This window comes from Schistocerca nitens, chromosome 2 (assembly GCF_023898315.1).
Source record: "Schistocerca nitens isolate TAMUIC-IGC-003100 chromosome 2, iqSchNite1.1, whole genome shotgun sequence".
Lineage (NCBI taxonomy): Eukaryota > Metazoa > Arthropoda > Insecta > Orthoptera > Acrididae > Schistocerca > Schistocerca nitens.
The window spans coordinates 705,361,616-705,505,794 of record NC_064615.1 but is presented as its reverse complement, the minus strand read 5'-3'; the positions used below and the strand labels follow the sequence as shown (position 1 = coordinate 705,505,794).

Genomic DNA, 144,179 nt, shown 5'->3' with positions numbered 1-144,179 from the left:
CCTCGTAGTCGTGGAGGTCTTGGACTAGTCCACGTACGCGACCGAGCAGTGGCTATTTATGTAACCACAATGATAAAGATGTGGACACGACACCAGACAAGTCTGACGGGCAGCTTGATAGACGAACTCGCTCCACCTTCTCGTTCGGCTCCGGTAGCGGTGGCTCACATCTCACCATCGCTTGCCCATATGCGAACCTTCTTTGTGGAACACAGTTATGTACATATGGAACTACCGACTACCAGGACGGCAACGGCACGTGATATATATCACATCTTGACTCGACGACGACCGAATAATGCCGTAGAGCGCCGCCAACCAACAGTTACGTGGTCAGTGGTATGGCGTACAGTGCACCACCCACACCTTGATACGGGAATGCGCGCACTGTGGTATCAGGTGGTAAATGGGAAATACGTGACTCGTTCCAGGTTGCATACAATTCATATGGCGGACGAGCCACTGTGTCCGCAGTGCAATGTTATAGACACTGAGGAGCATCGTCTGATATGCGGTCCTTCGGCGGACGTATGGTGTTTGGTCAAAAAAATGATCGCCTTCCTCCTTCGGGTGGGGCCGCAAACAATAGAACCACGCACACTACTTCTCCCAGATAGGACATATTATCCCCGAACGAAGACAAACGCAGTGACTTGGATTCGAGGCTTGACTGTGCGTTATCTTTTCCGAGACGGCAGTAAGAATGTGCTTGACTTTTGGGCCTTACTACAGGAACATCACTCAAAGCTTATGAGACATCCGAGATATCGAACATATTACGCAAATTTTTTAGGGAGTGCCTTGCTTGTTCCCCACCCAGTTGGGGTGTCCCGGGTAGGAGAATGTAATTATTGTCTATAAGTATCAGAACAAGACAGGACCAGGACAGTGGAGAGGATCCACAAATACACGTGAAGACGTACCCGACACCAACGCGAGGTATGACGGGATTAGCGAGGTACGCGCCTAAAAGAGGAACGTAGAACGTTATTGTTTTGTACTGACAGAAGCAGGATATTTTATTTTATTTTTTTAACTAGTATGTATAAAAAAAGTCCACTTATTTACGTTTCCCAGAAAAATTTTATTTTATAAAGTCATCGTCTTATATATTTAAAGTAACAAATGCTCGAAGCAGTTTATGTTTGTTATTGTTACACCGATTGTAAAAAAAAAAAAAAGTCGGTAGAGCACTTGCCCGCGAAAGGCAAAGGTCCCGAGTTCAAGTCTCGGTCCGGAAATAATAATAATAATAAAAAAAAAAAAGTTGGTAGAGCACTTGCCCGCGAAAGGCAAAGGTCCCGAGTTCGAGTCTCGGTCGGGCACACAGTTTTAATCTGCCAGGAAGTTTCATATCAGCGTACACTCCGCTGCAGAGTGAAAATCTCATTCTGAGTAAATGTGTATTTGTGTTTGTGTTTTCATATTTGATAGTTACTACAAAAAAGATGCAGAAAACTCAAAGTTGATTTTCACACGGGGGAAGAGGTAGAAGTCACACAGATCTAATCTGGCGGAGGCAGAGGATGGGGAACAACTGCACCTTGTTTTTGACAAAGAAAATCCTGAACAATTAAGGTCGTACGGGGCTCTACACTGTCAAGAAGGAGCACACAGTCTACACCAAACCACTTGTGTGGCCGTTTTTCTCCTTATTTCGTCCCTGATATGCTTTGGGCCATAGCGATAAAACTCTTTATTGGTCGTCTGTGACTAGGTGGGACGAACTATTTATGCATTCTCGACAGATATATGAATCAAACTTCGTCCATGTGTACTAACAGTACAAAATATCTGTAACAAAATTTCGACCCGTGTATATTTTCAGTAGAAAATAGATCCCCAAGGAAGGCTACATTGTAATCATGTGTATAATAAGTGTCTTCAGTCAGTATCACGTAGACGGCTGCCCAAGTAGAAAAGACGACACGTTAACTGAGCGTTTTCGATCAAGGCATTGGCTACGTCCTGTAATAAATAGAAAAAAAAAACGGAGTGATGATTTCATCGATGAAATTTCAGAGGCATCATGCGACATCCGCACAGAAATGATGAGGAGAAACGACGAGGAAACAGATAACACGACAAAAAAAGTGGCTCAGGGTCTTCGGTGAGAGTAATGGTCACCGCCTGAAATAAAATAATTTTACAGAATTAAAAAGTGAGAAAAGGTTTCATTGAAGGATTGTGAGAGATGTTCTGCAAAATCTGCACAGAACTACAGAAGCAAATCGACCACGGAAAAGAGAGCTCTGAGTAAAATCTCACGTTATTACCCGCGAGTTTCAGAGTTTAATTCAGTGTCGAAGTGCAACGCTTTTATTTTCTAATTTTGATTTTTGGAAATTTGTGGTAAGGTCTTAACGGGACGAAACTGCTGAGGTCATCGGTCCTAAGCCTACACACTACTTAATCTAACTTAAACTAACTTACGCTATGGACAACACACACAGCCATGCCCTAGGGAGGACTCGAACCTCCGACGGGGAGAGGCGCACGGAGCGTGGCAAGGTGCCCAAGACCGCGTGGCTACCCCGCACGGCTCTGATTTTGATCTTCCCTATAGTGGCACATTATACGCTGTTCTTGAACCATACATATGCTACAATAACCGTTTCTTTACCGTGGAACATAATTATTGGTCAGAAATGTCAGAAATATTCATGAAGAATAATATTCCGTTAAAAAAATAAATTACTTTTGATAGGACCGAAATGACTATAATACTTATCAGCTAGTGTGAACTTACATACTACAATCAGTAAGAACGGTCAATCGTCATATTTTCAATACACTGTCAGTGACATCATGTCATTCATAAAATGTGCATATTCTTCAGAGCAGAAACTCCCAGCGTCCTCGATGCATCTCGAAATATTTCGCGAATCTTCGCAGCATAGCTGCACCTGCCGCTAAAGCTTGCAAGAACATTATCATCACACATCATCGGTAGTGTAGAATTCCTTGACGGCCGTTGTGGCCGAGTGGTTCTAGGCGCTTCAGTCCGGAACCGCGTTGCTGCTACGGTCGCAGGTTCGAATCCCGCCTCGGGCATGGATGTGTTTGATGTCCTTAAGTAGTTCTAAGTCTAGGGGACTGATGACCTCAGATGTTAAGTCCCATAGTGCTTAGAGCCATTTGATCCATGTTTTAGAATTCCTTCAACTGAAGAAAAGACGAAATCCAGAGGAGTAATGTCAGGCGAAGATGGAGGCCATAAAGCAGAACCTTCACGACTGATCCGTTTCCCAAGAAATACTCTACTAAAATATCGAGGCGTGTTTTCTTCCAGAATCTGCAAGTTCCCCGTCATGTTGGAACCACAACTTCTGCCGAAAAAAATGTCGAATACCTGCTAGTGATGCTGGCAAAACGTTTGCGAGAAATGCGTTACACCTTTTCTCGAGCAACGGGTCCGACACCATTTAGGGATCCAGGACACTGTCTCCCAGAATTCTAGCCCATAATTTGAGTCTAAAATTGTGGCAGTTGCTCATAATGAAGATGCTGTCACGTTGGAACGCAGTTTCATCGTATCATATAACAATTTTTATGAAGTCGTCATTGGCGGCTTCCTGCTGCTCTTGGAACCCTTCGCAAAAGTGCAGGATGGTGGCGTTTCGTTAAGGGATAACGATACGGGTCCAGCTCTTCAACGCGCAACACAACGACCACGTACTGCGAGACATGTAGTTGCCTCGCTTCCTCACTCGTATTTCTCTGGGGGTCTTGGTATATAGCTCCTAGGACGACTTCTCCGTCGAGTACGGCTAGTCAGTGGACGACCTCTATTCAGTGATGGTCTCTCGAAGGCGTGGCTCCAGACAACGGATCTTTTTTGTCTAGGTAACGTCGGCCAGAGCACCTAAATAGCATATCCATGAACATCCCTGTTATTGGGTGCAGCAAGAGACAAAAGCAGTTACGATAAGAGTAGTAGTGTACAGTGGAGTACACTAACTGTGAGTCTGCAGCTCGTGGTCGTGCGGTAGCGTTCTCGCTTCCCGCGCCCGGGTTCGATTCCCGGCGGGGTCAGGAATTTTCTCTGCCTCGTGATGACTGAGTGTTGTGTGACGTCCTTAGGTTAGTTAGGTTTAAGTAGTTCTAAGTTCTAGGGGACTGATGACGATAGATGTTAAGTCCCATAGTACTCAGAGCCATTTGGGCCATTTGAACCACTAACTGTGCGTTAGTTTGCTCGCGACTGTTGCCTATCTAGGGAAAAGCATACGTAAATACGTCATTTGTCGAACTGGTCCGTTGCTGCTAACGTGCAGCCTGTTTTTGGAGATCTCTTTCCATACTGTGTTATGAATATCCACTTCGAAATTTTTTAAATAGAAGTAGGAGCGCATTCCTTGACAAAATTAATGGTGTAAGGAATTTCAGATTGCATTTGGAGAAACAGAATAATGATGCACTAGTAGCGGTTCGCGAAAGGAGTCGCGTAGTGTATGATGTTCTGAGCCAGTCTGTCAACAAGTAGGTGTGTGATTCATGACTTGTAAAAACGCAGCTTGTGTACTGCATTTTGAGCCCAAAAAAGATTTCAATTACGCTGTTTCCCTAGTAATAACGAAGAGATTTTTCCAGGTATCCATCGTTGTAGGCAATAATAATAATAATAATAATAATAATAATTATTATTATTATTATTATACTATCAACTACAGGAGTCATACCACACAATATCCACCAGTACATCAATGCAATAGAGCTACATCCAAACGTATATATACAACTACAGAAATCAGTAATTATTGATACATGTTCAATTACCCGAAAGTTCCTAAATGCAAAATAACACATACCATACAGTTAAAAGGAAGTGACGCCTGATCAAGGTCCGCGTCACTTTTCATTTTTAACCAGACTTAACGTCTGAGAAAGTAAAGAATAATAATAATAATAGATTCATAGGTGAAAGTTACAGTTAATAATTATACGATGATGACAGTAAGAATAGTAACAGAAGGGTAATTACCTGTGAGGCGAGCTGTTACTTCACTGGGGATGCAATGTTATAGAGAAATATAATGGCATGATGTCATGAAAGTGCTAAGTAAGATGGTATCAATCGATAGAACCGGTGGCAAGAGGGTATAACAGAAGATGGATTCGAATGTTGTTCTAGAAATGGCTCTGAGCACTATGGGACTTAACTTCTGAGGTCATCAGTCCCCTAGAACTTAGAACTGCTTAAACCTAACCAACCTAAGGACATCACACACACCCATGCCCGAGGCAGGATTCGAATCTACGACCGTAGCGGTCGCGTGGTTCCAGACTGCAGCGCGTAGAACTGCTCGGCCACCCAAGCCGGCTTGAATGTTGTTGATGAAGTACCGTGAAATAAAACACTTTGACGATGTCAATATATGATTTCCATGGTTGCAGCAAAGCTACCTACGCTGAAAGACGCAGGTATAGAACAAAGTCGCGTGACCTCAGGCGCCTGTCACGGTCCGCGAGGCTCCCCCCTTCGGAGGTTCGAGTCCTCCCTATGGCATGGGTGTGTGTGTTGTCTATAGCATATGTTAGTTTAAGTTAGATTAAGTAGTGTGTAAGCTTAGGGACCGATGACCCAAGCAGTTTTACCCATAAGATCTTACCACAAATTTCAAAATTATTTTTTTTTATAGAACAAGGACGTTAGGGCTGGAGTCGGTTTTCTATTTTCACTTTGGGAGGAAAGGCTCTAAGCTGAAGGAAAGCGAATCATCGCTGGTAATGGACCGTAAAGCGTGGAGGGGCGTAGTGCATGGAAAACAGAGGAACTGTTTAAAGGCAGGATACATCCTAAAAGTGGAATAATGAAGACAGCTGCACGTCATTGATGTGGTAGCTATAATAATTACTCTTGTTCTGTGTAAACCTGCTGGAATACTATGTATTTATTAAGAAGCTGGACACATTATCCTGCAGTATATATTTACTAAATTTAAGAATAAAATCTACAAGTAGACCCGAAATCGAACTATTTATAACTCAAAACAACGCACTGCAGCAACTGGGCAGTGCAGCTATACAGTATTGAATGAATAAAATTGTCGTAAATATGCTTACAGTGTTGCCAAATTGTCTTTATTTGACCGCAAACTCATGGAGATTCGACAATAGAAATCGTTTGCAACAGCTAGCCAAACCATTCAGCTCGGAGCCACTCGGCACCATGATTCAAGGTGGATGTATGGGTGGCAGTCAAATGAAAATGAAACAGCTGGAAAATGAAAAACTGACCAAGTGTGAGTAGGATTCGCGCACTGAGGGTTTCGTAAAAACTCAGTTATATATACAGATAGTTCATCCATCCCGGGATCGATTTTTCCCTGTTATCTACATAGATACTGGCAACATATCAGTCCCAGGAATTCCAAGAGCGTATCACAGTGTCTATAGTGGTTCCTGAGACTAGCCTTGGCATACAAAAAGCGATCAGGGGACTTCAGTTTTTATTTGTGGCTGAAAAGATTTAATGAAATATTTTATGCTTTTGGCGGATGATGAATGCAAGTTCTAACGGAAAAAAAAATATTTTATGTGTGATATAATTACAATTTAACAAATTTCGAATTTTTATCCCTTACCTACGCTGTGAAACCCCGCTTCTTGCCAAATTTCATAATTCTAGGTCAACGGGAAATAGCACATATGTTTTGGTTTGTCATGTAAATGGCTATAATTTTTGCATTGGATTGACTTAGAAGCTTAAATGTTTTACACCTCCAAGAGACCGTAGTCCTCACTATGTGACATAATCTGAACTCGATAGGCCTGCCCGTTCCTGAGAAAAAAGGGTTCTTAACAGTCGGGCGGTCTTACAGACAGAAAGAGAGACAGACGAAAAATAGAGCGATCCTAAAGGGGTTCCGTTTTTACCGGTTGAGGTACGGAACCCTAAAGAGTAATTAAACTGCTTGTTATTTCAAAGGTAATCACCATAATTGTTAGTAGATTCATCCCACTGTGAGACAAGTTGGTCAATCACTTCAAGGAAAAATATTTGCGGTTGCTGCCTGCCTGTTGTTAAGATTGCGTCGACTACGCTGCAGACGTTTCGCTGTGAAGCCTTACATATCCTCTTTACAGTCCAGATCTCTCCTCATGCGAATTCCATATTTTTGGAGCCCTGGTGAGAAACGCTTGTCGCCGTCGATTTGCTTCAGACAAAGAGGTGCACGCCTGGGAAAAATCGCTGTTCCGTAGGCAACTGCAAACATTTTGCAATGAAGACATTGACCGTCTTGGTCTCAAATTGAGAGAAGTGTAGTAACAGTTACGGAGATTACTTTAGAAATAATAAACAGTTTACTTACTCTTATTCCATCTGTCTCGTTTTCATTTGACTGAGGGTTATATAACTGGTGGTATTTCAGCATATCGATAACCACTTGACGCTAAATTCAAATTTCGCAATCTTTTGGATACTACCTAGTAGTACATGTAGACTTGGATCCACTACAGTATAAGGTGTTTGCCCCAATGAAGCGCAGAGATATATTTTTTTAACTACGCAAATTCTTACGCTTTCTTTTTAATAGTCGGCAGCTCTTCTCTGCGGTAGTTATTTACACTATTAACGCTTTGCGTAAAGCCAGATACGGTGACCAGTAATGCAGAAGAAAAGATATAGGAAGAACAAGGTTGACCATTCCTTGTTCCGATGAGATCACTGGAGGTGGATGAGGCTAAGGAGGCAATTCGACCGAGCCCTTGCGAAAGGAAAAATTCCGACGTTCGCCTTCAAAGATCTGGGTAAACTCAGAGAAAATTAAAATGTGGTTAACAGGTTGGAAATTTGAACTTCACATCTCATAAACGCGCGTGCAGTGGTACATTACTCGGTGCTAGTAACGCGGGAGAGGGGTGTAGTTTCACATTTTGACTCCTGACGACATTGAAGGACCATTGCCCAATAACTCCTCGTCGACGGAACGTGTTACTTGGATATCGTCTCCTTTCGCGAAAATTGGAGCGAATGATGAAAGCGTTATGCCCGGAGCATCCGAAAGCTACAGGAACCTTCTATTCGGATCTCAGCAAAGGCTGACTTCAGGTACAGACATGTCTCGGTTCTTCAACCGTGTGGCCTGCACTCCAGTGACGGTCTCTTATAGCGGAAACTGCGTTCTTGAGATCCAGCGGGACTTCGTAGACGTGCCTGGTTCCTCAAGAAAATGACGCACTGAAGAAGCAAAGAAACTGATACACCAGTCTGATATCGCGTAGCCCCCCCCCCCCCCCCCGAGCACACAGAAGGGCCGTAAAACGACGTGCCATGGACTCGACTAATGTCTGAAGTAGTGCTGGAGGGAACGGAATCCTGCAAGGCTGTCCATAATTCGTAAGAGTTCAAAGGAGTGGAGATCTCTTCTGAACATCATGTTGCAAGGCGTCCCAGATATGCTCAATAATGTTTATATATGGGGAGTCTAGGAGCCAGTGGAAGTGGTTGATCTCAGAAGGGAGTTCCTTGAGCCACTCTGTAGGAATTCTGGACGTATGGGGCGTCGCATTGTCCTGCTGGAATTGCCGAAGTCCATAGAAATGCGCAATGGACATGAATGGATGCAGGTGATCAGACAGGATGCTTATGTACGTGTCACCTGTCAGAGTCGTATCTAGACGCATCAGGGGTCCCATATCACTCCAGCTGTACACGCCCCACACCATTACAGAGCCTCCACCAGCTTAAACAGTAGTACCCCGCTGACATGCAGGGTCCATGGAGTCATGAAGTTGTCTCCATACCCATAAACGTCCATCCGCTTGATACGAGACTCGTTCGACCAGGCAACGTGTTTGCAGTCATCCACAGTCCGATGTCGATGATGACGGACCCAGGCGAGGAGTAGTGCAGTCATCAAGCGTACAAGAGTGGGCCTTCGGCTCCGAAAGCCCACATCGATGATGTTTCTTTGAAAGGTTCGCACTCTGATAGTTGATCGTGGCCCAGCATTGAAATCTGCAGCAATTTTCGGAAGGGTTGCACTTCTGTCACGCTGAAGGATTCTCTACAATGGTCGTTGGTTCCGTTCTTGCAGCATTTTTTTCCGGCCACAGCAATTTCGCAGATTTTATGTTTTACTGGATTCCTGATATTCACGGTATACTCGTGAAATTGTCGTACGAGAAAATCTCCACTTCATCGCTACTTCGGAGATGCTATGTCCCATTGCTCGTGCGCCGACTATAACACCACGTCCAGACTCCTTAAATCTTGATAATCTGCTATTGTAGCAGCAGTAACCTATCTAACAATTGCTCCAGACACTTGTTGTCTTATATAGGTGTTGTCGACCGCAGCACCGTATTCTGTCTGTTTACGCATGCATATTCCAATTTCTTTGGCGCTTAAGTCTAGAATAACTGTTCGAGCGTGAGGTTGATGGAAAAAAGCGCAGCAAAGCAGTCGTTTGAAATGACTTACTAGTTGCGAAGTAGAAAACGTTTTTGGTCGACAAAAAAGTTTTATTTTGTACTCCGAAATTGTAAGTATCACAATAACGCACAGGTGTTTGTGAAAATTTAAATAACAGGAAGAAGACGAGTGACCGGAAAAAAATTTGAGCCACGAGTTAGGAATATGACAACGCACAAATGGAATATGAGAACCCACAAATGATTAGAAATTCAAAACGGTTTATAAGTTTCGATTCTGAGAATCCAAAATGTTTTAAAGCAACTACGTGTTTAAATAGAGTCAGTTAACTCCATAGATCGCTATAAAAAAAAAAAAGTTCAAATGTGTGTGAAATCTTATAGGACTTAACTGCTAAGGTCATCAGTCCCTAAGCTTACACACTACTTAACCTAAAGGATCCTAAGGACAAACACACACACCCATGCCCGAGGGAGGCCTCGAACCTCCGCCGGGACCAGCCGCACAGTCCATGACTGCAGCGCCAAAGACCGCTCGGCTAATCCCGCGTGGCAGATCGCTATCATGATCATCAAGTTACGTGGAAAAATAAGGGTAGAGGTTATAAAAGCTTGAGCCCAGTCTATGACTTCATTCTGGTTATTTATAGATTTGTGCATAGCGGAGCAGCTCAGATTTGCTGATATGCTGCATGGTCTTATACAGCCTGCACTTCATATTCTATTGCCGACCGTATTTTAAAAACTGCAAACTAAATTAGCAACAAAAGTGACTTTCTGTGCCCGCATCTCGTGGTTGTGCGGTAGCGTTCTCACTTCCCACGCCCGGGTTCCCGGGTTCGATTCCCGGCGGGGTCAGGGATTTTCTCTGCCTCGTGATGGCTGGGTGTTGTGTGCTGTCCTTAGGTTAGTTAGGTTTAAGTAGTTCTAAGTTCTAGGGGACTGATGACCATAGATGTTAAGTCCCATAGTGCTCAGAGCCATTTGAACCACCATTTGACTTTCTGTAAGTTATCTGCTTATTGCGTCAAATGATACTACCCTGACATTTACAACATTCTTTTCGGGTTTGGCGCCGGATCCTGAAACCAGCTTGACACAACATCTCAGCGATCCCCGTGGCCGCCATGTTCATATCAGTCGCTGTTGCTGAGTCTCGCCGAATTGTGATAACGTCGGGGATATCGACCGTGCATAGGCAGCGAAAATTGCACAGCACGTGCGCCAAAAGCTGTCAGTAATAATCTTGCTTGATGCTACGAAAAACCTATTATTTCTATCGGTTTGTACTGACACAAATTGTGATTAGGTACAGGAAGTTTTTCAATCTCTATATTTCAATGGTTATGTACATGGCAGCCATCCATACTCTGCATAACGCAAACTGAACAACAGAACCTGTTATATAAAATGCAAACGTTGTTCAGAACAACAAATAAAATCGATACTAAACAATATAACGCACCTAACTTCAGAATATTTGTAAAGCGTTAGAACGTAAAGGTGAGCTGCGCGTCAGGCTTCTAATAGAGGTGTATTCTAATACTAATGGGCATTAAATATTTGGTGCATTTACTGTTTTATTGTTAACAACATTGGAGCTTACGAACGTTTTAGATTTAATATATCAGGTTCATTTATTCAGTTTGCCTTTTTGACGTTATTCAGAGTGTGCTAGAACACATGTGTCTTTACAAAAATAGTGTAATTCCTTCGCTTGAAGATAATTTGTTAGAATCTAAACTGGTAGCAATAATAAAAGTTTTACATGACTGAAGCTGATGGCTTTTAGATTAAACGTACTTTACTCTCGTTCTACGAGTTATTTTTGTAAAAAGAAACAGAAGTCTTGTCTCTTTTACTGCTACGTAAAGAATGGAAGCAAACGTAAAGTTAATAATTTGTAGTCCTTGAAATTGGAGTTAAAGGTTGAAAATGTGTCCGATATAAGAGACTATTTTTATCACATACCTCAACTGCAAATAAGGCTGCATTGCAAAAAGGTTGCCTCAAATAATACGAAGTAATTTTTTTCTTTTTTAAGTTACATCGCAGTTTAAGTCGAATATGGAGCAAAAATCGATGCAGCATGTCGATAAAGATACCTGCTACAGCAACAGCCTACCAAGCATTAAAGGGCTGGATACATTAAGACGCAAACAGTCGATTGCGAAAGTCGGCCTATGGCCTAAATGCCTCCCTCTACCCGGAAGCGACACCCGGCGGTGCTGTCTAGAACACGACGGCCCATAAACGCCACGCCCTACAAACACTGAAGGCATGTGTCAATGAATTCGGCCCCTGGGATGCAGCGCTGATTGCTGAGTTAACTCTCAGCTTTAGCACAGCTGTCTCACGGGGCGACCTGACACTGCCAAGAGGCGCAGCGTCCTGTTCCGAGAAATCCTTAGTCAGTACTAGGAAAACTATCCTTAAATTACTGTTATAGCCTCACACTAACATAACATTCAAAAATCTGAACAGTTATAGCACCAAAAATAAAGACTTTGCTACAGCGCAAACCGCAAATTCGTAATTCACTTAGTATTCGAGAAGTGTGTGTTCAAATCTCCATTCAGAGATCATGATTTAGGTTTTCTTCAGTTACCTCAAGTCACGTCTGACGAATGCTGAAATTGTTCATCAACAAAGGATCGGGCGAATTTCCCTCTACACTTCTATCCATCTCAGATTGCTCTCGCTCTCCAAATACCTGTATGGTTCAAATGGCTCTGAGCACTATGGGACTCAACTGCTGTGGTCATCAGTCCCCTAGAACTTAGAACTACTTAAACCTAACTAACCTAAGGACATCACACACATCCATGCACGAGGCAGGATTCGAACCTGCGACCGTAGCAGTCGCACGGTTCCGGACTGCGCGCCTAGAACCGCGAGACCAATACCTGTATGCACAACGTGGTTTAGGATGTAGGGAACGTACTCTAATAATGCACACATATGTAATTTCCTATAAAATTTTCTATATAGAAATGTTGTTCATGTCGCACAAAGGAATTCGCAGCATTCTAATCCGTGAAACAAGGATATGAGACAGACCTGGGCTGAATCCACGTGCCAGATTATGAGCATGCCAGTTCAGTTAAAGGCTTTTCCCCCTTACTTCAGTAGGATAATACTAGGCTTGGTAATATGTTGCATCACCGCAAAATGAGATCAACGTTCATAGTTGCACTTATAATTTAACAAAATACCTCAAATATTTTATTAAATCTATATACTTACGATTTGCGAAATTAAGAAAATATTTCTGGTCAAGACAAACATACAACTAAACTATATAATACTGGGCTGGCTTCCTGTCTAATAACCAGAAAGAAGACAGGAACTTTTCTGTTTAGGATTCTGGGCTGGGAGGCTGTGGTTGAGACATTAAACTGTTTAATAACGTCTCGTCCTCATCTGTGTAAGACACATTCAGAGATAAAACTGACATAGTTCTAAGGGTCTGAATTTATAGGTGCCTTATTAATTGTACAGGGTGTAGCACTGCCCTTAATGAGATGCTGGAAGGAATAATATCCTTGTGCGAAGCCAGTATTCATATTTCATGTTATTCAAGTCACTCTCTCTTTCTGTTGAATCTGCCTCGAGGTTTATTGCCTCCTTATACAAAGTCACATTATAACGCTTTGTCTCGACTTAAACGCTTGCCTCACGAAATTTTATTTCTTGGCCTTCTCACAGGAAAGCATGTTTCGTCTTGGTCGACTTATACGAAAATGTAGTGGATAAATAAGAGAAAAATACAGGAACGCCGTCATTACTTCGTCAAAATCTGGAAAACTTAAGACAAAACAAAATTTTTTGTTTGTTTGATGTAGTGAAGCCTTACGTGCAGGAAAAGAAAATTTCTTCTCTTAACTGACTCGCGAGGGGGACACACAAATCCACGATTATACGATGAGATTTTTCAAGATGTAGTCTTAAAGTGATATCCCCCACTTACCCCCCCCCCCCCAAAAAAAAAAAAATTGCACTCGCTAGTGCAACCAAGCGATGTCTCGTTTTAGCATCAGGTAAAGAATTTGATGAAAAAGCTTCACAACTCCTCTTACCGGGAGAGAAAAAGAAATTACGTCCCGAGAAGACTGCACAAACTACATTACATTGCAAATATTTGACGAAATAATATGTTACGCGGGATTTGCTGCCACATTCAACAATGAGATAGAATCTTTTAGGAATGTAAACCAGTTTTGTTTTTCTGTAGAAACTATAAAATCACCATGTAATTGTGAAATGCGTCGTTTATAATGTGTGTAAGACGCGAAGGAGCTCACTGCTTCCCCTGTTCTTTTGATGAATATCACGCTAATACGTGTAAACCATCACGTCTAAAACGATACAAGTATATAATTATGTATACGAATTTCTGGACTACACTTAACAATCCTTTCCTGGAAATTTATATGCAATCCCAAATATTACTTTACCTTTTCTTTTCGTGTCTTTTATGCAAACAGAAATGAATGCAATATATTGCGCATTATTTGGTTTATTTGCAAATGTAATTAACCCAAAAATAAAAATAAAATGTTTCCGCTTAGGGACTCGATCTCACAACCCTCGGATTACCGATCTGTACTTTGTCGCTATGCTAACTTCTGCCTGGAAACAACACTCACCTAAATGGCTCATACCTGACTTGACCAGCGCCAAAAATGACATTTTTCCTAAACGCTTGGACATCTGGAGTTCCCCTTCTGTCACTTTTATTTCTGACAACCTCTGTGTAAAACTGCAAAGGTCCGGAGTTCGAGTCTCGGTCCGGCACACAGTTTTAATCTGCCAGGAAGTTTCAAGTCAGCGCATACTCCGCTGCAGAGTGAAAGTCTCATTCTGGAAGCTCTGCGTATACCATAAATTTGGACTAAGTGGGTGGAGACGCGTAGGCGCGCTCCCCTGGACGGAATTTGAACACACTATGTGTTGCTAGTGTGTGACGTGTGTCTTGAGGTTGAAGGTCACACTTGCGTCCGTCTTTGCGTACAAATAAATTAGCTTGTGGATGGGTTGCGCGTTGCTCAGACAGGTTTCTTTCGTGACTGCGTAGGCTTCCACGGCCACAGTCAATTGACATAAAAGTTTTCTTACAAGGGAACCTCCCCATCGCAACCCCCTCAGATTTCGTTATAAGTTGTCACATTGGATAGGCCTTGATAAACTGAACACAGATCAAATGAGAAAACAGGAAGAAGTTGTGTGGAACTGTGAAAAAATAAGCAAAATATACAAACTGAGTAGTCCACGGGTCGCATAGGCAACATCATGGACAAAGTGAACTCAGCAGCGTCGTGGTCCCGTGGTAGCGTGAGCAGCTGCTGAATGAGAGGTCCTTGGTTCAAGTCTTCCCTCGGTTGAAAATTTTATTTTATTTGTATTTGCATAGTTATTATCTGTCCGTTCGTTCATTGACGTCTTTGTTCACTGTAATAAGTTTAGTGTCTGTGTTTTGCGACCGCATCGCAAAACCGTGCGATTAGTAGACGAAAGGACGTTCCTCTCCAATGGGAACCGAAAACATTTGATCGCAAGGTCATAGGTCAACCGATTCCTCCACAGGAAATCACATGTGATATATTCTATACGACACTGGTGACGGCATGTGCGTCACATGACAGGAATATGTTGTCGACCCACCTAACTTGTACACTTGGCGAAGGGGTAAAAAAATTCTTCTACCTTGACCGATTTAGGTTTTCTTGTGGATGTGATAATCACTCCCAAAAAAGTGATGAAAACATAAGAGTTTGTCACATAAACTGAAAATAAAAAATTAAACTTTTCACTCGACGCAAGATTTGAACCAAGGACCTTTCGCTACGCAGCTGCTCACGTTACCACGACACCACGGCGCTCCTGCATTCCCAATGTCCTTGACGTTGCATATCCTCCCATGAACTACTCAGTTTGTATATTTTGCTTATTTTTTCACAGTTCCACACAACTTCTTCCTGTTTTCTCAATTGATCTGTTTTCAGTTTCTCAAGGCCTATCCACTGTGCCAACTTATAACTAAATCTGAGGGTGGTGCGATGGGGAGGTTCCCTTGTAAGCATCATACAGCGTCATAATGTAAAAAACTGTACTGGGGCAAGCATTGTTTCGCCCACGGTTACAGTTGCCTTCTTCTGGGTCTACTGCCGTCGTTGGTTTCTCCAGTACAATTTTTGCAATATGAGGCGGTATGTTACTCGGAAAACATTTATGTCAACATTTCTTTCATCTTTTTACCCAGAGACGTCTCTCTGTGGGTTTTATATTCTATTTCTGCTGAAGAGAAGGAAAAAAAAAGCAATGACGATGCTATAACTACAGTGAAGTACACTGAGGGGAAAAGAGTCATGGGATACCTTCTAACATCGTGCCGAACCGCCTTTTGCCTGGCCTGGCGTAGTGCAGCAAGTCGACGTGGCATCGACTCAACAAGTCGTTGGAAGTTCCCTAGAGAAATACTGAGTCATACTATCTCTATAGCCCTCCATAATCGCGAAAGTGTTGCCGGTGCAGGATTTTGTGCACGAACTGTTCGATAGGATCCATGTCAGACGATCTTGGTGGCCATATCATTCGCTCGAATTGTTCAGATCGTTCTTCAAACAAAGCACGAACAACTTTTGCCCGATGACATAGCGTATAGTCATCTATAAAAATTCCATCATTGTTTGGGAACATGAAGTCCATGAATGACTGCAAATGGTATACAACTAGCCGAACATAACCATCTTCTGTCAATCGTCGGTTCCGTTTGACCGGAGGACACAGCCCATTCCATGCAAACACAGCCTATACCATAATGGAGGCACCACCAGCCTGCATAGTGCCTCGTTGACAACTTGGGTCCATGGTTTTGTGAGGTTTGCGCCGCATTCTAACCGTACCATCAGTTCTCACATACTAAAATTGGTACTCATCAGTTTTCTAGTCGTCTTGGATCCGATCCATATCCTCACTAGCCCAGGAGAGGAGCTGTAGGGGATGTCGTGCTGTTAGCAAGGGCACTCGGGTCGTCAACTGCTGCCATGGCCTGTTACACCCAAATGTCGGCGCTCTGACCTACCGATTACGTTCGTCATACGTCCCACACTGATTTCTGTGGATATTTCACGCCGTGCTGCTTGTCCCTTAGCACTGACAACTTTACGCAAACGTCGCTGCTACCGGTCATTGAGTGAAGGTCGTCGGCCACTACGCTGCCCATGGTTAGAGATAATGACTCAAATTTGGTGTTCTCGGTATGCTCTTGACGCTGTGGATCTTGCAATATTAAATTCCCTCACGATTTGCGAACGAAATACAGGGTGATTCAAAAAGAATACCACAACTTTAAAAATGTGTATTTAATGAAAGAAACATAATATAACCTTCTGTTATACATCATTACAAAGAGTATTTAAAAAGGTTTTTTTCACTCAAAAACAAGTTCAGAGATGTTCAATATGGCCCCCTCCAGACACTCGAGCAATATCAACCCGATACTCCAACTCGTTCCACACTCTCTGTAGCATATCAGGCGTAACAGTTTGGATAGCTGCTGTTATTTCTCGTTTCAAATCATCAATGGTGGCGGGGAGAGGTGGCCGAAACACCATATCCTTAACATACCCCCATAAGAAAAAATCGCAGGGGGTAAGATCAGGGCTTCTTGGAGGCCAGTGATGAAGTGCTCTGTCACGGGCTGCCTGGCGGCCGATCCATCGCCTCGGGTACAACTAAATGAACTAACTAACAACTAAATGTACAACTAAATGAAACTTTATAGCTCCCTTAATTCGCCGACAGATAGTGCTTAGCTCTGCCTTTTGTCGTTGCAGAGTTTTAAATTCCTAAAGTTGTGGTATTCTTTTTGAATCACCCTGTAGAATGTCGCAAGCATCTAGCTCCAACTACCACTCCCCGTTCTAAGCTTGTTAGTTCCCGTAGTGCGGCCATAATTCCGTCGGAAACCTTTTCACATGAATCACCTGATACAAACGGCAGCTCTGCCAATGCACTGCCCTTTCATACTTTGTGTTTGTATCTGTATGTGTGCGAATCGCTATGCCATGATTTGTCACCTCATTATATGTCTGGGTAAAAAGAAAAAGAAATGTTCAACTTTTATAGTCCTGTCTTCCTCAGTTGCGTGCAATATTACGGTATATTAATAATTTTTACTTATGGACCGTCTGACAGCAACTGAATAAAACACGAATTTTAGTGCCATACGCGTTTCGCCTTTATTTTCTGCAAGGCATCATCAGTGGCTGGTTGCGTGGACAATTTCCTACATATTACGCTCCTGTTGCATTTTTGGTGTTGTTCTTCTTCTTATGAACGCCAATTTGCGGTTTTTTTCCCCATTTCACAACACTATGCACTGAACGCTTGTTTTAAAGCAATGTTTTGGTTTCTGTTACCGACATGTTTTGGTTTCTGTTACCGACTGTCGGTAACAGAAACCAAAACATTGCTTTAAAACAAGCGTTCAGTGCTTAGTGTTGTGAAATGGGGAAAAAAACCGCAAATTGGCGTTCATAAGAAGAAGAACAACACCAAAAATGCAACGGGAGCGTAATATGTAGGAAATTGTCCACGCAACCTGCCACTGATGATGCCTTGCAGAAAATAAAGGCGAAACGCGTATGGGACTAAAATTTGTGTTTTATTCAGTTGCTGTCAGACGGTCCATAAGTAAAAATTATTAATATACCGTAAAAAAGAAATGTGTTTACTCAAGGCGGAACTAATTCAAAAATAAATGAATGACTTGCATCTTTTCCAGTTTTATGGTAACTTTTATTTTATTAGTGCGCTTAATAGTTGTTGGAACATCATGCTCGGCCAAAATTTCTTCGATGCGATGAGTAATTCTATTAATGAATAGGAGGGAAACTTTGATCTTTGGTAGTTGTGGTTCCTACCTAGTCTCTTCCTGGTCGTATTGCTCGTTCCGTGTTGTTGTTAGTGTAAAAAGCCAGTAAGACATTCTTGCAAGGCTTGCTTATTTTATTTACTCCATACACCTAGGTTTAAGTTTTTGTCTTTGTTTATAATGATAGTTTAATCCATCATAGAGGTATCCATATCTTTGTGTTTCAGATTATGGCCCAACTTTCCGTATGCTCGTTTGACCTCATAAATCTAGGATATTAAGCTAGTCATTGCTCCATTCGAATTTTGAGGTTAACGCATTTGAAATATGCTTGGATAATATCCAGCTCTTCTTTGTCGCCGTTCCAAATTACATTAGAGTCAACTACATCTATGTCTACATTCATACTCCGCAAGCCACCGTAGGTGATTGCCGGAGGGTTCCCTGTACCATGACTAATCAGTTCATTTCCTGTTCCACTCGGACTCTGTTCTATTACTTATGCAGTCTTACAGCCAGTCATATACCTGGGAACCTATTCCACGTGCTCGAATCTTCGTTAACAGTCTGCAATGTGGCGCCGTTTGTAAATGCTTTCCGAAAATCTAGAAATATGGAATCTGCCTTTTGGCCTTCATCCGCAGTTAACGGAACATCATTTGAGAAAAGGGCAAGCTGAGTTTCGCACGAACTACGTTTTCTAAAACTACACTGATTCGTAGAAATAAGTCTCAAGAAAATTTATTACATTCGCACTGAGAATAAGTTCGAGGGTTCTGCACTAAACCAATGTTAGGAATATTGGTCTGTAATACACATAGCGGTACCACTTAGCTGGTCTTTTGTTGCCTGTCTGAAGTGCCTGTTGTTCAGAAAGCTCCATAAACTACTTTACAACAGCAGCGCTGAACATCGCTACTCAACAGTTTCCTCGTAAAATCCATTGCTGTACTGGAAGTAAGTTGTACTTAGACAATCTACTTTGTTCGCCGGAAAAATCTCTAATACGAGGGGCGTTCAGTAAGTGAAGCAACTCATTTTCTCGGTCCATTTCGGTCAAAAAAGTGCACAATTTGTCGGGTGACTTCGTAAAATACTTTCGCTTGAGCACCTATAGTTTCATGAAGCTCCGGTAGGTGGCGGCTCTATACGCAGCCTTGAAACCGTCGCCTGTAACGGACGTGCTTTCCAAGCAGATTGTTATTGAGTTTCTTTTGGCGGAAAATCACAGCATCGCAGGTACTCATAGCCGCTTGCAGAAGGTCTGCGAAAACCTCGTGGTGAACAAAAGCACGTGAGTCGTTGGGCCAGGCGTCTGTCATCATCGTAACAATGTCGCTCAAAACTGTCCCATCTCCCGCGTGCCGGCCGGCCACACAGAATTGTGGCTCCCACAATGTTGGGACGTGCGAACACTCGCATTCAATACACATTATCTGGCACTAGGGTCACCCTCAGCCATATCTTGAATAATAACGACTCGGCTGCAATTCTACATATTTTAATTAACGACCGGTTTAGTAGCCTAGAAGCCACATCATCACGTTAAATCTGTTAAAGTAGGACAAGCGTTCGCTACAATAGTTGTGCTCGAATTATAGTTACAATTAATAGTGAGTTCAAATGGCTCTGAGCACTATGGGACTCAACTGCAGAGGTCATTAGTCCCCTAGAACTTAGAACTAGTTAAACCTAACTAACCTAAGGACATCACAAACATCCATGCCCGAGGCAGGATTCGAACCTGCGACCGTAGCGGTCTTGCGGTTCCAGACTGCAGCGCCTTTAACCGCACGGCCACTTCGGCCGGCTTAATAGTGAGAAAGAGGCAATTACTTACATGGTGAATCATGACATTAAAATTGCAGCATGGAAATAAATGATGCAATTAGCGGATCGTCAGGGAAACATAAGGGATGGATCCACGACTCCTCAAGGTTACCTAAAAATATTGAAAAACTATAAGAACCGTCAAGAAATGTCCTCCCAACCTACTGCAATAAAAGATCAATAATGGGTTAGAACACCAACTGTAAACTCAAAAATTAAAAACACCTATTATGAATCGGGAACGGCTGACAGCAGGCCCAACATAACCGATTAACCACTAGATATAGGGATACAGTCCATCCAGAGTGCCTAGAAATTGATGAAAATATTGGAAGTATGAACAAGAAATCATTTTGTAATGAAAACAGCATTAAGACGATGGCTGATGGGGAAATTTTTGCGAAAGTGCCATACCATAAATACAGCAGACTGCAAGGCATAGAGATGCAGGCAGGGAAGTGGCCAGCTGTGAAACGTGCGATAAGCCATGTTGGTGGCGGAAATCGGGTCCACGCCTGCGCAGTGGGGCAATATGACCAACAGAAATTCGCGTGGCGTGGTCACATTCGCAGACAAAAAATGTGAGGATCTTGCCCCAAATAACATTTACAGGTGACAAAGAACCACGAACAGAAAATAATACAGTTTTCCATAAGTTAATTAAGCACCAACTGAGAATAACACTGGCAGAATTCGTTATCAGAATATAAACGTGAACTTATTATATAAGGCGTGCTTACTTGGGCATATTGTAAAAAGTAAGTGTAAGTATACAAAGCATATTACTGAACATTTTAGTCAACAACGGCAAAACACTGTTTAAATAATACAGACCAACCTAAAAATACTTTATGTTATAAAATATTTGTATACCGAAATCCAAACCATACACGATTACTTATTGTATAGTGGAGCAATAAAAATACGGTCATCGGTCCAGTATTAACGAAACCATCACATACAGGTATCGACAACCTTAATTGACATTTTTATTTAAAAACCAAAGTGATGCAGAATGTTAGTATAACGTCGGTCAGATTAGTAGCTGTATGCCCTTGTTCCAGAAAAATGGCACTTGGTATCGATTTAAAACCTGGACCGTCAATATGTTTTTTAATATTAAAACTCATACCGATCTGCCCTTTGTAATATCTTGGACAATCGGGGCGCTTGAACCTACGTCCTCAATTATTTGCTGGATGTATTCCAATCTCTGTCTTCCTCTACAGTTTTTACCCTCTACAACTCACTCTAGTACACAAGGGGTTATTCCGAGATGTCATAACAGATGTCCTACCATCGTGTCTCTGCTTCTTGTCAGTGTTTCCCATATAGTCCTTTTCTCGCCGATTCTGCGCAGAGCCCACTCATTCCTTATCCTAGCAGTCCATCTAATTTTCAACTTTTTTCTGTAGCACCACATCTCAAATCGATTCCCTTCTTTTCCGTTTTTCCCATAGTGCATGTTTAACTACCATACAATGCTGTGCTCCAAACGCACATTCTCAGAAATTTCTTCCTGAAATTAAGTAGTATGTTTGATAACAACTGACTTCTCTTGCCCGCATCTCTTGGTCGTGCGGTAGCGTTCTCGCTTCCCACGCCCGGGTTCCCGGGTTCGATTCCCGGCGGGGTCAGGGATTTTCTCTGCCTCGTGATGGCTGGGTGTTGTGTGCTGTCCTTAGGTTAGTTAGGTTTAAGTAGTTCTAAGTTCTAGGGGACTGATGACCATAGATGTTAAGTCCCATAGTGCTCAGAGCCATTTTTTGACTACTCTTAGTCAGGAATGTCCTTTTTGCCAATACTGATCTGTTTTTGATGTCCTCGTTGCTCCGTCCATCATAAGTTATAATGCTGCCATGCTGCCTAGGTACTGGAATTCCTTAACTTCATCTACTTCGTAATAACCAATACCGATTTTAAGTATCTCTCTGTTCTCGTTTCTACTGCTTCTCAGTACTTTCGTTTTTCTTCAATTTACTCCCAGTCCGTATTCCGTAATCATTAGACTATTCACTCATGCAAGAGATCGTGTACTACTTCTTCACTTTCACTCACGATAGCAATATAATCACCGAATCTTATCATTTACATCCTTTCACCTTGAATTTTAATTCCATTCTTGAACCTTTCTTTTATGTCAATGCTTCTTCAACATATATAACGAGCAGCAGGGGTGAAATACTGCATCCCTGTCTTACAACTTTTATAATCAATGCACTTTGTTCTTGGTCTTCCATTCTTATCGTTCCCTCTTGGTTCTTGTACGTATTATATATTATCCTCTTTCCCTATAGCTTACCACTATTTTTCTCAGGATTTTGAACATCTTGCTCCCATCTGCATAGTCAAACGCTTTTCGAGAACGACGAATCCTATGAACATGTCTTGATCTTTCATTAATCTTGCTTCCATTATCAGCTGCAACGCTAGAATTGCCTCCGTGGTGCTTTTACCTTCCCTAAAGCCAAACTGATCAACACATCCTCAATTTTCATTTCTCTGCTTCTGTGTGTTATACTTGTCAGCAACTTGGATGCATGAGCTGTTAAGCTATGTCTGCGATAATTCCCGCACTTGTAAGCTCTTGCGGTCTTTTGAATTGTGCGGATAAAGTTTTTCCGAAAGTCAGATTGTATTTCACCAGACTCATACGTTCTACACACCAACGTGAACAGTTGCTTTATTGCAAATCCCCCAATGAGTTTACAGTTCTGATGGAATGTTATCAATCCCTTCTGTCTTATTTGATCTTAAGTCTTCGAAAGGTCTTTTAAAATCCGATTCTGATATTGGATTCCCTGTCTCTTCTGTATCAACTCCTGTTTCTTTCTCTATTACGTAAGACAAGTTTTCCCCATCATAGAGGCTTTTAGTGTACTCTTTCCACCCATTTGCTCCTCCACTGCATTTAACGGTGGAATTCCCAATGCACTCTTAATGTTACCACCCTTTCTTTTTATTTCAACGAAGGTTGTTTGACTTTTCTATATGGTGAATCAACCCTTCCGACAAACATTTCTTTTTCGATTTCATCACATCTTTCATGCAATCACTTCGCCTTAGCTTCCCTGCACTTCCTATTTATTTAATTCCAAAGTGCCTTGTACATAAAACTGAACTGAAATTCGCAGCAGATACAACATTTGTTTCGATATCTAGTAGTTGCTCAACATCTGTAATATCATCTACAGTAAATCCTTGTTGTTTGTTGTATTCTCCTAACTGATCTCATAATATGTTGGTTAACTCTTTTTGTAACTTGTGATCGTCTCCTTCTCTAATTTTCTTAAAATCGTTAGTAATTAGTTCTCTTCCTAAAATAATATTTGTATGCCACTATCATTGCTCTAGGGCCACATTGATTGTCATTATTAGTAATTGTTGTGGTACATTTTTTGTCTTTTTCTCATCAGCTAAATTTAATATTTTTTACCTCCACCACTAACTCTTGGAATTGCTAACATCTGAATATTAAATTTTGTTTCTACTGTACTACATCAATAGACGCATCAGGTGATAATGTATCTCTTATTTCATTGTATAGAACTCGAACAAGTTCTTGAGTATAATGTAAAGCCTTATATTCTGTAGTAAAATTATAAAACATTTTTGGATTTGCAGCTGTTAAATTCAGCTTACCTGCTTTTCTAAAATTAGTTCTCCTTTTAGCTGTCTGTACCATAAAACTGAATGCTTTCATTACATAATCTGTTTTCTAGCCAACAGATCATGCTTTAAATTTTTTATTCAATTGAGATCTCATTTCTTTAAACTCAAATAAATCGTTTTTTTTTGACACTTTGTCCCCTTTTTCTCGCTCAGATAGTTTACTCTGAATGAAAATATTTGATCTAGTCTCACTATATTTTCTTGTCTCAGAGGTCGAGTTTTCTCAAAAATATCATCATCAAATCTGTAAAAATAATTTACATTACTTACATGTTTAGATCTTGATTTAGTCTTTTGGAATAATTTTGGATGAAAAGGAAAATGCTGTAACACGATTAAATTAATTAATTCTGATTTCTTTAATTTGCTGTAGCTTCTAATACCATTAAATTATTTAATTTTTGAGTTCTGCAGCTTTCATATTATTGAGAGATATTGTGGTGGATGGTAAATTATGTGAAACAATTAAATTTATTAAATCATCTTTCTGAACCTGTTATATACCCTTAAATTATTTCTTCTACAATAGCCATGCTGTTGAGCAATTGTTAGTCACTCCATTTTAGTCTCTTTTATTAAAGAAAAACATTTATTAGATTTTTGTAAAACTGGATTCTGTTGATTGTATATTTGTCTTCTTTCTTTGTTTATTATAATCGTAATCACACATCTACCTGAATACTTATCCTTAGATGCTGAACTAAACTAAAAACAATTGAAATCTTTACTTTCTTGACAACCAATATATTTTTATACTCTGTTTGTTGTTCATTATTTACCATTGATAACAATATTTTAGAATGTTCATCACTCGAAATGCGTTTTAAATGTTGTTTATAAATACACTAGGTAGTATATTTCTCACATCAGCAGATCACTTTAATACATTTATTTCTTTGGTAGTTTCGAGTACAGTCCTTCCACATAAGTGAACGCTTATATTTTGTATATTTGTGTGAGTGAAAGTTATCAATTGATTTCTCTACTTGACATTTTTTACACTTTTTAGTTTTAACAGCTTTCATTTAAAAGTAAAATTTTACAAAATTTCCCCAATTCTCAATAAAAATTTATATAAATAAATGAATGCCTTTCTTGTTTCTGCATGCTTCGTAACTGTGTAGATAAAATGTTTATGTTGTAAATTTTTTTACTGTCAGTAGCATTTCCACGATGTATTTTTATTTCATTTACGAGTTTTTAGTACAAGACACATTTCATGAAAAAGAAATTCAGATATATAATCAGCCACATTTTTTCCTATTTTATCTTTAACTGGAATATCCCAAGCAAATTTTGAAAACATCAATTAGAATTAATAAACATTTATATCTTTCATTTATTTTTGAGATATTTTTCAAGTTTCCAGAATCTGTTTCTATTACATAGGCTGCCATAACTGATCTATACCAAGAGAAATAACATTTATTCTTTTAAAATTCATGTAATTCATTAATTATTTCTCCATGAATATTAGGGAACCTACAAAATCCACAACGGTACACACTGGGAAGTGGTCACTACAATGTAAATGTGTAGCTGCTTCCCACTGAACTGCGTCTGCGATAGCTCGGGAACAAAAACAAAGGTGAATGGCTGTAGCTGTGGAAAAGTGTGTCATCTGACCCTCATTCAGAAGGCAGATATTCTCAGAGCAAGTGGTAGCCGAGCCCCACAGAACATTGTGAGCATTGAAGTCCTCCACAAGGAGGAATGGGCATGGGAGTGCCTGGAAGAGATCTGTCAGTGCATCTGCATCCAAAGCATCATTAGGTGGGAGATACAAAGAACACCCTGTGATATTAAATGGTGCTAGACTTTCGCAGTTACTTGTATGGTGGTGGTAAGAGGGCCAGGAGAGGAGTGGAATCTGTCATAAATGAAAACAGCCACTCCACCTTTAGCCCTGTCCATAGTAATATCGTCCTTCCCATAGGGGTGCTATCTCCGGTAATGCAGGTGTCTCGGTGACTTTAAGATCAGTTTCTTGTAAGCAGATGCAGAATGGTTTCTCCTGGACCAGGAGCTGTAATTCTTCCAAATGTGAGCGATATCCCTTTAAATTCCACTGCAACACAGAAGTCCCTGTGGGAACCATTGTTTAGCGGTGGTTGTTCTTTTCTTGCTCCCTCGGAGGTGGTGAGTTACTGAGGTCAGGTGGAACGTTAGCCTGTTCTCGGCCCTCCGGTTCCTCCGACTGGAAGTCCATAGCAAAGTTCCCATCTGAGAGGGAGAGAGTTCGCCGATCCGAAGGTTTAACTGCCACTTTCTTCGACTTGGAACTATTTTTCGAAGGACGTTTTCTTTACTTATGGAAGGAGCTGGTTGCTTGGGTTGAGGAGACGGCTTAGTAGGCTTCTGATGATGGACAGTGGTATGTGGCTTAGGTGGTAAGCCCATAGCCGACGGTTCCTAATGAGCTCTGTTTCAAGTGTAGCGTTTCCCCAACAGGTACACTGAGAAGTGCACGTGCTCGTACCTGAATCTGTGGTCTGAGTTTTTGCAGTCGTCACCTAAGGTCTTACATCCCAAAAGGTTAGGTACTTGATTAGAATTAACAGATTCAACTAGAAGTGTTCCATTACGAAGTCTTTTGACACTGTTTAGGGACCCTTCCAATGCCTTGTGAATCTAGAAAGGGGAGACCTTATCAAAGGTTCCCCTTGTTCTCTTGATTACAATGAGTGTGTTGTGGCACACTAATGCCCTGTTATTATGATTCTGAGACTTGAGACTTCTTTTGGGGAGGACTGACCAACCGAGCTCTCTGTGGTGAATGGGTGTAGGTTCTAGCTGAGGTACACCCATCCCATCACTAGAATGATAAGACCGTTCCATAAGGATTCCACGAGATGCTAGGGAGACAACCGTCGACTCAGAGCCCTGCTTGCCTGTGAAAACCTTATACAACTGGGGGCGGCGGGTGCCCCAGAGCTTGTCCACTACAGACTGTTTTACCTCTACAGCCATTCACCTCATCAGCAAGTAGCACACTTTGAGGTTGAAGTTTCCAGGCGGTGAAGACAAGGCCTCACTTTCTCAAAAATACACAACATTCCACCCCTGCGTCGCACGGTGGTCGCTGAAGCATGCCGGGAGCTTATGGTAACACAGGACCAATAGCGAATACCAGTCCGCGGCTCAGGAACCCGGGGTCGCCAATCACGTACCCAGCAACCAAATGCTGAGCCCCTGGGGGCGAAATTGCGTGACATGAGGTGCAATTTCTAAGTTGAAATATCTCTAAAAATAAAATAACGCTCTACTCAGAAGGAAAAAAAGACTCTTTGACATTACTTACACTGTTCACTGTAAATTAATCTGCTTGCTTAACACAACACCTGATAATTATGACTATGAACTACTTCTTCGTAAGAATGCAAAGAGAGATCTGCCCTAAAATGAAAGTAACGTACCTCAAGTTCGGAACGTTGTCTTGTATCTGGTGTGCTTCTCGAAAGCAAATAGAAATTTGCAGACGCAGCAGCTAAAGACAGATAAACTACCGGCTACAATTTATTTTATTTTATTTTATTTTATTTATTTATTTATTTATTTTTTTGCTTGCCGGAAGCAATCTGTGGCTTCGCGTGGAGTAAGGAGCAGTGCACATATGGCAAAATATTCAGAACTTTACTGAGATTGATGGAGGAGAGTTTTACTTTAAAGAAAGTCCTTCTTGAAAAATTGAACTCTGAATGTTGTCCAAAAAGACTGTACAATGTAAGAAGACTCTAACAACTACGAAATTCTCTCGATACAAAACTTACAGATATTCCAAAACGTTGCGTTATTTGTGACATAATGAAAACAAAGAGATCAAATTAAGACTAATCATGAATATTATTAGTATTCTGAGGGACAAAGATTTCCTTCAATTAACAGTTATGACAAACAAACATTTCATTCTTGCGCTTCCATCGGTTACCTTGAAAAATTTCTCCAAAAACTCTTCTCCTCACTACAGTCAATGACATATGTTTACAAGCAAGATTTCATTTCTATAATAAAGTATTGTAGATAATTTCTCTCATATTCACAAATATCAAATCTCCTTCTCTAAACACTCATCTGTTCGCTGCTCTATCTCAAATTAGTGTTCCCCAAGCACTGCACAACTGACTGGCGACGAAGCGCACCACAGATTACATTCAGCACATAGTCAAGGATCTTATTCACTACTTGTGCAGCGCGCTCATTCAGCTTCGTCCCAGTACAGTAAATGGAAATTATTTACAATGGCAGCAAAAATATGAAAACCTTACAAACCAAATGTGGACATGTTTATTTCCGTGGCAGGGCGAAAAAGTCTGCAATAAAGTGACGGTGACAGAGAACTGCGGCACTGAGGATTACAAGAGAAGTGCTGTTACAGGGTACACGTCTTGGTCACGCGTGTTCAGGTGGCGACTTGGCAAACACGAGGATCATTCCCAAACGACGCGAGCACATAGTGGCTCGTAGCGCTAACTGTGCGTTGTCTTTCGAGTCATGGCCAGATGTTAAATCTGTCGTAGCCTTGATCGCAACGAAGGCCACTCACAGCGCTGTGATATAATGTTTTCTCTTTTTATCTTAATGCGACGTTATAAAGGAACACTTGTCACAGATTTCTATAAAAATTTTCCTCAAACTTAATTTCCCCAATTCACAAGTTTCCAACCATTACTATGCTCAGATTTGAAAATATAGACGTGTGTATCCAGCTTTTTTTGTGCAGTGGCAAGCTGGCTTCGAGCATATCCAGAATTCAGTTCTACCCCTATTGTGAAGCAAGTTTTAGGTTGTAACTTTGGTACGTCATTTACAATGATCTTTCTATGATTTCTGCTTATTGATCCGAAAAACTAGAAATAAGAGAGAAACGCACCTTCTTGCAACTTATGATCCCAGCTGTTTATGTCTAATACTAAACGAAACACACTGCTTTAAATTTTTACTTTCTTTGCGTTGATGCTCGTCTTTGACAACCTACCTAAAATTTATTAGTCTAACGAGGAAGTAATGTTGGCGCAATCGAACCCTTCCTATTTCAACTACCACTCTCCCATCCCTCCCCTCTCCCTCCCCCCACCCTCACCGCCCGGAAAATTACTCCAAAGTAAATTTTCCTTATTGCGTCTATGTGAGTGATATGGTAGATATGTATAGTTGGTTATGCACAGTGATTCTACGACGGTGTTACGAACTTCCAAGGATGTTATAGAAGGGTAAATGTATCAATTTAAGGCAAGGGCCCCTAGTCCGGAAATGACTTAGTGGAAAGGCGTTACCCAAAGCTACTAAAATTACGCCTGACACTCGCCAGTGCTGTAACTAAGGTCACTAACTTCCAAACCCTGATCATGGCGTACAGAATTCCCTATGAATACTCCCCAATACCTTCAGTTAACTTCTTCGTTGAAGGACTAATGGCGCGCGTAACTTGCCAGAGGGACCGAATATCTACGGTAGAGTAATAATGGCTTTCATTTAACGGCACTAGTTTCACAAGCTGCTAACTTTAAATAGTTGTCCACAATGGCGTCCCCCAGCGTCAGTGAGGTATGGTACCGTCGCACAACGTTCTGTCGTACTCTTTCTAATATCCCGGTGTTGTTTGAACAGTGTTGCAGGCAGTGAAAATTCTTACAAAGAGATCATTTTCGGTTTTGAAAAGGCGTCTCGTACATAATACTTTTCACATGGTCCCAAAAGATGAAATTAATAGGATTAGACCAGGTGAACGTGCTGGCTACGAAACGCGATCTCCTCCGTCTAACCAGTTATCAGGGACTGTCTGTTCCAGGTGTTCGTGAACCTTCATCCCAAAGTGAGACGGGTCTCCACCATGTTGGAATCACATCCGTTGACGAATAACAAGAGAGATATATTCCAGGAATTTGGGTAGAGTGTCTCTTATAAATTAATACATGTATTCTACTGTTCGAGGTATCGGAACGAGTTTCGCTTATAAATTTCGACTCGATCGTTTCCAGAGCAGGGTCTCTTACTCGAATTGATATGGCTCTGAGCACTATGGGACTCAACTGCTGTGGTCATCAGTCCCCTAGAACTTAGAACTACTTAAACCTAACACACACATCCATGCCCGAGGCAGGATTCGAACCTGCGACCGTAGCAGTCGCACGGTTCCGGACTGCGCGCCTAGAACCGCGAGACCACCGCAGCCGGCTCGAATTGATATACCGGATGATAAAAAAGTCAGTATAAATTTGAAAACTCAATAAACTACGGAATAATGTAGATATAGAGGTAAAAATTGACACACATGCTTGGAATGACATGGGGTTTTATTGGAACCAAAAAAACCACCCCATATTACTAGACACGTGAAAGATCTCTTGTGCGCGTCGTTTGGTGATGATCGTGTGCTCAGCCGCCACTTTCGTCATGCTTGGCCTCCCAGGTCCCCAGACCTCAGTCCGTGCGATTATTGGCTTTGGGGTTACCTGAAGTCGCAAGTGTATCGTGATCGACCGACATCTCTAGGGATGCTGAAAGACAACATCCGACGCCAATGCCACGCCATAACTCCGGACATGCTTTACAGTGCTGTTCACAACATTATTCCTGGACTACAGCTATTGTTGAGGAATGATGGTGGACATATTGAGCATTTACTGTAAAGAACATCATCTTTGCTTCGTCTTACTTTGTTATGCTAATTATTGCTATTCTGATCAGATGAAGCGCCAGCTGTCGGACATTTTTTGAACGTTTGTATTTTTTGGTTCTATTAAAACTCCATGTCATTCCAAGCATGTGTGTCAATTTGTACCTCTCTATCTACATTATTCCATGATTTATTCAGTTTTCAAATTTATACTGACTTTTTGATCACCCGTTATTTATCCTTCCACAAAATCCCTGAAAGTTATTGACATCATTACAGAATCACCCTGTATGTTGTATTTTACTTCTACGTCTTCGAAGACATTTGTCGAGCCTTAATACTTGAAAATATAAAATTCTGTAAAGTTTTTTCTTAAAACACAGTTAATAATTTATTGGATGACGTGTTATTAAATATGTGTATGTACAGGATGTCCCTCTTAAGGGTCATTAGGTGCATTTATTTAGTGTTTAGGCACATATTTGCAATTTTGTTCTTTCAATGTGTAGCTGGAGACAGCAAAAACAAATACTCCTCATCACTTTTTTGGTGTGAGGCCCAGTGTTCACGGAAAGCGACGGTTTGATACCCCATTACAAACAAAATGATTTTTGAGGCGGAATTTTACGTGCCGATTCGATACTGCTATTCCAAACTTGTGTACTGCGAGATTTGGTTTATCGTTATCTACTAACAGGGACAGTAAACACGAAGAATAACTGGTACTCCAGCAGCGACGGAGAAGCGCTGCTGTATGGCAGGAGCAGCCAGCACGGGCCTTAGTGGTGCTCTCGGAAGACATTAGTATTTGCACATTTACATTGCTGTCATTTCACGTGCTAGATTAGTGATGAATTGTTGAGCTTGGATTTGTATTCAGTTACTTGGTACTTACTTACTTTTCGTAAGCTGGAAGCTGATTACAGGACAGTGGCGTAGATATTCAATCCAATGCTTTCTGCAATTGATTTAGTCATCCTTTTTTGACCGTTATTTAATGCAATATTGGCATACGAGTATAGTACGCTTGTATTTTTGTGTCTGCTGGAAATTCGATTAATGTTCACCTGTAATATAAAGCCCATGTGGTGTATATCTCTGTTTGATTCTCTTGAGTTTAATACTGAGTGTTGATTCGGCATTGCGGTTATTCATTTATGCCTTTTTCAGCCATTTAATTAATTTTCATGCAGATATTGAAGCACATGTTGCAGAAGCCATCTTGTTAGTAACGGTTGCCAATACTCCCGTTATGTATTCAATGACTGTCTATGAAGCAGATACTTAACTAGTTCAGTCAGATACGGTTTCTCCCCGAATTAGTAATAAATAGCTCGCTGTTGCACGTGAAGTTTCAAGGTTTAGGAAGGCGAATTCGCTGATGATGTGGCAGAATTTTGTAATTTGTAGATTGTTGATCTCAAGCTACACTGAAGCGCCAGAGAAACTGGTATAGTTATGCGTATTTAAATACAGAGATACGGCGCTGCGGCTGGCAACACCTATGTGAAGGGATTATTTCAATAGTGGTACAAGTCCATTTTTGTTCATCCTGAGGTACTGAGTCCTAAAGTTAAATGAGCGCTGAAAAATATGCAGTTGAGATACCAGAAATATTCAAGCACATGGCTTCTTGCTAGAGATGAAACTTTCTTTATGTTTGTTTGGACCATTAATGTCAGAAGCTTTATAGACAGAAAAGTGGAGTTAATGGACTTGTACCAATATTGAAATAAGCCCTTCATATAAGACAAAAAGTGTCAGGCGCAATTGTTAGATCGGCTACTACTGCTAAAATTGCAGGTTATCAAGTTCTAAGTGAGTCGGAACACATTGTTATAGTCGGCGCCAGAGCGATGGAACGCAGCATTTCCGAGGCAACGATGGAGTGGGGATTTTCCCGTACGACCATTTCACGAGTTAGCCGTGAATGTCAGGAATCCGGTAAAACATCAAATCTCTGAAATCTCTGCTGCCGGAGAAAGATCCTGCAAGATCGGGACCAACGACGACTGAAGAGAATCGTTCAACGTGACAGAACCGCAACCCTTCCGCTAATTGCTGCAGATTACAGTGCTGGACCATCAACAAGTGTCAGCGTGCGAACCATTCAATGAAACATCATCGATATGGGAATATGGGGCCGGAGGCTCACTCGTGTACCCTTGATTACTGCACGACACAAAGCCTTATGCCTCGCCCGGGCCCATCAGCATCGACATTGGACTGTTGATGACTGGAAACATGTTGCCTCATCGGACGAGTCTAGTTTCAAAGTGTATCGAGCGGATGGACGTGTACGAGTATGGAAACAACCTCATGAATCATGGAAACAACCTCATGAATCCATGGATCCTGCATGTCAGCGAGGGTCTGTTCAAGCTGATGGAGGCTCTGTAATGGTGTGGGGTGTGTGCACTTGGAGTGATATGGGACCCCTGATACGTGACAGGTGACGCGTACGTGAGCATCCTGTCTGATCATCTGCCTCCATTGATGTCCATTGTACATTCCGACGGACTTGCGCAATTCCAGAAAGACAATGCGACACCCCACATTCCCAGAATTGCTAGAGAGTGGCTCGAGGAACACTCTTCAGAGTTTAAACACTTCCGTTGGCCACCAAACTTCCCAGACATGATCATTAAGGAGCATATCTGGGGTGCCTTGCAACGTGCTGTTCAGAAGATATCTCCAACCCATCGTACTCTTACGGATTTATTGACACCCCTGCAGGATTCATGGTGTCAATTCCTTCCAGAACTACATCAGACATTAGTCGAGTCCATGGCACATTGTGCTGCAGCACTTCTGCGTACTCTCGGGAGCCCTACACGATATTAGGCAGGCGTACCAGTTTATTGGCTCTTCAGTGTATAATTTCTGCATAATATGATGGTGAGGCCTCCGGCATTTGCAGTGGTTCGTGTAGATTTTTTCTTGGACGACATAATTATTCAATCACTTTGTGAATTTATTCTACGCTAGATCACTCTCAGAGTTTAGCAGTGTGTTAACAGTCAAGGGAAATCATCACACTTCACCGTGTTCAGCTGCAAGCTAAGCATGTTACACTTCGAAATTTTGAGAGGCTTTTGAGTGTGTTTTACAGAGTTTAACCAGTTGTAAAAGCTACGCATATCAATTTATCGTGGTGTAGAATTGCTGTAAGTATCTGCTACTGTATTCACTTCTTTTGACTAATTCGCACTTAGGTAGTGCTTCAGAATTGATTATTGGGTCATGAATATTCATATAACAGAGCATACCTTCAATCAGCCACGGGTTAATCTAGCCCCTCTTAGATAGCAGACTAATCATAGCATAGTACACAACATAGTAGGGCACTTTTATAAAATGTGTGTAGGTACATATATACATTTAGATTGATTTAGATAACAATACTAAGTAATATTTGAGGCACTGGAAGAAATTACTTACTTATAAACAACATCTATATTTAATCGAAGGAACATTACGGAATTTTTTTCCAAAAATTAAAAAGCAGTGCCAAAAAAAGGTCAAGGTAAAAGCGCCATAGTGGGGGAAAGAATGAAATGTACGCTGTGTGTGTATTCTGGGAGATACTATCCGCCAGGTGGCACAGACCATCAGAATAGAAATCTAAAGCGCGGCTGACAACCAGGCGCAGATCGAACCCTCTTCTGGTTACTGAAACTGCTCCTGGTTCTTTCCAGAGATTGGTAGAAGCGATGGACGCAGCCAGCCTCTTCATCGTGTTGGCGTAGCTGTCGATTTGCAACATCGTCCTACGACAGGTCGTTGTTACTTAATCTGGAACCGAGTAGTATGTCTAGAGTCTGTGGCGATTCGGCACCGAGTGGTTCAAGGCGCTTCAGTCCGGAACCACGCTGCTGCTACGGTCGCAGGTTGGAATCCTGCCTCAGGCATGGATTTGTGTGATGTCCTTAGGTTAGTTAGGTTTAAGTAGTTCTAAGTCTAGGGGACTGATGACCTCAGACGTTAAGTCCAATAGTGCTTAGAGCCATTTGAACCGCTTGAACTATTTGCGGTTCGGCTGTAATATCTTCAACACACTTTGCAAGTTTTGAGTCACCCTGGATAGCTCAGGCGTGCACTTCACAGAGTCTGTATTTGCCTTGGTACAGTGTACAATCGTATTCTAATTCTGTCACAGCCATTTGATCTGATGATGGTATTTTGCCACAGATACTGGAAATTGTTTTTCTGTTTATGCAGTTAAGGCGAAACAAATGAAATGTTGAAAGAACTCTTCGAGAATAGTGTCGGAAGTTAAGAATAATCAGGGTAAAAGGAACAGAAAAAAAATTGCAGAAGTGAAGAAAAAACCTGAGTTATGCTTTACGTGTATGACAGGAATACTCTGAAATGGCGTGTAAGTCAAAGATAATGAAAAGGAATGTATTATCGCCTAATGGACAAGAGTCTCTTCGTGAATACAACTCTGAAAGTGGCACCAAGTGTCATTTCAAGGTATTGAGTGGATGGATGGATGGATTAAACGTTTCTAGCTGCCAAACAGCGAGGTCATCAACGTCCTTTCTCAAGATCGTGATACCATTGTATGAGTTATATGAGTGTTAAAATGATAAGCGAAGGTCATAATATAGCTACAGCCACAGCAAAAAAAAAAAAAAAAAGCCACACACATCTTCCAATATATCTGTTCATACTAATATCATAAACTAATACGAGTATGAGGTTGGCGCATGGGTTCGTAGTGTTTTCCCATAAGGTTAATAAGCACAACAGATACGTATAACAGAGACTTTAGTCATGAACGATAGACTACATTCTCCTTCACTGATTACAAGAGTCTGTCAACGCTGGGGTAACTTTTAGATTCCGCGACTGTAGAAATCACATGGTTTTTGAGGCGAAGAACTCCTCGATCCATGCCCGGAGCGCATTTTCATCCGGAAAGGAAGTTCCTTGAAGTTTGTTCGATAGAGAGCCTAAAAGGTGAAAGTCTGAGGGTACAAGGTCAGGTGAATAGCGTGGGTGCAGAATGACTTCCCAACACAACACCTGTATACTGTTTTTTGTCAGTCTAACAGAAACAGGGCGCTCGTTATCGTAAAATAGCATCACTTCACCCAGTCTTCCTGGTTGTTGTTCTTGGATTGCGTCTCCAAAACATCTCAGTTATTGACAAAAAATGTTAGCCGTGATGGTTACATCTCTGGGAAGAAATTCGTAGTAAACCACACCAGCCTGTGCCATCAGATGCATAACACTATGTTTTATGGATGCGCGCGAGTCTTGCTATGGAGAGTTGCTGCTTTGTTTGGTCTCAACCATTCCTTTCTTTTCCTTATGTTATCACAAAAACACCATTTCTCGTCATCAGTAAAGATACAGAAAAGGTATGGTCGGTGTTGTTCACGCGCCAATTGATGACGAGCAACCAGAGATGCACATATGGCCACCCACTGATCTTTGTGATTTTGGCTTAGAGCATACGATACCCACATACCCTTCCCCATTGCATGCAAATGTTGCTCGAAGGTGGAATGATCATAGTTCATCACATTTGCCAGTTCTAGAGTACACTGACTTGGATCATTGTGTAATGCTTTTAAGCTATCTTCATGAAACCCCGTAGAGTCACTAATCTGCCAGGAAGTTTCAGATCACCAGACACTCCGCTGAAGATAGAAAATTTCATTCTGGTAATGTCCCCCAGACTATGACTACGCCGTCTCCGCAATATCCTTTCTTCCAGGAGTGCTAGTCTTGCAAGTTTCGCAGGACAGTCTTGTGAAGTTTGGAAAGCAGGACACGAGGTACTGGCAGAAGTAAACCTGTGACAAGGGGTCGCGGCTGCGCGGGATTAGCCGAGCGGTCTAGGTCGCTGCAATCATAGACTGTGCGGCTGGTCCCGGCGAAGGTTCGAGTCCTCCCTCGGGCATGGATGTGTGTGTTTGTCCTTAGGATAATTTAGGTTAAGTAGTACGCAAGCTACGTACCCGTGGTCTAGGGGTAGCGTCTTTGATTCATAATCAAAACGTCTTCGGTCCCGGGTTCGATCCCCGCCGCTGCCCAATTTTTGATAAATAATCAGCATTGGCGGCCGAAGACTTCCGGCATAAGAAGTCAGCCTCATTCTACCAACGGCCTTGTCAAAGAGCGCGGAGGAGCGGATAGAGGTTCAGGGCACTCTCTTGTCCTAGGGGTGGGAAATTGCCCCTAAAGGCGGAAGAATCAGCAATGATCAACGACATGAGGATGCAGAAGGCAATGGAAACCACTGCGTTAAAGACAGTAACGTGTATCCATAGGACATGTGGCCTGTAATTGAAAAAGTGTCAAGATGATGTCTCCATTGGCAAAAGATTCCGGAATAGTTCCCCCATTCGGATCTCCGGGAGGGGACTGCCAAAGGGGAGGTTACCATGAGAAAAAGATTGAATAATCAACGAAAGGATAACGTTCTACAAGTCGGGGCGTGGAATGTCAGAAGCTTGAACGTGGTAGGGAAACTAGAAAATCTGAAAAGGGAAATGCAAAGGCTCAATCTAGATACAGTAGGTGTCAGTGAAGTGAAGTGGAAGGAAGACAAGGATTTCTGGTCAGATGAGTATCGGGTAATATCAACAGCAGCAGAAAATGGTATAACAGGTGTAGGATTCGTTATGAATAGGAAGGTAGGGCAGAGGGTGTGTTACTGTGAACAGTTCAGTGACCAGGTTGTTCTAATCAGAATCGACAGCAGACCAACACCGACAACGATAGTTCAGGTATACATGCCGACGTCGCAAGCTGAAAATGAACAGATAGATAAAGTGTATGAGGATATTGAAAGTGTAATGCAGTATGTAAAGGGGGACGAAAATCTAATAGTCATGCGCGACTGGAATGCAGTTGTAGGGGAAGGAGTAGAAAAAAAGGTTACAGGAGAATATGGGCTTGGGACGAGGAATGAAAGAGGAGAAAGACTAATTGAGTTCTGTAACAAGTTTCAGCTCGTAATAGCGAATACCCTGTTCAAGAATCACAAGAGGAGGAGGTATACTTGGAAAAGGCCGGGAGATACGGGAAGATTTCAATTAGATTACATCATGGTCAGACAGAGATTCCGAAATCAGATACTGGATTGTAAGGCGTACCCAGGAGCAGATATAGACTCAGATCACAATATAGTAGTGATGAAGAGTAGGCTGAAGTTCAAGACATTAGTCAGGAAGAATCAATACGCAAAGAAGTGGGATACGGAAGTACTAAGGAATGACGAGATACGTTGGAAGTTCTCTAACGCTATAGATACAGCAATAAGGAATAGCGCAGTAGGCAGTATAGTTGAAGAGGAATGGACATCTCTAAAAAGGGCCATCACAGAAGTTGGGAAGGAAAACATAGGTAGAAAGAAGGTAGCTGCGAAGAAACCATGGGTAACAGAAGAAATACTTCAGTTGACTGATGAAAGGAGGAAGTACAAACATGTTCCGGGAAAATCAGGAATACAGAAATACAAGTCGCTGAGGAATGAAATAAATAGGAAGTGCAGGGAAGCTAAGAAGAAATGGCTGCAGGAAAAATGTGAAGACATCGAAAAAGATATGATTGTCGGAAGGACAGACTCAGCATACAGGAAAGTCAAAACAACCTTTGGTGACATTAAAAGCAACGGTGGTAACATTAAGAGTGCAACGGGAATTCCACTGTTAAATGCAGAGGAGAGAGCAGATAGGTGGAAAGAATACATTGAAAGCCTCTATGAGGGTGAAGATTTGTCTGATGTGATAGAAGAAGAAACAGGAGTCGATTTAGAAGAGATAGGGGATCCAGTATTAGAATCGGAATTTAAAAGAGCTTTGGAGGACTTACGGTCAAATAAGGCAGAAGGGATAGATAACATTCCATCAGAATTTCTAAAATCATTGGGGGAAGTGGCAACAAAACGACTATTCACGTTGGTGTGTAGAATATATGAGTCTGGCGATATACCATCTGACTTTCGGAAAAGCACCATCCACACAATTCCGAAGACGGCAAGAGCTGACAAGTGCGAGAATTATCGCACAATCAGCTTAACAGCTCATGCATCGAAGCTGCTTACAAGAATAATATACAGAAGAATGGAAAAGAAAATTGAGAATGCGCTAGGTGACGATCAGTTTGGCTTTAGGAAAAGTAAAGGGACGAGAGAGGCAATTCTGACGTTACGGCTAATAATGGAAGCAAGGTTAAAGAAAAATCAGGACACTTTCATAGGATTTGTCGACCTGGAAAAAGCGTTCGACAATATAAAATGGTGCAAGCTGTTCGAGATTCTGAAAAAAGTAGGGGTAAGCTATAGGGAGAGACGGGTCATATACAATATGTACAACAACCAAGAGGGAATAATAAGAGTGGACGATCAAGAACGAAGTGCTCGTATTAAGAAGGGTGTAAGACAAGGCTGTAGCCTTTCGCCCCTACTCTTCAATCTGTACATCGAGGAAGCAATGATGGAAATAAAAGAAAGGTTCAGGAGTGGAATTAAAATACAAGGAGAAAGGATATCAATGATACGATTCGCTGATTACATTGCTATCCTGAGTGAAAGTGAAGAAGAATTAAATTATCTGCTGAACGGAATGGACAGTCTAATGAGTACACAGTATGGTTTGAGAGTAAATCGGAGAAAGACGAAGGTAATGTGAAGTAGTAGAAATGAGAACAGCGAGAAACTTAACATCAGGATTGATGGTCACGAAGTCAATGAAGTTAAGGAATTCTGCTACCTAGGCAGTAAAATAACCAATGACGGACGGAGCAAGGAGGACATCAAAAGCAGACTCGCTATGGCAAAAAAGGCATTTCTAGCCAAGAGAAGTCTACTAATATCAAATACCGGCCTTAATTTGAGGAAGAAATTTCTGAGGATGTACGTCTGGAGTACAGCATTGTATGGTAGTGAAACATGGACTGTGGGAAAACCGGAACAGAAGAGAATCGAAGCATTTGAGATGTGGTGCTATAGACGAATGTTGAAAATTAGGTTGACTGATAAGGTAAGGAATGAGGAGGTTCTACGCAGAATCGGAGAGGAAAGGAATATGTGGAAAACACTGATAAGGAGAAGGGACAGGATGACAGGACATCTGCTAAGGCATGAGGGAATGACTTCCATGGTACTAGAGGAAGCTGTAGAGGGCAAAAACTGTAGAGGAAGACAGAAATTGGAATATGTCAAGCAAATAATTGAGGACGTAGGTTGCAAGTGCTACCCTGAGATGAAGAGGTTAGCACAGGAAAGGAATTCGTGGTGGGCCGCATCAAACCAGTCAGTAGAGTGATGACAAAAAAAAAACAGGCTTAGGGACTGATGACCTTAGAAGTTGAGCCCCATAAGATTTCACTTACATTTGAACATTTTTTTTTTTTTTACAAGGGGTCGGCAGAGCACTTGTCCGCAAAAAGCAAACGACCCGAGTTCGAGTCTCGGTCTGGCACACAGTTTTAATTTACCAGGAAGTTTCATCTACTTTAGATCATGGTGATAGGAATTCTGGTAAGGTAAAGGATTAACTCGAAAGATTAAAATACACACAAACACTAATTTTCTGTAGAGAACGTAAAAACAGAAATACTGGTCCAAAAATCCAGCCTCTTAAGGGTCAGCTGTAGACACTAGTACTCGTGAGACTGGAAGAAGAACGGAATACTACACATTCATCCACAAGTAAGGAATATTTGACTAGGTTCTATATCGTGGAAGAGATACTATAGATTGCTGTGGAAAAGAGGGTGACACACGAAACGCTACCCTAAGGAACACCATTATTTTACGGGAATTGGTCGGAGAATGTAGCGCCAAGTCGATACCTGAAGTATCGCTCAGCGAAGAAGAACCCAGCAACAAGGGGATATGCCCAAGACATCCCTATTCATACAGGAGCTATCATATTTTTTCTTCAGATCAAAGATCCTGTTTCCGTAGGAATGACTTTAGTATCGCACTTTTGAGTTGGAGGAGGTTGTCAAGCATGGACTGGTCAGAATGGAAACGGTTGATTAATTTTCTGATTTCGATATTCCACAAGAGACGTCGGTTTCTCATCCGCTGAAGAACCATTCCTATACAGCTAGTGAGCGCTACATTCCTGTAGCTATCCGGATATAACCTGTCCCCCCCCCCTCCCCCCCCCCCCTTCTGGCTTGAGAATCGGTATCAGAATCGTCTACCGCCATGGAGCCTGACAGTAGCCTTCAGCCCATGTTTTGATGAAGAGGCATGGGATGACTTCTTGCGCCTCCACGTAGAGGTGTCGTAACATGTCACAGTGGATCCCGTCGGGTACTGCACCAGTGCTACGAGGAGCATTTAGGGCAGACTGTAGTTCCCACATGGAAGACGGGCGATTATAATTTGCTCCAAGTTGTTACACGAGTAGTCTGCGTTTCTCCCTGTGCTCTCTACGTCGTGGGAATCGATGATTTATGTAGGAGATACATCAAATCACGAAGTGTTTCGCAATAATTTGCAATACAACCCGGATAGTTGCCGCATGGATCCATCTTCGTCGCTGGTGTCGATTGCTTAAAGGATGTTAGAAACTCTCTGCACGCTCTCCATTTTGTTTCCTTCATAATTCGTACAGGTACAGCCCTCGCCTGCCGAAAGGTTGCGAGATTGTCTCCACTTGCCTTATTCCTAAACCTACGCAATGCAGTTCGCCTATCTCTGACTGCTGACAGACATTTCTCGTTCCATCAAGGTATGACTTTTCTTCTAGGCTGGCTAGAAGATGTAGGAATGGCGGAATCAGCAGAAAATGTGATCCACCCACTCCTGGGTTCTGCCACAGTGTTCAGAGATAGTCATTTGGCTGTATAGCAGCTCAACAACCACTTCGCTCTGGTGCTGTAGCCTCAGCTACGCGAAACCAGACGAGAAAGTGGTCACTTTAATATAGATCTTGACCACTTCCCAAGTGACGGTGCCTAGGCAGCAGTACGTCGTTTTCCATGTACTAAGGATGGTGACGGTACTGAGCCACGCGAAATGCTCGTCGTAGGCCAGTACCAGGCCAACCAAGAGTTGCAGCTCCACGCAGCAGGACTGATATTAATCTAACTGCCCGACGAAATCCAACTGTCTCAGCAAGTCAGACGTCTAAACGTCCGCATGGACCGGTCAGTGAGGCTTTCAGATCTGAATCATATAACGTATGTCTGGCAGGCACTGAAGAGACATAAACTGAAGTTCGTCGTCCTTCACCGTGATCTGCGACCTCACCAACACCCAGTACAGAAAACATGTTTTTTATATGTCGATCATACCGAATCGATGAGCATCAGAGTAGACAAATTAGGCAAGGAACGAGATATATAGACACTATCGCTAGAAGGGACAACTGCTACGACATCCAGATATAATTATCTTGGAAGAAGAAGTGCAGGAGAAACGTTGCAATGGCATACGAAGATTTGAATGTGCTAAACACATTCTCACCGATGTAGAAATTACGTAGATATGTAACAACGATGATGATGATAATGATGATGGTCATGATATTGATAGGATTCTGGGAACGAACGTTGACGAAGCTTTAGTGTCAGTATAAAATATTATGAGATTAATGTGTTTGATCTGGATGAAAAAAGAAGTAACTACTCCGAAATAAAATACAGAGTTTCTACAAACTCCTTTTGTTCAGATTTACGCACACACACACTCACTCACACACACACGCACACACACACACACACACACACACACACACACACACACTTTCATCTACGCCAGTTCTGTAAACGTTAACTGAAAACAGAGAGATATAATAAAAAAAATAGATAAAAGATCATGTATATGATATGACTGCTATCGGCCTTGACTTGTTCGATACACCTGTTCTTCTTTGATCGCCGAAGATAAGGAACCTCGGCCCCAGTTATTACTTGGATGGATGACCGCCTAGAAACAATGGGTGCCCGTTGGCTCGGGGACACTATCATGAGGTTGGATAAAACAAAAAACAAAAAAAACTGCGACACACTGGAATTGCCAGTTAAGACCCAGTACTGTAGTCTAGAAAGTGCACAAAACTCTATAAGCTTTGTATCACTCGTCTCATCAGCTAAACCGATGGAAAGATTAGCATAATATAGGGAAGATGTGGTAGATAAACGATCACCGATTTTTCCGACATTTTAATTGTGGCCAAACAAGTTGAATACAGTGGTCCATTGCGGAAGTATTGATTCTTTCGTTGGAGAGCGAGACCCAATTCACATATCTGCATTAGAACCAAGGTAATCTCTTGAAAACATTGATCGGAACCAGAAAATCCGATTTATTCTCATTTGTTGCTGCATTAATATGCATACCTACGTATCTATTTGTGTGTCGATTTTTTGAAGCCCGAACTACTTTTCTGTCGGTGCCAATAGAGATTCTGCGACACCTAATCTTGTGAAGCTCTGCTTGGATCATTCTTTCAAGAGATCGAGAGTGCTGTAGGTATCAGAGCTCAGTTTCGTGATAATTTCTGGGAGCACTTGGATGTAAAAAGAATATTAATTTTTAACGTCGTGTTGACGATTAGTACTAAGAGACAGAGAAAAAGCTCGGAATGGAGAAAGTTGTCGGCTGCGGCCTTTCAAAGGAACCGTCTCAGCTCCTGCATTGACACTAAATCTGGATGAGCACACAGGTGTTTGAACAGCCGACATGCCGAAAACGTGTCCAGTGATTCACCAGTGCGCCACCTCGCTCGCTTCTTCGATCTACTTCTGTGCCGTAGCCTAGTAAAAAAGTATGTTCTTACCAAACTTCACAGATAGTATACGACTGGACGAAAGACTTTCTAGCAAACAGAAGTCAACAGGAAAACCGACAGCAGTTCCCAGTGTTCCTCAACGAAATGGGTTATAGCAGTTGCTGTTCGCAATGTACACAGCTGGAAGAAACGCAGCATCCTCAAGGACTGTGTTCAGTGGCAGTGGGTGCGTACTGAGGGACTGTAGTTTTACTGATTCGTTTGTCACGGTCATCGGTGATCAGATGACGCTCAGGATGCCTGCCTGTGCTCCCTCTGTTTTGACTTCGCAGGCAATAACTGTCCTGAGTTTAGAGGTGAACAGTGATTGCAACATGCATTCTAGGATACAACCATGCCTTGTCAACGAGTACGTAGTCGCTTGGAACAGCTTCAGCCACTTTAATAGTATTGCATTTTGGGCCTGCGCGAAGCTGGATGGCTGACTGTATTGAAGGACTGCTGCACGTGTCCATCGCAGTGTGTCGGTGGTTTGCTGCTGGATTCAACAGTGATCTGTGGAACATTCCCACACCCATAAACCAGGTCCTGGACGTCCGTGTAGTACGTCACGCACGTCAAGATCGACGCGATGTGTGAGGAGCTGTGCCCGATCGAACACCATCCGCGGACGAAATCTGCGCAACTGTTGCATCTGCCGTGTCACCAGGAGCACTGGGCAACGCCTGCTTGCAGCACAACTAAGATCACGTGTGCGTCTGGCCAGGTCACCACTGATACCGCCAAACAAGACTCGTCTGATGTCATTAAAGAGTCAACTGGAGAATGGAATGGCTCTCTGTTGGCTTCAGTGATGAGAGTTCGTGAGCTTCGTTACACATTCTTCAGACAGTGCACGAAAGTCCCAGAAAAGCTGAAGTTGTTGAACATCTAAAGTCGCAAATCTCAGTGGGCCTTAAACATTAGGTCTACGAGCAATGTATACTGCCAGCGCCAACTTGCGGAAATCAAACACAGGCATTAGGTATACAAACGGTTCAAAACTCGAGGGTTGTACAAGGGGTGTAAGTAGGCTGTTTAGGTTTTTATATTGGTAACACCAATATATATATATATATATATATATATATATATATATATATATATATATATATATATATATATATATATATATATATATATATATATATATAATGACTTTTGAGCACTATTAAGTTAAATACATTGTTTGTTCTCTATCAAAATCTTTCATTTGCTAACTATGCCCATCAGTAGTTAGTGCCTTCAGTAGTTTGAATCTTTTATTTAGCTGGCAGTAGTGGCGCTCGCTGTATTGCAGTAGCTTGAGTAACGAAGATTTTTGTGAGGTAAGTGATTTGTGAAAGGTATAGGTTAATGTTAGTCAGGGCCATTCTTTTGTAGGGATTATTGAAAGTCAGATTCCGTTGCGCTAAAAATATTGTGTTTCAGCTTAAGCACAGTCATGTATAATTTTTCTAAGGGGACGTTGCAGGGGCAATGGAAAGATTCCTTTTGAGCATAAGATAAGTGACAGGTGAATAAATGAATGGTAAAGAGGTTAGAAAGGAGTTAAGGACGTAGTAGTGTTACAAAATCAAAATGGGGCTGAGATGGACACATAGCGAACCAAATGAAGAGACATGGGCTACAGAGATTCTATGTAATTATTACTTTTGATTAAGGGGCAGTCAAATCAAAGCGAGACATCTGGTTTTCCAGTAACTAAACTGTTCATTATGTCAAAAATATTCGTCATAACTGTTAAACATTTATTCCAGTGTGAGACATATCGCTCACTGCCTTCACGGAAAAGTGTTTGCCGATGCCCACGAGATCGTGACTGTACTCAGGCGTGCACCTCTTCGTCGGAACTAATTCGACAGCCACGAATGTCTTTCTTCAAAGCCACCAAAAATATGAACTCGTCCTCTTGTTGCCAATTTTGTAACGATAACGATGCAGAAGTTTCCCTGGGAAGGTCTTCACTGCCTCCATACACATCCGATCGCTCCCATGCGACTTGAAGCCCTGAAGAAAGACATTCGTGACTGACGATTGCTTCGGACTAAGAGGTGCAATCCTCAGTATAATGAGGGGTCCGCAGGCAACCAGAAACAATGTTCCATGAAGGCACGGACCGTCTTGTTTCAGAGTGGAATAATTGTGTTAACAGGTATGGCAATTACTTTTGAAATAATAAACTGTTTACCTACTTTTTCCATCTATTTCGTAATCATTTGACCGCCCCTTATACACTGAAGCGGCAAAGAAACTGGTATAGGTACGCGTATTCAAGTACAGGCATAATACGGCGCTACGGACGGCAACGCCTATATAAGACAAGTGTCTGGCGCAGTCGTTCGATCGGTTACTGCTGCTACAGTGGCAGGTTATCAAGATTTAAGTGAATTTGAATGTGCTGCTATAGTCGGTGCACGAGCGATGGGACACAGCATTTCCGAGGCAGCGATGAACTGAGGATTTTTCCGTATGACCATTTCACGAGTGTACCGCGAATATCAGGAATCCGGTAAAATATCAAATCTCCGACATCGATGCAGCAGGAAAAAGATGCTGCAAAAACGGGACCAACGACGATTGAAGAGAATCTTTCAACGGGACAGAAGTGCAACCCTTCCGCAAATAGCTGCAGATTTCAGCGCTGGGCCATCAACAAGTGCCAGCGTGCAAACCATTCAACGAAACATCATCGATATGGGCTTTCGAAGCCGAAGGCCCATTCGTGTACACTTGAAGAATGCACGACACAGAGCTTGATGCCTCGCCTGGGCCCGTCAACACCGACATTGGAGTGTTGATGACCGGAAATATGTTGCCTAGTCGGACGACTCTCGTTTCGAAGTGTATGGAGTCGACCTCACGAATCCATGGACCCTGCACGTCAGCAGCGGACTAATCAAACTGGTAGAGCCTCTGTAATGGTGTGGGGCGTCTGCAGCTGGAGTGATATGGGACCCCTGACACGCCCAGATATGACTCTGACAGGTGACACGTACCAAATCATCCTGTCCGATCATCTGCCTCTATTCATGGCCATTGAGCTTCCAACGGACTTGGGCAATTCCAGGAGGATAATGCGACACCCCACACGTCCAGAATTGCTACAGAGTGGCTCCAGGAACACCCTTCTGAGTTTCAATACTTCCGTTGGCCACTAAACTCCCCTGACATGAACCTTATTGAGCATATCTTGGATTCCTTGCAACGTGTTGTTCAGAAAAGATCTCCACCCCGTCGCACTCTTACGGATTTATGGACAGGCCTGGAGAATTCATGGTGTCAGTTCCCTGCAGCACTACTTGACATTGGTCGAGTGCATGCCACGTCTCGTTGCGGCACTTCTGCGTGCTCGTGGGGGCCCTACACGAGATTAGGCAGGTGTACCAGTTCCTTTGGCTCTTCAGTGTAGATCACCAATTTATAAAATGGTATGACCGGTTTGGACTGCACTAGCAATCTTCTTCAGAGTATTAAATATCGTCACAGAGCGTGAGGCGTCACATGTTGTTGGCGTGACATGATAGTACAACATATGACATTTACAACTGCCCTGGCCAGCAGGATCACCAGATCTCTCCCTAGTTGAAAACGTATGGAATATGATAAAGTGGGAATTTAATCGTTCTCCAACGCCTACAACGACCATTATCGAATTGTGACGAGAGGCGCACGATACTCGGGACAGTCTATTGCAAAGTGACATTCGATACCTTTACGATCGTTTGCATGCGAGAATACACGCCTGTGTTGCTGGCGGAAGGGGATAAGTTGCTTATTGACACGTCTGTTTGGGCAGCCATTACTGTAGTGAGTAGGTCTGCATTTGTTATCATATATTCCTACAGTGATGAATTGCCTGTGCCCTGATGTGACAGTATAATGACCTCGTCCTGGAATGTGTTGCATCTTTTTCCGGCATTGTATATTAAGACAATGCAGCCCATGTCTTGCTCTCCGTGTTGTGCAGCTGTCTCAGTCGTTCCATTGTGTAATAAATCGAAAGACAGACTTAGAAAAACGGAAGCGCTCATCTGCAAGGACTTCCATTAGGAGAAAGCAGTTGCAGATGCTCTCCCTGCCGGTCGCAATGTCTCGGCGGCGGAGAAGTTGAACGAAGCCTTGCCGTGGCCCCTGTGCCTGGAGAGCAACGCGCATGCGCGGAGCCGCCCGGGGCGTCGGCCGGCGCCGCTCCTGACAGCGCACGGTGTCGGCACTCTGCGCGAAGTAGTGTGGGGGAGCGCGCCGGCTCCAGCTCTTTATCTCGCCCCTACCCGACGGCGGCTGGCCAGCTTCCTGCCGCTTCCCGCCGCCAGGAAGCCACGCCGCAGCACACCACAACACAACACAACAAGGCAGGGACCGCAGACAGTCGCAGCAGCTCCGTCCACCTCACACCACGCTGTCTGCAGTGACAGCAGCATCACTCCAGCAGCTCCAACAGGTACAAGCCCGCGCCATTTCTCTCGTCGTAAACATGTCGGCAGCAAGCGTTAACAAACAATACACAGGTAACATACCTGCAGGAGCTGGTGGACATTTGAAAAATGTCATACTACCGCCTTGAGCTGCTTGTAAATACTTTATTTATAGAACCAGTTTCAGTCGTCTGACCATCATCAGGCTCGTAAAGGTACTCACAGCATCGTGCTGGCCGAAATATGAAATCGTTACCGTCAAGTGATAAAATCACGAACAATACTGACATCATATCGTGTTTACAGCATTAACGCCGATTACAAAAAATGGCTCTGAGCACTGTGGGACTTAACTTCTGAGGTCATCAGTCCCCTAGAACTTAGAACTACTTAAACCTAACTAACCTAAGGACATCACACACATCCATGCCCGAGGCAGGATTCGAACCTGCGACCGTAGCGGTCGCGCGGTTCCAGACTGTAGCGCCTAGAACCGCTCGGCCACTCCGTCCGGCCGCCGATTACAGTGTTAACATAAATGTATACACTGCATAGCACAGTTTTTATAAACTGACGATGTAAGTTATACTACCGTATGATGACAGTGTATTGTTCATGGTTTTATCACTTGATGATAACGATTTCATGTTTCACCTGACATGATGCTGTGAGTATCTTTATGTACATGATGACGGTCAGATGACTGAAACTGCTTGTACAAATAAAGTATTTTACCAACGGCCCATGGCGCTAGTACAACTTTTTCAATACAAAGTTACTTCCTAATTAAGAATGTGTTGTATAAGTGTAGCAGCAGCCAGCCACAATTCCGTTTTGGTTTACTTTGTTGAAAAAGCACCGTTACTGATTCCGGATTTACACATTCGTCGTCTGACAGCATCTATGTCTTTATTGTAACACTTAAATGTATGTATACATGTTGTATGGTAGTTACCTCTTGTAATGCTCAGTATTGACTGGAAAAGCATTGAAATTCTGAATTTATCAGGGATAAAATACAGAGTGAAATGTTATCTATAGCTTGTACGGAAACCAGGAAACCAGACTGTGGTTATGAAAGTCAGAAATGAACGGTAGACACCAAATCAGACAAACTGAAAGAAGGTTGTAGCCTATCCGCAGTGTAATACGATCTGTACACAGAACAAGATGTGAAGGAAACCAAGGGGTGGTCTGGAAAAGAAATTGACGGATATCAAATACATAATCGAAGGTTTGTTGATGACACTGTAATTCTTCCAGAGACAAGTCCGCAGTGTTGTTCAGTCCGTATACAGAGCACGATGTGAAGGAAATCCAAGGGGAAATATGGGAAAGGAATGTAGTATTGAATTTTGGGAGAATAAATAATTACTTCGGGGTTTGTCGATGACACAAATTCTGCCAGAGACGACAAATGCTCTGTAAAGTCAGTAAGTATACTGCATTAAAAACAGGTTATAAGAAACATGAAACTTGTAGAAGAAGGATGATGGGGCCTAACAACTTCCAAGATGTTATTTTCATGGTTACCAGATGTAAGAAATGGCCGGTCCGCTAGCCTGTGGCCGGTCTATTGGCCTGACTGATTACAACCTTTCTTCGGCGCAGCACTATGAGGTGGAGGATGGCTGGCACTCCGGCGGCCTTTAACTTCCGTGAAAGGTCTGTCGTACTCGTCTGATAGCAGGCTGAGTGGTCCCGGCGCCATATTGGAAGGAATGGAACGAGGATAATTCCCTGATCGCATCAGGTATTGAAGCTCCGTGGCCAGAACCACTCACTAGACAAGCACGGCCACTGTCAGACTACCAAAGCAGCAAAAGAGTAATGGACTGCAGTCAGACTAAATCGGATGATGCTTAGAGTCTTCAGTTACGAAATGAAATTCTGTAAGTAGAAGACGACTTCTGCTATTTGTGCAGCGAAATAACTAATGATGACACATGGAATGATGATATTAAATGAGGAATTGCAATAGCAAGAAAAACTTTTCTGAAAAAGAAAAATAAGGAAATTTGGACATTTGTGGTAAGGTCTTATGGGACAAAACTGCTGAGGTCATCGGTCCTAAGCTTACACACTATTTAATCTAACTTAAAACTAACTTACGCTTAGGACGACACACACACCCAAGCCCGAGGGAGGACTCGAACCTCCGACGGGGGAAGCCGCGCAGACCGTGACAAGACGCCTCATACCGCACGGCTCGAAAAATAAGTTAGCGCATAATATGTTAAGTATTAGGTAAACTTTTCCGTCAACGTTTACTATGAGTACAGCGTTATATGAAATTGGAACGACAAGGAGAGAAGTTTCTGAAGTGAGGTATTGGAGAATGCTGAAGATTAGATGCGTAGAGCGGACAATTATTGAAGATATGATGAATCTAATGTCACCACTTGACTGAAAGAAGTGATAAGTTGATACAACAAATTCCGAGATGTCGATCAGTAATTAACTGGCAGTGGTGGAAAGTATTGAGGGTAAAATGGAGAACAGCTTCAAGCCAGTCTTGCAACTGATGATCATAACAACCAACCTCAACGCAAGAGAAAGTATCAGTCATATGACATCCACATCTGGATAAATGCCTCTACACTTTTCACGCATTGTCGTCTTAACCGATACACAGCCAAGTTTACTGCTGTCATGTACCAGACTTCGGGTCTTTATTCTCTTAGAATCCAGGACACAATTCCATGCTCCCTCTACCATCCATTCATATGGATACGTTTTCTTTCCATTTTATTTCATCTTCGTTGCGTTTTCAGAAGGTCTTATGTCCACCATAGGCTGTTTAATTTTTTGAATAAAGTGTTTTAGCCTACTTCAACATTTGTTTTACATTACACGTGTAGCGCAGTATATGCTCATACGTATTGCGATTGTCATCGTGTTTGTATTCAAGGAAATCTTACATGTAAGTGGTAACAAATTCTTGTCCACACACGATAAAAATTGCTTTTAAATATAGCACGCACACACACATATATATGTGTGTGTGTGTGTATCCACACACGATAAAAATTGCTTTTAAATATAGCGCACACACACACACACATATATATATATATATATATATATATATATATATATATATATATATATGTGTGTGTGTGTGTGTGTGTGTGTGTGTGTGTGTGTGTGTGTGTGTGTGTGTGTGTGTGTGTGTGCGTGCGTGCTATATTTAAAAGCAATTTTTATCGTGTGTGGACAAGAATTTGTTACCACTTACTTGTAAGATTTCCTTAAATACAAACACGATGAGAATCAGAACACGTATGAGAATATATATAAAATGAGCGTGCTACCTCAGATCATTTTTATCAAGATTGGTGACAAATAGAGACCTACACCCAAGCCTAGAGAAAACTTCAGTACGTTAGCTAAACTTCATATGCAGCAACATATTATGTAACACACACCAAACTCAAAATTATAGCGACCCCTATTTTTCATTGCAAACTTTTCGAATTTCGCGTAGTGTCTTACTTAAATGCAAATATCACAGTAACTATAACCATTAACCAAATGGTGGGGACGTCATCATGAAGCTAACATGTAAAGCTATAAGCGGCGCCAAATTGAAATTTTGCTACTGAATATTTTCTGTAAAATCGTTTGTGAAAGAGTGCAAGGGGTGCGCCTTGATTCTGTCATCGCATTGCGTCGATGGCCGGGTGAAAGCGGACAACGTGAGCCTCCCCTACCCAACAAACGAATGAACTCGCTCAGCACTTCGGACGAAAAGTGGTGACTGCGGATCAGCCATCGTATCGTAAACACTGATGTGCATCTCCGAAACATAGGAAGAATGGGACCTTTCCCAAGGTCACTGCAATACTCGCCGATGATCATTTGGGGTACTGTAGAACTGCAATTCATGAAGGGGCACAATATGAAATTTTTCGTCTGCATTCCGTGGTCCCTACCACAGCACCACTCTAAACGCAGACGTTTGTGTTCTAATGTTAACGGCAACCTACGCATGAGACGGTAATTCCCCACTCTGGCTGCAGCTAACGTCCGGCCAATGGTAGAGGATGACAGAGGATGTTGCAGATCGTTCTTGGGTGGCGGGCGCAAATGTATAGGAGTTACGATATGCATGGTCCACAGCACAGCGATCCTCCCTTGTGATGGAAAGGCCTGGTACAGGGGGCGAATAGACTTGCCGTCACATACCCATGCAATCCAGCGTCAGGCCGCTGTCATTTCCGAATGCTCCACAAAACTGAAAATTGCACGAATCGATCAGCCACCCAAACAGAGTCATGCAGTGAGGACCCTTTCAAAGTCTGTCAGATGCTGATAACGTTGTCTCACACAAGTACGCAGTACTCCGTGTCATTCATAGTGATTACTCAACATCTAACGCTATTCATGACATTTATGCACGCTACCAGATCTGGTAACAACACTAATCACGAAAAACACTAATGCACTGTGCTACTGTTCTATCGGTCACAGAGAATTGCAATTCTAATCTTTTACATACTCGCCGAAGCTTCGTATGTTTACTCAGGTACATTGATTTCTTCTGGATGTTTCGCTTGTTCTTGTCACGCATTATATGACAAACACTTTATTCTTGCTTGTGGCTAGAAAATTTCTCATTTACTACTTGCTTTTGTACTTGATTTTGTACTCAAATTATTTCTCACAAAAATAACATTAATTCCTATTATTTCTTGCATTCTAAATAAATTTATAAATCTTAAGATTACATATAAAAACAATGAATAAGTTTTTTCATATCCTTTGTAAAGGCCTCGTCGCTACTGCCGTGGAGGCCGACTTGCCACGTCACGGTAGGCCGAGTTTGTGAGTTCGTGAAACGGCTTCTGGTGCAGTACACAGCTGAGACAATTTCTCCCTGCCAATATCCACGTCTATGCCACCAGGCTCAGGTAACAGGTTAGGAGAACAAAAGTTCTGCAACACTAAAACAAATTAGTAACGAAGTCACAGAAATGAGTTAAAATGTTTACTTATCTTTGTGACTAGTTGAATACTGAAGTCCGCAACACTGCATGCAATAAAACACAAAAAAGACACTCAATGGCTAAGTGCAAATAATTGTAGGTAAACTTCATAGTACATAGCCAATGCAATTTACAACAACTGTCTGCTCACTTCTAAGAGTTCGGTGTCTAAGTCAGCCCTGGAGCTACTCTTCTGTCTTCCGATCATTGACTGGAAATGGTTATGTTCGACTACTTGCGCGAGACCATTTGCACCCGTTCATGGACTTCATGTTCGCAAACAACAATGGAATTAATGATCTTCGTGGGGGACATCAGTCATATAGAATTTTTTGAATGAAATTTCCGTCATTCGATTATTAACTGTTCATTTATTTTACGCTGTCATGATATCTGGTTTGTAGCCATTCTTAAGCACATGTTGAAATGGTAAAATATGTCTGACCTGTCATCGTCCAAAAAACATAATTCCGATGTTATAGGCCAGTTATCGCAATTTCAGGGTACGAGTACATATCCTGTAACACGATAACTGGTCTGCAAGGCCAGAAATATGTTTTCCGACGATGACATGTCACAGGTCAGACACATTTGAACATTTCAACGTACACTTGAGAATGGTTACAAAGGCGAAATCATGATTATGTAAAATAAATGAACAATTAACAGTCAGATGGCGAAAATTTCTTTAAAAATTTATGGAATTTATATGGATGACAATGCAGCATGTCATCGGGCCACATTTATTCGCAACTCGTTCGAAGAACACTCTGGACAATTCCAGTGAACGATTTAGGAATCCGACATGAATCCCATCGAAACTTTATGGGACACATCGAGAGGTCAGCTCGTGCACAAAATACTACTCCGGCACCACTTCCGCAGGTGTGGAAGGTTACAGAGGCAGCGTGCTTCAATATTTCTGTACAGGAGTTCCAACGACCTGTTGAGTCCATGCCATGTCGAGCTGCTGCTCTGCGCCGGGAAACTGTTTAACAAAAATACTTATACAGCAACAAAAGAAGTTACTGGTACAAAGAAAGCAGCACAAAATGTGAAACGATACAGCGATTAAAACGTGAGAATTGTTGCCACAGATAATAATACGGAATGATAAAATATGCCGAGTTAAACGAAATTTTTCCTAAATATTTCGAAAGGATGTGAGGAGACACATTAAAACTTTGGTAAAAGAAACAAGTGAAAACAACAAAAGTACTAAGAAACCAAAACAGAAATATGTTTTGGATAGCCATTATATTTCGTCACTTAAGATATCACAGTAACTAATACAAGAGATTACTTCATGCGTTTATTTACTTCAAGAGAGGAATCAGAAACCCAGATAGCTAATAATGAAAATAATTACAATCGGGAAGTAACGACAGACGAGACATATAAAGCCATTCGAAATATGACGAAAGGGAAGAGGTATGCAACAGACAGCGTTTGAACAGAAATGGATAAAAATGGAAACAAAGTAAAACGAAAGGAAGTTACAAATTTATTTACAAACTATCTATAGAGCAACATAATACTACAGAAGTGGAACACAGCTATAAAAGTCCTACTTCACTCTTGGTAATCTTCGAGACATTCACTGACATTATTACCAACAGTTAGAAAAAAATAGGTTTTGATCTAATAAGACATAAATTCAGCACAAGTGACCATTTGAAAGCCGTGAAGGAAATTATACAACGGAAAAATGTGTAGGAATTACGTTAACGACTGTGTTCGCGGATTCCGAGAAAACATTCTGATTTGGTATCAGTAAAATCTGTCTCTACAGCCTTTGACAAAAAAGCATTGATTCAACATACATTACTAAAAAATATATACACTAACCCTGCAACTTCTATTCGACATTATCAGGCTGGCAGGAAATTAAAAAATAAAAGATAAGTCAGACAAGGAAACTGCATATCATCAAAACTATTCGCAGCAGTCCTAGAGGACTGGGGATGCGAAGAAGGAATATATGCGAATTCAGTCCATTTCGCTGAAGACATTGCACAATTTATTTCTAGTGCAGATGAACTTCAACAACGAATGGAGGAACTTACAATGAATGCATAGTGTCAGTGATGTGATTATGTGTTTACAACAGTTGAAGATAGGGTGGACAGCAACAGACCAGTTCCGAGCAACAAAAATAATAATTGTCAGAAAATAGGAGTAAACTCTGGGGATACGATCTCATTCATGACGGTAATGGATATACAAAAGAGAACATGTAGATGTAATTACAGTAACGAAATAGTCTCCAGAACCCCCACAACTAAAGTAAGAAAGGATACTCTCTTTAGTTCCTTAGATCGAACACTGTACCGGTACCAACCATGAAAGGTGGAAGCGAGTCGCGCACCGTTACAAAAGGAACTGAACGAAAAATGTATAAGAGATGCGATTCCTGAAAAGCTGGGTACACAATACCCGACAGGATGGGGATTCTGAAATCAGAGAAGAACTGAGAGTGCAAAGCTTAAATGAGCGGATTAAGGAATACAGGAAAGACTGGAAGTACCACGTGACAAAAATGGAAGACGACAGAATTCCGTAACTGATGATGAATAAGAACCCAGTCGGCAAATGATCTCTAGGAATACCGTGAAAAGGTGGAAAGATGGATAATTTTAACCAAGAGGGCGTAATAGGCAAATGCCTAATACGAGGTGTGGCTAGAAAAAAACCGGACTAGTACTGGTGAAACAATAAAACGAATGCAATAAGGCTGAAAGTCGCGTGGCCTGTCACGTGACTCTCGCTCCGCCTACTGCTCGAATTTCATCTGCCTCCTGCACTCAGTCTGCCCGTGGCGTCTGTTTTAAGTAGTTGACGTTTTGTCTGTGCGTCGGAAAATGTTGAGTGCACAGAAAGAACAGCGTCTTAACATCAAATTTTGTTTCAAACTAGGAAAATCTGCAAGTGAAACGTTTGTAATGTTACAACAAGTGTACGGCGATGATTGTTTATCGCGAACACAAGTGTTTGAGTGGTTTAAACGATTTAAAGATGGCCGCGAAGACACCAGTGATGACACTCGCACTGGCAGACCATTGTCAGCAAAAACGGATGCAAACATTGAAAAAATCGGTAAACTTGTTCGACAAGATCGCCGTTTAACAATCAGAGCAGTGTCTGAGTTAACAGGAGTTGACAAGGAACGTGTTAGGCAGATTCTTCATGAAAGTTTCAACATGAACAAAGTGTGTTCAAAAATGGTTCCAAAGTGTCTCACAATTGAACAGAAGGAACGCCGAAGAATGATTTGTTCTGACATCCTGGAAAACATTGAAAGTGATCCCACCTTCTTACAAAATGTTATTACTTGCGATGAATCGTGTTTTTTTACTTACGATCCCGAAACTAAACGCCAATCGATGCATTGGAAAACTCCTGGTTCTCCACGACAAAAAAAAGCACGAATGTCAAAATTGAAATTCAAGGCAATGATGATTGTTTTTTTTTTTTTTTTTTTTGACATCAAAGGGATTGTGCACATTGATTGGGTACCAGAGGGACAAACAGTGAATCAGCATTACTACATTAGCGTCCTGGCTACCCTACATGAGCGAGTACGGAGAAAACGGAACGATTTGTGGAGAAAAAAGTCATGGATCCGTCACCAAGACAATGCCCCAGCTCACAGTGCGTTGTCAGTGAAGACGTTTTTGGCAAAACACAACATTCCCATCTTAGATCATCCACCCTACTCACCTGATTTGCCCCCTGTGACTTTTTTCTTTTCCCTAAAGTCAAGTCAGCTTTGAAAGGAACTAGATTTGAGACTGTTGAAGCAGTAAAAGAAAAAGCGACGGAAGTAATGTGTGGACTTACCGAAAATGATCTGCAGCATTGCTATGAACAGTGGAAAATTCGTATGGAGCGGTGTAGAGACCGAGGAGGAGAGTACATTGAAGGAGATTACATGAAATTGTAAATAATTGTAAATAAATGTTTTTTCCAGCATCAGTCCGGTTTTTTTCTAGCCACACCTCGTACATGCAGAAAGAAGAAAGAATGGCTTGATATATTCATTAATTTTTTATCTTACTGAATGTTGTTTTCAAATTTAAGTTTACAATGCGTCTGAAAAGGAAAGCTTACAATCGTGGCTATTAGCGCATGGAAATGACACATCAACCTACAGTGCGAAACGATTCGAAAACTGACGGTTGCTCAACGGGCTATGGACACATGAAATGGGTCAATCAGATCTGTCACGTTTGGTAAAGTTCTCGATGTACGTATTGTCAGAGATCGATGCCACAAGTTTCCTGTCAGAGATGATACTAAGCCCCTGGAAGAGAAAAGACCAGCTGTGCTTACTTGTTGTGCTTGTATTTCGGTGTACCTGTACCTCGCCCTGTGAATGAGATCCAGAGTGGATGGTTGTGTGGTTGAGTTGAAATTGGAACTTTCGCGGGTAGCTAGAACCTGCAGGCCGGTGTGGTAGTTCTACCAACTTGAGAGGGGTTGGAACAGGGCAGAGAGTTTGTGACATCCATAGCATAGGAATGCTTGTTTTTACATTCGGAGCGTTAGCTTGACCTGAGGCCATGCGGTTACTCTTTGTCATTGCAAACTACCGTTACCAACGTAGATCGCTTTGGCGCGACCGAGTAACTGCCCTTCTGTCGTGGGAGTTTATTGTAGACGGTTGGGTTCTCTTGAATGATCCATCTTGGTAAAGGGTGCCGGTATTCGAGTGTCTCATCTTTGCATTGTCATAGTGCTTGACACTTTTCTTACAGCCCTGTGATCGTAATTTTAAGAGTAGTCGCTTTTCCGGTAATTGTTCCCGCGTTTGAAAATAATCTCGGTTTCCATGAAAACGCTTTGTTCTGGTTTGAACTGCCGCCATGTGAGTTGGTAAAGCAATGTCACCATTCTTTTTCTGAATTTATGGATAGCTAAATTAATAGCGAGTTGCAGTGATTTACGCGATATTAAATGTGTTTTGCCTTCATACAGTTTGAACCGATTTGTGACATCTTAGAGACTTGTGGCTTTGTTCATGAAATTCCCACGTGTTGGGCAGTGTCTCATTTTTTCGCTCTTCCATTAAATATGAGATGCTAGCCCTTGCAGCACTTATCCAACAACGCGTGAATTTGTTGAAGATTACTGTAATAGACGAACTTTGTTTCATCCTCATGTCTACCACGAGGAGTCTTCAACCTCGTTTTTTATTTGAGATTGTGATCTCGAATGTTCTCATTCCTTAGTACGAAATCAGGATACAGTTAACGAATATTTGTGCTAAATATTGATTCCTCTATTCAATGTATGGAATCCACATGAGAGTGTGCACGTGTTCCTATGTTGCTAGTGAGTGAATCAGTTAATTTAGTGAACAGTTCGTGGCTCTCCAAGCCGAGTGAATGCCTATATCATTTCGTGCCTGTCCATGAAATGAGGTCACAGTCTCTCTGCTCAGTTCATTACAGACAAGTAGTTGCTCAGGGTAGCTAAGAAGATTGATTTTCTCTTATTGTGAGGATGAGTAAGTGTGTGAGTCATTCTTTTGTTTCCAGAATGAGATTCTCACTCTGCAGCGGAGTGTGCATTCTTTTGTGTCCGCCCTTTTACTGTTTCACTTGTCCTCCAACCATTCTCGCGCCTTGCTATGCTATCCCCAGTCGCAAGCGCCAAAGTAAATTAGTGTGTGTTAATTCTTTTGTATTTATGGATCATTTGCATAAATATTTCTCACGAGATGAGACCGCTTCATTGATCACATTTTCCTTTGTATTTTTAATAACATATTATTTGTGTGTTTCAGTGTGAATATGTTACAAAATCGTTGTAATAGAGCCATAATTAAAGAAACCCTTTTTTGAACTACAGTGCCACACCAGCTCCTAATCCGTTCCGCGGCATTTATGCTCACTTATAATTAACAGTCCAGGAAGACTGTGGTAGTGAGAAAAGAATGTTAATTAACAGCAAGCCCTGTTTTCTAAATATCTGATCCTGTCTGTAGCGTCATATTCGAAGTTCATGCTTGCACAAATTCGTTCAAATGGCTCTAAGCAGTATGGGAATCAACATCTGAGGTTATCAGTCCCCTACACATAGAACTACTTAAACCTAACTAACCTAAGGACATCACACACATCCATGCCTGAGGTTGGATTCGAAACTGCGACCTTAGCAGCAGCGCGGTTCCGGACTGAAGAACCTAGAACCGCTCGGCGACAGCGGCCGGCTCACAAATTCGTGTTATCAGTTGTGCCCCTATAATCCAAATAGATAGAGCGGGTGATACATGTAATTTTCCCTTAAGGCATCAAAACGACAGGTTGTCGCCAGTGCTAAGCACAGAACGAGACACATAGCGAGCACGAACAAGCAAGGACCTTTCACAGATACATGTCAGAAACTGCTCGGCCAGACAGGAAACTAAACAGCTGCATCAAGGAACTAGGGATATTCCGTAATCTGACTGGGATAGATATTTGGTATCGATACCGATACATAAAAATAAATCGATACATCGATAATATTAGTACCGAGAATATCATAAGGTACGATATAGAACGTACGATATTGTAATGTTCCTTCGGACAAGCCTGTATATCAGAAGGAGCATTGCATCCTTCTTTTTAAGACACAGGCACTGCGGTATCGTATTTATTCGCCGATACAGGCAGCGACTTTCAATTAAATTGTCGTCCCGTGTACGGGGATTACAGAATGTGTGAACGAACACAGGCTGTGGTGCAGGAACGACGACATGTGGAAGTTCGGTCTAGCCGCGAGTCGTGCGCGGAAAGCCGAAGCAGGTTCGAGACCTGGTCGGGCACAAATTTTCATTGTCGTTATTCCCTTATGCAGCTGATGACTGTTCGTATTCGCAGCCACGAATACATTTCATGCAATATCGTAAGGTATTGACTTCTTTAGTAAATTTGTGTCTGCGGTTGTGGCACGTGACACTGCTGTGTCGTCTGAAGAGGACACAACCAGAGAAAAAGCACCACAGACGCAAAGATGCGAGCTGGTTGCCAGAGCCGTAGAGACTCGCTACACCATTGTGGAGCCACCACGAGCTTGCAGAGTGTCTTGCTGACAACTTGGTTCCATGGCTTTGTGGGGTTTGCGCCGCACTCGAACCCTACCATCAGCTCTTATCAACTGAAATCCGTTTAGGATCCCATAGATAAGTCCACGAGCCCAGGAGAGGTGCTGTAGGCGGTGTCTTGCCGTTAACAAAGGCACTCGGGTCGGTCGTCTGCTGCTAGACCATTGACACCATATTTCGCCGCACTGTGCTAATGGATATATTCATCGCACATCCCACATGGATTTATGCGGTTATTCGCGCATTTTTGCTTGTCTATTCGCACTGACAACTCTACGCAAAACGCCGCTGCTCTCAGTCGTTAAGTGAAGGCCATCAGCCACTGCACTAATCGTGGCGAGAGGTAACGCCTGAAATTTGGTATTGTCGGCACACTCTTGACACTGCCGATCTCGCCGAATATTTAATTTCCTAACGATTTCCGAGAAGGAATGTCCCAGGCGTCTAGCTGCAACTATTATTCAGCGTTCAGGGTCTGCTACTCCCCGTCGTGCGGCCATCATCACGTCGGAAACCGTTTCACATGGTTCACCTGAGTACAAATGACAACTCCGCCAATGCACCACCCTTTTATACATTGCGTACGCGATACTACCAGCATATGTATATGTGCATATCGCTGTTGTTGTTTTTTTGGTCTTCAGTCCAGAGACTGATTTGATGCAGCTCTCCATGCTACTCTATCCTGTGCAAGGTTCTTCATCTCCCAGTACCTACTGCAATCTACATCCTTCTGAATCTGTTTAGTGTATTCCTCTCTTGGTCTCCCTCTGCAATTTTTACCCTCCACGCTGCCCTCCAATACTAAATTGGTGATCCCTTGCTACCCCAGAATATGCCCTACCAACTGATGCCTTCTTTAGTCAACTTGTGCCACAAATTTCTCTTCTCTCCAATTCTATTCAATGCCTCCTCATTAGTTATGTGATCTACCCATCTAATCTTCAGCATTCTTCTGTAGCACCACATTTCGAAAGCTTCTATTTTCTTCTTGTCTAAACTATTTATCGACCACTTTTCACTTCCATACACGGCTACACTCCATACAAATACTTTCAGAAACGACTTCCTGACACTTAAATCTATACTCGATGTTAACAAATTTCTCTTCTTCAGAAACGCTTTCCTTGCGATTGCCAGTCTACATTTTATATCCTCTCTACTTCGAACATCATCAGTTATTTTGCTCCCCAAATAGCAAAACTCCTTTACTACTTTAAGTGTCTCATTTCCTAATCTAATTTCCTCAGCATCACCCGATTTCATTCGACTACATTCCATTACAGTAACAGTGAACAAGGCTCAACGTCAGAGGGACGGGGGAACAGGAGATGGAGGGGTTGGAGGACACGTACATCATATAAAGCGGAAATAAGGAGACAGACAAAGAGAGTGGCAGGAGGAGATAGAGGGTGAGAGAGAGGGAACAGGGCGAGACGGAGAAAAGGGTGAGGAGAAATGGACAGACACAGGGGGGAGAAGCAGATAAGGACGTCTAACCACTTTCCATACATATTAAAAAGTGCACTTTTTCTTTTTTTTCTGTTCCATTGATCCACACAGCCATAGCAACGCGCTGCTGAGAATAGCTAGTGTTTAAATATATTTATTAACCAATTTAAGCAAAACCTGATGATGCGCAATGTGAGACAAAGAAGGTATAGAGCACTCAGCCAAACGCAGAATGTAGTATCTAACACAGCTGACCACACGATAAGATAATCTGCCGCTCTGAATTTCACTACATTTACAATAAAGGTGGCAAGAACAAGTCACCAAAAATAATTTCACAAGAGAAAGAGGAGAACAAAGAACACATAACAATCAATAATAATCCAAAATACCAAACCCTAAAATATATCCAACTAGAACCGACGTAAACACTAAGCAAGCAATAAATTCAGTGATGGAATATAGCAGCCCAAGTTACCCTCTGTGGGGCGCAATAAACAGTGAACAGAGATCGAATTACAAAGCTTGTACTAAGTTTAGAGAATTATACGTTTCTATGGACATAGCAAGTGATCCATTCAGTTACGAAGATATCAAGAGCAGATAAATGCGAAAACTATCGCACAATCAGTTTTATAGCTCATGCATGTGTAAAAACTGTAGAGAAAGACAAAGATTGGAATACATCCAAGAAAAAATTGGAGGCGTAACGTGGATGTGCTACTCTGAGATGAGGAGGTTGGCACAGGAGAGGAATTCGTGGCGGGTCACATCGTGCCAGTCACAAAACTGAAGACTGTAGGTAAAAAGCAGGCGAGAGAGATACAAAAGCGAAGAACGTCGAGCGTACAATTGGGACGGCGTGATGTGTACTCTCTGCTAGGAATTCCTCAATAGTTCCCAAGTCAGAGTTAGTGCCTGGTACGGCAGTTAGTGGGACTAATTAAAGTATGGCGGGAGTAGACGCCGACTGGTGTGACGAGGATTAGTCGGAAAACCCGCGAGCTAGTTTATGCAAGGGCCTTATCAGTGTCCAAATCATTTATTACTTGTGACTTCACTTGTCCTGAAGGGAGTAAGACTCTGCACCGCTGTACGAATCACCGTTTTCAAACGCACAGGCTGGCCGGAGAGAGCCACGCCGTGTTTGTCGTCCAAGGAACACCCTTCCCTGCATCCCCGAACAAGGGAGCTAATAGCGAAACGCTCTCGAACTATTCAAGCACGCGATCTTCGTGCGAATCAGTGTCTACAGTTGTCGAAGTCTGAACGAACCCCACAGAACTAGAGTGGACGCTGGTATTACCTTGTCGAAGAAGGAAGGCAGAGAAGGGTTTAACGCCCCATCTTCATCGAGGACGCACGAGACGCGGATTTGTACCGTTGTCTTGCCAAATGCGAGTCCAATGTGCTAACCAATGAACCACCTCTCTCGGTCGACCTCATACCGCTACAAGAGCGTCCCAGGCTAGCTCGCTTTGTGTAGAACCAACGTAGGGAGCAGACATTTACAAGTAGTAATCGGTGCTATAGTAAGCGGTTTGTAAGATGTAAGACAAGATTGTTTTAGAGTGTAATTAATTGCTAGCTCACTGCCTACGGTCAGGGAAACAATGATTCCATCAGTTCACCGTAGACCAGTGGTAGTCAACGTGGTCTCTGCCGGCCGCTAGTGGGCGTTTCATCTTTCATGGTGGACCGTGGACTGTAAGGGTTTTAAAATTACTTACAGTTTTTGGTAACTATTATAATTATGTATTTTAACTCGCTATAGCCCTGTTTCATAATATTTGTATTTTCCTACTATATAAATCACCACTACTGAGAAGGCGGTGAGCAGTTAGAAAATTTTACTGCTAACAAACATGCAAAGGTGCGAGGTGAAAAAGGTTAATTTTGTAAACCCTCGTCGCCAGTTTTGTAAAGCCTCCTTCGGTACTGATGGGGATGCCGAGATGCCACTGTAGTTACAATAGGCGGAGTTTGTGAGTTCTTGAAACGGCTTCTGGTGCAGTACACCGCTAAGACAATTTTTCCCTGTCATTATCCACAGCTGTGTCCCAGGGTCATGTAACAGGATAAGAGAACGAACGTTCCACAACACTCCAACAAATTAGTAACAAAGTCACAGAAGTGAGTTAAAAGGTTTACTTATCTTTGGGACTAGTTGAATACTCAAGTCTGCTACGCTGCATCTGATATAACACAAAAAAGATACTAAGTGCAAATAATCGTAAGTAAACTTCACAGTACATAGCCAATGCAATTTACAACTGTCTGTTCACTTCTCAGGGTTCGCTGTCTAAGTTAGCCCTGTACGATGGTCTACAAACAAGTGGGCGAAAGCTGCTGTTCTATCTTCCGAGTAGGCTTCTCTCTGTTGTCGTCCGGTCATTGACGTATTGTACTCGGCTGGCAATTGGCCGAGGCGAAGTCGATATCTTCATCCTCAACGCCGCTCGTGGTGCTGGTGGAACTCGCCCAAGTGGTGAGTCTCTAAGGCACTGCACCAGCTCGCATCTTTGCGCTTGTGGTTCTTTTGTCCTGGCTATGTCTTGTTCGGACGACACAGCAGTTAACTGCCATAGACTAGGCTAATTGAGCTTGGTTTGTTTTCGATGTATCGTATGCTTGGAATGATGCATGTTATCTCTCAGCCTGACGGAATAAACTCACAGTTGAAATCATAGTTTGTCGGTCTATGCTTTTGACGGTCTCTATCTACCGGTCAGTATCAGTTAAAACTATGTCGGCGATCCTTTACGGTTGACAAGTGTTAATATGTATGGTTTTCAGAGACTTTCTTTCGGCTCAGTCCGTTGCGCCACAGAAAAAAAAGGAAAAAAATCTGATGGATTCTACGAGCAAGTACATGAGGTGGCACACCTGGTGCCACATTCGCCAAAACGTGAACAAATCTCTCCAACCGTGAACATAATAGTATGAGATTTAAATGTTGCTATCAGTGTGGCTGACGAGAGATATACAACAAATCAGAAGTGCGAATCCTGCCGTAATTATAACGAGGTTTACGTAAATATTTGGGGGTAGTCTACATGTTGACAGCTGTAGATTTATGGCGAGGACTTTTGAGGCGCCAGTCTCCGGCGCAGCGTACTTTGTCCTGTGCAACGTACGATGCCCAGTGGGATAAAGTGGAGAGATGCACAGGGCGGTGGTGGGGGCCGGCCTGTGACCCGGACAATGCGGCAGCAAGTGTCTGAGTGGGCTGCCGCCTACCAAGGCCCAGACACACCGCTCCCTGACCTTGCCCGCGACCGGAAGTCTGCTTATACAGCCGGCCAGATGTACAGCGGCGGTGCGTGATAGCACGCCTCCACGGCTCCACATGCAGGGGGCGCCAGCACGTCCCACAGCCTCAGTAATAATAATAGTTCCACTAACAGCCCAAAAGGAAGAAGTCCGTAACTCCTGCGAGGGATCCACTTGTACGTGGAGCCCGATTTTCAAATATATTTCACGAAAAATGACATGAAATGATTATCACGTGTAGAAGACATTGTATCTCTGACACCACTGAACCAAAGATGTTGCCTGAGTGGCAGAATCGATTGCAAGTAGGGGCGCGCAGAACGCAGTAGCAGTTGTCGTTGCACTTTGTTACTGGCAGGATGTAAGACTTAAAACTAGTGGCTAGCTGTGAGAATCTAGCTGTTGGCCTATGGACACAGCATAGTACAGTTTTTTAAGGTAATGAAATTCTGTATACTTAGTTTTAAGTATGCAGCAGCGCAATGTGGATTTTGCTAATTCTTGCCGGCCACTGTGGCCGAGCGGTTCTAGGCGCTTCAGATGGTTCAAATGGCTCTGAGCACTATGCGACTTAACATCTAAGGTCATCAGTCTCCTATAACTTAGAACTACGTAAACCTAACTAATCTAAGGACATCACACACATCCATACCCGAGGCAGGACTCGAACCCGCTACTGTAGAAGCAGCGGGGTTCCTGACTCAAGCGCCTAGAAACGCTCGGCCACACCGGCCGGCCTAGGCGCTTCAGTCCGGAACCACGCGACCGCTACGGTCGCAGGTTCGAATCCTGCCTCGGGAATGGATGTGTGTGATGTCCTTAGGTTAGTTAGGTTTAAGTAGTTCTAAGTTCTAGGGGACTGATGACCTCAGCAGTTAAGTCCCATAGTGCTTAGAGCCATTTGACCCATTTGAAGTAAATAATTCGGTCTTGGCATATCCCCTTATTAGTACCAGATCCTCTTCCACATCTTGTTCATTTAAATCCAATGAATATTTTTTAAAAGAAATGATTTTTCCATCAGAGTAAAATAATTTAATGTACGAGAATCAGAAAAGTATCAATTTTTGTAACAGTTTCAATGTGGGCAGCATTGCACAGCGCTGAGCCAATATACAAAATTATCACTCAACATTCGCAAGCTTATTCATTTATCAACTAATCTACTGACATTATTTGTGTGAAGCTATTTTACACCCGGTATTGCACTTCGCTGAGCGAAGACTGAATATTTTGTATGCCTACTGTGGAGAGAATAGAATACCAAGATTACATCCGTTGCGACTCAAGAGCTAAGGAAAATGTATTTCATTATTTGCATAGGGAATTTTATCAGTTTATTGCACAGGGCCATAGAACTCGGCGCTCAAGAGACTGAGGAAACTCCAGAGGGATTGATTTCATTACAGGCATTACATACTCGTTTTCCAGATTAAGTGGTTAAATTTTTCTTTGGGTTACAGAAAAACTGATTAAGCACACCATTTTCACAACAACACATCACACAGTAAATTTGGATAACAAAAAGTCACATATTTTTAAAGAAAGTTACACGCTGGTGAGAAATAGTTGAGTGTGGAAACGTTCGTCGACAGAAATAATATTGCCAAAGAAACTTGCTGGCACATCAAAATGTTGGTCCCGGCGGAGGTTCGAGTCCTCCCTCGGGAGGACTGTGTGTTTGTCCTGAGGATAATTTAGGTTAAGTAGTGTGTAAGCTTAGGAGGAGGAGGAGGAGGAGATAAGTGTTTAACGTCCCGTCGACAACGAGGTCATTAGAGACGGAGCGCAAGCTCGGGTGAGGGAAGGATGGGGAAGGAAATCGGCCGTGCCCTTTCAAAGGAACCATCCCGTCATTTGCCTGAAGCGATTTAGGGAAAACACGGAAAACCTAAATCGGGATGGCCGGAGACTGGATTGAACCGTCGTCCTCCCGAATGCGAGTCCAGTGTGCGAACCACTGCGCCACCTCGCTCGGTGTGTAGTGTAAGCTTAGGGACTGATGACCTTAGTAGTTAAGTCCCATAAAATTTCACACACATTTTTTTGGCACATCAATGTTGCCTTTCTTGGCTTTTACCCGCTAACCTAATATCAACACGTTTATTGTGACGCATAAACGGGTTTCTATAGAGGAAGATCGACAACAGCTGCAGTATTCGTAATAAAACAGCTTCTTTTTTTTAAAAAAAAAAAAGGAAAAAGCATTCCCCTGAGTTAATACAGAACAATTGGTGCATAATGAAAAAGGAGGGTATCCATTCCATCCAACGAACACCCTAAAAACATATAAGAATACACAGAATGACGGTACATGTGTTAACACGCCAGGAAATAGTTTCCATGGTACCAGAGAGAACTGTAGAATGTAAAAACTGCTGGCGATGAGAGAGATTGGAATACATCCGACAATTAACTGAGGATGAAGGATGCAGGTACAACACTGAAGTGAAGCTGGCACAGGAGAAGAATTCGTAGCGGGCCGCATTAAAACAATCACAAGACTGACATAACTCAAAAAAAGAATCACGTAAGATACGAGTATAATGGAGAGCTGGCAGCATCTATAATCACTAACAGGGAGGTCAGACAAGCGTGTAGCGTTTCGTCAGCTCTTTTTAGTGTAGTGCGTTTTATATTTAGGCGATCTCAATTTTAAAAAAAAGATAATTACCTGCAAAAAGGATTACCTTTTAAGCAAAACAGTCCAAAATATGACTATATCTACAAAGCAAACCAAAAGAATGGCCTTTCTAGGATGTGATCCCGTAAGTACAAAAATAATGGTGTATAATGCAGAAGTAGCGCAGGTCAATTACTTTGATACCAACATGACAGACATAGACAAGAAAGCAAAATTTGGAAAACATATGACGAACAGTAAACAGGTAGGAAAAAGATACACAGAAAAACACGAATGAAGCTTTATGAAGTAAGTGTGTCGCAAGCACAAGAGGAGAAAAAGAAAGTGTATGCGGATACTGAGGGGGTAATTCAGTTTGTAAAGGGAAATGAAAATCTAATAATAATGGGGAATTGAAAAGCGGTTGTAGGAAAAAGAATAAATGAATGGGTTACGGGAGAATATAGGCTTGGCAGTAGGAATTTCAGACGGTAATAGCGGGTAGTCTGTTCAGGAATCACAAGACTATGAAGTATACTTGAAAACGACCTGGAGATAAGGGAAGATTCCAGCTGGATTACATCACGGTCAGACAGAGATTCCGATATCAGGTATTGCGTTGTGAGCCGTATCCATGTACAGACACTGATTCAGGTAACAATTTAGTAACGATTAAGAGTAGGCTGAAGTTTAACAGAACCATCAAGAAGAACCATTGTGGAACGAAGTGGTATACTGAAATACTAAGGAATGATGAAAGGCTTTCGCTAAGGATATGGATGCTGCGATAAAGAATTCCAGATTAGGCAGTTCAGTGGGAGAGGAGTGAACGTCTCTAAAAAGGGCAATCAGGGTTGTGGAACGGACAAACATAGGTACAAGAAAGGTAACTGCGAAGAAGCCTTGCGTAACGGAAGAGATATTTCAATTGCTCGACGAATGAAAGAACAAAATGTTCAGGGCAAGACAGGAATACAGCAGTAAAATCACAGAAGAATGAAATAAATGGAAAGTGCATGGCAGCCAAGACGATATAGCTACAGGAAATATGAGGAGAAATCGAAAAAGAAATGATCGCCGGGATGACTGATTTCGTATACGGAAAACTCAAAGTAACCTTCGATGAAATTAAAAGTAAGTTTGGTGATATTAACAGAGCAATGAGAAGCAGCACTTAAAAAAGCGGATGGGTCGAAAGAGTACAGAAGGCCTCAATGAGGGGCAGCAATTGTCTGATGTGATAGAAGAAGAAATTGGAGTCGGTTGGAAGACGTACGGGATCGTGTACTAGAGTCAGAATTCAAAAGAGCTCTGGAAGATTTGACATTAAGGCAGAACGGACAGATAATTTTCCATTAGAATTTATAAAATCATGGGGAAAGTTATTAAATATTTTATTCGTTCCTACACTTGATGGATTCTAATACATTACAGGTGCGTTCTATTTTCTGGAATAAAAAATAGCTTGGCGTGAAGGTCGAGTAGAATCTGCGAGATTGGCGACGTACTATTAGACTTTCGGTATAATATCATCCACAAAACTCCGAAGAGAGGAAAGGCAGGTAAGTGCGATAAACATTGCACATTCGGGTTAACAGCTCATGCGTCAAAGCTACTTACAATATATAGAAGAATGGAAAAGATAATTTTGGATCTGTTAGACGACGAGAGAGGCAGTTCTGACGTTGCGCTTGATACTGGAAGCGAAATTGAAAAAGTAACAAAACAGGCCTATGGGATTTGTCGACCTAGAAAGAACGTTCGTCAATGTGAAATGGTGCAAGATGATCAAAATTCCGAGAAAAATAGGAGTAAACTACAGGAAAATGAGGGTAATAAAGTATGCGTACAAGAACAAAGAGTTAAGTGGTCGGACTAAAAAGGGTGTAAGACAGGCATGCAGCTACTCTTACATGAAGAGATTAGTGAAGGCGACGATGTCGTGGCGGATCGCATCAAAGGAGTCAGAAGACAGACTCACAAAGAAAAAGGTACGGCTTAGAAACGTCAACTACGTACAGGGCTGCCCGCAGTCCATGGAATTATGTTCAAGGGGTTGGCACTGAAGCTTGTTACGAGAAGCAGAGAGACGTTCAGATGATCATTACCTGGTAAAACAGATTGACATTGACCACTGTGTTAGCAAACATTGTTGACATGTTTGGGCGAAGCTGATGAGGAAAGTGAATTGAGGACCATTACGAAAGTGAATTTCGACGAAGTGGTGTTTTTAAGTCTGTGCCAGGCTGAATGGTCCTACGAGTAACTGCTCGACGCCGTTGAATGTAGCACCAGCTGAGTATCAATTGCGCATAGCGACTGCAGCACAAATTAGGAATAACACTGCGCCCAGAGAGTCAGTTAGCAATGTCAGAACCACTTGCTAGTAGCACGGCTACGATTTGCTTCCGTTCACATCAGTCTGCACCTCGCCTCCTATGTAGTATGATGCAGTCACTGGAGGGATGAAGCGAACAACTTTGTACTTAGCGGTTTCCAAAGATTCTATGCCGTCTGCAACTCAGGAATTTGTTTTATTTTCTGTACTGTCGTACAATTTTGGCCTTACACCATTTTCAAGTATCTCCACACATTCAATGACTGTAGGCGTGTCAGAAATCAAGAATGCCAAATATGGCCACACTGTTGTATTTAACAATGATAACAGATTTTGACTGCGGTGATGGTCATGAGCGAGCATTTGTGCCGATCTACAGGATCGACAAAGAGATTTAACACTTGTTAGCAAGAAATAAAGCAGAAAAAGTCATGGGAATTGATTTCTGCCTGTTTGTAAAAGCCACAGAATCTTGTTCTATTCTTTTCTTATTAAAAAGATAAGATTCCTAAGGGACCAAACTGCTGAGGTCATCTGTCCCTACACTTACATACTACTTAAGCCACACTACCAGCCATTAAAAGTGCTACACCACGAAGATGACATGCTACAGATGCGAAATTTAACCGACAGGAAGAACATGCTATGATATGCAAATGATTAGCTTTTCAGAGCATTCACACAAGGTTGGCGCCGGTGGTGACACCTACAACGTGCTGACATGAGGAAAGTTTCTAGCAGATTTCTCATACACAAACAGCAGTTCATCGGCGTTGCCTGGTGAAACGTTGTTGTGATGCCTCGTGTAAGGAGGAGAAATGCGTAACATCACGTTTCAGACTTTGATAAAGGTCGGATTGTAGCCTATCGCGCTTGCGGTTTATCGTATCGCGACATTGCTGCTCGCGTTGGTCGAGATCCAATGACTGTTAGCAGACTATGGAATCGGTGGGTTCAGGAGGGTAATACGAAACGCCGTGCTGGATCCCAACGGCCTCGTATCACTAGCAGTCGAGATGACAGGCATCTTATGCGCATGGCTGTAACGGATCGTGCAACCACGTCTCGATCCCTGAGTCAACAGATGGGGACGTTTGCAAGACAACAACCATCTGCACGAAAAGTTCGACGACGTTTGCAGCAGTATGGACTATCAGCTCGCAGACCATGGCTGCGGTTACCCTTGACACTGCATCACAGAGAGGAGCGCCTGCGATGGTGTACTCAACGACGAACCTGGGTGCACGAATGGCAAAACGTCATTTTTTCGGATGAATCCAGGTTCTGTTTACAGCATCATGATGGTCGCATCCGTGTTTGACGACATCGCGGTGAACGCACATTGGAAGCGTGTATTCGTCATCGCCATACTGGCGTATCACACGGCGTGTTGGTATGGGGTGCCATTGGTTACACGTCTTGGTCACTTCTTGTTCGCAATGACGGCACTTTGAACAGTGGACGTCACATTTCAGATGTGTTACGACCCGTGGCTCTACCCTTCATTAGATCCCTACGAAACCTTACTTTTCAGGAGGATAATGCACGACCGCATGTTCAGGTCCTGTACGGGTCTTTCTGGATACAGAAAATGTCCGACTGCTGCCCTGGCCAGCACATTCTCCAGAGCTCTCACCAACTGAAAACGTCTGGTCAATGGTGGCCGAGCAACTGGCTCGTCACAATACGCCAGTCACTACTCTTGATGAATTGTGGTACCGTGTTGAAGCTGCATAGGCAGCTGTACCTGTACACGCCATCCAAGCTCTGTTTGACTCAATGCCCAGGCGTATCAAGGCCGTTATTACGGCCAGAGGTGGTTGATCTGGGTACTGATTTCTCAGGATCTATGCACCCAAATTGCGTGAAAATGTAATCACATGTCAGTTCAAGTATAATGTATTTGTCCAATGAATACCGGTTTATCATCTGCATTTCTTCTTGGCGTAGCAATTTTAATGGCCAGTAGTGTAACTTATGCTAAGAACAACACTCACACTCATGCCCGAGGGAGGCCTCGAACCTCCTGCGGGAGGGGCCGCGCAATCTGTGGCGTGGCACCTCAAACCGCGCGGCCACTGCACACGGCATTTCTTATCCAAAATATATCCATCACCAAGAGGAGAACATATGAATGATTACAAAGATAACGTTATAAAATGTGACAAGTTATGTGCCCAGCTAATACACGACTTTTTAATTTACGTAAACAGGCGAACTCAAATCTCACGTGCTCTGCAGACATACCTGCTTTTAGGGCATCAAAAACCAAAGCATGATTATAACAAAGAATATTTTCTGAAGACCAGAAATGACTTTCTGATTGCACCTGTGTGCACAACTTCACGACTCCTTGAACTAGAGGAGAGTTCATCAAAGATACGGGATTTTGTACGATCGTAATTTATACCATTATACAGTGTAAAAATTGTATAACATTCCAGTTGGACAGATGCAAATGGTTCAAATGGCTCTGAACACTATGGGACTTAACATCTGAGGTCATCAGTCCCCTAGAACTTAGAGCTACTTAAACCTAACTAACCTGAGGACATTACACACATCCATGCCCCAGGCAGGATTCTAACCTGCGACGGTAGCGGTGGCGCGGTTCCAGACTGAAGCGCCTAGAACCGCTCGGCCACTCCGGCCGGCCCGACAGTTGCCTCAGCAATTTTTTAATTTTGTTCTCATGCATTTTTCATGATGCGCTGAAGTGCTATTGCCTTGAATGCGCCCATTAAACTAAGTAAATACAAATAAATGTATCACAATATAATTAACGTGTTAGTCAGAAGGATAAAAACACATAAACGTTGGGCGAAGATAACGGTTACATTCAGTTATAGAAGCGAAGGATGCCAACAAATGGCAAGTGAAATTATCGGTAAAACTGCGTTTCAGAATGATGAGTTAACAAGCCTTTCTTCATCGGCACAATATTTGTAGTATACTGGACTGCATTCGAAGCATTCTGTTTCGGTATCTAGGTCTTATAGTGGAGCGTAAGATACGGATGTATATTTTCGAACACGACGGGCGGTAGTTGCGCGATTACTGGAGAATTTGTTTACAGAGTTTGCCATGTTCTACTGGGTGTCTGGAAGCAGAGACCACAAACACGTTGAGGCTTCCGTGTACCGAGGTAAGACGCCACAATCGAAATCTGTATACCAATGTAAGGCGGCGCAACCGAAGTGAATAAGTGATCGTCACCCCAAATTTGTCAACTAGGAAAGGAGTAGTAGAACTTCAGCGTTCTCGATCCGCCTCTTGGTGGGGGGGACACGATTTTGATTCAACGTTTTAGTAACTGGTACGATTATATAGACAACGTCGCACAGCTTAAAAGATAGTGCTATAAACGTTTTGTTTACATTACTGGTATTAGAGAAAAATAAAGTGCTCTAGTCAGTCATTTGCCATAATACGTACAGCACTACTTCACATACACGGAACATCGCAAGAAGTTCGTTCTCCAATTTGTATAACTTTGTTATATTTACAAAAGACCCATTTGTGTTTTTTCTCTTTGGTCTCGGTTGTATATAGGGACATCACCTTTATAACAAGCTATTTTTAATTCCAGAAATAAATTCAGCCGAAATTTTTACAAAGGCACAGACGTTGTTTAGAAAGGATAGATTGCATGCAGCCGGTGGTGGCGTGTTTGTCGCTGTTAGTAGTAGTTTATCCTGTAGTGTAGTAGAAGTGGATAGTTCCTGTGAAATATTATGGGTGGAGGTTACACTCAACAACCGAGCTAGGTTAATAATTGGCTCCTTTTACCGACCTCCCGACTCAGCAGCATTAGTTGCAGAACAACTGAGAGAAAATTTGGAATACATTGCACATAAATTTTCTCAGCATATTATAGTCTTAGGTGGAGATTTCAACTTACCAGATATAGACTGGAACACTCAGATGTTTAGGACGGGTGGTAGGGACAGAGCATCGAGTGACATTATACTGAGTGCACTATACGAAAATTACCTCGAGCAATTAAACAGAGAACCGACTCGTGGAGATAACATCTTGGACCTACTGATAACAAAGAGACCCAAACTTTTCGACTCTGTAAGTGCAGAACAGGGAATCAGTGATCATAAGGCCGTTGCAGCATCCATGAATATGGAAGTTAATAGGAATATAAAAAAAGGGAGGAAGGTTTATCTGGTTAGCAAGAGTAATAGAAAGCAGATTTCAGACTACCTAACAGATCAAAACGAAAATTTCTGTTCCGACACTGACAATGTTGAGTGTTTATGGAAAAAGTTTAAGGCAATTGTAAAATGCGTTTTAGACAGGTACGTGCCGAGTAAAACTGTGAGGGACGGGAAAAACCCACCGTGGTTCAACAACAAAGTTAGGAAGCTACTGCGAAAGCAAAGAGAGCTTCACTCCAAGTTTAAACGCAGCCAAAATCCCTCAGACAAACAGAACCTGAACGATGTCAAAGTTAGCGTAAGAAGGGCTATGCGTGAAGCGTTCAGTGAATTCGAAAGTAAAATTCTATGTACCGACTTAACAGAAAATCCTAGGAAGTTCTGGTCTTACGTTAAATCAGTAAGTGGCTCGAAACAGCATATCCAGACACTCCGGGATGATTATGGCATTGAAACAGAGGATGACACGCGTAAAGCTGAAATACTAAATACCTTCTTCCAAAGCTGTTGCACAGAGGAAGATCGCCCTGCAGTTCCTTCTCTAAATCCTCGCACAAACGAAAAAATGGCTGACATCGAAATAAGTGTCCAAGGAATAGAAAAGCAACTGGAATCACTCAACAGAGGAAAGTCCACTGGACCTGACGGGATACCAATTCGTTTCTACGCAGAGTACGCGAAAGAACTTGCCCCCCTTCTGACAGCCATGTACCGCAAGTCTCTAGAGGAACGGAAGGTTCCAAATGATTGGAAAAGAGCACAGGTAGTCCCAGTCTTCAAGAAGGGTCGTCGAGCAGATGCGCAAAACTATAGACCTATATCTCTGACGTCGATCTGTTGTAGAATTTTAGAACATGTTTTTTGCTCGAGTATCATGTCGTTTTTGGAAACCCAAAATCTACTCTGTAGGAATCAACATGGATTCCGGAAACAGCGATCGTGTGAGACCCAACTCGCTTTATTTGTTCATGAGACCCAAAAAATATTAGATACAGGCTCCCAGGTAGATGCTATTTTCCTTGACTTCCGGAAGGCGTTCGATATAGTTCCGCACTGTCGCCTGAGCCGGCCGAAGTGGCCGTGCGGTTAAAGGCGCTGCAGTCTCGAACCGCAAGACCGCTACGGTCGCAGGTTCGACTCCTGCCTCGGGCATGGATGTTTGTGATGTCCTTAGGTTAGTTAGGTTTAACTAGTTCTAAGTTCTAGGGGACTAATGACCTCAGCAGTTAAGTCCCATAGTGCTCAGAGCCATTTTTTTTTCTGTCGCCTGATAAACAAAGTAAGAGCCTACGGAATATCACAACAGCTGTGTGGCTGGATTGAAGAGTTTTTAGCGAACAGAACACAGCATGTTGTTATCAATGGAGAGACGTCTACAGACGTTAAAGTAACCTCTGGCGTGCCACAGGGGAGTGTTATGGGACCACTGCTTTTCACAATATGTATAAATGACCTAGTAGATAGTGTCGGAAGTTCCATGCGGCTTTTCGCGGATGATGCTGTAGTATACAGAGAAGTTGCAGCATTAGAAAATTGTTGCGAAATGCAGGAAGAGCTGCAGCGGATAGGCACTTGGTGCAGGGAGTGGCAATTGACCCTTAACATAGACAAATGTAATGTATTGCGAATACATAGAAAGAAGGATCCTTTATTGTATGATTATATGATAGCGGAACAAACACTGGTAGCAGTTACTTCTGTAAAATATCTGGGAGTATGCGTGCGGAACGATTTGAAGTCGAATGATCATATAAAATTAATTCTTGGTAAGGCGGGTGCCAGGTTGAGATTCATTGGGAGAGTCCTTAGAAAATGTAGTCCATCAACAAAGGAGGTGGCTTACAAAACACTCGTTCGACCTATACTTGAGTATTGCTCAACAGTGTGGGATCCGTACCACATCGGGTTGACGGAGGAGATAGAGAAGATCCAAAGAAGAGCGGCGCGTTTCGTCACAGGGTTATTTGGTAACCGTGATAGCGTTACGGAGATGTTTAGCAAACTCAAGTGGCGGACTCTGCAAGAGAGGCGCTCTGCATCGCGGTGTAGCTTGCTTGCCAGGTTTCGAGAGGGTGCGTTTCTGGATGAGGTATCGAATATATTGCTTCCCCCTACTTATACCTCCCGAGGAGATCACGAACGTAAAATTAGAGAGATTCGAGCGTGCACGGTGGCTTTCCGGCAGTCGTTCTTCTCGCGAACCATACACGACTGGTACAGGAAAGGGAGGTAATGACAGTGGCACGTGAAGTGCGCTCCGCCACACACCGATGGGTGGCTTGCGGAGTATAAATGTAGAAATGTAGATGTAGATGTATTAGAATTCATTATGTTTGGGAACCACTAAAATACTGAAGGAACAACAGGTCGTTTTATAAACTATCCGTCTTGTTCAGTCTAACAGACCGAGAGAATATTACATTTAACTGCTAACAAAGTGTCGTGTAACGATGTTTTGTGCACGCTTTGTACGCACATTCTTAGCCACGTGTTCGCCTAGCTGCGGGAACGAATGCTCCACACAAACACAAGTTTATTTTATTTCCATTCGGAATGTTTGCAGCGCAGCAGCCGCGCGTGGCGTGTGTCGTAACAGGAGCAAGCAGTGAACAGTGCAGATCAAAGTCCAGAGACGCGCCTCGCGCGCTTCAGATGTTTGCAAGTTGAAGGCCGTCCACACGCGGCCCCTGTTTATGGACACTTGCTAACAAGCATGTGCGCCATCCAGTTCGCTTTTTTTCTGGTTTCTCCGTGGACAGTGAGAGCCTTGGACGCTACGATGAAAGCATTTAATTGCAAGCTTCAGTTTTCTGCAGTTCTTGTCCACGATTTCATTACAAAGGAAAGGGGGACAAAAATGAACCCCAAATAATAATTACAACTTCTTGGAGCTGTTATTTGCCGTTCGACAAGTTCCGCAACCTATTTGGAACAAGAAACTTCCGTCATAGTTACGTCTGTCACAGCAAGCATGTCGTACAGTTTAAACTTTGATACATTTCGATGAACATTCAAAAAAATGCATTGTTTTCTAGAAAATATCATGTGCACTTTTTTCTAAGCTTTCCACTGAAATTCTGAAATTTCACCTCTGTTAGAAAGTCACCCAAACAACGAGTTTTCCTATGTACCACGCAGCGCCAAGTGACAACGGAAAAATCTCTTTCTGTTCTCATAAATAAATGTTGCTTAATACGTTATTTTGTATTCGTAGTCGCGTCAAATTGTTCTTTTTGTGAAGATCAGATCCCATTCAGTTGCTGTTGGAGTGCCTTGCACTCATTTCATTAAAGATATTTGTTTTGTATATAGCTCTAAACCAGTTGTGATAGTACTGTCGATTGAGCACATAGAATTACGCTTTAAATATGAATTTACTAGCTCTGAAAAACAGTAAGAGATTTTCCGTTATAGCTGGGAGTCGCGTGAAACGACAAATGGGCAGCCGTTGCACGGCTTGACTCCACCCACACATAACAAAATGGTTCAAATGGCTCTGAGCACTATGGGACTCAACTGCTGTGGTCATCAGTCCCCTAGAACTTAGAACTACTTAAACCTAACTAACCTAAGGACATCACACACATCCATGCCCGAGGCAGGATTCGAACCTGCGACCGCAGCAGTCGCACGGTTCCGGACTGCGCGCCTAGAACCGCGAGACCACCGCGGCCGGCACACACATAACAAAAACGAAACGAAAAGGATCTTCAGATATAGCAGAAAATGGCGACTGACGACTCTGAGAAACTGCAACGATCCTCTCTGCCGACAACTCTTGTTTGTAACATAGTCATTTATGCTTACTGTTTTCCACATTTATTCTATATTTTATTTGTATTCATATTCGTATTATATAATTTAAAAATAAAATAATTTTTGTCATGCATAAGCAGAAGCGACCATGTTTAGGCCTATTACGAGAAGATTGTGCCGCCATCCTACACCAAATGACTGGTGGCTATTCTCTTCAAGAAAAACAGATGTCTTCTCGAGGCACTTCTCGACACTACATAGAATTTGTTTCTCCCTGCATTTCACTCGGTAGGAGGGGGGGGGGGGGGGGGGGGAATCTCTCGCCTGTCTTCTGATACAATAGCTAACTTACATTTACATCCTCAACATCGGTTTTCTGCAGAAATCTTGAACATATTCTGAGTTAAAATTTAAGAAACTTGCTTGAGACAGAAAAGTTTCTATCCACAGATCATCACGGGTTTAGAAAGCATTGCTCGTTCGAAACATAGCTTGTTCTGTTCTCACGTATTATTCTGCGAACCACAGATGAAGGGCAACAGGCAGGCTAAATATTCCTAGATTTCCAAACAGCATTTGAGACGGTATGCTACTGCAGACTTTAATCATGGTCTGAGTATACGGATTAGCTTCTCAGATATACGACTGGCTCGAAGACTTCTCAAGCGATAGGACGCAGCACGTTTTCCTCGACGGCTAGTGTTCATCAGAGATGCGCATTATCAGGAATGCCCCAGGGAGGTCTGACAGGATCGCTCATTTCTATCTATGTATAAATGATCTGACTAATAGGGTAAACAACAATCTGCGATTATTAGCTGATGACGCGTTGTTGTCGAGTGTCTGTAGAAGGATAGAGGCTGCCTTGGACAGAATTTCTATTTGGTGTGATGAATGACAGCTTGCTATAGTGCAGAGAAGTAAAAAAAAAAGAGTCCTCTAATGCTCAGATACAGTACTATAGGTCTTAGGAAGTCTTCGCAAGAGTATTCCTTCTGCCCTTTCCGGCCCGCTGGTTGTGTAGCAGGTGGCTTCGCCCTGTGAGGCGGAAGTTTGGTGGATTGTTGCACAGCTGGATGAGGAGACGGCGATGCTACCATGGCACTGGACGATTTCACAACCACAGTGCTGCATTTGAGTTCGCATATCTGCGTGGCTACATCCTTCGTGGAACGAGATGCAACAATAACAGTACTGTAAGTGCCAGATGGTAGAATCCAGGGTTTCCGACTACCCAACAACTTATGAGCGATCAGGTAAGTCACTTTTTCCTGCAGTGGATCTCCTGGACAGCATGCTCATCGACATACATGGGACAAGCTCGGGAGGAGGCGGCATGGTCCCCATTGCAGTTGGTACAGTGGGGATGAGGAGGCGAGCAATCACTCTCGTGAGCATCCCTAAGACAGGGTACACATTTGGCCGGATGTCGACAGGACATTCGAGTGTGGTAGCAGCAGCGTATCGGGTTTGGAATGTACGGTCAGGCTGTTATAACTTTATAGCCTGCTTTGATCTTTGCCGGAAGCACCACTCTATCAAAAGTGAAAAAAGGGTATTTGTGGATACTAAGGAGGAATCCACCTTTTTCACCACCCAGTGTACTGCAATGACACCCTGATCAGTGATGTACGTTTGGACTTCTACCTCAGTCGGACCATCAAGCAGCCTAGTGTAAACAACACCACGTGAAGAATTCAGCGTTCGACGGACCTCGACACAAACAGGGTAGTTGTGGAGAAGCGAAGCTGTAAGCAGTTGTTGTGCTTGAGAATCAGGAGTAGACTCCAAAAGCAAAGTGCCGTTTCGTAAATGAGAGCAGGATTTCACATGGCCAGCAGTTGGCTCAAATGGTTCAGATGGCTCTAAGTACTATGGCACTTAACATCTGAGGTCATCAGTCCCCTTGACTTAGGACTACTTAAACCTAACTAACCTAACGACATCACACACTTCCATGCCCGAGGCAGCATCCGAACCTGCGTCCGTAGTAGCAGCGCGGTTCCGGACTGAAGCACCTAGAACCGCTCGGCCACAGCGGCTGGCAGGCCAGCAATTGCATCAACACCTTTTTGAACAATATGCAGATTTACCGTAGCAAACGACTGACCGTGATCAGGACGTTCTGTAGACGTTAATTGTGAAGATAATTGGCTCATTGCGAGAAAATCCTCCATGATTGCCAGTGTCTCCGATGGCGCGCTCCTTCCAACTGGAGGTCCCCCTCGGAAGGGACCACACACGCCTTAGGTGACTGTTCACACTTCAGGTCACACCTCTCGAAAGCCTGACAGAGGGACCAATCGGTAAGATGGTAGCTCAGGCAATCACCCCTTCCTGGGCCTGGCCTGTACCAGGGGTACGTGTGAATCCTACTTGTTAACCCAGTCATCCGTTCTGCGTCAGACGCGTGGCCTGGCCTTCAGGAACGCACAGTGAGGAAGAAGAAGAAGAGGGATCTCAAACATCTAAGCGGAGGAAGAATAGGAGAAGCGGAACGAAAAAAGAAAAAAAGGAACGAAAAAACAGTGGGGACACTGTTCTGATATCAGCTACTGAATATGTAGAACACATTTCCACAACATCCCAGACATGTTCCGCAAAAAACAGTAAGAGAACAGAGATACAGCACGGAAGGGAAACGATGCTGCAAAGGCTGGAGGCCCCGTGGTAGCCAAGCAAGAACCCACCAAAGAGCAGCCAACCCTCTGGGGAGAAATCGTTTAGTATTCTCATTTTCAAATACTGAATGAATATACTAAGAGTAATTTGCGCGCCGCAAGTTACTCTAACTCACAGTTTCTAACTTCAGTTTTTATCTTATTGTGTCACATCTTTCACGTAAAATTACACCGCTCAATGAGTAGATTACGACACCATTTTATATTTTTAAATTAAATAAATAATTATGTGGAAAGCTTAAAATCAAAGTCATGATGTCCTCTTTGTTTTTCGGCCTCTTTTTTTCCCGCAGTTGCCCATACACAAGGTTGACTACCATCCTTAGCAAGTCTAATAAAAATCTTATTAACACCACACGCGTATTGCTTTATTTTAAAGCGTCTTCAGTGGTCACTGTAACAACATGGTTTTCCTCTTACAATTGTGTTTGTTATGATTTTCAACAGTTCGCATACTTGACTTACTACTACAAACAGCTTTTTATTTCTTTATTTACTCATGGCTCGTGGTTTTTTTAAACTGCATTCTTCTTCGTCTTCCACGAGTATGTATTGAGTTCTTGAGCACAGCATTTTCACTGCACTTCATACCATGCACTCCCATTTCTGCCTTGTGAAGTGTCACGGTCCTCGCGCAATTTAGCGTGCTTTGTTTGGCTATTGCGGGATGCGCTCATCTTTAGTTTGTTAGCGTCTGCTGACACTCTTTGAATGTTTCTATTTTTCTACTAGAGAGAAAGAGAGAGAGAGACAGAAAGCGAGCGAGCGTGTGTGTGCGTGTGTGTGTGTGTGTGTGTGTGTGTGTGTGTGTGTGTAACGTAACGTGAGTTGACGTATATTAGCTACTATGTGTGTAAGTTATTGCTTTACAATTACAGTAGAATGATATTATTTTATGGTGTCTGTTGGGGTTGTCTTTCCCAAAAAATGCTTTATTAATTTAAATAGCATCTGATTGCTAATGTTTGTCTGGTCACTTATTATGCGTTTCTTCTCTATTATTGTTTTTTGAATTTGGTAGTTTCCTTGTTGATGTTTCTTGTTGCTGAGTCTGACTATTTTCATGTCCTTTCTGTTGTGGTAAGATGTTGGTTTTCTTGCCGGAGGTGTTCTGCAAATATTTAATGACTGGTGCCATATTTAGATGTTTTTTTGTGTTGTTTATACTTTATTTCAAAAGAGTTATCTGTGCTAGGAATAGAGTATCACAGCTGCAACAATGCACTTGGTAAATACCAGATTTTTGGTAGATGTCAGTTTGATCCTTCTTTTTAAGACTTTTGTGTAACGTTTCTGCTTTGGTATGCTATTTTTATTCCTTGTTTTTTTTGAGAATGTTCCGATTCCTGTGTCAGTCTATTTCCGTAAGTGAGCCTGCACCAGCTTGTCTGTTGAGTTTCTGTGTCGTTCTCTTGTTGTGTAGTAATGGTGATGTTAGTATGTGTGTGTGTGTGTGTGTGTGTGTGTGTGTGTGTGTGTGTGTGTGTGTGCGTGTGTTATTTTTATGTTTTCCTGGAGTTTTTGTTCAGTTTTATTACTAGGCATACTTGGTACCCATTTTTTTTTTGCTATCTGAATAATTACGTCCAACTCCTTACTATCGTTACGTTTGTCAGGAGATTGTTGTTGTTGTTGTGGTCTTCAGTCCAGAGACTGCTTTGATGCTGGTTCCCCATGCTACTCTATACTTTGCAAGCTTCTTCATCTCCCAATACCTACTGCAACTTACATCCTTCTGAATCTGCTTAGTGTATTCATATCTTGGTCTCCTTCTACCATTTTTACCCAGCACGCTACCCTTCAATACTAAATTGGTGAGTCCTTGACGCCTCGGAACATGTGCGACCAACCGATCCCTTCTTCTAGTCAAGTTGTGCCAAAAATTTCTCTTCTCTCCAATTCTATTCATTACTTCCTCATTAGTTATGTGGTCTACCCATCTAATTTTCAGCATTCTTCTGTAGCACCACATATCGAAAGCTTCTATTCTCTTCTTGTCCAAACTATTTATCGTCGACGTTTCACTTCCATACATGGCTACACTCCATACAAATACTTCAGAAACGACTTCCTGACACTTGAATCTATACTCGATGTTAACAAACTCCTTCAGAAACGCTTTCCTTGTCATTGCCAGTCTACATTTTATATCCTCTCTACTTCGACCATCATCAGTTATTTTGCTCCCCAAATAGCAAAACTCATTTACTACTTTAAGTGTCTCATTTCCTAAACTAATTCCCGCAAGATCACTCGATTTAATTCGACTACATTCCGATATCCTCGTTTTGCTTTTGTTGATGTTCATCTTATATCCTCCTTTCAAGCTCTTCCAGGTCCTTTGCTGTCTCTGACAGAATTACAATGCCATCGATGTACCTCAAAGTTTTTATTTCTTCTCCATGAATTTTAATTCCTACTCCAAATTTTTCTTTTGTTTCATTTATTTCTTGCTCAATATACAGATTGAATAACATCGGGGATAGGCTACAACCCTGTCTCAGTCCCTTCCCAACCACTGCTTCCCTTTCATGCCCCTCGACTCTTATAACTGCCATCTGGTTTCTGTACAAATTGTAAATAGCCTTTCGCTCCCTGGGTTTTACCCCTGCCACCTTTAGAATTTGAAAGAGAGTATTGCAGTCAACATTGTCAAAAGCTTTCTGTAAGTCCACAAATGCTAGAAACGTAGGTTTACCTCTTCTTAATCTATTTTCTAATATAAGTATATAAGTCGCAGGGTCAGTATTACCTCACGTGTTCCAACATTTCTACGGAATTCAAACTGATCTTCCCCGAGGTCGGCTGCTACCAGTTTTTCCATTCGTCTGTAAAGAATTCGTGTTAGTATTTTGCAGACGTGACTTATTAAACTGATAGTTCGATAATGTTATATCTGTCAACACCTGCTTTCTTTGGGATTGTAATTATTATATTCTTCTTGAAGTCTGAGGGTATTTCGCCCGTCTTATACATCTTGCTCACCAGATGGTAGAGTTTTGTCAGGGCTGGCTCTCCCAAGGCTATCAGTAGTTCTAATGGAATGCTGTCTACTCCCAGGGCCTTCTTCCGACTTAGGTCTTTCAGTGCTCTGTCAAACTCTTCACGCAGTATCATATCTCCCATTTCATCTTCATCTACATCCTTTTCCATTTCCATAATATTGTCCTCAAATACATCGCCCTTGTATGGAACCTCTATATACTCCTTCCACATTTCTGCTTTCTCTTCTATGCTTAGAACTGGGTTTCCATCTGAGCTCTTGATATTCACACAAGTGGTTCTGTTTTCTCCAAATGTCTCTTTAATTTTCCTGCAGGCAGTATCTATATCGCCCCTAGTCATATGTGCCTCTACATCCTTACATTTGTCCTCTAGCTATCCATGCTTAGCCATTTTTCCCCTCCTGTCGATCTCATTTTTGAGACGTTTGTATTCCTTTTTGTCTGCTTCATTTACTGCATTTTTATATTTTCTCCTTTCATCAATTAAATTCAATATATCTTCTGTTACCCAAGGATTTCTACTAGTCCTCGTCTTTTTACCTAATTCATCCTCTGCTGCCTTCACTATATCATCTCTCAAAGCTACCCATTCTTCTTCTACCGTATTTCTTTCCCCCATTCTTGTCACTCGTTCCCTAATGCTCTCCCTGAAACTCTCTACAACCTCTGGTTCTGTCAGTTTATCCAGGTGTCATCGCCTTAAATTCCTACCTTATTGCAGTTTCTTCAGTTTTAATCTACAGTTCATAACCAATAGATTGTGGTCAGAGTCCACATCTGCCCCTGCAAATGTCTTGCAGTTTAAAACTATGTTACTAAATTTATGTCTTACCATTATATAATCTATCTGAAACCTCCCAGTATCTCCAGGCCCCTTCCATGTGTATAGTCTACTTTCATGATTAAGTTATGCTCTGTGCAAAATTCTACCAGGCGGCTTCCTCTTTCATTCCTTACCCCCATTCCATATTCACCTACTACGTTTCCTTCTCTTCCTTTTCTTACTATCAAATTCCAGTCATCCATGACTATTAAATTTTCAACTCCCTTCACTACCTGAATAATTTCTTTTATCTCATCATACATTTAATCAACTCTTCGTCATCTACGAAGCTAGTTGGCATATAAACTTGTACTACTGTGATAGGCGTGGGCTCCGTATCTATCCTGGCCACAATAATGCGTTCACTATTGTGTTTGTATTAGCTTACCGTAATTCCTATTTTTTACTCATTATTAAACCTACTCCTGCATTACTCCTATTTGATTTTGTATTTATAAACCTGTCTTCACCTGACCAGAAGTCTTGTTCCTCCTACCACCGAACTTCACTAATTAGCACTATATCTAACTGTAACCTATCCATTTCCATTTTTAAATTTTCTAACCTATCTGCCCGATTAAGGGATCTGACATTCCACGATACGATCCGTGGAACGCCAGTTGTCTTTCTCCAGATAACGGCGTCCTCCTGAATAGTCCCCGCCCGGAGATCCGAATGGGGGACTATTTTACCTCCGGAATATTTTACCCAAGAGGACGCCATCATCATTTAACGATACAGTAAAGCTGCATGCCCTCGGGAAAAATGACGGCTGTAGTTTCCCCTTGCTTCCCCCCGTCCGCAGTACCAGCACGGCAAGGCCCGTTTTGGTTAATGTTACAAGGCCAGATCAGTCAATCATCCAGACTGTTGCCCCTGCAACTACTGAAAAGGCTGTTGCTCCCCTTCAGGAACCACACGTTTGTCTGGCCTCTCAACAGATACCCTCCGGCTATCTGTGTTGCTGAGGCACGCAAGCCTTCCCCACCAACGGCAAGGTCCACGGTTCATGGGGGGAGAACAGATCGAATACGAGATGTTCTACCCACGCCTCATAAACCTCACGGACACTAACTTAAAGATAAAAAAACCACAGCTACTACAGAAAGATTTAAAACACAATGTAAAAATGAAAATAAATGAACATTCATAGAAAATCTGATCATAGAATCGGGTTTATACTGTCTCAAGAACAGAGGAAACATTCAACACCATGAACAAAGGCGTAACAAGAGAATTAATAGGCAAAGAAATTAGGCAAAAAATTAAATTAATATGACCATCAGACAAACAGAATACGAGCTCATCCGTCAATAGCAAAGAAATACACGTGAAATGGTGAGAGGACAATGATACTTCCCAACATAGAAGCGGGAATGTGTTAAGTGCAACGAAAGTGCGTTGTGCAAAAACTCACCACATAAATGTGGAGGGTGAAGACTGCATTAAACAAAGAAAAAAGGAAAAACCCGTGAATAACGAAAAGAATAAAAACTGTTTATAGTAATAAGTGGAGAATGCGAACTGTTGATGAAGATAAAACAAAAGTGTATCACAAAAAGCCGTGTTGTTACAGTTTCCACTGAAGATGCTTTAAAATAAAACAAAACGTGTCCCCATCTGGGGAAGTTCGGCCACCGAGTTGCAAGTCTTTTCAGTTGACGCTTGCGTGTAGATTATGATGAAATCTCTATGTGCTGTAACTGTTGGTTTGCACAGTTTTGACAACTTTTTAAAATTTTCGGAAATACCATTTTGAATATGTTACGAAGATTTGAAAAAAAAAACCAGGCCTGAAACACAAAAGTGAAATTTGCAACTTCGCCTGGTTTTTCGTGGTAGTAAATTACGATTGCAGTGGGCAAGGGACAATCGGGTTTCGATAGTCGATCAATGGAAACGTGTCGGCTCTTCGGGAGAATCATATTTTGGCTATACCAGATCTATAGTCGTATCCACAAACGCCGTCGTCGATGTGAACGGCAGTTCTAAGGGAGACATTCTCCTGCGCTTGCATGGGACATGTGGCAGTAATCGGAAACACGCTGACAGCTGCGAACCGCCTGCATGCCTTCATGCTTGATGTCTTCCTCCGCGACGATATCACGTTTCACCAATACAGTTGTCCGTATGTTGGAGCCGCAACCATGATACAGTGGTGTGAGGAGCATTACATTAAACTCACTTTGATGTCTCGGCGACCAGATACCCCTGATGTAAATCGTATGGGATCCATGTGGGTCCCTATCGGACACCGTCACTGCGTGCGCAAATCAGCGGCCCGTTATTTACGCGAATTACGTGACGTGTGCGTAGACATCTAACGCCACATATCTACGCCAGATATCTCCACAAACCCACCAACAAACTGTCGGATACATAATTCGCAGCCGGCCGCGGTGGTCTAGCGGTTCTAGGCGCTCAGTCCGGAACCGTGCGACTGCTACGGTCGCAGGTTCGAATCCTGCCTCGGGCATGGATGTTTGTGATGTTCTTAGGGTGGTTAGGTTTAAGTAGTTCTAAGTTCTAGGGGACTGCTGACCACAGATGTTAAGTCCCATAGTACTCAGAGCCATTTGAACCATTTTTTTTAACATAGTTCGCAGAAACAGTGATGTATTTCGTTCCGTAGACGGACAAACAAGCTATTAAGCAGGCAGTCATAATGTTTTGGCCCACAGTGGAGAAACAGGTAACAACAACCCACCTGCATCTCTCATGATGACGATGATCATTATTATTATTATTGTAATATGAGAGAAATTTCAACCTACCGGGAAACGTACCGGCTGTTTTTCGTTACATATATCGTCCATGAATGGACTAGAAAAGAGGCGAATTATACTGACGCACTATGTACTCTCCAAGAAACAAAGGGCGGTGGCTCATGGTTTGCAAATGTAGTTCAAGGAAACAAGTTTGCAATAAGCTGTCCACACTGCCATATGAGATCTGCTCGTTGTGATAGTGTAATGCAGCTACTTATTTCAAACACAGGAAATAGCACGAGCCCTGAAAATTGAGCCCCATGAACGACTCAGACGTGTTGCCATTTGCGATTTGTCCACTACACCTACACTGTGTTTTTTAAGTCAAATTTTCAAAATGAACAGTATCTATTGGTATTTATGTGGAATGCGACACACACACACACACACACACACACACACACACACACACACACACATACATACACACCATCTGACCACCACCACCACCATCACCATTAACAGGGTGGGAAATCTCCGCAGCAAATAACATAGCACTATCGACTACAAGAAACGGTATCTCGACTGAAATTCACAAGCGAAACTCTCGACACGTACACCGCCGTCGGAAATGATGGTGACACTGGCTATGGCTCGAACCTCAGCAGGAAAGCCGTCTTGATCACACTGTGGATCTAAGTGCTCTTTAGATGCGGTATTTCGACACTTATTAAATATCAAAATAATGTAAATGAACAAATTCGAATGAAAATACAGTTAATGAGACTACAGAAAGGCAGTAATAAGTCGCCTGGAAAGGAATGTAGCATTCCTGTGACAGTGTCCTCGTTCATCATCCGTTATAAAGCTTTATTAGTTCATATAGATCAATTTTTGCATGTACATTTGTAATCCACAGTAGAGAGCTTATTACGGGTCGTGTTTCGCAGGAAGTTTGTACCATATGATCACATAATTTTATCTGATTAAGTGAAATACACTTTTGATGTCTGTCAAGAACTATTGCTACCATTGCAACAAAATTCCTCTACTATAGCTAAACTTTTTTAAAAATCAGAGACAGAGAGAGAGAATGTGTATATAATTATGTTATTTCCATTACTCTTTAAATCTATTTGCACCTATTCCTATCATTAGGATTACTATCTTTTAATGTAAACATATTTTTGTAAAAAAGAGATGGGAGATAAATTAATACTAACATCACAGTTTTTGTCACAGCGTGATTTTTATCTACATCTACACTCTCGTGCCCGTTTCCACATTGCACTGTGCTCCTTACTCGGTCTTAGATTTAAGTTTTATTATAAGTCAGTGCAGGAATACCAGTCATTTTAATACGGACGCAAGTTCGAGTTTCCTAGTGTTTTGTACATAGTCACACCTAAACTTTTGCACTTTACTTTGAGTCTAGTGCCCTGTTCCCTACGCTCACAGCCGGCCGGTGTGGCCGCGCGGTTCTAGGGGCTTCAGTCTCGAACTGCGTGACCGCTACGGTCGCAGGTTCGAATCCTGCCTCGGGCATGGATGTGTGTGATGTCCTTAGGTTAGTTAGGTTTAAGTAGTTCTAAGTTCTAGGGGACTGATGACCTAAGATGTTAAGTCCCATAGTGCTCAGAGCTATTTGAACCATCACTCACATCCAGAATGAGATATTGGCAGAAGTAAAGCTGTGAGTACCGGCCGTGAGTCCTGCTTCGGTAGCTCAGATGGTAGAGCACTTGCCCGCGAAAGGCAAAGGTCCCGAGTTCGAGTCTCGGTCGGGCACATAGTTTTAATCTGCAAGGAAGTTTCATCACTCACATGTTGCGTGTGCAGAAATACGGCCGCGCGGGATTAGCCGATCGGTCTAAGGCGCTGCAGTCATGGACTGTGCGGCTGATCCCGGCGGAGGTTCGAGTCCTCCCTCGGGCATGGGTGTGTGTGTTTGTCCTTAGGATAATTTAGGTTAAGTAGAGTGTAAGCTTAGGTACTGATGACCTTAGCAGTTAAGTTCCGTAAGATTTCACACACATTTGAACATTTTTTCAGAAATACGAATGAAATCACTGTGATCCTTGTTTTAGTTTAAATCTTTATAGGTACGTAAAGGGGATAAGATACGTAGAAAGCCGTTCCTGCCATTAATGATGTTAATGTGTCGGTAGGTATTCTGACCTCCTTTCTACAGATTTCCTGTAAAATGAACTGTATTCTGCACAAATTACCGCCCGCATCTCGTGGTCGTGCGGTAGCGTTCTCGCTTCCCACGCCCGGGTTCGATTCCCGGCGGGGTCAGGGATTTTCTCTGCCTCGTGATGGCTGGGTGTTGTGTGCTGTCCTTAGGTTAGTTAGGTTTAAGTAGTTCTAAGTTCTAGGGGACTTATGACCACAGCAGTTGAGTCCCATAGTGCTCAGAGCCATTTGAACCATTTTTTGCACTAATTACCACTTCGTAACGAGAACGTAGTCTTACGTAAAAGCTTATGGTACGACAACTTAACAACAAAAATAGTCTCATTTTATCACGCTGTTCACTATCTCGTAAGGGGACTGCCACTACTACTCACTGACAATGCTGCTCCAGCTCATGCTTATTGGCGTGATCATAGCTTGCTGTGTCAACTGTAGGATCACTATGTATATCAGATAGAATATTATATTAACTCATTTGATTTTGCTCTTAGTCAATGTAATGAGGATATACGAAGGAAAAGAAGGCATTGAAGATACCAGTTACCAATAACTAGTCGCCTTGACCATATTGTATTAGTCTAGATAAGGGTACGTACATACCAGGTTGGTACGAAGTGGAATTCTATACAATTCCATTCCATATGTAGTCAAGTGCAGTGCTTAGTAACAACAGGAACGACGCAGAAAAGAGTATTGTTCCCACCCTTGTGAGCTAACCAAGCCGAAATACTCCAGCAATATTCGCATCGGGTCGTGTTAGAAGAGAAATGGTCCGAATAGTATTATAAACTTTCACGACACATTGACACATAGTATTGTTGTACTGGCATCTTGAAATACTGTCTCATTGTGTGGAACGATACCTTTAGATGCACTGTAGTTGTATTAATCGATGTGAATATACAAATGTTCTATTGGGACATCTGCTAAAACTGGACTTCCCTCTATAGTCTTCAATCAAATCGTTATTGTCAGAGAAGAACTGGAAAGTAATTGTTTCTACATTATTTTTCACATTACATTTAATATGAATCTACTAGTGAAGCGTATAAAACATTATGTGGAGCTGGTAACTACTATTTATTTAATTTTTTAATTAATTATCAGTGTAATAGCGCTGGCTCTAAGAGACTTTCACAACTGCTTGAAAAAAAGGTCACACTGAAAACTGTAGATCGACATCTTCAGATCACGCACAGACTCCAGTCTCGTGTTACAGAAAGCACACAGAAACATCGTTCATAGGTAATTTCTTTCTCTGTCTGTCTGTGTCCCTTCCCAAACTGCTGTGAGCTAAACGAAAATTAATTGGTTCGCATGTAACATTCCACTACCTGCCTTACACATCGATTTTATTACCGAACATGAATGTCAAAGCCCCCAAAACACAGCGACGAATCAATACGATGGTCGTGTGTTGTTCATAGGAATAAGAGAACACGTGTACTATACACACATTCCAGCACTGAATCCCATCATCAGAAAATGATGATTGAGAAGGAAGTAACACAAGCAATTGAGCTGCTGACCCCTGAGATGTCTTCCTGCATTTTCGTGCCTCAAGAATCCTTGTTCACCACTACCACGTGTACAGTTGTAACGGAAGTAATTTGGAAACGTTTGGTAAGTTCCTATGGGACCAAACTACTGAGGTCATCGGTCCTTAAGCTTACACACTACTTAATCTAACTTAAACTAACTTACGCTAAGGACAACACACACACCCATGCCCGAGGGAGGACTCGAACCTCCGACGGGAGAGAGCCGCGCGAGCCGTGGCAAGGCGCTTGAGACCGCGCGGCTACACCGCGCGGCTAAAGGAAGTTAATGGTCACTTTCGAAGACAGGTCTTGAGACAAATTTTTCATAAACGGTTCTTCATTATTTGTGTGAACATGGACACAATTATATTGAGAAAGTAAATTGTGCTTATAGCGTGTGCTAGAACGAATCAACTATTAGTTCGACAGTGCCGAGCCGAAAGCAGATTCCATCACAAAACGTTAATTAGTTATTCGGAAAACATTTTGTTTTTACAGTATTTCTGTATGGTTTAATTGCTTGTCCTTTATACCAAGAAGCATTATTTATTTCCTCCATGCCCAATAGACCACAACTAAAGATATTCTCAATGAGTCTTTTGCGTATGACTACACGTACATGTGACTAAAATTTGGGTAAGGCCGCAACATTCACCGATATGTAGCTGAAGCATACTGCCTGTTAAAAGGACAAATCAGTATTCATCAGATTTTTTCACTGACACCCCCCCCCCCTCCGCCTCTCTCTCCTCCACTTATACAGTCATCAAATCTCTCTCTCTCTCTCTCTCTCTCTCTCGCTCTTTCTCTCTCTCTCTCTCTCTCTCGCTCTCTCTCGCGCGCGCGCGTGCACTCGACTACGGTGCAAAAGAAGGATAGATAGATAATGGACGCGACTGTAAGATAATAAAACAGCTTCCACAAACCTGTGTTGACAGACATAGCTCACCCCATTATCTCTTTATTGATGTGCGTAATCGGAGCTTGACTCATAAAGTAAACTTTCTGCAAGTGGCTGACACATTTCTTGTGTGAGTCATGAAACGGTCTGGTGTTGCTCGGCGCTCATGGCCGAGGCTCTACGCAGATTACGATTTAGTTTTCGGCCTCTGATGTAATCCTTACTCTCATATCTAATCGCACTTTGCAAATCGTGTATGTGCATCTCTCTTATTATCACCCCGACAGTGTCCTGCTCAACTACGAACAGTACGCGTCCGTCTGGATTGTTTCTTGTTCGCGTGCTGCAAGACAAGGTAAACAGTACAGTTCGTCATAGTATATTTCTAGACTTGTTTAACAAAGGATTTAAATCCTAAAACTATCCAATAAGGATTATTCAGTCTGAAAGCATTTACGGTACAATGTGAAAAGTTTGTAGAAATAATTTCGTTGGATAGTTCTCAATAGACATGCTTTGTGTAAGCAGTTCGGAAAGTAAGTTCCCTTGATGAAACCCGTTTACAATGCAGAGTGTCTGCGTCATCTCTAAGGTTGGTACGCGACTGTTTTATTCAGCTGCGAGTTTTGTACGAATGGAGAGGGGTACTTATATTCGCTATCAACACCAAGAACAAAAAAATCAATGAAATGCATTTTATACTACAATTTATATACTTAATAACATGGAGCTTATTACTATTACGAAACAGGGCATAATCTGTGATCTAAGGAATTGAAAATGATTCCAAGCAATAAAAAGTTGACCTGCATATAATCCTGGGTATCTCTCTGGTCTGTATTAGAGCCCGCAATGAAAGAAAGACCATCTACGTAACCTTTTTATTATGTTTAGTGTTCCTGCTTTTCTTGCATCATTCTCAGGTGCTTTAATTACGAATTATTGGGAAGCGTACTACATCAATTCCAGTGGCATACGCTGCCAGAGATACGTTGTGCATCACGGAGAAGCTTTCTGTTAGAATTCCAGAAGCGTATGTTCTAAGAAGAGCTATAGAACATATTACTTTCTCCGACGTACGCCTCGGTGTAATGACGATGTACGATCAAGCGAATTAGACCTCGTACATAGGCTTACCGGCTGTCATCCTTTCCGAAGTCGTTCGTCAATGGGACAGGAAAGGAGACAAAAGCATATTGTTACCAGAAGCGCCCTCCATCACACACCGTGACGGTAAGCGGGCGCCAGGCCTAGTGGTATAGTCGTAAAATGCGTGACTGGAAACTGAAACGCAAACGGACCATTTCCGCAACGGGATTACTGATGTATGTTATTGACTCGCAAGTCGCCATCTGAGGGCATCAGTCCCCTAGACTACTTAAACCTAACTAACCTAAGGACATCACACACATCCATGCCTGAGGCAGGATTCGCACCTGCGACCGTAGCGGTCACGCGGTTCCAGACTGAAGCGCCTAGAACCGTTCGGCCACCCCGGCCGGCCCCCATACTTGCGTAATCCGATGGGACTGTTCACTTCGCTGTTAGGTCCTCTCCCCCAAATCAACCAACCCCTTGACACGGACACCGCAGTGCTCGACAGCCTTTACTTAACGGCGTTTGTGTAGATTTGTCAGTGCTAACAGACAAGAAACACGGAGCGAAATAACCACAGAAATGAATGTAGGACGTACCACGAACGTATCCGCTAGGTCAGTCCGGCGAAATCTTGCGTTAATGGCACATGGTAGGAAACGAACAACGCGAGTGCCTTCATTAACAGTACATCACCTGCAGCGCCTCTCCTGGGCTCGTAATCATATCGATTGGACCCTAGACTACAGGAAAACCGTGGCCTAGTTAGATGCGTTTCTATTTCAATTGGTAAGAGCTGACGGTAGGGTTCGAGTGTGGCGCAGACCTCACTAAGCCATAGGCGCAAGTTGTCAACAAGGTACTGCGCAAACAAGTGAAACGATCGTTGACTGGAAATGGTTTTGTTCGGCTACTTGGAGGCCATTTGCAGCCAAACAACGATGGAATTTTTATGGATGACAATGCGCCATGTCGACGAGCCACAGTTGTCCGCAACTGGTTTGAAGAACATTCTGGACCACTTGAGAGATTTATTTGGCCAGTCAGATCGTCCAATATGAGTCCCATCGAACATTTATGGAACGTAATCAAGAGGTTCCTTCGTGCACAGAATCCTGATCCGTCAACACTTTCACAATTATGGACGGCTGTAAATGCAGCATGGCTCAACATTTCTGCAGGGGACTTTCGACGACTTGTCAGTTCCATGCTACGTGCAGCTGCTCCACTACACTGGGCAAAAGGATGTCCGACATGATAGTAGGAGGTATCGCATGACTTTTGTCACCTCAGTGTGTAGCACATGAAATGATGGGTGGCTGAAAACTATGGATCCCAATGGTTCGAAAGTGAAACCACCACCTTAAAACAACTATTCACCTTTTGCAATATTATATCCGTTGCTTACTGCGATAATAGAGATTCATTTTACAGTTATATTACGAAGTGCAACCACCTCTTTAAAGCAACTGATTGTTTACTTTTGTCAGTTTCTTGTTGTATTCGTTGTTTACCATGATAATAAAGGTTAGTTGTATGAAAACTTAAAATTATAATTTTTTCATTTCGTTGGAGCCGGCCGGGGTGGCCGTGCGGTTCTAGGCGCTACAGTCTGGAACTGCGTGACCGCTACGGTCGCTGGTTCGAATCCTGCCTCGGGCATGGATGTGTGTGATGTTCTTATGTTAGTTAGGTTTAAGTACTTCTAAGTTCTAGGGGACTGATGACCTCAGAAGTTAAGTCCCATAGGGCTCAGAGCCATTTGAACCATTTGAACCATTTAGTTGGGTCTCGTAGGGTGAAGCAGATGGTCATGTTCTTTTGTCTCATAGTGTCTATCTACTATGGAAAAGTGAGAAAAGTTTAAAAAACAGCAATCTTGATCATGTTGAGCTCCTCAGCTGACACTTATTTTAATTATGAATAAAAACCAACTCACCTGTATTATTAAACAACCTGAAGATCTTCGAAGGACTAAATCGCTCGTAGCATAATAAATGTGTAATAATACAACTGAGATGGTTTTCATTAACCATTAAAAACATTCAAAATATCCACGGGTGTTCTGCCGGTCTATAGTGTCCAACGGGCCCGTTGGACATTGTAGACCGGCAGCACACCCGTGGATATTTTGATTATCAAATACGCCGGGAGAAACTCAAGAATCACATTAAAAACATTGTTATTATAAAAATTAAGTTCATGAAATTAGAAAATAGTGAGTTGTTTGCTACCCGACTAATGAAAAACTTCCATTCCTATTACCGCCAGAATTAGATAATCAAATATTGACGGAAAGATAGGGATATAGATTCTATTTTAACTTCATGCGGGTGTAAAGTTGTCCTCCTCACTCCCAGCTAGCTTCGTTGTTTTTCAGATTTTACTTTTTTTTGTCTCTTACTCGATAATATAGGACAGGAGGTGGGCTTATCTCCCGCCCCATTCGGGCCGGCGGTTGCGGCGATGCGGAAATAGCGGCGTTGATTACGGCTTCAGGAGGGCATCGGAAGGCTGAGCGGAGATAGCATTACAGGAGATTAGGGCGACGGCTGCGCGAGTGTGCGTGCCGATAGGCGCCGACCTGTGCCCACTGCTGCTGCTGCACAAACACGGGAAGCCGTACCGTGCCTAGAAACAGGACACCTGCGCTGGACTGATTGACGGTCGGGCACCGAAGCTGCACAAACGGCTGCAGAGGCACGAGCCCATTCTGATACCGCCTCTGTATATCTGCGCGCTCTGAACGGTACAGACAAATTTTATTCACTTCAACACAGAGAATAATAACAAGGATGGCCTGGCACGTGCGCAGGGCAAAATAACGTACAAATCTCGTCTGGCCCTAAAAAGAAAATACAAAAAAGGAGATACACCTGGGAGCAAGCAAAATCAATTAACCTGAAATTTTAAGAAGTACCACAGAAAAAATTATCACTCGCTGTCGTGGTCAGAGCGTTAACTCAAGATAATGTAACAATCCGGCTCACCAATGCTACCACTTCGAGTTACGGACGGAGTTACAGTTCACAATTCGGCAGGCTAGGAGACTTCCCAAAATTGTAAACAGTTCATAATCAGGAGCGTGTGCACGATGTAGTAGCTGGAACCCCAGAATAAGACTCAATTCTACTGACGAACCAAGAAAATAAGATATTAACTTTTCGTCAGGTAAGGGAGTTCTGCATGCCGATGGCCGTGGTGGTTTTCGAGAGGAATGAGGCATGCTTTTGTACTGGGAGATGACCATTACGGGAAAAATAAAAGTACAAAGTTTAACGTACGTTTTTCTAAGCGTTAGGGACGGGTTGTCGGGCGAGTAACCTACCACAGATCAGAAACCGGTTCTGTATACTCGCTTTAAACACGCCAGCCGCTCCTAAGACGTCATATCCTGAACTAGCTGTTGAAGATAATTTTCTGAGAAAGCATTCAGTACTATTTCGGAAAATTTTTTGTGCCTGTTTTTCGCCAACATATCGGGGGTAGAGTGTAGTCACCACCAACTATTACTGTTTTAATGGGTTAATTATTTGAAATGAGACTCAAGTTTCCTTTGAACTGTTCGGGGAACTGTATCGTCTGAGTTATTCCAGTTGCAAACTATGACATTTACCCATACTAAGTCGTACGAACTATCTACATCAATTTCATTACAAGGTAAACTACTTCTGACAGCAATTAACACTCCACCACCAACTGTATTTAATCCATCTTTTCTGAACACATTTAGTTGCTTTGAAAAAATTTCAGCTGTACTCATTTCTGACTTAGCCATATTTCCTTGCCTATAACAATTTCAGATTCAGTGCTTTCTATTAGCGCTTGAAGCTCTGCTTCTTTCGCAAAACAGCTATGACAAAATGAAATTCATTCTGGAAATATCTCCAGGCTATGGCTAAGCCATGTCTCCGCAATATCCTTTCTTCCAGAAGTGCTAGTTCTGCAAGGTATGCAGGAGAGCTTCTGTGAAGTTTGGAAGGTAGGACACGAGGTACTGGCGGAATTAAAGCTGTGAGAACGGTTCATGAGTCATGCTTGGGTAGCTCAGTTGGTAGAGCACTTGCCCGCAAAAGGCAAAGGTCCCGAGTTCGAGTCTCGGTCCGGCGCCAGTTTTAATCTGTCAGGAAGTTTCATTATAGCCATTACAGTTTACAGCTACAATATTGATGCTTAATGTCTTACCCCTGAAACGATACTGATGGACCAATGGTAGAGCGATGAATTAGTCTACTTTGCTTATTTTCATTCGGTTATGTCGTATGGTATTATATTTTGGGGTAACTTTTCCTATTCTAGAAGGATATTTTTGCTTCAGAAACGGGCGGTTCGGGCAATAAGTGGTGTAAGTTCGCGAACCTCAAGTCGACCCCTGTCCAAAAAAATGCTTCAAATGGCTCTAAGCACTATGGGACTTAACATCTGAGGTCATCAGTCCCCTAGACTTCGAACTACTTACACCTAACTAACCCAAGGACATCACACACATACATCCCAGAGGCAGGATTCGAACCTGCGACAGTAGCAACAGCGGGGTTCTGGAGTGAAGCGCCTAGAACCGCTAGGCCACTCTGGCCGGCCCCTCTCTTATGTTCAGGCGTGCTCCACCGGAACCTTGATGAATAAACCTGCCCTCAAGTTTCCATGCAGTCCAATATCGCGCTATCCAATATCACTCCACTATCACATCCGAATGCCCTATAAATAATTTGGCCGGCCGGCTGTCTGGAGACCCACAATGTCCCTTTCAAACTCCGCTATGTGCTGAGGATACCCTCTGGGTATTTTGACACTGGCCTCTCAATGTGTGTATTCTTTGCTGTCGTTTCCTGTTAACAATATCAGCTTATTCCCAAGAATAAGCAGCTTTCACTCAGTTAATACTAGGCAGAAGTGCAACGTGCATTTGGATCGGACTTCCTTAACTTTACTGCAGAAAGGTGTAAAGTATACTGCTGCATCCATTTTCAATAGGCTACTACAAGAATTTAGAAATCTTAGCAGTAATCCACGCGGTTTCAAATCGAAACTGGAAGGTTTCCTCATGGGTCACTCCTTTTATTCTGTTGAGAAGTCCTTGATTCTTATGTTATATTGTTATTTCCGTTTACTGAAATTTATGGCTTGACTTTTTTGGATTCATAAACATTTTATTTTTATCTGTTATTACTTTTATGTTGTAATTTCATGTACTGACACGTTTCGTGACCTTGGAGAATTACTCCTCAATTTGGTCCTTCGGAATTTGACGTGTAAATTAATAAATAAATATTATAGATTGACATCCTCTCGACAACGAGTTCATTATATAGGAGAGACAACGTCGAAATGACCCTAAAAAATCATCTCGGCTTTCGTTTCAAATAATTTAGGAAACCACATAAAACATAAAAATTTGAGTGACGAAATGTCGAGTCGAATTCTGCCCCTTCTGAATGCAAGTGCTGCGTCTTAACCTCCGTGCCGTCTAGCTCAGTGCAGTTGTAATGTCATTGGAAGACACTGTCTCAGTCAAGAGCGTCAGCGGTTAGGTGAACCAGTGAGTTCTTCAATAAGCTTGCTGTCGTTCAAACGTCCTCTCCAAACGGAGTTAAAACTACATTTCATATTGCTAATCCCTTAAACAACAAAAAGAAGTTTGCTGGTAATGTATCAGTGAAAAAGAATGGAAATTCATAAAACGACTGATGTTGGGATATCGATCCTTCTTTTCGTTCTCTTCCTTTTCCTTACCCTCATCTTCCTCTCTTACTAGCATATTGCTTTCCTTCCTTCTTATATGTTTGTTGCTACTACAAATAGTACATAATATCCTTAATTGCTCCATAATCTGAAAAATTAATGACAAGCTTAAGAAAGGGTTAGGACGGATAACAGGACAATTTTTCGATTCCATATGCGGATATGAATTTAAGTCGGAAAAAGATGAAGCCAGGCGAAAGCACTACGACTTAGCACGAAATAATGAACAGACGCATCTGCATGCCTTTTGTATGCTCGGATATCGGCTGACCGACTTTATTTTTTAAAAGTTTCTTTCTGCTATTAACAAAAGTCCTATTGAACTTTAGCAAGGAGTGAGCTGCTAATTAATTTATGTCTTTGCTACTCCAATTAACTGACAGCCGATGGATGGGAAATGTTGTTTCTCCTCCTCTTTTTAAAAAATTTTTAACAGTCGTTTATCTCACACATATCGTCATTATGAGACACTTTAGAAGATCTAAACACTTCTGCCGTGCTCGTCGTACGAGAACAAAGCGGATGACGAGAGTTGACCCATAGATAAATCGAAGTGCCTTAAGTCTCCGATGGCAGGTTAAAATCTTAGTCCAGTCACACTGATAGAGATTTTTTGTAGCTCCCATAACGCAACATTTTGATGTTGCCATCGTCAGTCCATGATATGGTTGCTTTGCAGATATGGCATTGTCAAGTAAAATGGAGCTGAACTTGAAGATTGGTTTCAACACCACCGAGCTTAGCTAGTCACAGTAGTATTGGAGGTGGTAAGCCCTCATTTTCTCCAGTCAGTGAACCAGCTCATTAACTACTTCTCAGGTTTAAGTAGAATCCAACTGCAGTCATGATACGAAATTTTCACTTCAACCGAACGTATCTATGTACCAAAGTCTCAATAAGTCTGAGAGAAGTATCTTATTGACCAGAAACCAAAACCGAATCTGCAGAACTATGGTTGGTAGGTACCAGCAAAGCAGACATGCTTGAGTCAGAATTTCCTTTCCTTAAACTGAAATTCAGCTTACTCTGTTACAGGAGAGGGTGGGAGGGGCGGATGGATTATGATGTGGAATCCTAACCACTGTGGAACTTGATGTTTTCCTGTACACAAAGAACAGAAAGCGAATGGCAGAGAAAATCTATTATTAACCTGAGTTCTAACCGAGAGCCCATGAATTTGTAATTGGCGTTTACCCTTTCAGTCATCAAGCCATATACTACAGCGAAGGGAATCTAAATATAAGCTGTATTAGCAATGTTCCTATACTGTTTTCGTCGTACGTTTACGTTTATTAGAGTAGGCTACTCAAAGTTCATGGCTGCCTAAAATAAGAAACATTTACTAGAGTACTCAAAGTTCACGGATGTCTGGCTTACATAATCAGATAAGAAGATATGTTTGGCGAACGTGTCTTATCACCACTCAGATAGATTGAAACTACCCCTCCTATTGCTGTTGACCAGAGTTGTCATGAACATAAAAAGTGTTTATTAGACTACTAACATGGACTTTGGTGCCTCCTCAGCCACATACCAACGACGAAATAACTTTGCTATTTGAAGCTTGTGATTCTCGACGTACTCTGCCGTGCATGTAGGAACGTATGTCGTAGCGAAATGTAAGTGAGCTTGTGAAAACTGAGTACGATTATTGCACGTGTGCACGAATTCGATTGTCCTCATAAAAGACTCACTTACTGTCCAAAACAACGTCGAAGGAAAGAATGCCAACATTTTTAGGACATGAGACAGTGTTGCACTGAAAGAAGGTCATTGGCAACTGCGAAAGCTCATGCAATGAAGCTATTGTTATGATATAATGATCCCGTCGTTTTCGTCACCTTCTTATACAACCGTTTGATGTTAAAGTACTACATACAGATATCTCATCATGATATTACTTCTGGCCGAATGACAAAACAGATGAAAACGTGTTACCTCCCGAAGCACACGGAAAAATGAACGGGTCAGTTCAAGTCGCTCCTCAGTGGGCTATCTTTTATTCACAGGTGTCTTACCTCTTTATACCACACCGCAAACTTATTAAGCCACTTGACGTGCAGGAATAATTCGCTCTTCCCCGGGCAAAATGGTGTAGGTCCAGAACTACAAAAATGTGAGAAAGTATGTCTCACAGGATTAGTGACAACTTTATCTAAGCAAATAATTGCAAACCTATTGTGATTACTTTAACCAGCTGCTGTTGCTCTAGCGACTGCTAGTGGGCATGTGGAATCGGAGGGGTGCCAAGGGGTTGCCTTTTTGCAGGTGTTTAGGACTCTGTCACGGTTTGTCTCTGTGCAGGTAGATTTTTTAAAGTGCTAAACAAAGGTCCGCCAATATCAGGGAAGGTTTTTTCTAACTGGGGGCTCTCAGGAAGACCCTTTGCCGTTTTATTCACGGGTGTGTCAATGTCGCACCGCCTCCTCCCACTCCACCACCCCTGTGATGTCATCACAGGAGGGCGTGAAACAGGAGGACTGAAAAAGCACGAGCACTATTCTGGAAGTATGGACTAACAAACGCCTTCAGTCACAACTTTTCGTGTTTTATTAAGTACACCATGCATTTCGGACCCTGTATGTCCATCATTAGGTGTAATTTGTCTTAATGCATGCTTCATTTTTTCTCCTGCATGAGGTGAAATGCATATTCCTGTCATGACAAGGTTTGATATTAGGTAATGGATTTCGTGAGTCAAACACGAAAAATATGTGATAAGTAGTGGAAAAGAGGAACCCTGTAAACTTACCACATAATAAAAAAAAGATTTTTTTAACGTTTTAGCACCAGCATACATAGCAGGCAGGACAACTGGAGCGTGATAAATGTTCTGCCTACTAAGCAGGGAAAACAGGCAGAAACTTCAAAACCCGTTTTCAAGAAAACGTAAATGCTTTCGGGCTCAACCACTTAGAAAAATCAGTTATTGCACAACAAATGCTGGAAACGAAATACGTCATTAGCAGTCTGCAAAACAGTTTGATAGTACTACATAAAAAAGCCAATGGCAAGATCCTAAATATGTATGAACAACTGGAGATATAGCTCCACAAAATCAAAAAACCAGAATCTGTGTTAAATGAACAAACACAATTGGCAAGCCAATGTCAGTAATTTTAAAGACCTATTCTAAAATTGTTTCCTACATGTGTCAAGTGTTTGATAATTATAGCTTTAGCCCCACAAATAGATCCATCTTTGATCACACCATGTACAGAAACATCTGTGAAGTGTTTACAAACATGCGTATGCATGCCGTCTCAGCAATGGAGGTCAGAACATCGAACGTCAGCGTTGAAGTGACGCGGTTTTCTTGTGGGTGGAAAAGTAAAACATTTCAAAAATCGTCGCTGAGAATCGACACGAAAGGCCCTAAGTGATGGTATAAAGAGCAGTGAAACGACTCCTTTCCTTGCGGTTTTCATTTCCACACATTTTTCGGTCGAAAACGACAGTTTTCACAGATGCTCGCCACAGTAACAAGCGAAATTCTGATCAGCTTCGCCGATACGATCGTTCCCAATCGCCGGACCATAAGAGCCTGTCCTCTCTCAGAGTCGCTTATGGCTGTAGATTTCCGCGGCGCACAACCTCGCGGTGGGCATTGTTAATAATGTTTTGGCTCATCTGTGTTGAGCATCTCATGTTAAAGTGTGAAATTTGAACTTGTACCCTGCTGCCCATATTATATTGAATTTATCTGCTGATGCAAGTATAAAAATCAATCCTGCTTTTTCTTTAGTCTTTATCAGATTACTGCCTTGCTTTGGAACTATTGCGGACCAGATTTAATGAAAGTACCGTCTGCACTTGCCACGAGTCGGTACATATGCTTAAAACAGTTTAATTTAACTATAACCATTATGTGTTTCATGATCTAGGAACGAAATGAAACTCATCAGCAATCTGTCAGTACACTCTGTGCACTTACTGAGCTCGATCCATAATAATAGCATGATATTCACAAATGTTTCACCAACGCAGCTCAGAGCAATGCCATTCGCCAGTCGCACGCATGATGAAATAAAATGGAAGTTCACAAAAAAAAAAAAAAAAAAGTGTCCGCATTCTCTTTCACCACATTATTACTGAACAGGAAATAACTAATAAATGAAAAGCGCCAGTTTGCTTTTGTTCTACAATTTCTGAAGATGGCCTTGTAAGCCGAAAACCGGTTTACAATAAAAGTAATATTGTAGAACAAAACGAAACTGGTGCTTTTCATTTATTATAATGTTGTTCTACCAAGAACCGACGGAAGATTCTGTTAATAGGAAATAACTAAATGAGAATAAACAAAAACGCTTGAATGATTAATAGAAGGCTCGAGTCTGAATTTCTTTATCAAGAAGAAGAAGTAAAAGGAACACGCTGCCTTGTAGAATGCAACTGGATATTTCAAAGACATTTTTACCGAACTAAGATAATAGAGACCATGTAACTTACTCTATGTTGTGGCGTAACAAGCTAGTCACGCCACACTGAGGAGGAAGCCGAAAGGCACGCGTACACACACGCCGACTGGCGTCATGTCTGGAACAGGATACGTTATGACTGCTGTAAAGAAAATACGTAGCTTTGGAATATACTTAACTTTTAATGCTTCCTTTGGTACATCTCTCTTGACTATACAAATGAGACTCGTAAGATACATGCACTGATACAATTGGCGCCTTGCTTGGTTGTAGCCATTAACTTAGCTGAAGGCTATTCTAACTGTCTCTCGGCAAATGAGAGCAAAGGCTTCGTCAGTATAGTCGCTAGCAACGTCGTCGTACAACTGGGCCGAGTTCTCGTACGTCTCTCGAGACCTGCCGTGTGGTGGCGCTCATTCTGCGATCACACAGTGGCGACACGCGGGTCCGACATGTACTAATGGACCGCGGCCGATTTAAGCTACCACCTAGCAAGTGTGGTGTCTGGCAGTGACACCACACTCTATTACATACTGTTTGAACGTTATCAACATGACTCCTTTCAGTAACAGCCCCACCAGAGGAACGGATGTGGCGGAAAACCGTGGCTTACTTTGCCATAGGGATACACAGTATATCAACTGAATTAAATTCTTTGAACCGATATGAATGGAATCAATGCCCTTCCGCCATTTCCGTTCCTCTGGAGGCGTCAATCCTGCATGAGAAAGTCTTTTATTTGTTCGAAACAAATATGGGAAAAGTGTTAAGTGAAACCGAATTTTGAGTCGGTTCTGCAGGCGAACTCGGATGAACAGATTGTTTAAGACGACTGCTAACGATAAGCAGATCCGGATTTGAATCACGATCTGGCACACATACTCATTTTCCATGACATACTGTCATGTACAGCCCGTAAAAAAGCGGCATTTACATCAGCAGCGTCGTCAATAAGAACTACCACTTCACAATTAAAGCACCTTCATTGAGGTCACACGAAGGAACTGCCAACCTCAGCAGCGTGTGCTACAGTTTATACATACATAGAATGTCCTAGAAAATTAAACTGTACGACAAATAAGTTCCAGAACTTCCCATAAATTGCATAGCTTAAATGATAAATAACTGTAAGATACAGGAATCGAAAACATGGCCCCCATGTTGCTGCCCAGCGACTATAAGCGCTACAACAATTGATTCCTGTGTCATTTTATTTGTTTCGCCTAGACCACTGTTTCCTATTCTTCTTCTTCCTCTCTTTTTCTTTCTAATAGTTATTTTCTTCTAATAACTAAAATTCTTTTTCGAAAAACTACAACTCTTCTTAGAAACAATTACAACTCTTTTTAGAAAAATTATAGGTTTTCGTGAAAACCAAGGCCCTCCTTAGAAGGAATTGAAACAGATTTTCAGAAAAGTAACCTTCTTCCGTAAAAGCTAAACTGTTCCTCAGATGCAACGAAAACCCTTCTGCCGAAAAAAATAAAAAATTAAAAATGTCTTCTTTGGGAACAAATAAAATCTCTTCTTTGGGAAAAACAAAAACTCTTCATCAGGAAAAATAAAAAAGTTAGAGAGACTAATACTCCTCTTCGAAAAGCACTATTAGCTCTTCTCTAAACGAAGAAATCCTTGAAAGCGTTTTCTAAAAATGTCGCCTGCCTACTGTATACTATCCATTGTTAGCAAGAGAGATTTATCCTTTCCATTTTCTGCGTATTGCAGGTCTAGCTTGTAAAGCGTAGCCTACGAGGTGTCCAGGAATCGGAGGGTATGCATTAGTTTTCCTCTGTGGGAAGAATTTCCAACCCTACGTAAGAAATGTTTCAAGCTTCATGTACCCGCATTTTTGCCTCGTAGAATTCCAAACGCGATATTGCTCATCACAAGCGAATAAATGCTGCATCGGCACTGTGACGACACATCTAAGTATCAGCTTCTTTTATTTTAAAACATTATTCCTTAGTGTTTATTGCGTCTGTTACCAACTCATACCATATGCTTCGTACGTTCATGAGAAAAATAGATCTTCAATGTTCCGCAAACAGTTGACGACCTACAACACCCACCAATAGTCATTACGCTACCACTCTAAGCCATGGAATTAGAAAAGACACAAATGATGTTTATCATAATAGCGAAAATATAAAAGAATAATAGTGTATATAGCACATATGATATTATTACATCACATAATTATAGAATGTGAGTTCACTCAGTCACGGGACAAATACGTGTACCGTCACAAGATTTAAAAAAGAAAAAAATGAAAATAATTCTCATGGATTCCCATTTAAGTTCTCGAATGAAGAAGTCGACTGAAATAAAATTAACAAACTGACACACATATGTGAATCGTGGATCTGATTCAAAGTGGAATATCACCTACCTCATTTACTACTATTGTTTTTAAATTACAATCCGTGGCATGTTCCCCTGGTTTGTAACAGAAAAACAAAAAATATTATTTAGATATTTATGTCGTATGTGGTGACTAAAGTTGTCATCAGACAGTACCACGCGAACGACGCACCTTTCACTGAATGCACATCAACTTGCACGAGAATATGCCACCACCGAGAGGACATACACATGATAGCTCTGTGTAAGAAGGGAAAAACATTCGGTTTACGAGTAAAAGTTTACGGAAGGCAACAAATTGTTACATGTACAAATTCAGCCAATAACACTGAATAAGATCTTTATGTTTATACGTAAAATTACCTTCGGATTTGTGTTTCAAATTGGTACACCAATGACGGTTAGCGTCAAGAACTAATATCACGCCAGTGTAGCCAACAAATCTAATACCTAATAATTACTGAGGCAGAATTATTCGGCAGATGCTTTCAGTAAAGTTTTTAGCACAGTGATATCCATATCCAAAAAATTCAGTTATTGTTTTTCTAATAAAATTGTTATCAAGTCTATCACGTAGCTATTGCTAGCATTATACACACCGTATGTTCTTTGTGAGCTTTTTTTCTTTTGATTTGCTATTACCAGCTTAGTCTCAAAGGTTGCATCATACAAGTTGGGAAAATGGATCTGGCCCGGAAAATATTTCATACACCTTAAGATAGGGATCCCAACTGAGATCATATGCCCCTGATGTTCATTATGCAAGTTAGGTTGCTTATCTTAACCTGCATGAAATATTTTCCGGGTCAATTTCATTTTGCCCACGATGTACTTATTTCCTCAGAGTAGCCAAGGAAAGGAAAAGAAAACAGCCCATTGAGTCAACATCTCGGAATTTTTTTCTGGAACTGCTCATGACCAACTAAGATGTCGATAAAAGAAATCAGTAAGATACAACAAATCTCTAAGCATACACAGATAGCTGAGCACAGTCAAGAGGATGAATGGTTTACTAGTCTGACTTTCCTGATAAAACGGTATTTGTTTCACGTTGGTACACGTTCCCTCCCTTTAAGTTACGTGGCCTGTGTCTTCATCAACACGGCTTAACATATTTGAAATCTAGTAAGATAAGGACAGCTGTTTCAAAAGAAGCCAAAACCGCAACGGGCGAGAAAATTTGTGTGAACATGCTCATTTTAGAAAAATCAGACTATTCTAGGTACCACATGGAACGTGAAGTCCAGTGTACTTTAGTGTTTCACTAGGGTCTTTTGAATACCGCTCCCTACGACGAACCTGTGATAAGTATGGGGATTTTAACTGACTGTACTTCATATAATTAAGAGAGATAGAGGCTCTTCAGTTATAGGAGGACCTACCCACCATATTTTGCAATGATAAAAGTAGTTGGAACGCTTGCATGCTGTGAGCCCACCTTTGTAGAACAATAGAATGAAAAACTATCGAATATAGGAAGAAATGGAAATCGGAATATACAGCAGAAGAATGTTGCGGATTCAGATTATATCTACCTCTGAAGAACAAATTTAATAAAATTTTATCGGAAAAAATATGATTTCGACGATCGAAATGTCCAACCAAAAGATAGAAAAACATTTGGAATCTCTGACGTAATGGGAAGTGATAGGGTTGGGTTGAGCTGTGCGCGATAGCAATTTTTTAACTTTACTAAATAACAAACCAAGAAAATTGAAAATTGAAATTACAGCCGGCCGCGGTGGTCTAGCGGTTCTAGGTGCTCAGTCCGGAGCCGCGCGACTGCTACGGTCGCAGGTTCGAATCCTGCCTCGGGCATGGATGTGTGTGTTGTCCTTAGGTTAGTTAGGTTTAAGTAGTTCTAAGTTCTAGGGGACTGATGACCAGAGATGTTAAGTCCCATAGTGCTCAGAGCCATTTGAACCATTTTTTTGAAATTACAATCAACCTCAAAACTTAGAGAAAAAAATAAAATTCCAATACCGTATAAAAATCCAATATCAAATGGAAGACTAACAAATAGCTAGAAAGGTTGGACTGTGTTACAGTTTTCCGCGGTGTAACAATTTCGGGTAACAGAATTCGGTATTTTGGCTTTCTCTCTGTTCTCTTTCGTTTCGGTGCCTATATGGTCACTGAGTGACTGAACAGATGATTTCGACCAGCTTGCTGATTTTGTGTAAGACCTCTTATCGTTTTTAGTGAGATCGAGTAACAAAATTTTTAACTTTCAAAGTTATTGAACGCTTCTCTCATTTACCTCCTTATGCTCATTTTCGGTTCGTTCCGTTCTGTTTGTCTGTTAGGTTTTGACTTTTCTCGAATCTTTGATGAAGCTCTCTTTGCTTATGTAGCAGTTCTCTAACACGATATTAAACCACAGTGGTGAGGCGTAGCGCCGTATACCGATCCTGCCTTGGAGGAGGTTAAATGAGAGATGTGTCTCAGAGCTGGATAGTGACAGATGGTGACGCCAGACTGGACGCGCACGTAGTTTATGTATCAGCCGATAGAGGACAATATTGGATAAGGGAACTGTGTCTTTAGTTTCGATTGCGCCCATTAGAGTGCAGTAAAGCAATAGAATGTTTTTCATAAACTGTTCTAGTATGTTCATAAAGTGTTATTATGTCTTTTTGTGTAGGTAAAATGTTATAAATGTGTTTTAGCAGTATGAATGATGCGTGAGTGTGGCTTAAGGTTAATATGAAGATAACTGTTTATCGAGTCATGTAGAGAGATTTAGTGTGGGAAACATTTCGAAGAAGTATGGATGTGGACAAAGGGGATTTTTGTAGAATAGATTTGTAAAGTAATTTTATGGTAAAGGAAAAGTTAAATCAGTTATAAATAACAATAGTAAATAATTTTATGCATAAACAAAACTTCAGAATATTAGATAATTACGTCGGTAAAAAAAGTGCAGTCGTTAGGTTTATTATTTTGCGATTGGTTATTGATGAAAAGCGCGGACTGACGCGGGAGAAGGTTGTTTTGCTATTGGCTGTTGAGTAAAGTGACCAATGGGAAAGCAATATTCTTCGCGCGCCTTTCTCTGCTGGTAGAGAAGACAGAGTATTCTAGAGAAGAGTTAGAGCGTAGCCATGAAACGGTTCGGACGTGTGTAGTAGTTCCGATGGAAACGATAAGTTGCCGCTTTTAGCAGTGTTTCATACATCAAAAGTGTGGTAAAGTGACGGCTTAATTATTCCGATGGGCATGTAGAAATTTCGGAATTTTTAAGTGAATTTTGTGACGAGAAAAGACATATATTCCGCGTGGCATATTGAACAGGTCAGTGGCTAAAAATTTTGACTGCATTTGGAGCCAACAGACTTAATATTCAATCAAAAACAACCAGTATTTCTGTAGCTATTACTTTTTCGGAAATGGAACACCATAAACTTGCTAACGTGAGGGAAAGGGATTGTGAGTGACTGTGTTAAGACTAGCACGGGCTTGGCAGTGATACTTGTTCACCTAAGTTTCAGAATATATTAACTGAGGACAAAATTTCCAACCTTTGATTTCGTGTGAAAACTTTCTCATGAAACGTAGATTAGTGACTTTAAATTGCAGCCTGGTTCACGTCGAAGTACAGTAGGTTTCGCTCGGCTTCCCTACTGATGATATGCTGATACACTGTTCACAGGCAGGTGCAGGTTCGTCGTAAAGGGACGGAAAGAACCGCGCCGCCGCAGTGGGTCTTAAGATCTTGCTCGGAACGTAGTTGTCTGAGGCATTTTGAACGACGCTTTTGAACTTTTTCCATTTGTGCTCCTCGTCTTCGTCCTCAGCACTGAATATCTGATGCTGAGTGCTGAGATACTCTGCAAATCTGTATCCTGCACACGGGTACACGGGTGCTAGGACAGGCAGTGAGTGTAGGAAATGAGATGTGTAACTGAGTTGATCAGACTTGGCACCGAGTGACGTATTTTACCGCTTGCTCTCCAGGCCCCTTGGACGGCATGAAGACGGCGACGCTCCTGGTGGTGGCGGCGGCGTGCGTGGCGCAGTGCGGCGCCGGCATGTGGGCGCAGCCGCAGCCCATGTTCGGCAGCGCGCCGCCACTCGTCAACCGCAAGGTGCACGCCAGCTACATCAACAGCTCCGCGGGGCCCATCCGAGTTGTTCAGGCAAGTCTCACACCGAGGCAGCAACGCTAGCTTGCAACCAACTCCTGGGCGTTCATCTGGCATAGCGCAATACTGTAGAAAGTCGCCTAGCCGGCCGTTGTGGCCGAGCGTTTCTAGGCGCTTCAGTCTGGAACCGCGCGACCGCTACGGTCGCAGGTTCGAATCTAGCCTCAGGCATGGATGTGTGTGATGTCCTTAGGTTAGTTAAATTTGAACATCAGTCGCTGTGTTGAGAAACTTCAAGGATATTATTGATTAAGTTCTCCAGTGATATTACAGTTACAGTTCTCTAGTGTTCGCACACTATCAGTTCAAAGCGTCGTTCTCATTGTGGACGACTTGTGAATCCTATTTCACGAACCCATTTGCAAAACTCCTAGCTGAAACACAATCCTGGGAGGTAATAATTTGTCTGTCATATAATGGAGAGGATGTTTGTTACTACAACTGATGCTGTGAAGGTGGGTCGCAGGTTACGCCTGCGAAGCTCAGTCGCTAAGAGAATTATCAGCGAAAGCAGTACACAATTTTAATCTGCTGGGAAGTGGAAGACAGGGATCCGAATATGAATTGGAGGCAAAACTGTGAAGCACTCAGAATATGGTGCGATGTCAGTATACCTTCGTACACGTACACACCATCACTGGGTATGTAAATGATCAGAGATGTAATTCTCTGTGACGTATAGAACGGTCACCAGAATTTCTCACTGCCGTTCCTGTTTAATGTAAGGTATACAAAGGGCATGATCAACATCAGAGCCGCCGGCCGAAGTGGCCGTGCGGTTAAAGGCGCTGCAGTCTGGAACCGCGAGACCGCTACGGTCGCAGGTTCGAATCCTGCCTCGGGCATGGATGTTTGTGATGTCCTTAGGTTAGTTAGGTTTAACTAGTTCTAAGTTCTAGGGGACTAATGACCTCAGCAGTTGAGTCCCATAGTGCTCAGAGCCATTTGAACCATTTGAACCAACATCAGAGCCGCGCAGGGTAGCCGAGAAGTCTAGGGCCTTGTCACGGTTCGCGCGGCTACCCCCGTCGGAGGTTCGAGTCCTCCCTCGGGCATGGGTGTGTGTATTGTTCTTAGCGTACGTTAGTTTTAGTTAGATTAAGTAGTGTGTGAGCTTAGGGACCGATGACCTCAATAGTTTGGTCCCATAAGACTTTATCACAGATTTCCAAAATTTTCAACATCAGATGTTGAGTGAGCGCTGTGAAGCACACGGAAAGACTTGTACTCATATCAGAGGGTATCCTCAGCACATGGCAGAGTTTGAAAGGGACATAGTGGGTCTCCATACAGCCGGCCGGCCAAATTATTTGTAGGGAATTCGGATGTGATAGTGGCGCGATATTGGATGGCGCGATATTAGACTGCATGGAAACTTGAGGGCAAGTTTATTCATCAAGGTTCCGGTGGAGCACGTCTGAACATAAGAGAGGCTCACTGTATTGTGCATCATGGAAATTGTAAGCCCTTCGCACCTGCACCCGTCACCCGAGAACAAGTCATGGACTTCGTGCAACATTCTGTGTCATTCCGCGCCTTGGTCAGAGGCTGACAGCACCCATATTAGGAAATTACCATCCCATGCGCAGACTACCGTTAACATCACAGCAGAAACAGCAGCGTCTGTAGTGGCAGGGTGTGGCGGCGACCTGGGGAAAGAGGTGTTTCTCCTGGTCTTGGTTGGGGAGCCATCGGGTATGACTTTGGTCACAGCTGGTACGGATTGAGGGAACTCTGACGGCACAGTGGTACGTCACTGAGTTCCTCCGTCCTCGTGTGTTGCCTCTCATGAGACAGCATTGTGTTGTCATTTTTCAACAGCACAATGCTTGTCCACCCATCGCACGTGTCTCTGTGATCTCACTGCACGTTGCTGGGGTACTCACGTGGCCAACAAGATCCACAGATCCGCCCCAGTAGAACACATGTGATAAGCTTGCACTTCACCTCCGTCCCAGTGCAAGTATCTGGGATACCAAGGACAGTTAACACAGTCGTGGGGCAGCATCCCTCAGGAGAGGATCCAACGGCCTTATCACACTCTTCCCAACCTACTCAGTGCAGAGCAGGTGTTGCAATTTTCTGATAAGTTGGTTTATACTGCCAAGTTTTTTACAAATTTGACTCGATCGATTTTCTTCTTTTTCTTCCTCCTGCTCCTCTTCTTTCCCCTAGGAGGTAGCCACTTTTGACCTCCACAGGCCTCTTTCGTTCCAATCCTCCGGTCTTAGATGCCGTCTTGCATTGTTTCGCGTATGTATTTTTCCCATCTTAGCGCTGACCTTCCTGTCCTTCTCCCTGGCGGCTTCCAGTTTAAAATTTTCCTTAGCCATCAGTGGTTATAGACATTTCCTGTAAGTTCCCGTACCATTGAAGCGCTCTGTTGTCCTAAGCCTTTGTTATGGAGCACTTTATCTACATTTGCTTTCATACCTCCTCATTTCGACTCTTATTTTGCCTCATTAATTGCAGACATGTTCTCATACTGCCCATTTCCATTATTATTATTAATATTATATGTTATTAAACTTTCCTTGTTTGAAGCCACATCCCAGCTCCATACAGAAATAGTTATCCATCACATTGTGAAATATTCTTTACCTAGTGTCCAGCCGAATACTTGTTATTTCATATTGTGGTTCAAATGGCTCTGAGCGTTATGGGACTTAACACCTGAGGTCATCAGTCCCCTAGAACTTAGAACTACTTAAATCTAACTAACCTAAGGACATCACAAACACCCATGCCCGAGGCAAGATTCGAACCTGCGACCGTAGCGGTCGCGCAATTGCAGACTGAAGCGTCTAGAACCGCTCGGCCACAACGGGCGGCATTTAATATTGTCCTACGCAAAACGTTAGTAGCTCTCTTCCCCATTGCTATTCTGGAACAAATATTCTTAAATTTAGTAAAATAAAAAAGTCTCTATCTCACAGCCTTTTATTAAAAAAATGTGACCGGTTTCGGCCTCTAGTAGTAGACTACCGTCTGAACTGACCCCGGCAGTTTTGTACAGGTGCTCCAAGTGTTATCATCGTCAGCCGGATACTACATTATCTGAAGACGAATACTACTAGAGGCCGAACCCGGTCATGTTTTTTATATAAGACTGTGCGATCGAGACTGTTTTTTACTAATTTTGCTTAACTGACAGATGGCTGTTTACCAGTAATGTTATCAACAATTAATGATATCCTTGCTACACGTACAGGAATTACTTTGTATAGTTACCAAATATTTGTAGCTTCTACAGGATTTTATTTCTCCTTCGTCTGCGTCAGTTTTCACCATATATTGTCCCATACACATACACTGACTCTTGTCCAGATTTATCCCAAACCCCGTTTTATGTACTCCACTTCAAGTTTTCTCAGTGTGTCTGCTATATCCTCTTCCTCTTGAGAGAACATTACCTGTTCATCTGCAAATAAAAGGCAATGAAGAGTATCTCCACCCATGCCTGAGCATTTCCTGCACCAGCCATTCAACGCCTGCTCCGAAAAAATGTTAAACAAAGTAGTCAAACAATAGAAAATCCAGGATGGAATGTAACTACATATATATTGTTGGGGAGAAAATTATAATAATGGAAATTGGCAGTATGAGAAGATATGTAAGTATGTAAAAAAAATGGTTCAAATGGCTCTGAGCACTATGGGACTTAACATCTGTGGTCATCAGTCCCCTAGAACTTAGAACTACTTAAACCTAACTAACCTAAGGACATCACACACATCCATGTCCGAGGCAGGATTCGAACCTGCGACCGTAGCAGTCGCGCGGCTCCGGACTGAGCGCCTAGAACCGCTAGACCACCGCGGCCGGCTGTAAGTCTGCAGGCTTTCGGGGCCGTTGTCACTAAAAGTTAAAATCTTTATATAAAATCTTTATATAATATATATTGTTAAGCAAAGTAGTTGACTTTACTCAACCATGTTTTGGGCCAGTGTTAACGAAAATGCTTCGGGCACCCTGTTTATCACCTTAATAATTACTTTTGTATTCTTGTATAACTTTTAAACAAGTTAATCCATTTTTCTTTCACATTAACCGTTTTCAGTGCTTCCCGTACTTTTACTGCAGGGATATTGTCATTTCTGTAGGTTCACAGAGGTCATGTATACACTTTTATTTGCATTCCTCGATTTTGTAATCACTGAACTAACATCACGAGCGTGCCCTGCCCGCACAGGTGGTGAACGTGAACGTGCTGCCGGTGCGCGTGTCGCCGCCGCAGGGCCGCGACGTGGAGACGGTGGAGGAGCACGACAACAGCATCCCGGCCTTCGGCAGCGACGACCGGCGCACGCAGGTCGACGTCTTCGTGAACGATCCGCCCCCGCAGCTGCCGCTGTCGCCCCCGCAGTCGGGGCGCCGGCCGCCGCCGCTGCGCCTCACCGACTACGCGCCCTTCCTGGACTCGAACCACGTGCCCCAGCAGCCGGCCGCCAGGGACGGCCACTTCCTGCTGCCGCTGGCCGCCTACAGTCACGACGCCGAGCTGCACGACGACTACCTCGACCAGATCGTAGACTTCGCGCTGGAGATCATCTGCAGGGGGATTCACGCTAAGGTGCGGCTTTTGTTTCCATTGTCACCTCTCATTATTTTTTATTTTTATTAATTAATTTATTTATTTTTTCTTGAAACCTCTTGGTGCCATTTACATCACTAAGTAAAAGTTATTTTGGAAGGAAGTGGACTGTTATACGCAATGCAATTCTCTGTATCATACAGACGGTGGACACATGCTGAACAAAAGAACAGTCAGTGATGAATGAAGATGATGCTGATTATGTTCTTTACTAAACACAACTCGTGTATCCACCAAATGCGCTTTTTGTCAAGCACACAGAAGAGGGAGGAGGACAAGCCCCTACTACCAAGTAGGCTGTCATGCAATGAGGTGACCTGCTAGCACGCAGGCGGGGTCAGGGATTTTCTCTGCCTCGTGATGGCTGGGTGTTGTGTGATGTCCTTAGGTTAGTTAGGTTTAAGTAGTTCTAAGTTCTAGGGGACTGATGACCATAGATGTTAAGTCCCATAGTGCTCAGAGCCATTTGAACCATTTTTTTGCTAGCACGCAACAAGTGTACAGAGTCGCCACAGAGCCCAAATAGGGTTAGGCAACAGCTATGGCAAAAATACAGGGTGTCCAGCAAAGGACTCCCTGATTTTAAAATTAAATAACATTAACGCGAAGATCGATAGAAAACGCAACAAATTGTACGATTATTGTGTAGGCTGTAAAATTTTTATACAGTACTTTCGAAGTTGTCGTTGCAAAAGCTTCTAATACGTGACGCTGTAATCGCAATGCCTAGTGCTTATAGATAGTACTCCGAAGCGTAGAGCAATCATTTTCATCGCTGAAGCGGAAGATGCTTCAACTGGCTCTGAGCACTATGGGACTTAACATCTGAGGTCATCAGTCCCCTAGAACTTAGAACTACTAAAACCTAACCAACCTAAGGACATCACACACATCCATGCCCTAGGCAGGATTCGAATCTGCGACCCTAGCGGTTGCGCGGTTCCAGACTGAAGCGCCTAGAAACGCTCGGCCACACCGGCTGGCACGTGCGGAAAAAAGAGGTTGAAATCAATCATTCTACTGAACAACGCGTGTTTCCAGTTTCCAGTACTGTTTCCAGTGCAGCTTTCAAACACTATTTAATGTTCCAAAAGACCAGATGCGAAAACCAGTCGCCAGCAGTTCACCAATTCGAAGAGGCAAGCGGCTTTGATGATCTACTTGCGGCTACTGGCCACGGGCGAACGATAGTTACTCCTGTCAATGTCACCACAATTTCTGGGTCTACTCATCAACGTCCGAAGAAATCTGCCCAAAGAGTTACAGCAGAGACTGGTTTGAAGCGTTCCAGCACGCACACAATACTAGAAACAGTCTACTGTTCGTCAGGATTGAGGTCAGGAGCGGTGGGCGTTGTGAAAATGAAAATTAATGAAGTTGGAATGGACCCTGTTTATTCATGTAACGATAGTTTATGGGTGCCTACGTAGGGCTGAGCAGCCCCAAGAGGGGTTGCCGTCTGTTCATCAGGAGCTTTGAGGAGAGAGTCAGAGGCTAGAGGAGCGACTACTCGGTGTCGAGGTCTGAAGCTAAGAGAGCGCGGAGTTGTTTCCAAGCCGCCCTCGCCGCTCCCGGCCGCGTTCCCACGTGATCACACGACTAGTCTCTGATTGGAGGGCTGATTCCGCCAACGCGCCTTGCTAGTAGCGTACCCTCGTCAGCACAACCAACCCGTGGGACTGGAGCCTGACCGAGGAGCACGTGGCAGGAATGTGCCGACCACGAACTTCCGGCCAGCGCCTTCCACCACGGCCGTACGTTATGCATGGAAAAATTTATTTAATAAAATTTTATCGGCAATGATCCCTCTTGGGGGGTCTCCTCCCTGCACACTACACATATTTCCCTTCAAAATCCAAAGCCTCCAGATAAAGTGCAATCTTTTAGCCGTTTCTCTACATATTGTTTAGAAACTCCCGTATAAAATTCTTAAAGTCATCACAGTAATACCGTTTGTTGCGTTATTCTATCGACTTTTGTTTTCATGTTATTTAATTTTAAAATCTGGACTTCTTCGTCGGCCACTCTGTAGATTGCAACACAGATTAACAACAGCGTGCAGTGGTTTATCAATAGAAGTTTTACCATACTTAACTGGAGCATGAAGATTTGTGTGGCAATATAGATCAATGTTCACTTTCACCAATCTGCCGTATAACCCTAAACTTACAGAATGATGATTAATATCACATGCAGAATGTCCAGCACGGATCTTCTTCGTGCTAACTGTACGTAAACGCTGAGACACTCGCAGAAACACCATCCTGAGACACTATCCGACTGCAGAGTGGATATGTGTGTCTTCATATATTCATGTTTGGCGGATGGATGTGTATTCGAAGAACTACAGGTCCAGTCACATTACCGTGACTAACGGAGTGACGTTCTGAAAGGTACCGACATGAAAATGGAGCCATGTCCAGTATTGTGACCAGCTTTGCTAGCTTTCTTGGTTCAGAATATGAAGCGAACAGCCCGATCGTCATGTCCCACAGATTCTCTATTGGGTTTAAATCCGAGGAGTCTGGTGGCCAGAGGAGTACAGTAAACTCATCCTGGTGCTCTTCAAACAGCGTACGTACATGTGAGCTGTGTGACACGTTGCATTGTCCTGTTGGTAGGTGTCATCATACCCAAGAAAAGAAAACTGTGTGTAGGGGTGGATATGATCCCAAAGGACAGATATATATTTTTGTTGATTCACTGCGCCTTCCAGAATTACGAAATGACCCAGGGATTGCCACAAAAATATTTCCCTAAACGTAACGCTCCCTCCTCCGCCCTGAACCGTACCGACGTTTGACACGCCCGTGACCATCTGTCCAATGGAGCATAAAACGTGGTTCATTTGAAAAGGCCACCTGTCGTTACTCAGTGGACGTCCATTTGCGGTAATGGCGTGCGAGTTCCAGCCTTCGTCGCCGATGAACAACAATCATCATGGATGCTTGAATGAGACGCCTGCAGTGGAGGCTCATACACAGCGACGTTCGCTGGACAGTCGTTGAGGAGACGGTACTGATAGCTCCTTGGTCCATCTGGGCAGTTATTTGCTGAGCAATTGACAGCTCCTATAAATGAGTTGATAGTCCTTGGAAACGATAGCCCCTAGAAACGAGTTGACAGCTCCTTGGTTCATCTTGGCAGTCAGTTGCTTACCATTTGCACGCCTGTGAGCCTGTACACATCACCGCAGCCGTCATTCACTCCTCTCATCTATGGCCTATGATGTGCCACAGATGCCTCAGAGGCGGTTTTGGATACTGCCATTTTGCCAGACACGGTATACGTTAACCATGGAGGCACGCAAACAATACAAACTTAGCACTTTCAGAAATGATGGCCCAAAAACCAATGATCGTGCCCTTTTGAAAGTCAAATAAATCACTCCGTTTCCGCATTACGACAACGGCTGCATTGTTTTTCACACCCCTGACACGCTTTATATATCATCCACTGGCTAGTGCTGCCATCTGCCATTTTGAGCGGTTATTGCACGTTGATGTCGAACACAGGCGGTGGCCACATTAATGTGAGTGGATGGTGGGTTTGTGTTGCGTAAGGCGGTTGCATAACTTAGTCCTTGTCGTGGACTCTCTGATGTCTGACCATAACTAGCGCCTGAGTGGTAGGCAACTCGGCACTCTTCTGTGTAGGCTCTATCAATATCTTGTGAGACACGATGCAGTAACAATATACTTTTTTCTATGGCATTCGGAAGAGCCTTCGAAAGGCACCTCTTTGACATAACATGTGTTGAACTTGATCAAATAATAACAAGATAACAGTTCCTTAAGTGATTGCCCATCCATCATAGAAAGATAACCCACGAACGTCTTGTAGACTGAAATTGGTAACACAACAAAGAGATTACCCTAGCAGGTTGAAGTTGTTTCAAAAATTCCTTTCATAAAATACATTACTGCTGTGGAGCATTGCCTATCGAGTGAGATGGAATGTGAACAGTGCGACCATTTCTGTATCGGTAGGACAGGCAGAAAGCTGAAATTAATTTTATGTATTATGTGATTCATTCATTTATTCTGTTTGATCATACACCCCTTTTGACTTTTTGCAAGAGTATTTCAGTCTTGTGTTATGTTTATCTGTGATGATCGGTCTTCAGAAGCAATTTCTCATTTCTGTCACATTCTATTACTTCTTATCCGACATAACAGTGATTACTGCATGCCTATTTATACAGGGTGTTCAGTAAGCAACTATTAAACGTCATGGAAGTTACAAGAGTTGGTGGAAGTGATCCCCTTGAACTTGAAGACAGAGTTGCACAAGTTTCTGCATTTTCTGGAAGATATTGTGCAGAACATTGGGAATGACGTTCCGCATGTGACGTGTCGGTGCAGCTTGGAGTTGTTGTATGGTGTGCGGATTGCCTTCGTAGGCCTTTCCCTTCAACGTTCCCCATAAAAACTAATCCGGTGGGGCCACGTCGAGTGAATGCGGAGGCCAGAGTCCTCGAGAGATAATGCGGTCACCGAAGATGTTATCGCCTTGTGGGCGGTATGTGCAGTCACCCCATCCTGTTGGAACAAGGCATTCTCAATTTGGTCCTCATTCTGTTCACCTAGGAAGGTCTTCAGAATGCAAGTGCAGTACCGTTCTGCATTTATGGTGTCCTGAAAGAAGACCGGCCCAATGATGCGTCCACGAGTCACGGCGCATCAAACACCAACGTTTTAATCATCAGTGGGGACACCTTAAATTCATGCGGAATCTCCTTAGTCCGCACACGACTACTCTGGCTATTCAAGTAACCGGAGAGGTGAAACGATGCCTAATCCGTGGAAAACGTTGTGTCAAGAATCCCCTCATCATTGCCCTGCAGGAAAGACAGAAACCAGTCGCAAAAGTTCACACGCGCCGGGCGATCGGTGTGTCTCAGTTCATGCACGACCGACATTTTGTACGTATACATGGACAGTGACTTCCAGAGATTCTTGTAAGGGGAACCCACGGACACGTGTGCCTGCTCTGATAGATAGTCGTCTAACCGATTTCTTTGGGCTTTGCAGCATCGTGTCTTGCACCTCCGCTACCTTCTCTTCGGATGTGGATGTGGATGATCTGCCTGATTTTGGAGCATTATGAACGCTTCTGGTCTTTCGAAACTTGGTGATGAGGTTCCGTACAGCATTGCGGTTAGGCATCTTCACTCTTGGGAACTTTACTGAAAATGCAGCTTCTACTGCTGAGGTAAACGTGTCTCTATCGCGGAACACTTGCTCCACAAGGAACACTCTTTGTTTATACGTCGGCATGATTACATGGATCACAATGATGTCACACAAGACGTTGGTCTTCAACCAAATCGGACCTGCGAAGAAATGCAAATAACTGGTCAAATATGGTTCAAATATGTCAAACAACGGAAAATGTTGTATTAATAATTGACAATCATATCAGTCATTACACACCAAAATATGGCACTGCATAGTTACTTTCTGAACACCCGGTGTTATACTTTTTAAATTTTTACATCATTAATTCTGGTACGTCTCCAATGATTTCTCTGTCAGTGTACTCTTATACAACTGACTTATATTTTGCAGTATATAATTAAGTTTTGTTGTTGCATTGTTAGTAACTTTCTTTACTGACTGCACGATCGGTCCTTTTTTTTCTCATGATTCACTCGTTTAATTTGTTTAAAATTAGCTGATGATCAGTTACAAGAGTGCTTCGACATCTGCAGTTCGGCTCTTGTGTACGAATACATTTTTGTCCTTTTGATCAGCAGTTCTGATGGTGTGTTAATGACATTAACATATAAATATGAGATGATGTGAAACGTAAATGTGAACTTTCTTAGGTATTATGTTACCTTCCAAATTCGTAATTGATCGTACACCATGTATTCCTGATTGCTGGTTAGACACTGGACTCGCATTCGGGAAGACGACGGTTCAATCCCGCGTCCGGCCATCCTGATTTAGGTTTTCCGTGATTTCCCTAAATCGCTTCAGGCAAATGCCGGGATGGTTTCCTTGAAAGGGTACGGCCGACTTCCTTCCCCATCCTTCCCTAATCCAATGAGACCGATGACCTTGCTGTCTGGTCTCCTTTCCGAAACAACCCAACCCAACCTGTTTGCTTCCTATTTTTGGTTTTTGTGCTGTATACAGATACTGTGATGGTAGATAGTAACAAACCTAGTAATGATGATAAATATCATATAGACAAATGCATGTCATGCTTTTCATAAAGTTTAACAGCTGTTGGTGATCGCCTTAAAAATGTTGAACATATTTATGTTACACATTATCTGATCAATAGATCTGGACACAACTGTGTAATGCGTAACTGACCACTAGATGTCACGAGAGGCGGATTTGCCAGTATAAAAGGAGGCGAGGAGTGTAATGTTCTTTACTAGAGAAGTAGTGACAGCAGAATGAGTGTCTGGAGAGCTTAGTGACTTTGAACGTGGACTAGTCGTGGACTAGTCATTGAATGTGAACCAACAAATCTATCAGGGAAATTTCAACGGTTCTAAATCTGTTCATTTCAAGTGGTGGTAAATAATTGTGGAGTGGAAACGCGAACGAAGGATCACAGCTAAACAAGGTTAGGAAAATCATATTTAGCGATGGACAGCGTCCATCGATCATTGTGGAGTGTGGTTTTTAAAAAGTAGCATCAGATCAGTGGAAGGAATTACTCGTGAGTTCCAAAGTGGCACCAGGAGTCTAACTAGCACAATGACTTTACCTACAGAGTTGAAAAGAATGGGGTACAGTAGTCGAGCAGCGCCTCATGAGGCACACTTTTCTGTAGTCGATGATAAACGACGTTCGAGGTGGTGTATAGAGAGACCCAGCTGGATAGTGCGTGACTTGAAACGAATCATTTGGAATGACGGCAATCCGATGGAAGGGTTTGCGTTTGGCGAGTAATGGAAAAACTGTCAACCATCATGTGTAGTGCCGACAGTGAGGCACGGAGGAAGTTGAGTTATGGCACTGGGTGTTTTTCGTGGTTAGGGTGTGGTCCATTGTCCTGCTGGAATTGCCCAAGTCCGTCGGAATGCACAGTGGACACGAATGGATGCAGGTGAATGTTTACGTACGTGTCACTCGTCAGAGTCGTACCTTGGCGCATCAGGGATCCCATATCACTCCGACTGTACACGTCCCACACCATTACAGAGTCTCCACCAGCTTGAACAGTCACCTGCTGCATTCAGGTACCACGGATTCATGAGATTGTCTCCATCCCATGCACGTCCATCCACTCGATAAAATTTGAAACGGGACTCGTCCGACCGGGCAACGTCTTTCCAGTCATCTACAGTCCAATGTCGGTGTTGTGTCTTGCAGTCTTCAAGGGTACATTTTACAGCGTTGTGTACTGCATAGAGTAGAGTAACAGTCTGCATACGGGAATTGTTTGAATCAGCTGTCATAAAGCAGAACTGTGAGCAATATTTTGTGGGCAAAAACATTTCTGGACCGAACTGCCTACCCAGAGTCGTGACCTAAAACCAATATAACACCTTTCGGATGAGTTAGAACGTCGACTTCGCTGCAGACTCCAGCGTGCAACATCGTTACTGATGCGTGGTACTTACTGGAATTAAGGAAAACGTGGAAGGGAGGACCCACCAATACACTTTCTTTTCACACAACCTGTTTATTTAACAATATATAGCCGGCCGGTGTGGCCGTGCGGTTCTAGGCGCTTCAGTCTGGAACCGCGCTACAGCTACAGTCGCAGGTTCGATTCCTCCCTCGGGCATGGATGTGTGTGATGTCCTTAGGTTAGTTAGGTTTAGGTAGTTCTAAGTTAAAACAGCAAACAGTATGACAATTATTACAAGACGGCCGGACGTGCATCCCGCTCCTTATCGGGTGAAACAGCGGTGTTTAAAATCGCGCTGGACACAGTCTATCTTATTACATCCCCTTCTGCTACACATGCAAACTATATAAGCACCATTGATGACAAGAGTGATTCAATTACTCAAAACAAATGACTTAACTTTTAATTTGAAAGCTGTATGTTGAAAGGTTCGGGGTCAAGATGCGCACCTGTGCTTAAAGGTTAAACAGATTAGCAAACTGTATGGCAATGCTGAGGCTTCCCTACTTCAAAGAAACCAACCTCTTAACTTCAGTCGGCAATCAAGGTGCGACAGGACCCCAACCCCTCCCTTCTCACAATTGACTAAAGCCCTGGTGGCAGGTGGCTGTTAACATTTTCAAGGTCAAACCGATTGTCAGTTAGAAAGACCGCTCTGAAGGAACGTCTTGATACATTACTTGTGAAAACTTATTACAAGAGAACTCATTCGAAGAAACTACAAGATCCACCTAAAATACACCCGGTTTTTCAAACATGGAAACGAACAGCTTAGTGCAACATTACAACTAATGACTGGAAAATCAAACCACGAGGTCCCTCTTTTGTTCACGGCAAACTGTGCCTTAGTACAATTGTTCCGGCTGTATTTACGACTAAGAGTTATTTAATTATAACATTAATGATCGAGTGCAAACCAGAAATGAAAGGCAATATAATAGCGGGACAAATTTTGAAACGACAACTAGTGTCTGAATTCAGTACTACTGCTAACATTTACGACCAAAGAGCCGACCGAGTAAAATTCTGAGGGTCGGGTACAAACCAGAAAATAATAAGAGGGGCAGGTAGACAAAGAAACAAATCACCAAGAGGATTACAGAATGTTACTCCCCTTTATCAGCAAGCAGTTCCATGGATCCACTGTGCGCCGCAGCTGTTACAGTGTGGTGCCGATGAGAGCCAGGTAGAAGAGGGCAGCCAGGCCACGAGCAGTCGCCCGACACGAATGTTGCCAACCAACCGACGGGATGTCGGCCTGGTGCTCGTAGTAGACGCTGACCCCGGTGAAGTACTCCGGTATCTTCGCTCTGCGCAGGCGCTCCTTGCGCAGCTTGTGGCTTCGGCCGCTCGGAACTCGTGACCACCTCTTGTTGCGACGCTACCGCCAATCCCCAAACTTCGTGCCTCCCTCTAGGGCCAGCGATCCCCGTATACAGGGTGTTACAAAAAGGTACGGCCAAACTTTCAGGAATCATTCCTCACACACAAAGAAAGAAAATATGTGGACATGTTTCCGGAAACGCTTACTTTCCATGTTAGAGCTCATTTTATTACTTCTGTTCTAATCACATTAATCATGGAATGGAAACATACAGCAACAGAACGTACCAGCGTGACTTCAAACACTTTGTTACAGGTAATGTTCAAAATGTCCTCCGTTAGCGAGGATACATGCATCCACCCTCCGTCGCATGGAATCCCTGATGCGCTGATGCAGCTCTGGAGAATGGCGTATTGTATCACAGCCGTCTACAATACGAGCACGAAGAGTCTCTACATTTGGTACCGGGGTTGCGTAGACAAGAGCTTTCAAATGCCCCCATAAATGAAAGTCAAGAGGGTTGAGATCAGGAGAGCGTGGAGGCCTTGGAATTGGTCCGCCTCTACCAATCCATCAAAAAAATGGCTCTGAGCACTATGGGACTTAACATCTGAGGTCATCAGTCCCCTAGAACTTAGAACTACTTGAACCTAACTAACCTAAGGACATCACACATATCCATGCCCGAGGCAGGATTCGAACCTGCGACCGTAGCGGTCGCGCGGTTCCAGACTGTAGCGCCTAGAACCGCTCGGCCACACTGGCCGGCACCAATCCATCGGTCACCGAATCTGTTGTTGAGAAGGGTACGAACACTTCGACTGAAATGTGCAGAAGCTCCATCGTGCATGAACCACATGTTGCGTCGTACTTGTAAAGACACATGTTCTAGCAGCACAGGTAGAGCATCCCGTATGAAATCATGATAACGTGCTTCATTGAGCGTAGGTGGAAGAACATGGGGCCCAATCAAGACATCACCAACAATGCCTGCCCAAACGTTCACAGAAAATCTGTGTTGATGACGTGATTGCACAATTGCGTGCGGATTCTCGTCAGCCCACGCATGTTGATTGTGAAAATTTACAATTTGATCACGTTGGAATGAAGCCACATCCGTAAAGAGAACATTTGCACTGAAATGAGGATTGACACATTGTTGGATGAACCATTCGCAGAAGTGTACCCGTGGAGGCCAATCAGCTGCTGATAGTGCCTGCACACGCTATACATGGTACGGAAATAACTGGTTCTCCCGTAGCACTCTCCATACAGTGACGTGGTCAACGTTACCTTGTACAGCAACAACTTCTCTGACGCTGACATTAGGGTTATCGTCAACTGCACGAAGAATTGCCTCGTCCATTGCAGGTGTCCTCGTCGTTCTAAGTCTTCTCCAGTCGCGAATCATAGGCTGGAATGTTCCGTGCTCCCTAAGACGCCGATCAATTGCTTCGAACGTCTTCCTGTCGCGAGACCTTCGTTCTGGAAATCTGTCTCGATACAAACGTACCGCGCCACGGCTATTGCCCCGTGCTAATCCATACATCAAATGGGCATCTGCCAACTCTGCGTTTGTAAACATTGCACTGACTGCAAAACCACGTTCGTGATGAACACTAACCTGTTGATGCTACGTACTGATGTGCTTGATGCTAGTACTGTAGGGCAATGAGTGGCATGTCAACACAAGCACCGAAGTCAACATTACCTTCCTTCAATTGGGCCAACTGGCGATGAATCGAGGAAGTACAGTACATACGACGAAACTAAAATGAGCTCTAACATGGAAATTAAGCGTTTCCGGACACATGTCCACATAACATGTGGCCGTACCTTCTTGTAACACCCTGTCTATATCGGCAAGCAAAGACCTTCTAAGGACACAGCCCACAGATACCTTCCTCATAGATATTGGCAATGGGGTTGGAAGCAGGATAGTCGATACTACACCTGAGCCAGTGGCGCCAGACAGAACAGTGTACTAACTCAATGGCGCCACGGCTCAGGTATCTTCTCTGGTTTCGGTACTTGAGGAAGAATTAGCTGCCACTCATCAACGGACACTCAGAAACCTTGTTAAAAGCGTCCTTAGCAGAGTGCAAGCCGTCGTATAGGAGAGGGTTGGACACACCACTGTTAATATCCACAAATTGATGCCTGGAGTATTTTGATCAGATAGTCTACGCAAGTGTATGGAGCTGTGGGTATAAACGATCCAACAGGGCAAGGATGAAGTGGCGGCGCCAGACCTGCACCGGGAGTTCGTGCGCAAGCTGGGCCCGCTGCAGCTGAAGGGCAGCTTCGACGCGACGGGCGGGATGGCGCGCAACCTGTCGACTCTGCGGCGCACAGAGCCGACGACGGTGAGCCGGCAGGGCGGGACGCTGCAGCTACGCGCCGGCCTGGGGCTGGCCACGCTGGCCGCGCGCTACGACCACTACGAGGCGCGCCTCGGCTCCCTGCAGGCGCAGGGCCAGCTCGCCGCCACCGTCGCCTCAGACTCCATCGCCGTCACCGTCAACATCTCCCTGGGGCAGGCCAACTGCCTGGCGCTGCAAGACCTGCGCATCGACCAGATGGGCGATATCGACGTCAAGGTCAGTACCACTTCTTTCCCTCTCCAGCGAGATCAGTTTACTTTTTTTATCCGTAGCTGGGTACACTGAAGAGCCTAAGAAACTAGTATCGTGTAGGGCCCCGAGAGCACAAAAAAGTGCCGTAACACAAGGTTCCATGGACTCAACTAACGTCTGAAGTAGTGCTGGAGGGAATTGTCACCATGAATGCTGCAGGGCTGTCCTTAAATCCGCAAGAGTACGAGTGGATGGAGATCTCTTGTGAACCGCAAGGCATTCCAGATGCGCTCAATAATGTTCATGTCTGGGGAGATTGGTGGCCAGCGGAAGTGTTTAAACTCAGAAGAGTGTTCCTGGAGCCACACGGTAGCAATTCTGGACGTGTAGGGTGTCGCATTGGCCTGCTGGAATCAGTCCAAGTCCATCTGAATGCACAATGGACATGAATGGATGCGGATGATCAGACAGAACACACGTGTGTGTCATATATCAGAGTCGTATCCAGACGTATCACTCCAACTGCACACGCCCCACACCATTACAGAGCCTCCACCAGCTTGAACAGTACCCTGCTGACACGCAGGGACCGTGGATTCATGAGGTTGTCTCCATCCCGTACGCATCCATCCGCTCGATACAATTTGAAACGAGACTGCCGGCAGGAGTGGCCGAGCGGTTCTAGGCGCTACAGTCTGGAACCGTGCGACAGCTACGGTCGCAGATTCGAATCCTGCCTCGGGCATGGATGTGTGTGATGTTCTTAGGTTAATTAGGTTTAAGTAGTTCTAAGTTCTAGGGGGCTGATGACCTCAGAAGTTAAATCCCATAGTGCTCAGAGCCGTTTGAACCATTTGAAAAGAGACTCGTCCGACCGGGCAACATGTTTCCAGCCATCAACAGTCCAATGTCAGTGCTGTGTCGTGCAGTCATCAAGGGTACACGAGTGGGCCTTCGGTTCCGAAAGCCCATACTGATGATGTTTCGTTATGTGGTTCGCACGCTGACACTTTTTCGTGGCCCTGCATTGAAATCCGCTGCAATTTGCGGAGGGATTGCCCTTCTGTCACGTTGAACGATTCTCTTCAGCCGTCGTTGGTTCCGTTCTTGCAGGATCTTTTTCCGGCCGCAGCGATGTCGGAGATTTGATGTTTTACCGGATGCTTGATATTCACAGTACACTCATGAAATGGTTGTACGGGACAATCCCCGCTTCTTCGCTACCTCGGAGATGCTGTGTCCCATCGCTCGTGCACCGCCTATAACACGACGTTCAGACTCACTGGAATCTTGATAACCTGCCATTGTAGTAGCAATAACCGATCTGACAACTGCGCCACACTCTTGTCCTATATTGGCCGACTGCAGCGCCGTACTCTGACTACGTACCTCTGTGTTCGAATATGCATGTCTATGCCAGTTGTTGTGGCGTAACAAGCTAGTCACGCCACACTGAGGAGGAAGCCGAAAGGCACGCGTACACACACGCCGACTGGCGTCAAGTCTGGAACGGGATACGTATTGAATACTATAAAGAAAATACGTATCTTTGGAATATACTTAACTTTTAATCAATCCTTGTGATACATCTCTCTTGACTATACAAATGAGACTCGTAAGATACATGCACTGTGACAATTGGCGCCTTGCTAAGTCGTAGCCATTAACTTAGCTGAAGGCTATTCTGTCTCTCGGCAAATGAGAGAAAAGGCTTCGTCAGTATAGTCGCTAGCAACGTCGCCGTACAACTGGGGCGAGTTCTCGTACGTCTCTCGAGACCTGCCGTGTGGTGGCGCTCGGTCTGCGATCACACAGTGGCGACACGCGGGTCCGACATGTACTAATGGACCGCGGCCGATTTAAGCTACCACCTAGCAAGTGTGGTGTCTGGCAGTGACACCACACCAGTTTCTTTGCAGCTTCAGTGAAGAACGCAGCACGCAATCGTAGTGTGTTCTGCTAATGAAATCTTGTAAAGACGATCCACTGCCACTTGGGCTAACACAAGACTAGTGCGTCGAAACTAGTAATGTAACCTTTTAAGAATTTTATCGTTTTAGTGACTGTGGCTTGACTAGCGTCTGTAGTGTCAAATAAACATTTTAACTTTTATAAATGTTGAACGTTATACTTCAAGAGAAGAGTTTGTTAATTAGTGCATCAAAAGCTGTTAATTATCAAACACTCCCATGGCAATGGATTGTATCAAATTAAGTAAATCGTTTTATCATTCATGTAATAAAAGAAATAAATATTTCGTATGTTTAGTTCCAATGAGCCATGTCCCATTGTAGTCAAAGAACTAACTGTTATAGCCGAACAAAAGCAGTTTTGCCTGGTGGTAACAAATACATTCCATATAATATGTGTTCATTTCTTTTGTTACATATATACAGCTGTTATAATGTAACCCAAACAAATATTCACAGCAATGTTAAGACGAGGCAAATAATTAAGCTCGAAGCTGATCTTCATAAATTATACCTCGACTTCCACTCACATTCGAATCCGCTTGACATCATAACGTATAACTCTTCTCATATCTTCTTAGCGTTTTTTGTGGAGGCAGCACTGTTTACTGTCCGAACGATCAGACCGTCTCTTCTGTTTATTTTTACTTCGTAGACTTCGTTCACGCATCCTAACAGGCAAAAACCTAAAAGGGTAAAGTCTAGAGAAATTGGCGGCCAAAAAGCAAGACCGTTTTTGCCGATCCATCTTCTGGGGCATGTTAGGTTTAGATGATTTGCCACCCGAGGATTAGTATCTACGATGGCCATGTCATGCAGAAAGAACATTTACGTTCCTGTATACGAAGGAACCTCTTTCAATAGTGGTGGAAGCTCGTTTTATAGAATAGATAACAGTGCCCTGTAAGAAGATGCAGCAACAAAACAGTTCCAATCAGCTGATTGTTTACAATACTACACCACATATTTGCAGAGTAGCGTCCTCGACAATGTCTTTCCCCAAAGACGTGTAACTTTTCACCCCATCACCGATGTGAATAATGAGTGTTGTTGCTATTGTCACGTGTGAAAATGGCTTCACCAGTGAACAGTATTAGTGGGATCACTTGGCGGTATGCAATTAGCCAACTACAAAATTCCCATCGCCTGTCTTCATCTGCTTGTGAAAGGTATTGGATCTTCTGTAAATGGTAAGGATACTGGCCGTGCATACCTAACGTCCGCCATATTCCTGTACCAGAATGAAAATACCACTATCATAGCACAAAAAATGCGGATATGTCCTGGACAGATTTGTGGATGTAAATGAAGGGAAGTAACTTCGATTTATCTGGCAGCTTCAAAACATTTAAAATAAAACATCTCGACATATTCGCGCTTTTTTACTTGTTAGTGTTACTACCTATGCCATGTAACACAATGCATCGTGTCAAACAAAGCAACATCATACATGATGTCAACCCTCCAGGAAAAAATCCACCCTCAGAAATTTTATCCTAATACGAAAACGTTTTTAGTTATTATATGTATGCTCTTCAGCCATAAATATCATATATTGTTTACTATGGCTGGCAAATATTATAGATCTTGGGCACAGAATCGGGGAATTTAGCCTATAAGTTGAAAGCTGCAACTGTACCAGCACACTGCAGTTAAGAGACCTCAGTGCCATGGGAAATGGGGTTAACTCCTAAAAAAGCGCTAATATGTCAAGCTGTTCTGATTTAAATATCTCTGAAGCTGCCAAATACGTAAAAAATCTAATTTCCTTCTTTACTCTGCCCATGACATATTAGCTTTTTTTCTGCTATGATCGGAGCATATTTTTTGGTGCTTCTCAATTGTTATTCTACCATAACTTTGACATTAGACCATCACAGCTAAGTAATTAATGTAGATTTTTGTTGACTCGTGCGATGACTAATCCGGTTTAGTGTTTTTATTCTTTCGAACCACGTTGCCTATATCATGGCATACAACAGGACGATCATTAACTGCGTGTATTTGTCTATTTTTTTACCAAATTTGTACCAATTCACGCTAGTTTGAATCACAGAAGTGACGCAAGTAAAGAAATTCACAGAAAACGGTGTTTGTTTGGTACGTAAAATCCGAATTAAGCTAGAATTTTGGAAACCAAGTTTTCAGTTTTATCGTATGAATACATTCTTTATGTATATGAATCATTTTATACTGTTTCCGGGCATTCAGTTCGCGTAAGAATGAGTTTTAGATGCTTCATTTACCTCAACTTTAAATCATCGTATCTCGACAAAAGGTAAAAATTATTGGATAAAAAACTTTCGTTTTGACTTTAATCCATGTTTCTACCACACTGCATAGTCTGAGCTGATTCGTGTAAGTTGAAAGTTCTTAGCTCAAGTTTTTTGCACATTTTTGCACTAAGATCCGAACGGTGCACGTCAAAATGATGCCATTAGCTGAGCATTAATTTCTGTCAAATTAACATATTTTGCAAACGGAGTTAATCTATTTGCACAATTTGCCTGAGCGCCAGCTCCTATTAGTCGTTCAAACCTTACTTGATATACTGTGACCTTACAGTAAGGCAGACGTTCTAATAGCTATACAAGTGGCCGCTGGTTCGGACTAAACCAAAATCTTTTTACCTCATGTTCCTAGATCAAATAGGAACCGAGTAACATAAACCCCCAACCGCGATTCTGCATGCGATACTCTCAAACGTATTTGTTGCAGTGCTTCGGCCCTGTAACGATATGGAATACCGATTCGGTTAGAAATTCTGCGTATGCTTGTTGAAGGACTACGTTCTGCCAACAATGATTGCCACTTCATCCACACTCCTTTCACTTGCATGTTTAGATGAGATATGGCTACTGAGAACTGAGTAAGTATGAGACAGTTTGGCGAACGTAAGTAAATACTCTTGAATCTGGTACTTTGGGATTAGGAAGTCGTCTGGTGTATTCTCTAGAGACACCACCAACTCTTCCAATATGAAACTTGTTCACAAACAAAGTATCGGCATACTATGCATTTGTGAATATGTACGGTACGCTTAAACGCTGCACAAGAATTGGCCAACACATCACAATCGCAGTTGAAGCATTCAGTTATGCAAAATCAAGCGCAGCTTAACAGCTTGGAATTCGAAATAAAAATGGCAGACTGTAAATGGGCCCATAGCAACAGGAGTACCAACAAGTAAAGTGAAAACTTACCTCAGTAACTAGCGCTATCTCTGTAGCAAATAAAATTGGACACATTTTATATGGGATGTTTTATTCCAATTCGTCGGCATCTTTTTGGTCCCATCTGTACTCCGCTGCCTGGTGCCGTGGTTGCAAAGATGGACCTCGTCATGGAAGTCGAGAGTGAAGTTATGCATCATGCAGCCTATTGCGCACAGTTTACGTAACACTACATCCTATGGCTGCACGAAAAGTATTATTCAACATGGTGGCATTGCTGTCAGAGTTCCTCAGAGCCATAATCCGTAGGTAGCGGTCATCCACAGTAGTAGCCCTTGGGCGGGCTGAGTGAGGCATGTCATCAACAGTTCCTGTCTCTCTGTATCTCCTCCATGTCCGAACAACATCGCTTTGGTTCACTCCGAGACACCTGGACACTTCCCTTGTTGAGGTTGAGAGCCCTTCCTGGCACAAAGTAACAATGCGGACGCTATCGAACCACGGTATTGGCCGTCTAGGCAGGGTTGAACTACAGACAACACGAGCCGTGCACCTCCTTCCTGTGGAATGACTGAAACTGATCGGCTGTTGGACCCCTTCTGCCTAATAGGCGCTGCTCATGCATGGTTGTTTACATCTTTGGGTGACATCTCTGAACAAAGGGACTGTGTCTATGATACAATATCCACAATCAACTTCTATCTTCAGGAGTTCTGGGTATAGGGGTGATGCAAACTATCTGAATAATTTCTTTTATCTCATCATACCTTTCCTCAATCTCCTCATCTGCGGAGACAGTTGGCATATAAACTTGTACTACTGTGGTAGATGTGGCTTTGTGTCTTCCTTGGCTACAATAGTAGGGTCACTATGCTGTCCGTAGTAGCTTATCCGTGTTCCTATTTTGTTATTCATTATAAAACCTACTCCTGCATTACCCCTGTTTGATTATCTATTTATAACCCTGTATTCACCTGACCAGAAGTCTTGTTCCTCCTGCCACCGAACTTCACTAATACCAACTTAGACCTATCCATTTCGCTTTCTAAATTTTCTAACATACCTGCCCGAATAAGGGATCTGACATTACACTCACCGATCCTTAGAATGCCAGTTTTAGTTCTCCCGATAACGACGTCTTCCTGAGTAGTCTCCAACCGGAGATCCGAATGGGGGTCTATTTTACCTCTGGAATATTTTACCCAAGAGGAATCCATCATCATTTAAGCATATAATAAAGCAGCATGCTCTCGGGAAAAATTGCGGCTGTACTTTGGCCTTGCTTTCAGGCGTTCGCAATACCAGCACAGCAATGCTGTTTTGGTTGATGTTACGAAGCCAGTTCAATCAATCTTCCATACTACTACCGAAAACTACTGAAAAGGCTGCTGCCCCTCTTCAGGAACCACACGTTTGTCTGGTCTCTCAACAGATACCCCTCCATTGTGGTTGCACCTGCGTTAGGGTTATCTGTATTACTAAGGCACGCAAGCCTCTCCCCACCGGAAAGGTCTGTGGTTCGGGGTAGTGGAATTGAAATCCCCATTCCGTTATCCTGAGTTAGATTTTCCGATAATGTCACGTCATGTTAAAGCAGGGATCTTTTGCTTGTAAAGGCGCTGCTGATTCGCATTGCCACCCTTAAGCAGAGCGACAGATCGTTCCGTCTGCGACATCCTTGTCTTTCATAGGAGGTGAAAATGTAATCTTCATTTTATTCGGAAGGAGTGTTAGTGGCTCCGATTTCTAAAGCCATCGTTAACGGCTGGGACAGTGATATCCAACGATGCAACAGTCTACATCGCATAATTCACGGGGTTTGGTCGTGGAATTAGCTTCGGTAATGAGATGCATTTACCATAGAAACATACGCAATGAACTGTGGAGACACTGGCTTGTTTTGCGCATTTTGAAGCCTAACCACATTCAGATTGCAGGCACATAAATATAAAAGGCGTTGTCGTGCATCCCAATTCAGGTCCAGCAGATCAGCTGTGCTTCCCGTTGTTAAAAGAGCCCAGTCGATGGGAGACGTCAAGTATGGCCTTCAGCCCATGTGACAGGCTTCATTTCTCCACCATGAATCGCGACTTGCAGCCGTCAGCACCCATCGTCTTCAGCAACGGCCAGCAGAGTCCTCCATATGCTCTTCCTTCCCCTGAGAGCGCCCAGTAGCAAATAGCGCTTCCCCGTGTGCGACTGCGATCCTAATAGACAGATAAACCCCAGTAGTTACAGATGATGCGGCTCGTACTGGCCGATGTTAGACGTCTTATCGATAACAGTCGATTTATTAAGCCCGCTTTTAAAGAGTACACGAACAGCTGTGTGCCCAGTACCCACATTCGCTTTCCGCTCTGGGATCCGGAACCTTGCCTTTGTCTCCTTTCAACCTTCGCGTGACCACGTTCTGACAAGGTCGGGCTCAAACGAAGGCGCAACGCGACAAAGGTCTCAGCCGACGCCAGCGTCATAAAAAGCCGACGCTGCCTTCGGCGCAGAGGCTTCATCGCCGCAGCAGCTTAGGGTAGATGACTGGAGCCTGTCGACCTGCCGACCCAGCTTATCGACTTACGCGGACTGCAGCTTACTCTTCAAGAAAACAAACGTAAAACTGTATCTGTGAACCTTCCACTGTCTAACCATAGTTCGTTAACTGACGTCGCTAACGCAAGCCTGTTTGGTGGCGACAGTTCAAATACTGGGGGTGGAAGAAGTTTTCGCTGAAATATTTGGCCACCGAGGGGAAGAGAGGTGATGGTGTAAGGATTTAAAGCGTGTCAGTGTCGTGGATTATATTTTTAATCTCTACACAGTGTCTGATGGAATGACACAGTTTGTGGTGTTCAGTTGGATGAGGACATTGGTACCATTCCAGGGGAGTAGGCAGCCTGCCGGCACCGAATTTCAGCCTTTCTCTACTGTCACCGTCATATATATATATAAACTTATTGCTGTACCTACAGGAATTAAGGTATTTAGATGATTAGCTACAAATTAAGGCAGAGCGGTTTTAGGGCTACGTGGCACAGTAGCATTGCCTAACTACAGTGCACTTCGCAATATGCACTCACATTTTCATTGTTGTTATTTTATTTCCATATAATATGTGAAAGTAAGGCGAAATAAATTTAAAGACTAACAAATTCTATTAAATCTGACTTTTGAACGATTATCTCTGGAAAATAATCAACATTAGGCCTACCGAAGACTCACTGTTTATGAATGTAATGTTTCTCCATTATAAAACTTAGATAAAATTTTTACGCTACTGCGCTTTTATGAATTTTTTGCACCGAAGCTAATTAGGTGACCACTGTGCTCTTACCTTTCTTTCCACCAATTGAGAAATGTAGGGTAACGACTGTCCAAGATTGTTATCATTACTTGAACTACTAGAAAGCAAAACTGAGAGTCACCAAACGTTATAGACAACGGCTTGTGCAGATAGAGTGTACTAAGATTATTTATCTACGTTAATGCAATATGCTAAGATTTTTTATCTAAGTTAACGGAATTTGCTGTTGACCGTATTAATGTACTCTATTATTGGCGAGAGCTTCAGTGACGCAGGGGTGCGTTTTTATTTTATTTTCCAGCGCCACAGTAATAACGTTAACGTACAGATTGATGTACGTAAGTACCGGCTGATAGTCGGATGTTCGACACTTCTAGTGAATAAAGGTTTGTATCACCAGCAGATTTTTAAATATGCCTTCCCTGAAACATTCACGAATTGTGGTGCACTAAGGAAGTGAATACATTGTTTGGATATTTCGCTGCGAGGAGAGCACCGTAGAGCTTAATGAAGTGTTTCAATAATTATTAAAATATTAATGGTTTTTTGAGTCATCACAGTCTACATTTATGTCTCCTCTGAATAAATAGTATTGTTATTTGTTAACAGGACGAATAAGAGAACATGTAAAGAACGGCTACAAGCGTTTCGTCGCATATCGTTTTACCATTCGCCCTCAATATATCTGCGTGAACCGGTTTGGCTTTGAATTCACCCCACTAGTTTTTCAATTCTGGAAACAATTACGGGAATGGTCTCAACAAATTCGGCGTATGGTTCGCCGATGACATTGTAATTCTGTCAGAGACAGCAAAGGACTTGGAAGAGCAGTTGACCGGAATGGACAATGTCTTGAAAGGAGAGTATAAGATGAGCATCAACAAAAGCAAAACGAGGATAATGGAATGTAGTCGAATTAAGTTGGGTGATGCTGAGGGAATTAGATAAGGAAATGACACAAAGTAGTAAAGGAGTTTTGCTATTTGGGTAGCAAAATAACTGATGATGGTCGAAGTAGAGAGGATATAAAATGTAGACTGGCAGTGGCAAGGAAAGCGTTTTTGAAGAAGAGAAATTTGTTAACATCGAGTATAGATTTAAGTGTCAGGAAGTCGTTTCTGAAAGTATTTGTATGGAGTGTAGCCATGTATGGAAGTGAAACATGAACGATAGATAGTTTGGACAAGAAGAGAATAGAAGCTTTCGAAATGTGGTGCTACAGAAGAATGCTGAAGATTAGATGGGTAGATCACATAACTAATGAGGAGGTATTGAATAGAACTGGGGAGAAGAGGAATTTGTGGCACAACTTGACGAGGAGAAGGGAACGGTTGGTAGGACATATTCTGAGGCATCGAGGGATCGCGAATTTAGTATTAGAGGGTAGCGTGGAGGGTAAAAATCGTAGAGGGAGACCAAGAGATGAATACACTATGCAGATTCAGAAGGATGTAGGTTGCAGTAGGTACTGGGAGATGAAGAAGCTTGCACAGGATAGAGTAGCATGGAGAGCTGCATCAAACCAGTCTCAGGACTGAAGACAACAACAACAACAACAGTTTCATGGTGCAGACATTGTTGCTTTAGCCCCTTATTGTCTGGAAAGTCGTGGTCCGCCCCAGACGACTTGGGTGTAGCGCAGGTTTTTCTTCTGTCTCCACAGTTGAAGTAACGGAATATCTCCCTAACACTGTGGTAAAGAATCGGTGCTCTCCGTCTGACAGAAGGGGTGTAACGACCGTCATGAAGAGGTGACACTCAGAGACATCTTTCTCAAAACGCAAAGGTCTTTTTACCTTGAGTTAAATATGTGTTTGGCGTAGCGGTAATAAATTGTATACATAGATGTTTCTCGTGAATCATTCTATTAGTAAACACTGTATCAAAAATCCTTACCTTAGTTTGTAGTAACAGATTTTACATAGACATCCTTTTTTAGGAGTCTGTACCTCAGTCGGTATAAACGGAACCATTACAGGATCACTTTGTTATCCGGCTGCCTGCCTGCCTATCTGCCTGTCCGACTGTTAAAGATCCCGCTTTCTCAACAACGGGTAGACGTATCGAATTGAAAGCTTGACGTTATAAAAAATTTAAGCTTCTACGTTAATTCTGTCAGAATATCCAGCCATTTATGCCACATAAGTTTTTATACTCTCAAACTCACTCATCAAAACCTATAGGGTATTTCCCGTTAACATATATCATGAAATTTGGCAAGAAGTAAACTTTCTCAGTAAAGGTAAAAGAAAAAATCCTAACATTGTTACATTGTAATTATGTCATATAAATAATATTTTTGTCATCACAAACTTACATTGCGATCATAATCTGATAAAAAGCTCAGTGATTCACGAGGTAGATTTGTATGTACAATTTGCAAATATTTCTTGCTAACTGGCAAAGCAACGATGAAATAAAGGTCCATGCCGGTGTGGAAGCGAATACTTTGCCACCTAACAGTGAGGGTGTCAAATCACAGAGCTGGCAGTCTATGCCTATGAGACGTACAACATCTCCGGTCTTTCAAAGTAATACTATAACTGCCACAGGATTGCACTTTCAGTGTCTGCGATGAGGTTCTGATATCCCACAAAATGTCTTTTGAAGTGTTCCACAATGTAATCTACCTCCTCCTTCGTACTTCCGTCTATTGTCCACATTATAGTCTTTTATGAAGATTTGAGAGGAGCGAAGACCACAATAAACTTTCTGCTTTACTTAGCTTGTCACGTTGAGGTGGCTCCAGTTCCTCTTGTCTAGTGGTTTTATTCCTTAAGCTGAAAATTCACATTTCAGGTCCCCCCGGTTGGAATGAACTAAATAAATTTTAAGATTGTTGTTGCAGATCTCTTTTTTTTACCTAAATATATTTTCTCATATTTTAGTATATTATACAGTTTTGATTTTTCACATTAACAAAGCGTGTATTTCATTGTTTGCACAAAAATACGTCCGATCACATCAGAGGCAATATTCCAAAGGGTTTACAGTTTTTCTTAACAAATGAATTTCTGCTAGTTTCTGTTACATTATTAATTTCGATTATTATTTCATAAATGAATCCAAAAATAAATATGGTAAACAGTACAGGACTGCATAAGTAATAATAGAAATTTTAAGTGTACCAGTAATTCATAATTTCAAATCTTTCTAAATAAGTTATTTTAACTATACATTCAGAATCAGTACTTATCAATTGCAACATCTAAACCAAAACACTTTATAAAGTAACTTCCTTTCATAAATTCTAGCCTGAAAGATAACATATTGTGTATAACACTATATGAAAGACTTCAGAAAAGCAACTGAAATAATATTGACCTGTCCAAAATTCTAAAACTAGTACTGGTATCGACAACTACTGTCGAGGAAAAGTAATGCTAGAGGATGACGTCCCGTTACAACAGAACAAATAGACATTCGCATAACAACACTAGCCCTAAGGCCGGCTGTACCGTTTTATTCTGTGGAGATTTCCGTTAAATCTTACCAGTACTCGCAACAGGGACGGGAGCACAGGAAGTCAATGCATCTGCAATTGCCAGTTAGCATAAAATGCAAATATGACTCCACAATAAGCAAAAAATTACGATAGAAAATGTGAAATTACACAAAAAAATTGACCTTAATCTCGAATGTCTTGGAAATCCCGGAACCGATATCACGCCAATAACGATATCTGTAACGGGCAAAAATCGTCCAAATTGTCGAGTTTCGTGATGGATGGTTTATTTATATACGTAATTAAGTTTGTATGGAACACTCGTTGCGCGAATCCTACTCGCCGGTTACCCTGTTTTTCCTCTTCCTTCCGTGAGTCAAAACTTGTTTCATTTAAAGCCTGTAGTAAACTCCAGCCGCGCAGTTGGCAGCCCTGGTCTGCACTCTATAATTATGATGTTCCAGTTGACCGGCCTTGGCGAGCTCAGCTGGCTGACGTCAAAGATCGTGTCGTGGCTGAGCGACCACTTCAAGACGGAGGTGTCGGCGTCCGTGGAGCAGCAGCTGAGAGACGCCGTGTCGCAGGTGCTGGGCCGGGTCAAATGCGACGTGCAGCAGTTCCTCTCGCTCAGCCTGAGCCCCTAGCCGCTCACCACTCTCCCTCTCTGCCGCTCTCTTCTCATCCACTGTCTTCTCCTCCTCCACACTGTTTTTACGCCACTTTTGTACGGTCTTTGCTATGTAAAGAGAACTGTATGATAATAAATGTGTGAGTGTCCTTTTACATTTATAAAACTTTGCTCCTGGAAATTAATGTCCCCATTTTTCAGAATGACTACAACAATCATAATTGCGTGTTAAGTCTCACTGTTACCATTTATTTACATCTAGAACATATACACTACTGGCCATTAAAATTGCTACACCAAGAAGATGAAGTGCTACAGACGCGAAATTTAATCTACATGAAGAAGATGCTGTCATATGCAAATGATTAGCTTTTCAGAGCATTCACACAAGGTTGGCACCGGTGGCGACACCTACAACGTACTGACATGATGAAAGTTTCCAACCGATTTCTCATACACAATCAGCGGTTGACCGGCGTTGCCTGGTGAAACGTTGTTGTGATGCCTCGTGTAAGGAGGAGAAATGCGTACCATCACGTTTCCGACTTTGATAAAGGTCGGATTGTAGCCTACCGCGATTGCGATTTATCGTATCGCGACATTGCTGCTCGCGTTGGTCGAGATCCAATGACTATTAGCAGAATATGGAATGGGTGGGTTCAGGAGGGTAATAGGGAACGCCGTGCTGGATCCCAACGGCCTCGTATCACTAGCAGTCGAGATGACAGGCGTCTTATCCGGATGGCTGTAACGAATCGTGCAGCCACGTCTCGATACCTGAGTCAACAGATGGGGACGTTTGCATGACAACAACCATCTGCACGAACAGTTCGACGACGTTTGCAGCAGCATGGACTATCAGCTCGGAGGCCATGGCTGCGGTTACCCTTGACGCTGCATCACAGACAGGAGCGCCGGCGATGGCTAACTCAATGACGAACCTGGGTGCACGAATGGCAAAACGTCATTTTTTTCGGATGAATCCAGGTTTTGTTCACAGCATCATGACGGTCGCATCCGTGTTTGGCGACATCGTGGTGAACGCACATTGGAAGCGTGTATTCGTCATCGCCATACTGGCCTATCACCCAGCGTGATGGTATGGGGTGCCATTGGTTACACGTCTCGGTCACCTCTTGTTCGCATTGACGGAACTTTGAACAGTGGACGTTACATGTCAGATGTGTTACGACGCGTGACTCTACCCTTCATTCGATCCCTGCGAAACCCTACATTTCAGCAGGATAATGCACGACCGCATGTTGCAGGTCCTGTACGGGCCATTCTGGGTACAGAAAATGTTTGACTGCTGCCTTGACCAGCACATTCTCCAGATCTCTCACCAATTGAAAACGTCTGCTCAATGGTGGCCGAGCAACTGGCTCGTCACAATACGCCAGTCACTACTCTTGATGATCGGTGGTATCGTGTTGAAGCTGCATGGGTAGCTGCACCTGTACACGCCATCCAAGCTCTGTTTGACTCAATGCCCAGGCGTATCAAGGCCGTTATTACGGCCAGAGGTAGTTGTTCTGGGTCCTGATTTCTCAGGATCTATGCACCCAAATTGCGTGAAAATGTAATCACTTGTCAGTTCCTGTTTACTTGTTCAGTGAATACCCGTTTACCATTTGCATTTCTTCTCGGTGTAGCAATTTTAATGGCCAGTTATATACATCCGAATGGAGCTCTAATCGGTAGAGCTGATGTACCTGTACAGATAAACAAATGATTAGCGTTTAAGAAAAATTGGATGATTTATGAAATTGAAAGAGCTTCACATATTAAGCAACTCAATAACGTGTTGATCCACCTCTGGCCCTTGTTCAAGCAGTTATTCGACTTGGCATTGACAGAGTTGCTGGATGTCCTCCTGATTGATATTGTGCCAAATTCTGTCCAATTGGCGCGTTGGTTAGAGAGCCCTGCTCCTAATGCTACAAACGTTCTCAATTGATCTTCGTTGATCCAGTATGGATCGTGGAACGACGGCTGCCATGAACTTCTTGATGCAATAATTTACCAACAACCGTATGATTTGTAGAAGTTTATTTTATTTTATGAACTTCTATGTGCTACCAGTTTCGGCATTACATTGATGCTATCTTCAGGCCCCTGTACAATGAGTAGTATAAATGTACTAACAAAAAAAATTTAAAAAATATAGAACATACGTTAACAATATACAGGTATCATGTTAACTATGTAAGTGGCTCAAAGAGAAATATTGTATATCATTAAAACTATATGTAACATTAGGGCACCTATGGCATGCTGTTGTTAATAGTTTTCCCTGTTTTACTCAAATAACGCATGATGTATGAACATATGTGTACGCTATTATTCATAAAACCGTAACACACAGTTGTAATAGGCCATGCAACACATCAGATGTACTGCATACATTCGTATGTCCAGTGGAACAGTGGAAGAATTATTTTTTAATAAAACTTAACTAATATAAATAACAATGAAATAAATTAAAATACAAGAAAATGTGACAACCATGTCAGAATACATAGTTACTTATGTGTGGTCTAGGTCGTGCACATAGAAGTTCATAAAATAAAATAAACTTCTACACATCATACGGCTGTTGGTAAATTATTGCATCAAGAAGTTCTCAATTGAGAAGAGATCTGGCGACCTTGCTGGTCAAGGCAGGGTTTGGTGAACACGAAGACAAGCAGTAGCAACTCTTGCCATGCGTTGGTGCATATTATCTTGCTGAAAAGTAACGCCCAGGAGAACTTGCCATGAAGGGCAACAAAACGGGACGTAGAACATCGTCAACGTACAGCTGTGCTATAAGAGTGCCGCAGATGACAACCAAAACACCTCTGGAGACGGCCCAGGTGTCTTGGTATAGAATTCTGACTGTCGCCTGGCATACAGCCCGATGGCCAAGAGTGATGGTCTTTGGTACCATTTCTTTCCGTAGCAGATACACTTACAGTACAGCCGGCCTGTGTGGCCGAGCGGTTCTAGGTGCTTCAGTCTGGAACCGCGCGACCGCTACGGTCGCAGGTTCGAATCCTGCCTCGGGCATGGATGTGTGTGATGTCCTTAGGTTAATTAGGTTTAAGTAGTTCTAAGTTCTAGGGGACTGATGACCTCAGATGTTAAGTCCCATAGTGCTCAGAGCCATTTGAACCTTATAGCACAGCGGTACGTCGACGATATTCTGCGCCCCGTTCTCTTGAACTTCATGGCAAGCCATCCCTCAGTAAGATAATGCCCTCCCGCACATCGAGAGTTTATACTACTTATCTTCGTGCTTAACAAACCCTAACTTGGCCAGCAAGGTTGCCGGCCCAATTGAAAATGTTAGTAGCATTATGGGCAGGACCCTCTAGCCATCTCGGGGTTTTATCTATCGCTCCAATTGGACCGAATTTGGTACGATATCACTTAGGACGGCATCCAGCAGCTCTTTCAACCAACGCCATGCCGAATAACTGCTTGCATAAGGGCCAGAGGTGGACCACGCGTTATTGACTGTTCCATCTGTGAAGCTCTTTCTCTTGAATATTTTTTTCTGGAATTGTAATTAGTTTGTCTGTACATGTTTAAAACATCTACCAATTTCCGTCCCATTCGGTCAAATCCTTCGTGGTGCGTTTCTTTTATTTAAAAAAATCTGACTCTACTATTAACGTAGGTAAGTCTGTAAGCCAGTAACGCTGCAAAAATTATTTAATATTGACTACGTCTCAGTAGGGGTAAGATAGATACTGCCTACAGGAAAATTAAAGAGACCTTTGGAGATAAGAGAACCACTTGCATGAATATCAAGAGCTCAGATGGCAACCCAGTTCTAAGCAAAGAAGGGAAGGCAGAAAGGTGGAAGGAGTATATAGAGGGTTTATACAAGGGCGATGTACTTGAGGACAATATTATGGAAATGGAAGAGGATGTAGATGAAGATGAAATGGGAGATAAGATACTGCGTGAAGAGTTTGACAGAGCACTGAAAGACCTGAGTCGAAACAAGGCCCCGGGAGTAGACAACATTCCATTAGAACTACTGATGGCCTTGGGAGAGCCAGTCATGACAAAATTCTACCATCTGGTAAGCAAGATGTATGAGACAGGCGAAATACCCACAGACTTCAAGAAGAATATAATAATTCCAATCCCAAAGAAAGCAGGTGTTGACAGATGTGAAAATTACCGAACTATCAGTTTAATTAGTCACAGCTGCAAAATACTAACGCGAATTCTTTACAGACGAATGGAAAAACTGGTAGAAGCGGACCTCGGGGAAGATCAGTTTGGATTCCGTAGAAGTATTGGAACACGTGAGGCAATACTAACCTTACGACTTATCTTAGAAGAAAGATTAAGAAAAGGCAAACCTACGTTTCTAGCATTTGTAGACTTAGAGAAAGCTTTTGACAACGTTAACTGGAATACTCTCTTTCATATTCTGAAGGTGGCAGGGGCAAAATACAGGGAGCGTAAGGCTATTTACAATTTGTACAGAAACCAGATGGCAGTTATAAGAGTCGAGGGGCATGAAAGGGAAGCAGTGGTTGGGAAAGGAGTGAGACAGGGTTGTAGCCTCTTCCCGGTGTTATTCAATCTATATATTGAGCAAGCAGTAAAGGAAACAAAAGAAAAATTCGGAGTAGGTATTAAAATTCATGGAGAAGAAGTAAAAACTTTGAGCTTCGCCGATGACATTGTAATTCTGTCAGAGACAGCAAAGGACTTGGAAGCGCAGTTGAACGGAATGGACAGTGTCTTGAAAGGAGGATATAAGATGAACATCAACAAAAGCAAAACGAGGATAATGGAATGTAGTCAGATTAAATCGGGTGATCTTGAGTGGATTAGATTAGCAAATGAGACACTTAAAGTAGTAAAGGAGTTTTGCTATTTAGGGAGTAAAATAACTGATGATGGTCGAAGTAGAGAGGATATAAAATGTAGACTGACAATGGCAAGGAAATCATTTCTGAAGAAGAGAAATTTGTTAACATCGAGTATAGATTTAAGTGTCAGGAAGTCGTTTCTAAAAGTATTTGTATGGAGTGTAGCCATTTATGGAAGTGAAACATGGACGATAACCAGTTTGAACAAGAAGAGAATAGAAGCTTTCGAAATGTGGTGCTACAGAAGAATGCTGAAGATAAGGTGGGTAGATCACGTAACTAATGAGGAGGTATTGAATAGGATTGGGGAGAAGAGAAGTTTGTGGCACAACTTGACTAGAAGAAGGGATCGGTTGGTAGGACATGTTTTGAGGCATCAAGGGATCACAAATTTAGCATTGGAGGGCAGCGTGGAGGGTAAAAATCGTAGAGGGAGACCAAGAGATGAATACACTAAGCAGATTCAGAAGGATGTAGGTTGCAGTAGGTACTGGGAGATGAAGAAGCTTGCACAGGATAGAGTAGCATGGAGAGCTGCATCAAACCAGTCTCAGGACTTTTCACGTCTTCTCTCTTAAAAAAAAAACTATTATCTCTGTTGCCGTCTGCCCTTTCGTTAATTGTTGCTTTTATAAAAATATATGGGAAGAGTGACGTGAAATACTTTTAACAATGCTGTGCTTTTAATTGCTTTATCATCGTTACCTTTTTTAGCGAAATAAAATGATGGAAGTATTATTGTTCTGAATCTGGCCTACAATTTAAAGAACGATTTTTTAGTAACTGCAACTCATGCTAAGTATCAATATATCTTTCCTACTTCATAATTATTCAAAGTTGAAATTAATGTCCTATGATCACTGATGTTACAGTTCGTACGATCGTTCACAAATACAAGTTTGCAGTGGATTTTATTTCTTACTAAATGCTATTTCATACCACGGCTAGCCCAAGAACATGAGACTCTCATTAAAGAAAATTACGTATTCACTATAAAATTTAGCCAGATCAGAACGGAGCACAGCAAGTTTCCTATCAGATTCTTTAGGTACATAAAATTATTTGCACTGAAAATTATATCCTATCAGCAGCCCGCGTCAACCTGCAACACATCATAAAATCTGCTGATCTTCACTGCCAACCTGGGAGCTAAAAGAAATAATATTATTTTTTACTATTATTTTACCGCTTCCTTGCGGTATACTCGACTATATTGTAAGTCGTTTAAATACGCCGCGGCAGCGGCTCTTCTTTCTCCACACAGCTCAGCTCCACAGATAATATTTTTATATGGCTGAAAAATATCTTAACAGGATGGGATAATAGGCAGGCACACTTTAACATTTAAGTAATACAAGTTTTCATTTAAACAACTCTATTTAAACATTTAAATATCTTAATAATTACAGACCTGTGTACATTCACGCGCAATGGCGTCCAATTCACAATCTCGACAAAAGAATGCTACCTTCACGCTCTCTACGACAATAACAGGAGATCTTTATCTCGCAGCTTCTAGACTAAGAAGAACAGAGACATTGATTTACATCATGCCTTATATACAAATTCATTTGGTGATCTTTGTACAACATTTATCTTCTGTGTCGGTCTTATTACTCGCCGACACAGACGTTCTCAAAAATAAAAATAAAGAAAATAATACATAATTTTACATAATGACACAATATGACACATCTAATATTTTAATTCTTACATAATATATTGTCTTTGTTTATTACAAGACGTTACACTGCCCCCTGGCAGCATTTGACTAACGATGAAAATGTTCGGCAATATGCTGCCACTAACGTCTGTCTTGTTTATGGTTTATTACTTTGGTTGGAGCATT

General features: G+C 42.7%; 1 protein-coding gene across 1 annotated transcript; it reads left to right on the top strand.

The window, feature by feature from the left end:
• Positions 1–52,320: 52,320 nt before the first annotated feature.
• LOC126236871 (uncharacterized) lies at positions 52,321–137,608 on the top strand. Its single transcript, XM_049946490.1, has 6 exons — positions 52,321–52,457; positions 63,367–63,562; positions 108,659–108,840; positions 113,039–113,419; positions 124,589–124,963; positions 137,290–137,608. Exons 3-6 carry the CDS (start codon positions 108,673–108,675, stop codon positions 137,467–137,469), a joined length of 1,104 nt encoding a protein of 367 aa, XP_049802447.1. The 5' UTR covers positions 52,321–52,457; positions 63,367–63,562; positions 108,659–108,672; the 3' UTR covers positions 137,470–137,608.
• The last annotated feature ends 6,571 nt before the right edge of the window (positions 137,609–144,179 follow it).

Coding starts and splice junctions, on each gene's coding strand:
- LOC126236871 (XM_049946490.1), top strand. CDS start 108,673: ATGAAGACGGCGACGCTCCTGGTGGTGGCGGCGGCGTGCGTGGCGCAG. Junction 108,841..113,038: donor GGCCCATCCGAGTTGTTCAG/GCAAGTCTCACA, acceptor CTGCCCGCACAG/GTGGTGAACGTGAACGTGCT. Junction 124,964..137,289: donor TGGGCGATATCGACGTCAAG/GTCAGTACCACT, acceptor ATGATGTTCCAG/TTGACCGGCCTTGGCGAGCT.